The sequence below is a fragment of the Dendropsophus ebraccatus genome, chromosome 14 (assembly GCF_027789765.1).
Source record: "Dendropsophus ebraccatus isolate aDenEbr1 chromosome 14, aDenEbr1.pat, whole genome shotgun sequence".
In the NCBI taxonomy this organism is placed as follows: domain Eukaryota; kingdom Metazoa; phylum Chordata; class Amphibia; order Anura; family Hylidae; genus Dendropsophus; species Dendropsophus ebraccatus.
In genome coordinates, this window is record NC_091467.1 from 6,105,034 (window position 1) to 6,222,108 (window position 117,075).

General features: G+C 51.4%; 2 protein-coding genes, 1 long non-coding RNA gene and 5 other non-coding genes across 11 annotated transcripts; 7 read left to right on the forward strand and 1 right to left on the reverse strand.

Moving 5' to 3' along the window:
* Positions 1 to 17,801: 17,801 nt before the first annotated feature.
* On the forward strand, positions 17,802 to 34,552 carry STAU1 (staufen double-stranded RNA binding protein 1). 2 transcript variants are annotated; one of them, XM_069952046.1, is made up of 16 exons: positions 17,802 to 17,987; positions 26,008 to 26,254; positions 26,338 to 26,462; positions 27,162 to 27,230; positions 29,521 to 29,677; positions 30,563 to 30,707; positions 30,785 to 30,950; positions 31,408 to 31,503; positions 31,621 to 31,833; positions 31,918 to 32,061; positions 32,259 to 32,402; positions 32,488 to 32,563; positions 33,071 to 33,396; positions 33,760 to 33,882; positions 34,107 to 34,189; positions 34,361 to 34,552. In XM_069952046.1, exons 2-16 carry the CDS (start codon positions 26,056 to 26,058, stop codon positions 34,446 to 34,448), a joined length of 2,154 nt encoding a protein of 717 aa, XP_069808147.1. In that variant the 5' UTR covers positions 17,802 to 17,987; positions 26,008 to 26,055; the 3' UTR covers positions 34,449 to 34,552. The 2 variants fall into 2 exon arrangements, with proteins under 2 accessions (XP_069808147.1, XP_069808148.1); XM_069952047.1 differs by lacking the exons at positions 26,008 to 26,254; positions 26,338 to 26,462; positions 27,162 to 27,230 and having other exon boundaries at positions 17,803 to 17,987.
* A 6,460-nt stretch (positions 34,553 to 41,012) lies between these two features.
* Positions 41,013 to 45,773, forward strand: LOC138772159 (uncharacterized). Its single transcript, XR_011359718.1, has 3 exons — positions 41,013 to 41,191; positions 44,414 to 44,515; positions 45,725 to 45,773. It is a non-coding gene; the product is annotated as an uncharacterized lncRNA (long non-coding RNA).
* LOC138773206 (small nucleolar SNORD12/SNORD106) lies at positions 41,257 to 41,348 on the forward strand. Its single transcript, XR_011359916.1, has one exon. It is a non-coding gene; the product is annotated as a small nucleolar SNORD12/SNORD106 (small nucleolar RNA).
* Positions 44,625 to 44,716, forward strand: LOC138773205 (small nucleolar SNORD12/SNORD106). The gene has a single exon (XR_011359915.1). It is a non-coding gene; the product is annotated as a small nucleolar SNORD12/SNORD106 (small nucleolar RNA).
* Positions 45,317 to 45,408, forward strand: LOC138773201 (small nucleolar SNORD12/SNORD106). The gene has a single exon (XR_011359912.1). It is a non-coding gene; the product is annotated as a small nucleolar SNORD12/SNORD106 (small nucleolar RNA).
* Positions 45,774 to 45,923: 150 nt separating the features above from the next.
* On the forward strand, positions 45,924 to 46,015 carry LOC138773202 (small nucleolar SNORD12/SNORD106). Its single transcript, XR_011359913.1, has one exon. It is a non-coding gene; the product is annotated as a small nucleolar SNORD12/SNORD106 (small nucleolar RNA).
* Positions 46,016 to 46,564: 549 nt separating this feature from the next.
* On the forward strand, positions 46,565 to 46,656 carry LOC138773203 (small nucleolar SNORD12/SNORD106). The gene has a single exon (XR_011359914.1). It is a non-coding gene; the product is annotated as a small nucleolar SNORD12/SNORD106 (small nucleolar RNA).
* A 1,972-nt stretch (positions 46,657 to 48,628) lies between these two features.
* KCNB1 (potassium voltage-gated channel subfamily B member 1) lies at positions 48,629 to 115,512 on the reverse strand. 3 transcript variants are annotated; one of them, XM_069952348.1, is made up of 3 exons: positions 115,434 to 115,512; positions 97,364 to 97,988; positions 48,629 to 52,718 (listed from the first exon to the last, which is right to left on the reverse strand). In XM_069952348.1, exons 2-3 carry the CDS (start codon positions 97,919 to 97,921, stop codon positions 50,679 to 50,681), a joined length of 2,598 nt encoding a protein of 865 aa, XP_069808449.1. In that variant the 5' UTR covers positions 97,922 to 97,988; positions 115,434 to 115,512; the 3' UTR covers positions 48,629 to 50,678. The 3 variants fall into 3 exon arrangements, with proteins under 3 accessions (XP_069808449.1, XP_069808447.1, XP_069808448.1); XM_069952346.1 differs by lacking the exon at positions 115,434 to 115,512 and adding an exon at positions 102,861 to 102,983; XM_069952347.1 differs by lacking the exon at positions 115,434 to 115,512 and adding an exon at positions 100,088 to 100,168.
* Between the last annotated feature and the right edge of the window lie 1,563 nt (positions 115,513 to 117,075).

Genomic DNA, 117,075 nt, shown 5'->3' on the forward strand with positions numbered 1-117,075 from the left:
TGAGATGGGACTTCACTAAAACACAGCAAATTTGGACTTGGCCTATTTGGCAATTACACTGTTTACCGTGGGGGTAGTAGTTATGCACTGTTTAGCTGTTGGGTATGCTGGGGGCAGTAGTTATGTACTGTTTAGCTGTTGGGTATGCTGGGGGTAGTAGTTATGCACTGTTTAGCTGTTGGGGTATGCTGGGGGCAGTAGTTATGTACTGTTTAGCTGTTGGGTATGCTGGGGGTAGTAGTTATGCACTGTTTAGCTGTTGGGGTATGCTGGGGGCAGTAGTTATGCACTGTTTAGCTGTTGGGTATGCTGGGGGCAGTAGTTATGCACTGTTTAGCTGTTGGGTATGCTGGGGGCAGTAGTTATGCACTGTTTAGCTGTTGGGGTATGCTGGGGGCAGTAGTTATGTACTGTTTAGCTGTTGGGGTATGCTGGGGGTAGTAGTTATGCACTGTTTAGCTGTTGGGTATGCTGGGGGCAGTAGTTATGTACTGTTTAGCTGTTGGGTATGCTGGGGGCAGTAGTTATGCACTGTTTAGCTGTTGGGGTATGCTGGGGGCAGTAGTTATGCACTGTTTAGCTGTTGGGATAAGCTGGGGGCAGTAGTTATGTACTGTTTAGCTGTTGGGGTATGCTGGGGGCAGTAGTTATGCACTGTTTAGCTGTTGGGGTATGCTGGGGGTAGTAGTTATGCACTGTTTAGCTGTTGGGGTATGCTGGGGGCAGTAGTTATGTACTGTTTAGCTGTATGGTATGCTGGGGGCAGTAGTTATGCACTGTTTAGCTGTTGGTTATGCTGGGGTCAGTAGTTATGCACTGTTTAGCTGTTGGGGTATGCTGGGGGCAGTAGTTATGTACTGTTTAGCTGTTGGGTATGCTGGGGGCAGTAGTTATGCACTGTTTAGCTGTTGGGTATGCTGGGGGCAGTAGTTATGCACTGTTTAGCTGTTGGGTATGCTGGGGGCAGTAGTTATGTACTGTTTAGCTGTTGGGGTATGCTGGGGGCAGTAGTTGTGCACTGTTTAGCTGTTGGGTATGCTGGGGGCAGTAGTTGTGCACTGTTTAGCTGTTGGGTATGCTGGGGGCAGTAGTTGTGCACTGTTTAGCTGTTGGGTATGCTGGGGGCAGTAGTTGTGCACTGTTTAGCTGTTGGGTATGCTGGGGGCAGTAGTTATGCACTGTTTAGCTGTTGGGTATGCTGGGGGCAGTAGTTGTGCACTGTTTAGCTGTTGGGTATGCTGGGGGCAGTAGTTGTGCACTGTTTAGCTGTTGGGTATGCTGGGGCAGTAGTTATGCACTGTTTAGCTGTTGGGGTATGCTGGGGGTAGTAGTTATGCACTGTTTAGCTGTTGGGTATGCTGGGGGCAGTAGTTATGCACTGTTTAGCTGTTGGGTATGCTGGGGGCAGTAGTTATGCACTGTTTAGCTGTTGGGTATGCTGGGGGCAGTAGTTATGCACTGTTTCAGCTGATATATAGATAGATAGAGATAGAAAGATAGAAAGGAAAGAGGTAGAGAGACAGAGGAGAGAAAAGCATCAGACTTACAGCAGGGGCCCAGGATCCTGGAGGCTGCAGCATTGCTGAGGAGGAGGAGGGAGGACGCACATGGCCGGGCAGGGGTCACAGGTCACCACACTGATGGGACCTGAGCACCCTGCAGGCTGCAATGTGGCAAGAAAAAAGTCAGCATCCCACATGTGGTGTGTACCGGGGGCGGGGCTTGTCGGCGGGGGGCGGAGCTTACCGGGATCAACCCGGAACATTACCTTGCCAGGTTCCTAGCCTAGCCTAGCCTAGTCTGGAGCGCCCAAACCAACTACTAAGTAAGGAGGGCAGGCGGCCAGCTAGAGGGGCGCTCTGGCAGACAGACACAACGTCTGTCTGCCAGACCAGTTAGGTGTGCACCTGACTGTCTGCCAGAGCGCCCCCCAACTGGCCAGGAGTGATGCGCCCTGTGCAACCGCACAGCTCGCACACCCCAAAGGCCGGCCCTGCTTGCTAGCATATTTTAATTCAATGTAATGCTGAAACGCGTTAGATGTCTTTTTTCCCTACATCGGCCTCCGTATCCACCAAAGTGACGTCACTGATCTGTGGATTCCTTCGGTTTACTCCATCACGTCGAGGGTAAGGTAGTAGCGGAGCCACCGGCCGGGGCTCGCTCCCGACCCCGATTGAAAGAACATTTACATTCTCCTCCAAGCCTTCAAGATCCCTTCTCGGGCATTACTGCAAAGTATATACATGTGAACCATACAACGCCACGGCACTGAACAGGTACGATTTACAAACTCAATTCACTAGCCGTATATCACTATATTGCAGGCTGCGTTACAGCTGATCTCTATACTTAGAACTATCAGCTGTCTTTATAGAACCACCTAAAATTACCTGCATTCAATCCTTCTGTCCACACCATATTCATACTATACTATACATCCTCCGGGCACTATAGCGCTTTAGATCATATTGTTATCATTTAATTCAATGTATGTTGCAGGATGTCATCTATGGAATCAAGTAGGGGGTCCCTTGGACGCAAGAACACCTCTAAACACAGAAATGCTTTTTGTATCCGGTGTGGCAAGTCAAGGCTGGGTCCTCGTGTGTCTTACACTACGTTCCAGGGTGGATCCTTATGTGGAATTCTGTTCACAGATAAATCTCTCCCGGAGGCTCATGATTCTGCTGTCAGGAGTGTCGCAGCAGCCTACCAAATAGAGAGGAACCCTCTATCCAGGACGTGGTGTTCTGGGTGAAGGACTTTGTGCAGCAATCCATTGGAGAACTTAAGGATTCTTTAAAAGGCAGACCTAAGAAGAGGGCAAGGAGAAGCCAGTCTTCTCCGTTAGCTCCCCACTCTGAGCAGGAGCTCACTATTATTGACGAAATAGGACCTTTATCAGCATCATCATCTGCATCATCCTCGGACGAGGATGAGAAGGTCAGACCGGAAAAGTACTAGTTTCCTGTGGACAGAGTCCAGAAATTTGTTACGGCAGTCCTGGCGGAGATTCATCCGGTAGAGGCCCCGGACGCTGCACCTTCAACCTCCAGAGGTAGAGTTTTTTTACCTGGAGAATAAAGTGATGGACATGATCCGAGCAGAATGGAAAAAGCCTGAGAAGTCAGCAGTCTTAAGTAAGAGAGTTAAGCTTATGTACAACATAAGGGAGGATCAGATTAAGGATTGGGTGACTCCACCTAGAGTGGATGTCGCTATTGCTAAATTATCAAAACGTACACTACTGCCAGCAGAAGATGGCTCTAGTTTGAAGGACCCAATGGATAGAAGGGTGGAAGTAGCTCTTAAAGGGCATATTCCATAGGGGCTGCGCAGACTTCCGTATCGGTCTCTTCTTTTGAAGTAGCTAGATTCCTAAGGAGGTGGCTAGCGAAGACGCAGGAGGATCTAGAGCAGTGCTTCTCAATTCCAGTCCTCAGGCCTTACCAACAGGTCATGTTTTGAGGATATCCCATACAAAGAACACCTGTGATACCTGATGCACTGAGTATGATTATATCACCTGTGACATACTAAGGAAATCCTCAAAACATGACATGTTGGTGAGGACTGGAATTGAGAAGCACTGATCTAGAGAAAGGTGTCAAGAGGGATGAGATTCTCTCCCAGTTCAAAAAGATTAATCTTGCCATAGATTTTCTTTGTGACTCCTCTTCACAACAGATCATCTAGCATCTAGGACTATGGCTCTTTCTACCGCCGGTAGGCGCGCACTATGGTTAAAGCCTTGGACGGGTGACAACCCATCCAAATATCACCTCTGCAACCTAGAATATCACCCAGGGAGGTTGTTTTGTGCAGAGTTAGATACTCTAATGGAGGAGTTATCTGATAAGAAGGGAAAGTCTCTTCCTCAGATACAAGTGCCTCGCAAGCAGTTCAAGAAGGGGAGATCCCCCATTAGAGGCAGACAGTCCAGATACCCCAATAGGGGTAGAGGGACTTTCTCCCGAAGTAGAGGTACATCTAGACAGATATCCAAGGAGGGAGCCAAGAAGCCAGACTTTTGACTTAAAAGATTTGCCGGTCGGCGGACGCCTTTCCTTTTTTTGGGAGACCTGGGCCTCTGCAGTTCAAGATCCCTGGGTCATCAACACTATCCGGTTTGGATATTATCTTCCGTTAAATCCTCTTCCCTCAGAAAGGTTTTTAGTTTCAAGAGATCTAGAAGGCGAAAAAAGAAGCATTCTAAAGCAGCAAGTCCTTCGTTTAATTGTTATAGAAGCTGTGGAGGAAGTTCCTCTAGAAGAGAGAAAGGGGTGTACGCCCCTATTTTTTTGGTCCCTAAGCCGTCCGGCAAATGGAGGTTGATAATAGATTTAAGGTATCTGAACAAATTTATTGTCAACAGAAAATTCTGAATGGAAACAAAGTCTGTGAAGTCTGTAATTCTCCCGGGAGACTTTATGGCGTCCCTGGACCTCCAGGACGCGTACTTCAACGTACCGATCCTGCCTCGCCACAGGCAGTATCTAAGGATTGCCTTACCCCTTCAGGGGGAAATCAGGCATCTGCAGTTCAAAGTGCTGCCTTTTGGCATCAGCACAGCGCCTCTCGTCTTCACCAAAATATTCTCTGCGGTGGTAGCCGTGTTAAGACTTCAGGGGATAAGGATAGTACCTTATCTAGACGACTGGTTGATCATGGCACCGACTGCAGACCTCCTATGCACGCAGACCAAGGTCGTCCTGGATTTTCTTCACCAGCTAGGAAAAATCGGACCTGGAACCGTCAACAACAAAAGCCTTTCTGGGATTTGTCATAGATACCATCCAGATGACTCTTCTTGTCTTTACAGAGGAAGAACAGAATACACATGGGTTGCCAATTCTTGATGACTCCACAATAGGTTTCGCTGATGACCCTGATGAAGTTTCTAGGTCACCTTACCTCAACATCAGAGGCGGTCCCTTGGGCGCTGTGGCATCTCGGGCATCTTCAACAGGAGACTCTCAGGATTTGAAACAGAGATCTGGCAACTCTGGACAATATGCATACCCTGTCTGTAAACACCTCAAATGGTGGCAAGAAGTGAAAGACGGGATGGATCTCATGGAACCAACCTGGGAAATAATTACCACAGATGCCTCAGGGACAGGCTGGGGAGCCCATCTTCATCAGAGACAAGTTTCAGGCTCTTGGACGGAAGAAGAAAGAAGTTTTTCCTCCAACGTAAAAGAACTAAGAGCAATTTACAAAGCTCTTTGCCATTTCCAGCAGGCACTTTATCGCAAGGCGGTAAAGGTTCAGACGGACAACATAGCGTGTGTTTGTGTCACGGCCGCGGCGGCTTCCCGCGTCCCGGGTTGCCGCCGCGACCGCCTCCTGTCCCGTGCAGCCGCCGGGGTCCTTGTGTAGGGACCCGGCGCTGCTGCTGCTTCGGCCCCTGGGGCGCCTCACCTCTCCTCCGTGCATGTCGCGGTCTGTGCCGGCCGGCGCGCGCGTCCCCGCCTCCTAGGGCGCGCGCGTGCCGGCTGTCTCAGATTTAAAGGGGCAGTGCGCTCCCAATTGGTTAGTGGCACCAATCACTCCCCTATAAATCCCAGCATGCCCTGTCCTTAGTGTTGGAGCCTCTACATGCTTCCCATAGCGTTGGCCCAGCCCCCTGTTGTTCCTGTGTCCTATTCCGCTACCTGGTCCTAGTCCCTGTTCCTGAGTCCTATCCGTTACCTGGTCCCTAGTCCCTGTTCCTGTTCCCCTGTCACTCCATCTGTTCACGTGCGCTCTCACCTGCAGACCATTGCCTGTGCCATCTCCTGCCACGCCTCGCCTGCCGACACCAGCAACCAAGCCAGGGGTAGCGACCTGGGGGTCGCCTGCCGCAGCAAGTCCATCCCGCCTTGCGGCGGGCTCTGGTGAAAACCAGCGGCCCCTTAGACTCCGCCCCCTGGTGAGGTTAGTGCCATCGCTGGTGTCGGTCCAGTGGATCCACTACTCCAGGCGTTACAGTAGGCTCCAACCATGGATCCCGGCGAGGTGCCTGATCTCCGTGACGTCGCCAGAGTGGTCACTCAGCAGGCGCAACAAATCCAGAAACAGTCGCAGCAGATCCAGCAACTCACTACCGCCTTACAGCAGCAGACTACTGCCCAGCGCACACCACCTCCTGACGCTTCTTCTTCACTCCGACTGGCTCTCCCAAGCAAGTACTCTGGGGACTCTAAGTTGTGCAGAGGATTCTTGACTCAGTGCACCATGCACATTGAACTTTTGAGTAGTCAGTTTTCCACCGAGCGCTCTAAAGTGGCCTTCATCATCAGCCTATTGGAAGGTAGAGCCCTGGCCTGGGCCACGCCACTGTGGGACCGTGATGATCCTGTTGCTGCCAATCTCCGGGCCTTCCTATTCGAGTTTCGCTCCGTCTTCGAGGAACCTGCCCGTGCTTCTTCAGCCGAGACTGCTCTCCTCAATCTCTCTCAAGGCAGCTCCTCTGTTGGTGACTACGCCATCCAGTTCCGCACCCTGGCAGCTGAATTGGACTGGAACGAGGCCGCCCTATTGGCCACCTTCAAGAAGGGTCTGTCTAGTCGAGTGAGAGACGTGCTCGCTGCCCGAGACCTGCCTACCTCCCTGAACGAACTCATTCTACTGGCCACCCGAGTTGATACTCGTTTTTCGGAGAGGGAGGAGGAGGTTCGGCATGAACATTTACTAAGCCGTTCCCGTCGCCATCCCCAGCTGGCGCCGGTTTTCCAGAATCCTGACCTTTCGATGTCTCAGCCCTCTCCTGAGATTCCTATGCAGGTGGAACGGGCTCACCTGACGCCTGATGAAAGAATCCGGCGCCTGGAGCGGAATCTCTGTCTCTATTGCGGTGGTTCCGATCACTTCCGGCTGGGATGTCCCCTACGTCCCCAAACATCCGGAAAATGCTCGCACCTAGGTCCGGTGGGACAGGTGTCCCTAGGTGTGAATGCCACCTTTCCAAGTCTGTCTATGCCAGTTTCCATCCGGACTCCCTCAGGACAAAATCATCAGACTACTGCCTTCCTCGATTCTGGATCAGCAGGCAGTTTTATTGCGGCAACATTGGTCCAAAGATGGCGGCTACCCGTGACCCGACTAGCCAGGCCCCTGACTATCTCCTCGGTCACGGGCGAAATTCTTACCGACCGTGTGTACTACCAGACCGCACCTTTAGTCCTCCAGGTGGGTCCTTTACATCAAGAAGAGATATCCTTCTACGTCCTGCCCCATTCTTCCCCCGCGGTCCTCCTGGGCCTCCCGTGGCTGCAAGAACATGCCCCTCAGCTGGACTGGAGAACCGGGGAGATTCTCAGTTGGGGTCAGGACTGTTCCAACCAGTGTCTCAAGTCACCTCAGACCAAGTGTACTATGTCGTTTTCTGTCCCTGCCAAGCCTCTATCCGGCCTACCGGCAGAAGACCAAGACTCGGCGGATGCCTTCTCTGCCGAGGTGTACCCTCTCTCCGTACCCAAGACTGAGGTCATGTCCTCTCACCACCGGGAGAACTTACAGAAGGACCTCGTCCACAGACCCACATTCCCTTGCCACGTTTTACCGCCTGATCGCCTAGTACCAGTCGTCACCTCCACTCTTCGGAGAGTACCCCCCGGAAAGACTCATGTTCACCCTGCGCTTCGAAGAGGTATTTTGAAGTGGGGACATTCCTCGTTGGAGGCCGGGCACCCTGGAGTCCGTAAGACCGGCCAACGGATCTCTCGCCACTACTGGTGGCCCAGTCTATCCCAAGATGTCAAAGACTTTGTGGCTTCCTGTGCCATTTGCAGGCAAGAAAGAGGGGGAGGCGAAAGGGGGGGGGGTACTGTCACGGCCGCGGCGGCTTCCCGCGTCCCGGGTTGCCGCCGCGACCGCCTCCTGTCCCGTGCAGCCGCCGGGGTCCTTGTGTAGGGACCCGGCGCTGCTGCTTCGGCCCCTGGGGCGCCTCACCTCTCCTCCGTGCATGTCGCGGTCTGTGCCGGCCGGCGCGCGCGTGCGTCCCCGCCTCCTAGGGCGCGCGCGTGCCGGCTGTCTCAGATTTAAAGGGGCAGTGCGCTCCCAATTGGTTAGTGGCACCAATCACTCCCCTATAAATCCCAGCATGCCCTGTCCTTAGTGCTGGAGCCTCTACATGCTTCCCATAGCGTTGGCCCAGCCCCCTGTTGTTCCTGTGTCCTATTCCGCTACCTGGTCCTAGTCCCTGTTCCTGAGTCCTATCCGTTACCTGGTCCCTAGTCCCTGTTCCTGGTTCCTGTTCCCCTGTCACTCCATCTGTTCCCGTGTTCAGCCTGTCACGTGCGCTCTCACCTGCAGACCATTGCCTGTGCCATCTCCTGCCACGCCTCGCCTGCCGACACCAGCAACCAAGCCAGGGGTAGCGACCTGGGGGTCGCCTGCCGCAGCAAGTCCATCCCGCCTTGCGGCGGGCTCTGGTGAAAACCAGCGGCCCCTTAAACTCCGCCCCCTGGTGAGGTTAGTGCCATCGCTGGTGTCGGTCCAGTGGATCCACTACTCCAGGCGTTACAGTTTGTTATATCAACAAACAAGGAGGAACAAGATCCCAGACTCTTCTGAGAGAAGTGGAGAGGATATTTGTATGGGCAGAGGGAAGGATAACCAGGTTATTCGCTACCCACATCAAGGGCACACACAATGTCCTGGCGGACCGTTTGAGTCAAGAACTCACAGTCCCAGGGGAGTGGTCACTGAACAACAAAGTGTTCCGGAATATAGTGGATCGGTGGGGACTCCCTCAGGTGGATATGATGACTACGAGGGAAAATTGCAAACTGAGCAGATTCTGTTCCCTGTACAGGGAAGACAATCCCCTGGCAGTAGATGCCCTATCAATACCTTGGGCATTCCAGTTGATCTATGTCTTTCCACCGATCCCGCTAATACCGAGGGTGTTGCCCAAAATTCGCCAAGAACAAGTGAACGTGATAGTGATCATCCCCTTCTGGCCGAAGAGGTGTTGGTTCCCACAGCTCCTGAACATGTGCAAAGGAGACTTTTGGAGGTTACCGATAATGGACAGCCTGGTGTCTCAAGGCAGTCTATTCTGCCAAAACCTCAGAGCTTTCAACCTGACAGCCTGAAGGCTGACAGGCCCATACTGAGAGCAAAGGGTCTCTCTCAGAGAGTGTTAGAGACAGTCTCATTCTAGGAGCGAGGCAACCAATCGCTCTTATGATAGAATCGCTAAAGTCTTCCAGAATTGGGCTGCCTCAAGATTGGTGGATCCATTGCAGCCTACTACGGCACAAATTCTGAACTTCTTGCAGGATGGCTTTGATAAGGGGCTCAAACCAAGTTCATTAGGAGTCCAGATTGCCGCATTATCCTTTTTTTCTGAACAAAAGACTACTGCAAGAAAAAGAGGTAAAAGACTTCAGCAGAGCTATTGCACGTCTAAGGCCTACGGTTACCAAACCTGTGCCCCCCTGGGACTTTACTCTGGTTCTAAAGCATCTGTGTAAGCAGCCTTTTGAACCCCTAGAGTCTGTAGACATCAAGTTCCTTACATTCAAGACGGTGTTTCTTTTTGCTGTAACTACGGCAAAAAGAGTAGGAGAGCTGCAGGCTCTGGCAGCTAGTGAACCGTATACCACCTTCCTGGAAGATAAGGTCATCCTGCGGTACTTGCCTACTTTTCGTCCTAAAGTCTCTTCCTTTATGAATGTAAACCATTCAATCTTACTACCAGTTTTTGCTCCAGAGGCATCAGAAGGAGAAGAAGATTTTTCCACTTTGGACGTGGTACGAGCCTTAAGGATTTATCTACAGAGAACATCCTCCTTCAGGAAGGAAGAAAATCTGCTGATACTTTTTCATGGAAGGAATAGAGGCAAAAAGGCCTCAAAACCATCCATCTCACGCTGGATATGTGACTGTATCAACCTATCTTATGTGGAGGCTGGCAAGCAAGCCCTAGCCTTTACCAAGGCACATTCGACCAGGGCTGTTTCCACATCTTGGGCGGAAAGAAGCTCTGTTCCATTGGACCAGATATGTAATTCGGCTACATGGTCCTCTCCACTCACCTTCGTCAAACATTACAGGATTGAATCCTTACTCTCTAAGCAAACTATGTTTGCCAGATAGTTGCAAAAGTGATAAGGATCCAGCACTCCAAGTGATAAGTTTAAAATTCAAAAACTTTTATTAGAACATATCTAAAAAACAGCTGTTTTTTAGATATGTTCTAATAAAAGTTTTTGAATTTTAAACTTATCACTTGGAGTGCTGGATCCTTATCACTTTTGCAACTACCTATCTTATCGACGGACAGCCACCGCCAGGAACCGTGCACCCTCTCATATACGCTGGAGACCCCAACAAACACATGAGGAGGTGAGCTGATTTCCTTTGTTTATCTATGTTTGCCAGAGCTGTCCTAAATTCTGTTACAGCATAGAGCCCTCCCTATAGGGGGTTATCCTTGCTAGATCCCCATCTGTTGTGCTGCCAATATGGACGAGAGGGAAGTTAACATTTAGAATGTTAACGTGTTTTCCCTGAGTCTTATTGGCAGCACAAGAGTCCCTCTCTATGCAGATACTTTATAATAAACTCAGTGGGAGGAGGTTGGTGGGAGCTAGTTATACCGGAGGGGGTGGAGCCTTGTTTTTTGTGACTCATTAAAATATTCCCTTGTCCAAATGGTACACAGGAGCGGAGACACCCCATCTGTTGTGCTGCCAATAGGACTCAGGGAAAACACATTAACATTCTAAAATGTTAACTTGCATGATTATAATCCATTACAGTGTAGTGTGTTACTAACGGTAATCTATGAGACTGTGGCTGGAGGTGCAATGCTGCCTTTGGCAACAAGAGGAACTGGCAGGTAGTCATTGACTTCAGATCATCGTGGCATTTAACTGTGAGTGTTGATCACAGTTAAAGGGCCAGGGGCCTATGGGCCCTGTAGCAGTGGCATGGTCTGCCTTTATGTCTCTGTCTCTCGCGATGATGTTAGGGAAAGTTCAATTGCATTTCAACAAGGACATTGTACAAAGGGTGGAATCAGGTCCCAGGAGAAGCGGGTGTATTGGATTATATTACTAAAGGTCTGGCAGACTTCACAAAACATATAGTTATTAATACTGTGAATACTGACAGGAATGCAATGTTTTATAGGTTAACACATCCTCCCTCCCGGCCTCTAATCCTAAGAGACTAACAAATGGCTGTAGTGCTTCCTGCCCAAGTTGGACCGGTGTCATTCATTGTGACCTTGACTTAACCTTTTGAACTTGAAGGGCTGTGTAATCTGCAGTTCTTCTGCTGAATGTGTCTGTGTTGCTGATTAGATGTAGGGTGCAGTCAAGGGTGGCAATATTCACAGCCAAGAAACACTGTCCAGAGGAGGAGGGAGGGTACAGTCCAGGGTGCTAATATCCACTGCCAAGAAACATTGTGTAGAGAAGGTGGGTGGATTCAGGGCCAAGAGTTTTATAATCTCAATGCTCTTACAGTAAGGAACAGATCACTTCTAAGACGTCTCAAGCTTGATAACCTGTCCTAGTCCTGTAACCCACCCATTCCCTTAGATACAGGTGCCTGGTGCTTTATACAGTATATACCATGTGTGGTGACTAGTACTAGTGATCTGTATAGATGTGATGCCTCCCATGATGTTATTAGCCCTGGCAGCCCTTGCCTGGCACTGATCAGTATAGATGAGGTTACTGTCCATCAATACCCCCAGCTCCATTTCGGCAGTAGTATTACCCAGTGTGTTGTTTTTTTAGCCATATCTGTACTTAATACTACAGACCAAGTGCAGAGTTTATGCACATTATACATCACCTGCCATGTATATGCTCAAGCCTCCAGCTTCTCCAAATCTTATCCTTCTCCTCTGTAATATATTATCCTCCTCTGTGGTGATAACTTTACCCCCTGATGTACCCCACTAGTAAGTGTGACCCAATACTGCACCCTGTACACAGCCTCCCCCAGGTCCAGTCTATATATACAGCCTCCCCGGATCCAGTTTATATGCACATATACAGCCTCCCCCGGGTCCAGTCTATATGCTCATATACAGCCTCCCCTGGGTCCAGTCTATATGCACATTATCCATAGCTTCCCCCAGGTCCAGTTTATATGTACATAATCCACAGCTTCCCCTGGGTCCTGTCTATATACACATATACAGCCTCCCCCGGGTCCAGTTTATATAAATCATCCACAGCCTCCCCGGGTAGAGTCTATATGCACATTATCCACAGCCTCCCCCGGGTCCAGTCTATATACACATATACAGCCTCCCCCAGGTCCAGTCTATATGCACATTATCCATAGCTTCTCCCGGGTCCAGTTTATATGTACATAATCCACAGCTTCCCCCGGGTCCTGTCTATATACACATATACAGCCTCCCCAGGGTCCAGTTTATATACATCATCCACAGCCTCCCCCGGGTCCAGTTTATATACATCATCCACAGCCTCCCCCGGGTCCAGTTTATATACATCATCCACAGCCTCCCCCGGGTTCAGTTTATATACATCATCCACAGCCTCCCCCGGGTCCAGTTTATATACATCATCCACAGCCTCCCCCGGGTCCAGTTTATATACATCATCCACAGCCTCCCCGGGTAGAGTCTATATGCACATTATCCACAGCCTCCCCCAGGTCCAGTCTATATATATACATATACAGCCTCCCCTGGGTCCAGTCTATATACACATATACAGCCTCCCCCAGGTCCAGTCTATAACTGACCTCCTCATAAGAATTGATCAGATTAGTTTGGCACGACTAATCCCTCATACGCCCCATGCTGGTGTCCTGTTATAAGATTTTTATTAAGATATGTATGGCGTCTCTTATATAACATACTCCAGTATAGCATCTTTTACAAAACCCTCACATACTTTACCCACTATAGATGTTAGACTTACAAGCCTATAGTTTCCAGGATCATTCTTTGACCCCTTCTTGAATATTGGCACCACATTAGCTATGTGCCAGTCATGTGAAACAATCCCTGTCATTATAATTCAATAAATATTAGGAATAAGGGTCTGTCTAAACAGTACTTAATTTCTGCAGTACTCGGATGGGATGCCTTCTGGCCCGGTGATTTATGGATTTTAATGTTTTTAAGGCGCCGCCTCACTTCCTGTTGGGTAAGGCAGGTTTATGGGAAGATTTGCATAATTCCATGTCATGTCATGTGTTACAGGATTCTCTGTAGATTCTCCTCTGTGAAACTACTGTCTTCACGTTCTCTATTGTAGTTGCCCTCCCCCGGTCTTGTCCAACCTCTCAGCCATCTTCTCCCCCAGCACAGCTACACCCTCCCCATTAAGATTAAGTCCTTCCCTTAGGGCTGGGCGATATGGCCAAAAAATACAATCTCGATTTTTTTTTTTTTTTTTTTTTTAGAAATCTGGACGATTCTTGATTTAAATCTCGATTTTTTTTTTATTTTGCTAAATAAACAAAAATTTTCTCACAGCGTCAGATACTATTTTAATGATGTTTGAGACAACAACTGTATTGCTTCCCAGTGTACCAGTGCTCCCCTGTGACTGAGGGGGACTGACAGGGACTGGGGTAGCTGGGGATGACTGAAGGGGACTGGGGATGACTGACAGGGACTCGGGCAGCTGGGGATGACTGACAGGGACTGGGGCAGCTGGGGATGACTGACAGGCACTGGGGCAGCTGGGGATGACTGAAAGGGACTGACGGGGACTGGGGCAGCTGGGGATGACTGACGGGGACTGGGGCAGCTGGGGATGACTGACGGGGACTGGGGCAGCTGGGGATGACTGACGGGGACTGGGGCAGCTGGGGATGACTGACGGGGACTGGGGCAGCTGGGGATGACTGACGGGGACTGGGGATGACTGACAGGGACTGGGACAGCTGGGGGTGACTGACGGGGACTGGGGATGACTGACAGGGACTGGGGCAGCTGGGGGTGACTGACGGGGACTGGGGATGACTGATGGGGACTGGGGCAGCTGGGGATGACTGACGGGGACTGGGGCAGCTGGGGATGACTGACGGGGACTGGGGCAGCTGGGGACGATTGACGGGGACTGGGGCAGCTGGGGGGACTGGAGATGACTGGGGAAGCTGGGGATGACTGACGGGGACTGGGGCAGCTGGGGGTGACTGACGGGGACTGGGGCAGCTGGGGGGGACTGGGGAAGCTGGAGATGACTGGGGGGGGGACTGGAAGGGGACAGAGGGGGGCTGGGGGTGACTTGTGCAGCTGGGGGTGACTGGAGCAGGAGTGCACATAGCCCTCCTTCTCTCACCCCGGCACACAGTGTCCCGCTCCCCTGTCAGCCACAGTTAGAGCTCCCCGGTCTCTGGAGGAGACAGCAGGGACTGCAGCATAGTGTGATTCCTGGAGCTGTACAGTGGGATCTGACCCCGCTGTACAGCTCCAGGACCCGCAGCGACACTATCACCCCGCAGTCCCTGCTGTCTCCTCCAGACACTGGGGAGCTCTAACTGTGGCTGACAGGGGAGCGGGACGCTGTGCTGGAGGCCGCCCATGCCGCATAACTCTGGACTGCCCGTCCCCTCGCCTCACTCCAGCGCTCGCCGGCCCGATCCGCCCCTCTCCGGACTGCCAGCCCGCCCTGCACCTCACAGAAGTGCTCGCCAGCCCCATACTGCCCCTCTCCGGACTGTCAGTCCGCGTACCGCACTGCCCGGCATGCCCGCAATGATTTTTTGTGAAAATCGAATTTACGATTTTCACAAAAAATAAAATCGATTCAAATACTCTGGGCGAATTAATCAAATTAATTTGATTAATCGCCCAGCCCTACCTTCCCTACTGTAGAGCCGTTAACTGACAGAGAATTTGGCCCAGTTCTATCCTACACCAGCTCTTTGAGTTGTTTACCTCACTATTCTCCCGCTGTCTGTCTTGTTTGGCTCGTAGTATCGATAATATTTCAGAAAGTATCACCTTATGGTCCTAGTCATTTTTAAAGGACCTTCCACCTACCTCTCACTTTATAATTGGTGCCAATGTGCACCATGACCACTGGGTTTTCACCAGCCCATCCCAGTCAACCCAAACAGCAGTTGTGACAAATGCAAGCTCCAGGTAGACAACAGACACGGCCGCACATCCACATGGCTATGACTGATCCTTCTGCTTCTCAGTCCACAGATCATTCGCCCTTGCCCTGTGTCATACAATGTGCTGTGTACCCATAATGGAGAATAAATGTCCTGATTAATGAAATAATAAAAAACTAATACATTTTGAGGAATTATAAGAGAAGGTGCTCCCAAGAATTTTTCAAAAGGCAGAGCCAGGGGAGGACCATAATAATCTATCATAACTACCCTGTCCCCATGCCTGTTCACCACCAGATCGATGTCCCAGGACCCCTGCAATCTCTTCTGAGCCACGTCATGACCCAGCTGATGGACTGGCCCCTCAGCCAGTAACTAGGGCGGGACACCACTCCAGTCACTGATTGGCTGAGCAGGCTGTGACATCATCACGACTGGGCCGGTCACGGGGTGCAACGCAGGAATGGGGAAAGATAAGTAAGGACTGGTTGCTTTATACCCCCCTACTGGCTGCCCGTTTTTTTAAAATGGCTGGACTTTTCCTTTAAAAGCTGAAAGAAATTATGGAAGTCCGTGGCATGACGTGTCTAATGTACAGGCACCTGTACGGCGGTGGCTCACCCGTCTTCAATGAGAACTCGAATACTTACTTACTCGAGTCTGTGAAGAAGGAAGAGATGAGAAAGAGAAGTATATCACTAAAGCAGAATCACAAATATGGCGGAGTAAAAAGACAGCTTTAGGCTATGTTCACGCAACTTTTTTAATGACAAGAATGGCCGTTGTTCACACAATGTATTTAACAACGGCCGTGGAAATAATTGACATGTCAAATATTTCCAGCTGCTGCACATTGAACACAATGCAATTTTCAGTGCAATAATAACGGTTGTTTGTACAATGTGTGAACGCAGCCTTAATGTCTTCATACTCCATCATCTGACAGGAGAACAAGAAGAAACCAGGAGATCAAAACGTCATCATCACATCCAGCCGGGTTACAGGGGAACCATCACCCCTTGCAGCTCAGTACCTGTGTGTGTGTGTGTGTGTGTGTGTGTGTATATACACTCACCGGCCACTTTGTTAGGTACACCGGTCCAACTGCACGTTACCACTTAATTTCTAATCAGCCAATCACATGGCGGCAACTCAGTGCATTTAGGCATGTAGACATGGTCAAGACAATCTCCTGCAGTTCAAACCGAGCATCAGTATGGGGAAGAAAGGTGATTTGAGTGCCTTTGAACGTGGCATGGTTGTTGGTGCCAGAAGGGCTGGTCTGAGTATTTCAGAAACTGCTGATCTACTTGGATTTTCACGCACAACCATCTCTAGGGTTTACAGAGAATGGTCCGAAAAAGAAAAAACATCCAGTGAGCGGCAGTTCTGTGGGCGGAAATGCCTTGTTGATGCCAGAGGTCAGAGGAGAATGGGCAGACTGGTTCGAGCTGATAGAAAGGCAACAGTGACTCAAATAGCCAACCGTTACAATCAAGGTAGGCAGAAGAGCATCTCTGAACGCACAGTACGTCCAACTTTGAGGCAGATGGGCTACAGCAGCAGAAGACCACACCGGGTGCCACTCCGCTCAGCTAAGAACAGGAAACTGAGGCTACAATTTGCACAAGCTCATCGAAATTGGACAGTAGAAGATTGGAAAAACGTTGCCTGGTCTGATGAGTCTCGATTTCTGCTGCGAGATTCGGATGGTAGGGTCAGAATTTGGCGTCAACAACATGAAAGCATGGATCCATCCTGCCTTGTATCAACGGTTCAGGCTGGTGGTGGTGGGGTCATGGTGTGGGGAATATTTTCTTGGCACTCTTTGGGCCCCTTGGTACCAATTGAGCATCGTTGCAACGCCACAGCCTACCTGAGTATTGTTGCTGACCATGTCCATCCCTTTATGACCACAATGGACCCAACATCTGATGGCTACTTTCAGCAGGATAATGCGCCATGTCATAAAGCTAGAGTCATCTCAGACTGGTTTCTTGAACATGACAATGAGGTCACTGTACTCCAATGGCCTCCACAGTCACCAGATCTCCATCCAATAGAACATCTTTGGGATGTGGTGGAACGGGAGATTGGCATCATGGATGTGCAGCCGACAAATCTGCGGCAACTGTGTGATGTCATCATGTCAATATGGACCAAAATCTCTGAGGAAGCTTCCAGCACCTTGTTGTATCTATGCCACCAAGAATTGGGGCAGTTCTGAAGGCAAAAGGGGGTCCAACCCATTACTAGCATGGGGTACCTAATAAAGTGGCCGCTGAGTGTATATATATATATATATATATATATATATATACACACACACACACACACACACATATATATATATATATATATATATATATATATATATATATATAGTGTGAAGGAGATTTATCCAACATGGTGTAAAGTGAAACTGGCTCAGTCGCCCCTAGCAACCAATCAGATTCCACATTTCATTTTCTAAAGCGTGTGAGAAGAATGAAAGGAGGAATCTGATTGGTTGCTAGGGGCAACTGAGCCAGTTTCACTTTACACCATGTTTGGTAAATCTCCCCCTGTATGTACATACAGTCACCCACATATCTGCAACAGACACACATATATATCTATACACAGTCACATATATATATATATATATATATATATATATGCACATACAAACACGTATACACTACATACTGGAGCAGATGAGTGGGCGGGGTTTCTTCAGAGACTGACAGCGTGCAGACCACGCCCCTCCTCCGCTGCAGAGCCGGGTGACGTCACTTCCGGTCGCCCCGCCGGCTCCTCATTCTCTTTAGTGTTTGCCGTGTTCTCGTCTCCTCCGGTGTCCCGGTCCCATCCCCTCCCCCCGCCGTGTATGGACTGAGGAGCGGCCACCAGCGCAGGCCTGGACACACCGGAACGTTCAGCGAGAGAAGGTGAGCCCCTAGACCCGAATCCCCTCAACCCCGCCGGCTGCACCTCCCTGGAAACACCGCGGCTGCGCCCGACTTGCTAGGCCTGACACCCCGAGCTCTGTCATCTGAGTGCAGGAGACCCAGAGCGTGCTCCACGTGTACCCGGTACAGCTCCCCGACAGTGGTCACCCCCAATACTGACCCGCAAGAAGAGAGGACCCCCTAATACTGACCCTAAGAGGAGAGGACCCCCTAATACTGACCCCCAGGGGGAGAGCCCCCCCCCCACTACTAACCCGCAAGAGGAGAGGACCCCCTAATACTGACCCGCAAGAAGAGAGGACCCCCTAATACTGACCCTAAGAGGAGAGGACCCCCTAATACTGACCCCCAGGGGGAGAGGCCCCCCCCACTACTGACCCGCAAGAGGAGAGGACCCCCTAATACTGACCCTAAGAGGAGAGGACCCCCTAATACTGACCCCCAGGGGGAGAGCCCCCCCCCCACTATTGACCCGCAAGAGGAGAGGACCCCCTAATACTGACCCTAAGATGAGAGGACCCCCTAATACTGACCCCCAGGGGGAGAGCCCCCCCCCACTATTGACCCGCAAGAGGAGAGGACCCCCTAATACTGACCCTAAGAGGAGAGGACCCCCTAATACTGACCCCCAGGGGGAGAGGCCCCCCCCACTACTGACCCGCAAGAGGAGAGGACACCCTAATACTGACCCTAAGAGGAGAGGACCCCCTAATACTGACCCCCAGGGGGAGAGCCCCCCCCGACTACTGACCCGCAAGAGGAGAGGACCCCCTAATACTGACCCTAAGGGGAGAGGACCCCCTAATACTGACCCCCAGGGGGAGAGGCACCCCCCACTACTGACCCGCAAGAGGAGAGTCCCCCCCACTACTGACCCGCAAGAGGAGAGGACCCCCTAATACTGACCCTAAGAGGAGAGGACCCCCTAATACTGACCCCCAGGGGGAGAGGCCCCCCCCACTACTGACCCGCAAGAGGAGAGGACCCCCTAATACTGACCCTAAGAGGAGAGGACCCCCTAATACTGACCCTAAGAGGAGAGGACCCCCTAATACTGACCCCCAGGGGTCGAGGCACCCCCCACTACTGACCCGCAAGAGGAGAGTCCCCCCCACTACTGACCCGCAAGAGGAGAGTCCCCCCCACTACTGACCCGCAAGAGGGGAGGCCCCCCCACTACTGACCCGCAAGAGGAGAGGACCCTCGATACTGACCCGCAAGAGGAGTCCCCCCCCACTACTGACCTGCAAGAGGAGACGACCCCCCAATACTGACCCTAAGAGGAGAGCACCCCCTAATACTGACCCTAAGAGGAGAGGACCCCCTAATACTGACCCTAAGAGGAGAGGACCCTCTAATACTGACCCTAAGAGGAGAGGCCCCCCCCACTACTGACCCTAAGAGGAGAGGCCCCCCCCACTACTGACCCTAAGAGGAGAGGCCCCCCCCACTACTGACCCTAAGAGGAGAGGCCCCCCCCACTACTGACCCTAAGAGGAGAGGCCCCCCCCCACTACTGACCCTAAGAGGAGAGGCCCCCCCCACTACTGACCCTAAGAGGAGAGGCCCCCCCCACTACTGACCCTAAGAGGAGAGTCCTCCCCACTACTGACCCGCAAGAGGAGAGTCCTCCCCACTACTGACCCGCAAGAGGAGAGTCCTCCCCACTTCTGACCCGCAAGAGGAGAGTCCCCCCACTACTGACCCGCAAGAGGAGAGTCCTCCCCACTACTGACCCGCAAGAGGAGAGGACTCCCCAATACGGACCCTAAGAGGAGAGGACCCCCCCAATACTGACCCTAAGAGGAGAGGACCCCCCCAAATACTGACCCTAAGAGGAGAGGGACCCCCCCAAATACTGACCCTAAGAGGAGAGGACCCCCCCAAATACTGACCCTAAGAGGAGAGGGACCCCCCCAAATACTGACCCTAAGAGGACAGGACCCCCCCAAATACTGACCCTAAGAGGACAGGACCCCCCCAAATACTGACCCTAAGAGGACAGGACCCCCCCAAATACTGACCCTAAGAGGACAGGACCCCCCCAAATACTGACCCTAAGAGGACAGGACCCCCCCAAATACTGACCCTAAGAGGACAGGACCCCCCCAAATACTGACCCTAAGAGGACAGGACCCCCCCAAATACTGACCCTAAGAGGACAGGACCCCCCCAAATACTGACCCTAAGAGGACAGGAGCCCCCCAAATACTGACCCTAAGAGGACAGGAGCCCCCCAAATACTGACCCTAAGAGGACAGGACCCCCCCAAATACTGACCCTAAGAGGACAGGACCCCCCCAAATACTGACCCTAAGAGGACAGGACCCCCCCAAATACTGACCCTAAGAGGACAGGACCCCCCCAAATACTGACCCTAAGAGGACAGGACCCCCCCAAATACTGACCCTAAGAGGACAGGACCCCCCCAAATACTGACCCTAAGAGAAGAGGACTCCCCAATACTGACCCTAAGAGAAGACCTCCACTACTGAAGGGAGAACCCCCCCCAAATACTGACCCCCAGGGGGAGAGGACCCCCAATAATGACCCTGAGAAGGAGAATCCCCCCTAATACTGAAGCTGAGGGAAGAGGACCCCCCCACATGCTGACCCTAAGAAGGGAGAACCCCCCATAATACTGACCCCCACTACTGACCCTGACAAGGGAGAACCCCCCCTAACACTGACCCCCAGGGGTAGAGGACCCCCACTACTGACCCCTAAGGGGAGAGGACCCCCAGGTACTGACCTCTAAGAGGAGCGGACTCCTCCAATACTGACCCCTAAGAGGAGAGGACACCCTTATATTGACCCCTAAGAGAAGAACCCCCCCCCCAAACTGACGCCTAAGAGGAGACTGTCAGTGAATGTTAGGAGCGGTGTCATACCGTATCCCCTCCCCTCTGACTGTCAGTGAATGTTAGGAGCGGTGTCATACCCTGTCCCCTCCCCTCTGACTGTCAGTGAATGTTAGGAGCGGTGTCATACCCTGTCCCCTCCCCTCTGACTGTCAGTGAATGTTAGGAGCGGTGTCATACCCTGTCCCCTCCCCTCTGACTGTCGGTGAATGTTAGGAGCGGTGTCATACCCTGTCCCCTCCCCTCTGACTGTCAGTGAATGTTAGGAGCGGTGTCATACCCTGTCCCCTCCCCCTGACTGTCAGTGAATGTTAGGAGCGGTGTCATACCCTGTCCCCTCCCCTCTGACTGTCAGTGAATGTTAGGAGCGGTGTCATACCCTGTCCCCTCCCCTCTGACTGTCAGTGAATGTTAGGAGCGGTGTCATACCCTGTCCCCTCCCCTCTGACTGTCGGTGAATGTTAGGAGCGGTGTCATACCCTGTCCCCTCCCCTCTGACTGTCGGTGAATGTTAGGAGCGGTGTCATACCCTGTCCCCTCCCCTCTGACTGTCAGTGAATGTTAGGAGCGGTGTCATACCCTGTCCCCTCCCCTCTGACTGTCAGTGAATGTTAGGAGCGGTGTCGTACCCTGTCCCCTCCCCTCTGACCGTCAGTGAAAGGAGCAGTGTCATACCCTGTCCATTCCCACCGGCTGTTGGTTAATGTTAGGAGCGGTGTTGTACCCTGTCCCCTCCCCTCTGACCGGCATTGTATGTTAGGAGCGGTGTCATACCCTGTCCCCTCCCCTCTGACCGTCAGTGAATGTTAGGAGTGGTGTCGTACCCTGTCCCCTCCCCTCTGACCGTCAGTGAAAGGAGCAGTGTCATATCCTGTCCATTCCCACCGGCTGTTGGTTAACCTCTTAAGGACATAGGACGTACCGGTACGTCCTATGTCCTCACTTGCACTTCAAAGCGGGGCCGCGCGGCGGCCCCGCTTTGAAGTGCCGCGATCCCGGGTGCCGCGTGTAGCCCGGGACCGCCGCTATTAGCGGGCACGGTCTGATCGCCGTGCCCGCTAATTAGCTAATCGGAGGCAGCTGTCAAAGTTGACAGCTGCCTCCGATTACCGGAGGCAACGTTTCCCTGGTGTCTAGTGGGGGAGATCGCTCCTCCGGGACCTTGTCCCGGAGGAGCGATCTCCGTTACTGATGCCGGCCGGGGACGCGTCCAAGATGGCGCCGTCCTCGGCTCGGCACTCGTTTACTTCCGGCTGCAGCAGCCGAAAGCAAACGAGTGCCGATCTCATGGATCTCTGCAGCATATCTATGCTGCAGAGATCTCAATGAGAGATCACAGTGTATATACTAGAAGTCCCCCATGGGGGCTTCTAGTATATGTGTAAAAAAAAAAAAAAAAGTGTTGTTAATAGTAAAAAGCCCCCTCCCCTAATAAAAGTCTGAATCACCCCCCTTTTCCCAGGTTTTAAATAAAAGTAAACAAATAAATACATAAACAAACATGTTTGCTATCGCCGCGTGCGTAATCGCCCGAACTATTAATTAATCACATTCCTGATCTCGTACGGTAAACGGCGTCAGCGCAAAAAAATCCCAAAGTGCAAAATTGCGCATTTTTGGTCGCATCAAATCCAGAAAAAATGTAATAAAAAGCGATCAAAAAGACGTATATGGGCAATCAAGGTACCGATAGAAAGATCACATCATGGCGCAAAAACTGACACCTCACACAGCCCCATAGACCAAAGGATAAAAGCGCTATAAGCCTGGGAATGGAGCGATTTTAAGGAACGTATATTGGTTAACAACGGTTTGAATTTTTTACAGGCCATCAGATACAATATAAGTTATACATGTTATATATCGTTTTAATCGTAACGACTTGAGGAACATATATAACAAGTCAGTTTTACCCCAGGGTGAATGGCGTAAAAACACATTTCCCCCAAATAAAAGAAATGCGTTTTTTTTTTCAATTTCACCACACTTCGAATTTTTTTCTGGTTTCGCAGTGTACTTTATGCAAAAATTCAGCCTGTAATTGCAAAGTACAATTAGTGACGCAAAAAATAAGGGGTCATGTGGGTTTCTAGGTGGAAAAATGCAAGTGCTATGACCTTTTAAACACAAGGAGGAAAAACCGAAAACGTAAAAACGAAAATGGGCCATGTCCTTAAAGGGTTAATGTTAGGAGCGGTGTTGTACCCTGTCCCCTCCCCTCTGACCGGCATTGTATGTTAGGAGCGGTGTCGTACCTGGTCCACTTCCCTCTGGCTGACAGGGACTATTACGAGGGGTGGTACCGAATTTGCTCTTAAACGAAAGAGTTAAAAGTTTGCCTAAAGGAGCGCTATGTATTTTCTTCTGGAAATGCACATCTAGTTGACTTAACAGTTTTCATTTTCTACCCTACGTGTGCGAAGGTTCCCATATGCTTTATATGGCTGATACTGTTGTCCCCAGTTTAACGTTTATGGGCGGTTGTTCTAAACTGGATGATGTCGGTGGAGAGATGTCGGACACAATGGACTCCTGTATGAGGAGGGAGGACAGGACCCGTTGTTACTGAAGGTGGATGGGGAGAAGAACAGGGCCCGACATTACCGAAGGTGTATGAAAAGGAGGACAGGGCCCATCAATTACTGAAGGTGTGTGGGGAGGAGGAGAGGCCCCGCCATTAGTGAAGATGTTTTGGGAGAAGGACAGGGCCCGCCATTACTGAAGGCGTTTGGGGAAGGGAACAGGGCCCGCCATTAGTGAAGGTGTATAGGGAGGAGGACAGGGCCCGCCATTACTGAAGGCGTTTGGGGAAGGGAACAGGGCCCGCCATTAGTGAAGGTGTATGGGGAGGAAGAAAGAGCCCGTCATCAGTAAAGGTGTATGGGGAGGAAGACAGAGCCTGCCATTAGTGAAGGTGTATGGGGAGGAGGACAGGGCCCGCCATTAGTGAAGGGGGATGGGGAGGAGGACAGGGCCTGCCATTAGTGAAGGTGTATGGGGAGGAGACAGGGCCCATCCATTGCTAAAGGTGTTTGGGGAAGAGAACAGGGCCCACCAATACTGAAGGTGAGTTAGGAGGAGGAGAGGGCTCACCATTACTGAAGATGTTTTGGGAGAAGGACAGGGCCCATTGTTACTGAAGGGGTATGGAGAGGAGCACAGGGCCCGCCATTAGTGAAGGTGTATGGGGAGGAGGACAGGGCCCGCCATTAGTGAAGGTGTATGGAGAGGAGCACAGGGCCCGCCATTACTGAAGGCGTTTAGGGGAGAGAACAGGGCCCGCCATTAGTGAAGGTGTATGGGGAGGAGGATAGGGCCCGCCATTAGTGAAGGTGTATGGGGAGGAAGAAAGAGCCCGCCATTAGTGAAGGTGTATGAGGAGGAGGACAGGGCCCGCCATTAGTGAAGGTGTATTGGGAGGAGTACAGGGCCCGCCATTAGTAAAGGTGTATGGGGAGGAGGACAGGGCCCGCCATTAGTGAGGGTGTATGGGGAGGAGGACAGGGCCCGCCATTACTGAAGGTGTATGGGGAGGAGGACAGGGCCCGCCATTAGTGAGGGTGTATGGGGAGGAGGACAGGGCCCACCATTACTGAAGGTGTATGGGGAGGAGGACAGGGCCCGCCATTAGTGAAGGTGTATGGGGAGGAGGACAGGGCCCGCCATTAGTGAAGGTGTACTCCTGCAAATTCATTCAATGTCTGACCTACAGGTGCCGAGATTTATGGGTGGCTTCCAATGTCTGGTGTGGTGATGCCATTGAGCGGTCATGTGCCTGGTGTGGTGACGTCACTGGACGGTCACATGGTGTGAGAAGAGAAAAAAATCAGAACAGAGGCCAGCGCATTGTGTGAAACCTTCTAACGGGGCAAGAGTAGAATGTGGTGTAAACGCTCACCTTGGAGCCCCTTGGGCTTTTGTCTATCACCTCGAATGTGGGGTACTGTAGATCCGTTAGCTTGGCTGCTTGTTGTAGATCAGAGGTCCAAGTAAATAAAACAAAAAATCTAACCATAAAGAGTAGCTGCCTGACCAAAAGTTCTCCAAACCAAAAGTATTATAAAATGCTATTTATTATGCTAGGTGTGTAGAAGATAATGCATTTCTGGGTTGGCGTCACTGGGCGGTCGCGCGCCTGGTGGGTTGGCGTCACTGGGCGGTCGCGCGCCTGGTGTGTTGGCGTCACTGGGCGGTCGCGCGCCTGGTGTGTTGGCGTCACTGGGCGGTCGCGCGCCTGGTGTGTTGGCGTCACTGGGCGGTCGCGCGCCTGGTGGGTTGGCGTCACTGGGCGGTCGCGCGCCTGGTGGGTTGGCGTCACTGGGCGGTCGCGCGCCTGGTGGGTTGGCGTCACTGGGCGGTCGCGCGCGCCTGGTGGGTTGGCGTCACTGGGCGGTCGCGCGCCTGGTGGGTTGGCGTCACTGGGCGGTCGCGCGCCTGGTGGGTTGGCGTCACTGGGCGGTCGCGCGCCTGGTGGGTTGGCGTCACTGGGCGGTCGCGCGCCTGGTGGGTTGGCGTCACTGGGCGGTCGCGCGCCTGGTGGGTTGGCGTCACTGGGCGGTCGCGCGCCTGGTGGGTTGGCGTCACTGGGCGGTCGCGCGCCTGGTGGGTTGGCGTCACTGGGCGGTCGCGCGCCTGGTGGGTTGGCGTCACTGGGCGGTCGCGCGCCTGGTGGGTTGGCGTCACTGGGCGGTCGCGCGCCTGGTGGGTTGGCGTCACTGGGCGGTCGCGCGCCTGGTGGGTTGGCGTCACTGGGCGGTCGCGCGCCTGGTGGGTTGGCGTCACTGGGCGGTCGCGCGCCTGGTGGGTTGGCGTCACTGGGCGGTCGCGCGCCTGGTGGGTTGGCGTCACTGGGCGGTCGCGCGCCTGGTGGGTTGGCGTCACTGGGCGGTCGCGCGCCTGGTGGGTTGGCGTCACTGGGCGGTCGCGCGCCTGGTGGGTTGGCGTCACTGGGCGGTCGCGCGCCTGGTGGGTTGGCGTCACTGGGCGGTCGCGCGCCTGGTGGGTTGGCGTCACTGGGCGGTCGCGCGCCTCTGCCCTCCATCCTGTGTGATATATACTGCAACAGAGTTTATACTACAATGGCAGCTCATCTCCATCCCTCTCTGCATTGCTGACAGTTTCCTTTGTTTTCTTGGCAGCTTCCCCACGTCTCCAGCCTGCACTGCTCACGACCGCCGGAGCCTCCCATGGAAGCCAGTATGTCTCAGAATCCTCCTACCACCCTCTCAGGGAGTCCGCTCCTGAACAAGAACCAGCACTCACCCATCCACCAGAATCTGAGCATCCCCCCCACTGCCAGCCCACTGCCCTCCGAACACGCAGGGAGACCCCAACACAGCTCTGCTTTACCACCATCCTCTGTCACCGCCGGCAGTGCCACTGCAGGTAACTCCTCCAAGTTTCGGATCCTCTCTCACCACCCTCCTTCCTATCATTCTTCTCACCTTTTATCTTCTTGTGTTTTCCAGTGTCTTCTAACATGGCAAACCCCAAAGAGAAAACCCCTATGTGTCTGGTGAATGAGCTGGCCCGGTATAACAAGGTGCAGCCTCAGTACAAGCTGCTCAGTGAGCAGGGTCCCGCTCATTCTAAGGTAAGCGCCATGTCCCATGTTACTCCATGCAGCAACCCCTCCATGGTGACTCCTTGCTCTCACAGCAGCACAGAGTCTTTACAGCTGCATGACTCCCTCCAAAGCCCAAGGCCTTGGCCTGTTGTAGTGTCCAGACTACACTCCGCTGTCCAGTGTCCTAGTAGGGGAGGAGCGGGCATGGGGGAGCATGGAGCTCACAGCCTACAATAAAAGGGTTAATCCTTGCTGTGCAGGAACTGCAGCTCTAAAGGATATAGTGCTTAGTGGCTGGGAGTGTTTATTGTGCAGGGAATAACAGTGAAGGGGGGGGGGGGGTGTGACATCACATCCTGAGACCACCCTCTGCTTTTACTAAACCTGATGGACCCCCGGCTCTAGCTGATCCTCAGACGCAGTGTCATCTCTTACTGCTCCCTCTGCCTGTGATCGGCCAATCAAGTCGTTGCCTACTCCAGAAATTACTCAACAGTATGATAGAGGCTGTGACTGCTGAACAAGGTGGGGATAAGAGGTGGGTAATATCAGGAGGTGAGCACAGGGGCTGGGGGAAGACAAGGAGGTGGTCTGGAGGGACACAAAAAGATGGGGTACTGAAGGAGGTGGTCTTGGGGGACACATGGAGGGGTACATCAAGAGGTGGTCTGGCGGTGTTACAGCTAATCTCTATATTAAGGAGCCTCTTGTCTCCCCCCTTCTTAGGTCATCCCCCTAGGACGCTGGCAGGATTACAGTCTTCTTGAGAGAGTGGGAGAAGATCGCCCAAAACAAGTGGGTATCGGCCTTTCTGCTCGTCCTCTGCTGTCACTGCTCCGCTCTTTTGGGCTGTGACTCCCCTCCCCTCTTTCTAAGAATCTGGCACCATGATGAAGTTCTTCATGGGGTGGCCGCCCTTACCAACATATACATGGCCAAAAAGTATGTGCCCCCACTGACTCAGCCAGGGCTATAATGTTTCCCTCTGGCACTGGGCTCTGTATAAGGGGAGTCTGGGGTTAGTGCATGCTGAGGGCGTAATGGGGTCCCCATGGTTTGGGGCCTGACCTCCCCAGCATCGGATTCTCAAACTCATTCATCCAACCCCGACCTGTGAGCCTGACTTCATCTCCAGCATCAGATCTCCAATCTCATTCATCCGACCCAAACCTGTGAGCCTGATCCCATCCTCAGCATCACATGCCCAAACCCATTCATAGTTACATAGGTTGAAAAAAGACACATGTCTATCAAGTTCAACCAAGGAGGGGGTGATGGGTAGGTTTTATACATATGCATTAATGTTATTTTGTTCTAAGAACTTGTCTCTCCTTTTTTGAAGCCCTCACTGTTTTTGCTGTGACCAGATCCTGGGGTGACTGTCCCACAGATCACTGTTCTCATGGTAAAAAAGGCTTGTCGCCTCCGGAGATGGCACTGCCCCCTTGTCTCTCCGGGCGGGGGGGCACTGCCCCCTTGTCTCTCCGGGCGGGGGGGCACTGCCCCCTTGTCTCTCAGGGCGGGGGGGGGGGGCACTGCCCCCTTGTCTCTCAGGGCGGGGGGGGGGGGGGCACTGCCCCCTTGTCTCTCAGGGCGGGGGGGGGGGGGCACTGCCCCCTTGTCTCTCAGGGCGGGGGGGGGGGGGCACTGCCCCCTTGTCTCTCAGGGCGGGGGGGGGGGGCACTGCCCCCTTGTCTCTCAGGGCGGGGGGGGGGGGGCTACTGCCCCCTTGTCTCTCAGGGGGGGGGGGGGCTACTGCCCCCTTGTCTCTCCGGGGGGGGGGGGGCTACTGCCCCCTTGTCTCTCTGGGCGGGGGGGGGGGCACTGCCCCCTTGTCTCTTGGGCACTGCCCCCTTGTCTCTCCGGGCGGGGGGTTTTCCTGGAACATCTTCTCCCCATATTTCTTGTAGGGGCCTGTTATATATGTAAATAAATTAATCATATCTCCCCTTAAACGTCTCTTCTCTGCACATCTTCCATAGACTGTACTGTACTACTAAGCTTGGTGTCATCTGCAAAGATAGAAACGTTGCTGTTAATTCCATCCTCAATATCATTAATAAGTTAAACAGCAGGGGGCCCAGTACTGACCCTTGGGGTACACCACTTATTACCGGGGACCATTCGGAGTAGGAATCATTTACCCACCACTCTCTGGGTACGATTATTAATCCAGCTTTCAATCCAGTTGCAGACTAAACTTTCCAAACCCATAAACCTCAATTTACCCATCAGACACCCATGAGGGACTGTGTCAAATGCTTTTGGAAAATCCAGATACACTATATCCACAGCGACTCGTCTATCTATGCTTCTACTCGCTTCTCCAATAAAACAAAAAAAAAACATATTAGGCTGGCTTGACAACTTCTGTCTTTCGTATTAAATGTGATAACCAGCATAGTTTTACTAAAAGCCACTACATATAAGGGACTACTTACAAGAATAGGCCCTTTGAATAGTTTCCCCACAATGGACGTTAAGCCTAAAGTCCTAGAGCGCTTTTTGAAGATTTGCGCTACATTCGCCTTACACCAGTCCCTCGGTACCATCCAACCCCAAACTTTCAGCCTGAACTTATCCCCAGCATCAGAACCCCAACCTCTTCCATTTAGCCCCACCTCTGAGCCTGACCTCATCCGTTCAGCCCCGACCTGTGAGCCTAACCCCATCCCTAGCATCATATCCCCAACCACATCTATTCAACCCTGACCTGTGAGCCAGAACTCAGCATCAGGTCCCCAGACTCTACTCTATCCAAGCCTGACCCCATCCCCAGCATTAGATCCCAAACCCCATTCATCCAACCTGTGAGCCTGACCTTTGTGCCTCTAACACCCCTTTTCTCTTTTCTTAGAGAGGGCATCCGCTCCCCCTTCTCCTGTCTCTTTGCCCCCACCTCCCTTCTCCTGTCTCTTTGCCCCCACCTCCCTTCTCCTGTCTCTTTGCCCCCACCTCCCTTCTCCCGTCTCTTTGCCCCCACCTCCCTTCTCCCGTCTCTTTGTCCCCACCTCCCATCTCTTTGCCTCTCATTCTTCTTTCATCTCTTTGCCCCTTGACCTGCGATTTTTGTCTCTCTCTGCAGATGTTCACTGTACAGCTCACTCTTGGGGACCAGTACTGGGAGGCCGAAGGGACAAGTATTAAGAAAGCCCAGCACGCTGCTGCCGCCAAAGCCTTGGAGGGAACAAAGTATCCCAAGCCTACAGCGCGCCCTTCCCGCACTGAGGGGAAAAATCCAGGTACAACTCCATGTTGTGTCGGTCTGACCCTGCAGCCATCACTAATGCTGGTTGTAATGGTTACTGCAGCCGTCTCAGAGGATAGCACTCCCCTGCCCATCCTGTAATGGTGACTGCTGCCCTCTCAGAGGATATGACTCCCCTGCCCATCATGTAGTGGTGACTGCTGCCCTCTCAGAGGATAGGACTCCCCTGCCCATCCTGTAATGGTGACTGCTGCCCTCTCAAAGGATAGGACTCCCCTGCCCATCCTGTAATGGTGACTGCAGGCCTCTCAGAGGATAGGACTCCCCTGCCCATCCTGTAATGGTGACTGCAGCCCTCTCAGAGGATAGGACTCCCTTGCCCGTCCCGTAATGGTTACTGCTGCCCTCTGAGGATAGGACTTCCCTGCCTGTCCCGTAATGGTTACTGCTGCCCCCTGGGAGGAGGATAGGACTCCCCTGCCCGTCCTGTAATGGTGACTGCTGCCCCCTGGGAGGAGGATAGGACTCCCCTGCCCGGCCTGTATGGGCCTGTTCACACGGTGTAACTTTAACTGGAGCCCGAGCAATGGACGCTGCATGAAATGTTATGATGTCAATTCTTTGGGAGTGGAGGCGCGTAACAAATCCTATTGAATCAATGGGACAGGTGGAATTTCAAGCGGCATCTGTGGCTCAGGCTCCATTTGAAATCCCGCCCCTTTTGCTCAGTGTGAACAGGCCCTAATGGCAACCGCTGCCTCCTGAGAGCTTAGGACTCCCCTCTCCAGCCTGTGTAAGGATCACTGCCTACTGATGGAGACCAGTGTGGTGATGGTGTGGGGCTCAGCTCTTGGGGTCACTGGGGGGTGGGAAGGTTGGTTTCAATTATTTTTGGAGATAATAATTCTTTGTATGACAGGCAGTATAACTCCCACAGTGGAACTAAATGCACTATGTATGAAACTGGGCCGGAAACCAATCTACAAACCCCTGGACCCTTACACGGGTATCCGTTCTTCCTACAACTACAATATGCCCAGAGGAGGCGGCGGCTACCCCCCACGGTAGGTACATAGTAGTGCAGTCTGGGGCTGGCTGGGGGTCTGTCCTGTTATTGATCACATTGCCTTGGGTCCTCCAGGTACTTCTACCCATTCCCAGTAACGCCCATCCTCTACCAGGTGGAGTTGTCTATAGGTGGTCAGCAGTTTCATGGTAAAGGCCGAACACGTCAGGCGGCCAAACACGACGCTGCCGCAAAAGCCCTGAAGAGCCTTCAGCACGAGCCCCTCCCCAGCAAACCTGAGGTAATGTGAGGGGGTGACATGACAGGGCTGTTCAGGGTCCGTCACCTGGTCATGCCAGGCCAGTGCTCTTTGTATAGGGGAGGGGTGTGTGTTTAGGGACGGTGCTCCTCATATGGACGAGGAGTGTGTATTTATTGCAGTCATCCCTTGTATGGTAGCGCTTATGGCCTTCACCCCTAATATGGGGCAGGGGTGTGTTTTCAGGGATGGTGCCCCTCGTAAGGTGGAGGTTAGAGCTGCCCCCGCGCGGTGGGGGGGGGGGGTGTTTTAGGGATAGTCCCCCTAAGGTGGTGGTGGTGGTGATGGGTGTTTAGGGTCAGTGCCCCTAAGATGGTGTGTGTGTGTGTGTGTGTGTGGGTGTGGCGGGGGGGGGGGGGGGGGTTAGGGTCAGTGCCCCCTGGATGGTGGAGGTGTGGTGAAGTTTTTATGTTTAGTCATTTTGTTCTTTATTTCTTAGGTTAATGGAAAGTCTGATGAAGAAAATCTGAATAAATCTGAGATTAGCCAAGTATTCGAAATTGCCCTTAAGAGGAACCTTCCTGTAAATTTTGAGGTGAGGAGGATGATGGGACTGGAGGAGTGGGGTGCAGGGGAACCTCTTCAGTCTTACCCCACCACATTGTCCCCATGTTTCGGGCCCTGCCGCTGATGACGTGTTGCTTCTATGCAGGTTACCAAGGAGTCGGGTCCTCCACACATGAAAAGCTTCATCACTAAAGTGTCAGTCGGGGAGTTTCTAGGGGAAGGAGAAGGAAAAAGTAAGAAGGTGTCCAAGAAAAATGCTGCTATCGCTGTCTTGGAGGAGCTGAAGAAGCTGCCACCGCTGCCGGCCATAGAAAAGATGAAACCCCGCATCAAAAAGAAAACCAGATCCATAGTAAAGGTGAGCTGTGGCATGGGTATCAGGGTGACCTGTGGCAGATGTCCCCTCTATTACTGGGGTTCATCTGTTATGTTACCTTTACAGCTGCCCACTAGCCCAGAGTACGGCCAGGGCACGAACCCCATCAGCAGACTGGCCCAGATACAACAAGCCAAGAAGGACAAGGAGCCAGAATACAGCTTGGTGGCAGAGCGAGGCCTCCCAAGGCGCCGGGAGTTTGTCATGCAGGTGCGTCTGGAGTGGACATGCTCACCTCTGTATCCCCTTCTGATTCCTTTCTCCTCTCGTCTCACAATTATCCTCCTCATCCCTTGTCTCACAACCTCCTCCTTTCTCAACCTTATCTTCTCACCTCACATCCCCTCTCCTTCTCTTGCCTTCTAATCTCCTTCTCTTGCCTTCTAATCTCCTTCTGTTCCTTGCAGGTAAAGATTGGAAACCTGAGCGCTGAGGGACTGGGGGCCAATAAAAAAGTGGCCAAGCGAAATGCGGCTGAAAATATGTTGGAACTTCTTGGCTTTAAAATCCCTCCTGCTCCCCCCAAACCAGCTCTGAAGACTGAAGAGAAAGTAAGTGCACCCATCCTTACATGTGCAGGTTGCCGGCTCCTTAGCTGCCCTCTCGCACTCAGTGCTGCTTCTATTTAATTTCCAGACACCTGTAAAGAAACCTGGAGATGGGAGAAAGGTGACGTTCTATGAGCCGGGCTCGGGGGAGGACACCGCTGCTAGTAAGTTCTGCATCGTGACATCCAGTGACTCCCACAATCCTCAGGGAATCTGGGACTGACTGGAACTCATACTTGTTTCTGCATATGGACTTCTGACCACCTCTGACCCTTGAAAATCAGTGATTTGTATAAGATAGATTTGGCTAGGGGAGGTGATGTCTCTGCAGGAGCATCGGCCCATGCAGACAGGATCGCTTCTCTGTTGTTAAACATTTTTTGTGCTCTGAGCCTGGAAGCGTTGCAACACTAGGTCAATGTCTGGAGAGGATAGCGCAAGCTCTTGTCTTGTTCTAAAAATCCATGTAATATATGGTACACAGAGAGGAGACGTATCAGATATTAAACTGATAAGAATAGAAAAGGTCCTGACGTTTTACCTCATTCCAGAGATGTCTGTAGGAGTAAGATCTGGAGACTGTGACCAGAGACACAAGGATAACTCACTGTCATGTTCCTTGAGGCATCCATGCCCCCTATAGATGTGACAAGTTGCCTGTCTTATTGCAGGTAATAAAGACGACGAGTTTCGAATGCCGTATCACAGTCATCAGCAGCTGCCGGCCGGGATTCTGCCTATGGTACCTGAAGTAGCACAAGCTGTGGGAGCTAATCAGGGACTTCACACCAAAGAATTTAACAGGGTGACCCCTAACCCAGCTATCGCCACCGTGACGGCTATGATTGCACGAGAGTTGCTGTATGGCGGAACCTCCCCCACTGCGGACACTATCCTGAAGAATAACAACAACAACGCAGCTGCACATGTACTACACGGCCCACTGACCCGACCCTCTGAGCAGCTGCAGTACCTGTCCAGTGTACAAGGGATCCAGGTAACTGCCCCAGAGACCCCTCTTGTCCTGTCACATGTTGTAGATGCCACGTGCTGGCTGCCATGCTGGGATGTACTATGACTTATTAATTGGTGGAAATGTGACTGCTGGAACCCCTCTATTACTGTTGTGATGCGGCAGCTGGTGCGTATTGTTGTCCTGCAGAGCAGCACTCCTGTAGTTTCAGGTTCTGCTGTACTTCCTTGTTCTCAAAGAGTGTTCCTGTACAAGGAAGAAGCTGGGTGAGCTTGGACGCCACCTGTCATAATGTTGTTCTATGTCCTAGCCATGTCATGGCTCCACTGACCATCCTAATATATGATGGAGGTTGTAGGTTACTAACTGACCTTTCCTTATTTCCAGGTTGAATACAAAGATTTCCCCAAGAATAATAAAAATGAGTTTGTGTCTCTAATAAACTGCTCCTTCCAACCACCACTAATCAGCCACGGCGTGGGGAAAGACGTGGAGTCGTGTCACGATGTGGTAAGATAGATTCCAGTCACTGGATTCTGATCTTTCTATAACCTCCCACCCCCACCTTCTTCCACCTCCAACCTCTTCCCTTGCCCCATCGGGTAACTACCTTTCACCCCCTCCCTGCCTAGGTAACCACCTCCAACTCCCACCCTTGCCCCGCCTAGGTAACCCCCCCCCCCCCCCCCCTTCTCCCTCAGCCTGCCTGGGAAACCAACTCTTATGTCTTTTAGGCCGCTAGGAATATCTTGAAGTTGTTGTCTGAAATGGATCAGCAGAGTGCGGAGGCACGACCGGTGAACGGACCAATGTCAGTGTGAGTTGCTGGTCATATGGTAGGGATATCCAAAGGGGGGAGGTGGGTGTGTCATGTGACCACCTCCTGTTACATGGCAGCATCCTGGGGATGAGGAGGAGAGAAGATGTTGTCACCCGTGGCCCGGTATCTTTTGTGCACTGATCATTCATGAGCTCAATTCCTGTGCAGGTGCGGGAAGCCAGAGATGGAGAGTGACCCCCTCCTGAAAGCAGCTGCCTCCAGCCCTATGGGACAAGCAGTGAACAGCACGGCCTGAGACGATCACGTGACCGCTCTTTTATAAACGCTGCCGCCTTTCTGTTTTTTATTAATTGTTTGTCCCACTTGAATTTCAAAGTAAGAAATCAGATTTTTAAAGTTTTTTTTTTTTTTTTTTTTTCTTTTCCTGGAGCATTTCATAGATGGGTCATATCCTCCCGTGTGGCCAAGACGGTTTTGTTAGGATTATTTTTATTTTTTTTTGGCTCTTGTTTCATATATATATATATATTTTCTTTCTCTTGAACCTTAAAATGAAGATTAATTATAGAAGCACCGCCCTTGTAGTCACGTGACTTGTAGTTTAATTTACGTCCCCGGCAGTGTTTGTGTGGCCGCGGTTCAGGATGTGACCCTGTTACTGGATTCATTATACCCCCCCCCCATTTGGTTCTCGTGTGCTTTACACCACGACATCTCCATGTGGAGCTGAAGAAGCGCCTCTGTCTCTTTAAGCAATGTTGCTAGATGTGTGAATCGCGTGCCGCCATGGCCGCACGCTCAGTACTTTGTCTATTTAAAGCTCAACGCGTCCGGTATCGCTTCAGGTCATTGTTTACGCTAAAATTTTTTCTCCCCATGGAATGTAAGTTACTAGTGTTTGTCACAAGAAATTAAAAAAGTACTAAAAAATTCAGTCATGTCTGGAGTAGTGTCATTTACTGAGTAGTGGCCCAGGCTTCTGCTCCGGCCCTGTGCTCTTCTGTCAGGCGGAGCAGCCTTGGTGGGAGGAAGAGGTAACCCAGAATCCTTAGCCGATCACTCTGAACCACCTCCATCTCCCTAGAGATGAGGTTGAGAGAAAATGTCGCCATCTTATGCGCTGCTGCTGTGGTACATAGCATACAGCTTTTGGAGGATGAGAACACCCATGTAGAGGAGTCTGGGGCTACATATTCCATCCTGCAGGATCCTGGACATCTCCCTCTGGATATGCTGGTGAGGCCACTCACAGGAACAGCTGTTGCTTGCGATTGAAGACCACAGGAGAGGTTCAACTCCAAGCAGCTGACGACTGTAAACATCTCTAGGGGATGTGACATAGTGGGCCGGTGTGATAGAGGCAGGGCTCTGGTCTATTACTGCTTCACGGCAGACGTTATCGGGAATGTGTAGGGGATGTCACATAGTGGGCCGGTGTGATAGAGGCAGGGCTCTGGTCTATTACTGCTCCACGGCAGACGTTATCGGGAATGTGTAGGGGATGTGACATAGTGGGCCAGTGTGATGGAGGCAAGGCTCTGGTCTATTACTGCTCCACGGCAGACGTTATCGGGAATGTGTAGGGGATGTGACATAGTGGGCCGGTGTGATAGAGGCAGGGCTCTGGTCTATTACTGCTCCATGGCAGACGTTATCGGGAATGTGTAGGTGATGTGACATAGTGGGCCGGTGTGATAGAGGCAGGGCTCTGGTCTATTACTGCTCCATGGCAGACGTTATCAGGAATGTGTAGGGGAGGTGACATAGTGGGCCGGTGTGATAGAGGCAGGGCTCTGGTCTGTTACTGCTCCATGGCAGACGTTATCGGGAATGTGTAGGGGATGTGACATAGTGGGCCAGTGTGATGGAGGCAAGGCTCTGGTCTATTACTGCTTCACGGCAGACGTTATCGGGAATGTGTAGGTGATGTGACATAGTGGGCCGGTGTGATAGAGGCAGGGCTCTGGTCTACTACTGCTCCGCGGCAGACGTTATCGGGAATGTGTAGGGGATGTGACATAGTGGGCCGGTGTGATAGAGGCAGGGCTCTGGTCTGTTACTGCTCCATGGCAGACGTTATTGGGAGGGTGTAAGGCAGTGATGGCTAACCTTGACACTCCAGCTGTTGCAAAACTACAATTCCCATCATGCCTGAACAACCAAAGATATGGCTTTGGCTGCCCAGGTATGATGGGAATTGTAGTTTTGCAACAGCTGGAGTGTCAAGATTAGCCATCACTGGTGTAGGGGTTGTGACAGCGGGCAGGTATGATGGAGGCCATGGCAGACGTTATCGGGAGGGTGTAGGGGATGTGACATAGCGGGTCGGTGTCATGGATGCCATGTAGAAGGCAGGGCTTTGATCAGTCATGGCTCTGGGGCAGGAATTTGAGGGAGGACCTAGTTGATGTAAACTGGGATGGGGTTGGGAGCAGTGCCCCTGTCCTGGCTGAATCCACAAGAGCAGCGCCCCCTGTCCTGGCTGAATCCACAAGAGCAGGGCCCCCTGTCCTGGCTGAATCCACAAGAGCAGGGCCCCCTGTCCTGGCTGAATCCACAAGAGCAGGGCCCCCTGTCCTGGCTGAATCCACAAGAGCAGCGCCCCCTGTCCTGGCTGAATCCACAAGAGCAGGGCCCCCTGTCCTGGCTGAATCCACAAGAGCAGGGCCCCCTGTCCTGGCTGAATCCACAAGAGCAGGGCCCCCTGTCCTGGCTGAATCCACAAGAGCAGGGCCCCCTGTTGATTGTATATATTTTTTATCTCTTTTGACACAACCAGAATATTACAGAAAAAGCTCCTGATGTGTGAAGCCCGGGACAATACCAGTTTACTGTATCCATTAGTCTCTACACCCAGGCCCATCATCCAGCAGCCTCTTACCCCCGGTATTATCTCCTGTACTGTCCAGGGCACCATACATTAGTCTCTACATCCAGGCCCATCATCTTTCGGTCTCTTACCCCCGGTATTGTCTCCTTTACTGTCCCGGGCACCATACGTTAGTCTCTACATCCAGGCCCATCATCAAGCAGTCTCTTATCCCTGGTATCTTCTGTACTGTCCCGGACACCATACATTAGCCTGTACACCCAGGCCCATCATCTATCGTTCTTACCCCCGGTATCTTCTGTACTGTCCCGGGCACCACACATCCACCACCACACATGACACCACGGACACCCTGGTATCGTCTCCTGTACTGTCCCGGGCACTATACATTAGTCTGTACACCCAGGCCCGTCATCTTTTGGTCTCTTACCCCCCGTATCGTCTCCTATACTGTCCCGGGGCACCATACATTAGTCTGTACACCCAGGCCCATCATCTATCGGTCTCTTACCCCCGGTATCTTCTCCTGTACTGTCCCGGGCACCATACATTAGTCTGTACATCCAGGCCCATCATCTTTCGTTCTCTTACCCCCGGTATTGTCTCCTGTACTGTCCCGGGCACCATACATTAGTCTCTACATCCAGGCCTATCATCAAGCAGTCTCATCACCGGTATCTTCTGTACTGTCCCGGGGCACCATACATTAGTCTGTACACCCAGGCCCATCATCTATCAGTCTCTTACCCCCGGTATTGTCTCCTGTACTGTCCCGGGCACCATACATTAGTCTGTACACCCAGGCCCATCATCTTTCGGTCTCTTACCCCCGGTATCTTCTGTACTGTCCCGGGGCACCATACATTAGTCTGTACACCCAGGCCCATCATCCAGCAGTCTCTTACCCCCTGTATCGTCTCCTATACTGTCCCGGGCACCATACATTAGTCTGTACATCCAGGCCCATTATCTTTCGGTCTCTTACCCCCGGTATCTTCTCCTGTACTGTCCCGGGCACCATACATTAGTCTGCACACCCAGGCCCATCATCCAGCAGCCTCTTACCCCCGGAAATATCTCCTGTACTGTCCCGGGCACCATACATTAGTCTGTACACCCAGGCCTATCATCTTTCGGTCTCTTACCCCTGGTATCTTCTGTACTGTCCCGGGGCACCATACATTAGTCTGTACACCCAGGCCCATCATCTTTCGGTCTCTTACCCCCTGTATTGTCTCCTATACTGTCCCGGGGCACCATACATTAGTCTGTATATCCAGGCCCATCATCTTTCGGTCTCTTACCCCCCCGTATCGTCTCCTATACTGTCCCGGGGCACCATACATTAGTCTGTATATCCAGGCCCGTCATCTTTCGGTCTCTTACCCCCCGTATCGTCTCCTATACTGTCCCGGGGCACCATACATTAGTCTGTATATCCAGGCCCATCATCTATCGGTCTCTTACCCCCCGTATCGTCTCCTATACTGTCCCGGGCACCATACATTAGTCTGTACATCCAGGCCCGTCGTCCAGCAGTCTCTTATCCCCGGTATTGTCTCCTGTACTGTCCCGGGCACCATACGTTAGTCTGTATATCCAGGCCCATCATCTATCGGTCTCTTATCCCCGGTATTATCTCCTGTACTGTCCCGGGGCACCATACATTAGTCTGTATATCCAGGCCCGTCATCCAGCAGTCCCTTATCCCCGGTATCGTCTCCTATACTGTCCCGGGGCACCATACGTTAGTCTGTATATCCAGGCCCATCATCTATCGGTCTCTTACCCCCCGTATCGTCTCCTATACTGTCCCGGGGCACCATACATTAGTCTGTATATCCAGGCCCGTCATCCAGCAGTCTCTTATCCCCGGTATCGTCTCCTATACTGTCCCGGGGCACCATACGTTAGTCTGTATATCCAGGCCCATCATCTTTTGGTCTCTTACCCCCGGTATTATCTCCTATACTGTCCCGGGGCACCATACATTAGTCTGTATATCCAGGCCCGTCATCCAGCAGTCTCTTATCCCCGGTATCGTCTCCTATACTGTCCCGGGCACCATACGTAAGATGATGGGCCTGGATGTACAGACTAATGTATGGTGCCCCGGGACAGTACAGGAGACGATACGGGGGGTAAGAGACCGATAGATGATGGGCCTGGATATACAGACTATCGGTCTCTTACCCCCCGTATCGTCTCCTGTACTGTCCCGGGGCACCATACATTAGTCTGTACATCCAGGCCCATCATCTTTCGGTCTCTTACCCCCCGTATCGTCTCCTATACTGTCCCGGGCACCATACGTTAGTCTCTACATCCAGGCCCATCATCTATCGGTCTCTTACCCCCTGTATTGTCTCCTATACTGTCCCGGGGCACCATACATTAGTCTGTACACCCAGGCCCATCATCCAGCAGTCTCTTACCCCCCGTATCGTCTCCTATACTGTCCCGGGCACCATACATTAGTCTGTACATCCAGGCCCATTATCTTTCGGTCTCTTACCCCCGGTATCTTCTCCTGTACTGTCCCGGGCACCATACATTAGTCTGCACACCCAGGCCCATCATCCAGCAGCCTCTTACCCCCGGAAATATCTCCTGTACTGTCCCGGGCACCATACATTAGTCTGTACACCCAGGCCTATCATCTTTCGGTCTCTTACCCCTGGTATCTTCTGTACTGTCCCGGGGCACCATACATTAGTCTGTACACCCAGGCCCATCATCTTTCGGTCTCTTACCCCCTGTATTGTCTCCTATACTGTCCCGGGGCACCATACATTAGTCTGTATATCCAGGCCCATCATCTTTCGGTCTCTTACCCCCCCCCGTATCGTCTCCTATACTGTCCCGGGGCACCATACATTAGTCTGTATATCCAGGCCCGTCATCTTTCGGTCTCTTACCCCCCGTATCGTCTCCTATACTGTCCCGGGGCACCATACACCCAGGCCCGTCATCCAGCAGTCTCTTATCCCTGTATGGTGTCCTATACTGTCCCGGGGCACCATACATTAGTCTGTATATCCAGGCCCGTTGTCCAGCAGTCTCTTACCCCCGTATCGTCTCCTATACTGTCCCGGGCACCATACATTAGTCTGTATATCCAGGCCCGTCATCCAGCAGTCTCTTATCCCCGGTATCGTCTCCTATACTGTCCCGGGGCACCATACATTAGTCTGTATATCCAGGCCCATCATCTTTCGGTCTCTTACCCCCTGTATCGTCTCCTATACTGTCCCGGGCACCATACATTAGTCTGTATATCCAGGCCCATCATCTTTCGGTCTCTTACCCCCCGTATCGTCTCCTATACTGTCCCGGGCACCATACATTAGTCTGTATATCCAGGCCCATCATCTATCGGTCTCTTACCCCCGGTATCGTCTCCTATACTGTCCCGGGGCACCATACATTAGTCTGTATATCCAGGCCCATCATCTTTCGGTCTCTTACCCCCGGTATTATCTCCTATACTGTCCCGGGGCACCATACATTAGTCTGTACATCCAGGCCCGTCGTCCAGCAGTCTCTTATCCCCGGTATTATCTCCTGTACTGTCCCGGTGAGCTCCTCACAGTCACAGACCATGTATAACAGGTGCTGAGGTGCGATTGGCGGTATCTACAACCAATGATAGTATTACCTGTTAAATGGCGGTAGTAACTTTACACCTCTTGCACTGTTATAAATTCAGCAAATTTCTGTCAAGAATTGTAAGGTTCTATGACTATGATATTTGCAACAACAAAAACCTGAATAAAACTTCTCCAGGGATTAAAATCCGGCTGATAAGAGAGGACAATGGCCGCCGGGAGGGGGCGCTGCAGCACGTAGAACGCCCAGCCGATAAGCCCCGCCCTCTCCTCGGGGAAGCGCTGATACGGAGGCTAAAGGAGGTGGAGCTAAAAGTGTCTACTGCGCATGCTCCGCAGGAAGAATCCCTGTTCCGCGCATGCGCGTCATCAGTGGGTATAAGAGTCCCTGCGCGGCTTCCGTCTGTCTCTTTGTGGCACGAGGCTTGCAGCTATGAGGTCCGCGGTGCTCCCGGTAGCGTATACGGGCGATAACCCGGGGTCCTCCTGGCCTCAGACAGATGTCTCGCGGTGGGTGGGTGCTGAAGTTCGTTCTGCACAGGAACATTACCGGCGTCCTGATGAAGGGGATGGCGGGAACTACGAAGACCCTGCACGGGGGTAAGTAATGGCGGCCGTGTGACCCCCCCCCCCCGGGGGCTGCTGGGAGTTGTAGTCCCCCATAGGCTGATGTATGTGATGACAGATCTTTTTTCCCCATCAGATCGACTCTGGTGACTTCTTATGCTGATCAGTCAGTAATGTCTGATACATCGCCTCTGCCTGGTTCCCTCCCTCCTCCTCCCCCCCCAGTGTGCTGCCAGTCAGGGCCCCCCTCCTCCTCCTCCTCCTCCCCAGTGTGCTGCCAGTCAGGGCCCCCCCTCCCCCCTCCCTCCTCCCCAGTGTGCTGCCAGTCAGGGCCCCCCTCCTCCTCCTCCCCAGTGTGCTGCCAGTCAGGGCCCCCCTCCTCCTCCTCCCCAGTGTGCTGCCAGTCAGGGCCCCCCTCCTCCTCCTCCCCAGTGTGCTGCCAGTCAGGGCCCCCCCTCCTCCTCCCCAGTGTGCTGCCAGTCAGGGCCCCCCCTCCCTCCTCCCCAGTGTGCTGCCAGTCAGGGGGCTCCTCCTCCTCCCCAGTGTGCTGCCAGTCAGGGCCCCCCCCTCCCTCCTCCCCAGTGTGCTGCCAGTCAGGGGCCCCCCCCTCCCTCCTCCCCAGTGTGCTGCCAGTCAGGGGGCCCCCCCTCCCTCCTCCCCAGTGTGCTGCCAGTCAGGGCCCCCCTCCTCCTCCTCCCCAGTGTGCTGCCAGTCAGGGCCCCCCTCCTCCTCCTCCCCAGTGTGCTGCCAGTCAGGGCCCCCCCCCCTCCTCCCCAGTGTGCTGCCAGTCAGGGCCCCCCCCCTCCTCCCCAGTGTGCTGCCAGTCAGGGGGCCCCCCCTCCTCCCCAGTGTGCTGCCAGTCAGGGCCCCCCCCCCTCCTCCTCCTCCCCAGTGTGCTGCCAGTCAGGGGGCCCCCCCTCCCTCCTCCCCAGTGTGCTGCCAGTCAGGGCCCCCCCCCTCCTCCCCAGTGTGCTGCCAGTCAGGGGGCCCCCCCTCCCTCCTCCCCAGTGTGCTGCCAGTCAGGGGGCCCCCCCTCCCTCCTCCCCAGTGTGCTGCCAGTCAGGGGGCCCCCCCCTCCCTCCTCCCCAGTGTGCTGCCAGTCAGGGCCCCCCCCCCTCCTCCTCAGTGTGCTGCCAGTCAGGGGGCCCCCCCCTCCCTCCTCCCCAGTGTGCTGCCAGTCAGGGGGGCCGCCCCCCCCCCCCCTCCTCCTCCCCAGTGTGCTGCCAGTCAGGGGGCTCCCTCCTCCCCAGTGTGCTGCCAGTCAGGGCCCCCCCCCTCCCTCCTCCCCCCTCCCCAGTGTGCTGCCAGTCAGGGCCCCCCTCCTCCCCAGTGTGCTGCCAGTCAGGGCCCCCCTCCTCCCCAGTGTGCTGCCAGTCAGGGCCCCCCTCCTCCCCAGTGTGCTGCCAGTCAGGGCCCCCCTCCTCCCCAGTGTGCTGCCAGTCAGGGCCCCCCTCCTCCCCAGTGTGCTGCCAGTCAGGGCCCCCCTCCTCCCCAGTGTGCTGCCAGTCAGGGCCCCCCCCCCCCCTCCCTCCTCCCCAGTGTGCTGCCAGTCAGGGCCGCCCCCCCTCCCTCCTCCCCAGTGTGCTGCCAGTCAGGGGGCCTCCCCCCCCCTCCTCCTCCTCCCCAGTGTGCTGCCAGTCAGGGCCCCCCTCCTCCTCCTCCTCCCCAGTGTGCTGCCAGTCAGGGGGCTCCCCCCTCTCCCTCCTCCCCAGTGTGCTGCCAGTCAGGGGGCTCCCCCCTCTCCCTCCTCTCCAGTGTGCTGCCAGTCAGGGGGCTCCCTCCTCTCCAGTGTGCTGCCAGTCAGGGGGCTCCCCCCTCTCCCTCCTCCCCAGTGTGCTGCCAGTCAGGGGGCTCCCCCCTCTCCCTCCTCCCCAGTGTGCTGCCAGTCAGGGGGCTCCCCCCTCTCCCTCCTCCCCAGTGTGCTGCCAGTCCATGGCTGACTGCCCCCTCCATTGTAGCTGTGATGGTATAGATCAGTTATGTCAAACTCTGGCCCGTGGTGCCATTATTTTCGGCCCGCTGTGCTTTTCCATTGATGTGTTAAATCTGGCCCACCTGACGTTGCAACATATTATAATATGGGTGGGCCGGGTGGCCGCTAAGACCGCCCTTATTATAATCTAGTAGTCGCAGGCTACTATATAAGGGACTATTTTAGGGACTGGCTTCTATATAAGGACGCTGGTTGACCTTAGGGAGATCAACCAAAACACCGCAGAGACACCATCACGTGTCTCAACGTCAGTGTATTCTAGAACATTGCCCCCTGGGAAATCAAATATGCGAAAGAACACTCCAGAGACACCAATTAAGGAAACCACCTCAGCAAGGTATCCATCCACAGACAGCTGTTTCGGGGGTTTTGCCCCTCATCAGTGTGGAGTAGGTTTCTGGCTAGTGGGAGCAATGACTAGTACCCTGAAACAGCTGTTTGTGGTTGATACCTTGCTTGGGTGGTTTCCTTGATTGGTGTTTAACTGCAGTGTTTTTTTGCATATTTGGCTTGCTTCTATATAAGACACTATTTGGAGGGCTGGCTACTTTATAAGACTAATGGGGAGGGCTGGCTACTATAACATACTATGGAGGAGGGCTGGCTACTTTATAAGAGACTATTTTAGGGACTGGCTTCTACATAAGACTATTGGGAGGGCTGACTACTATAACATACCATGGAGGAGGGCTGGCTACTATATGGGTCACTATTGGGAGGGCTGGCTACTATGTGGGGCTCTAATAGTAGGCCTGGCTAGTATGTGGGACACTATCGGGAGGGGGCTACTACAAGGGGCACAATTATGGGATTACCTACTGCTTGAGGGATATAATGGGAAACTACCATGTGGGGACAATTACTTTAGGATAGGCAGTGCCAGAAATGCCACATGTACTTTTCATTAAATATCATGGTTGGCCCGCTACTGTCCAATTTTTTTTCATTTTGGCCACTGTGTATTTGAGTTTGACATCCCTGGTATAGATGATACTAGTCGGTTATCCCGTTGTTATAGCTGACAACTTCCTTGTAGATAGGATAGATGAGACTGGTCGGTGACCCCTGTGTTATGGCTGCCCCCCTTGTAGCTGGGATGGTATAGATGAGACTGGTCAGTGACCCCTGTGTTATGGCTGCCCCCTCCATTGTAAATTGGGTTATATAGAGGAGACTGGTCAGTGACCCCCGTTGTTATGCCCCCCCTCCTCCCGTTGATGGTATAGATGAGGCTGTGGTAACTGTTTCTCCTTTGTCCTCAGTGATGGCGTCTCCTCCGGATGGTGGGTATTGTGACCATATTTATATGGGAGAATGAAGCGGAGATCATGGAGTTCTGGAGAAACCAGACCTGAGGATAAGTGGTGAGTGGCACCCCTTGTGGCCAGTGCCAGTAGCGCTGGTTAATGTGACTGCTCTGTGTGGTTGTGTTCCCCACACACTGTGGCTGCTGGGAGTGGTAGTCCCCCATAGGCTGATGGATGTGATGACAGAACTTTTTTCCCCATCAGATCGACTCTGGTGACTACTTATGCTGATCAGCCAGTAATGTCTGATACATCGCCTCTGCCTGGTCCCCCCAGTGTCCTGTCTGTCAGGGTGCCGCCTCTCCCTGTCTGCTGCGCGTCCATGGCTGACTGCCCCCTCCCCTGTAGATAGGGTTATATAGATGAGGTTGGTCAGTAATACCAGTGTTATGGTCGCCCCCTTCCCTGTAGCTGGGTTGGTATAGATGAGACTGGTCGGTGACCCCAGTGTTATGGCTGCCCCCCCTTGTAGCTGGGTAGGTATAGATGAGACTGGTCGGTGACCCCAGTGTTATGGCTGCCCCCCTCCATTGTAGATAGGATAGATGACTGATCAGTGAACCCAGTGTTATGGCCGCCCCCCCCATCCCCCCCCTCCCGTTGATGGTATAGATGCGACTGTGTTAACTGTTTCTCCTTTTGTCCTCAGTTATGGCGTCCCCTCCGGATGGTGAGAGTTGCCTTGTCGTCTTTATTCTGGAGAATGAAACAGAGATCTGGAGAAACCAGACCTGAGGGTAAGTGGTGGGTGGTGAGTGGCACCCCTTGTGGCCAGTGCCAATAGCGCTGGTTAATGTGACTGCTCTGTGTGGTGATGATCCCCACACACTGGTTGCTGGGAGTTGTAGTCCCCCATAGGCTGATGTATGTGATGACAGAACTTTTTTCCCCATCAGATCGACTCTGGTGACTTCTTATGCTGATCAGCCAGTAATGTCTGATACATCGCCTCTGCCTGGTGCCCCCCAGTGTCCTGTCCGTTAGGGTGCCCCCTCTCCCTGTCTGCTGCCCGCCCATAACTTACTGCCCCCTCCATTGTAGATGGGGTAATATAGATGAGGTTGGTCAGTAATCCCAGTGTTATGGTCACCCCCTCCCCTGTAGCTGGGATGGTATAGATGAGACTGGTCGGTGACATCAGTATTATGGCTGCCCCCTCCATTGTAGATCGGTAGATGACTGATCAGTGACCCCCGTTGTTATGGCCGCCCCCTCCCGTTGATGGTATAGATGAGACTGTAGTAACTGTTTCTCCTTTGTCCTCAGTGATGGCGTCTCCTCCGGATGGTGAGAGTTGCGTCGTCATCTTTATACTTGAGTCAACCGGAGATCTGGAGAAACCAGACCTGAGGATAAGTGGTGAGTGGCACCCCTTGTGGCCAGTGCTGGTAGCACTGGTTATTGTGACTGTGCTGTGTGGTGATCCCCACACACTGGGGCTGCTGGGAGTGGTAGTCCCCCATAGGCTGATGTATGTGATGACAGAACTTTTTTCCCCATCAGATCGACTCTGGTGACTTCTTATGCTGATCAGCCAGTAATGTCTGATACATCGCCTCTGCCTGGTGTCCCCCAGTGTCCTGTCCGTTAGGGTGCCCCCTCTCCCTGTCTGCTGCCCGCCCGTAACTTACTGCCCCCTCCATTGTAGATAGGGTTATATAGATGAGGCTGGTCAGTGACCCAGTGTTATGGTCGCCACCTCCCCTGTAGATAGGATAGATAAGACTGGTCGTGACCCTGGTGTGGGCGTCCCCACCATTGTAGATAGGGTAATATAGATGAGGCTGGTCAATGATCCCAGTGTTATGGCCGCCCCCTTCATTGTAGATCGGGTTATATTGATGAGACTGGGCAGTGACCCCTGTTATGGCCACCTCCTCCCGTTGATGGTATAGATGAGGATGTGGTAACTGTTTCTCTTTTGTCCTCAGTGATGGCGTCCCCTCCGGATGGTGGGTGACCATATTTATACGGGAGAATGAAGCGAGGATCATGCGAGTTCTGGAGAAACCAGACCTGAGGGTAAGTGGTGAGTGGCTCCCCTTGTGGCCAGAGCCAGTAGCGCTGCTTAATGTGACTGCTCTGTGTAGATGTAGTCCCCCATAGGCTGATGTATGTGATGACAGAACTTTTTTCCCCATCAGATCGATTCTGGTGACTTTTTATGCTGATCAGCCAGTAATGTCTGATACATCGCCTCTGCCTGGTGCCCCCCAGGTGTTGTATTTGAGTCACTTGACCCTTACACGTCTTGTTCTGCAGGATCAATGGTAATGGGCGGAGCGACACAGTGGTGGTAGGACCTGCTCTGAGGATCAGACGTGATGACGGAAGCTCCCCCCCCCCCCCTTCTCCCCAGCAGATCAGTAAAGGTGACTGATAAGCAGAAGAGTCTGGTGGTAGCTTACCCCAGATATGTTCTTTTGGGCTTAGTGAATAAATTCTTAATGTTCAGTTCTGTCTCCTTCCTTTTGTGTCTTGTTGTGCTGTTCTCTCCTGAGAGCTCCCTCTAGTGGAGACATGTTGCTCTCCTGTAACCACCATGTATGTATTGAAGGGTGAAGTTCTTCCGGCTCCCTAGCTTATTTACTTAATGGTTCCTGTAATTGAGTTAACTGGGCTGAATAATTCATGTTTCTTTGCATTCTGTTTTTGTATTCTGCCTGTGAATTGGTGTAAGTGGTTGGAGTAGTCTCTTGTGAACGCACTGTGGTCACCAATGGTGAGTATCCTACTCGTTCTTGGGACTTTGTTTTGGTAAGTGGCCATCTGTGTACAATGTGCAGCAAGCACAAAGGTCCAGGGCCAATAACATTCAGTGAGTGGCTGTCTGACTGATCAGCATTTCATCCCTGGTACTGTACTGACTCTCCTGCTGATGACCAGGCTTGCCCACTATGATCTCTTGGTCTGTTGCCCTGTGCTTTGCAACTCTGGTTCTTGGAGGGCAGCTGCTGCACACACTGGGACCACACTTGTGGAGGGATCTGGTGCCCTCTAGCTGCAGAAGTCCAGCTTTCACATCCTGCATCTGGGTAATAAGTGAAGATCTAGAGCACATGTGGCTCTCAAGCTGTTACAAAACTATAAGTCCCATTGTGCCTGGACAGCCAAAGCTTTGGCTGTCCAGTCATGATAGTACTTGTAGTTTTGCATCAGCTGGGGCCCTGTGTTTGACACTCCTGACCTAGAGGGTACTTAAATTCCCCTCCCTGGTGTGGGCTAAAGCCAACTCATTGGAGTAGTCTAGCAGGTCTACACCCACTGTCTGTTGGTGTGGTACTCTCATAACACTCTCATATTAGGTGGTACTCTCATAATACAGCGTGCATTCCCTGGGTGCCACATCTACCACTTGAAGTGACAGTAACCTCAGAGTATTACTTGCTTTCACCACTGTTTCTGGGAGGTATGAGGTGGGCTATGTGGCCCTGAGACCCTACAATGAGCAGATATAACAGTTTGTGATTTAATATTCATTATTAAACATTACAAGGACATGGATTCCATTCTCCACAAAGAAAGAAGAAATAAAAACCCAGAGCAGCTGAAGACCCCGGACACATCTGACCAACGCCAACACATCTGACACATATTGCATATATTGATGATAACAGTCCGGGGGAAGGACCACACATGGGACAAAAAACAACCAGAAACTACTCCACTGGGTGACCCCAGAGCTGGTAGATCATTGCTGAGTGCATGGGGCCAGTGATCTCTCTCAAGGAGCTGTGCGCCTCATTGGGGACAGGATTGGTGTAGTGGCGTCTGGTACACTGCAGCCTACACAGGTCCCACTTGGAGAATTTTAGCATTTGGCGTCCCGATCCCTGCTGTCTCCACTGTGCACTGTAGCTGCAACCATGACTTCACTTCACGTGGATATAGAGGAAACCACAAACCTCAGCAGCCATGTTGGCTGCACAACAGTTTCACACATTTTTTAAAATATAAATTATGTAAAATAAAATCTGAATGACTATGTAAAAAAATAAATCTCTGTTACCTCAGTTGCAACCTAATGGTATGGAAAGGATTCAGCACCCCCCCCCCCCCCCCCCCCTCTGTGGTCCTGCCCTGTGTGTACAGGCTCAACCTCAATCTGGTGTGTGACCCCTCCCTCCCCATACTCTCTGATATCTAGGCCCCACCCATTTATCCTCTGTGTTACTGCTGGCCCCACCTCTCCATCCTGTTGCCCCACCCTTCTGTCCTGTGTGACTGCCGCTCTATCCTCCGTGTATTATCTCCAGGCGCATCCTCTCTGTGATCTCCTAGTGCTGTCTGTCCATCCTCTGTGTGTGATCTCCTGTCGCTGCCTCTCCCTCCTCCGTGTATTATCTCCTGGTGCTGCCTTTCCATCCTCCGTGTGTGATCTCCTGGCACGTTCTCTCCATCCTCCGTGTATAATCTCCTGGTGCGTTCTCTCCATCCTCTGTGTGTGATCTCCTGGCGCTGCCTGTCCATCCTCTGTGTGATAATCTGGCCCTGCCGCTCCATCCTGTGTGTGATCTTCTTGCCTTGCCTCTCCATCCTCTGTGATCTCCTGGCCCACCCTTCTCCATCCTCTGTGTGTGATCTGCTGGTCCTGCCTCTTCATCCTCTGTGTGTATGATCTCCTGGCCCTGCCTCTCTATCCTCTGTGTGTGATCTCCTGGCCCACCCTTCTCCATCCTCTGTGTGTGATCTTCTAGCCCTGTCTCTCCATCCTCTGTGTGTGATCTTCTAGCCCTGTCTCTCCATCCTCTGTGTGTGATCTCCTGGCCCTGTGTGATCTTCTAGCCCTGTCTCTCCATCCTCTGTGTGTGATCTCCTGGGAATTCTAGTGGGAAGGAGTGTGTTATCATGATGTAATAGCGGAATATTGAAGGCAGCTCTGGAGGTGACTGGAGAATAAGACATGATGTATCAGCAGGATGGAGAGTGCAGCTGTAGAGGATAAGACTTGGTGTAAGAGCAGAATAGTGAGTGCAGCTCTGGAGGTGATTGGGGGATAGGCCATCCCTTTAATTCAGTACGGTAACAGAACTTCACTACACAGAATGAATGTCACCCGATTTCCTGCTCCGGAGGCTGACGGCTTGCAATGGTCTTTCCTTTTTGCTGTTGCTTGGTGATTCCCACCACTGAATCTACCTCATAAAAGCAGAACTAGGGAGCAAATTTCTGCCAGTAAGTGAGGAGCCAGATGTGTAAGAGGAGGTGGGACATCTTGGACGACTCAATGGCCATTACCCACAGCGCCCTGTACCTGCTAGTGTACTATCAACTGCACAGTGGCCTGAGCATAATGGGTAACCCAGGGGCCACTCCTATAAGTAATTTCTTACCCTACGGTGAGGGAGCAGAACAGGGGCCCTAGCATAATCAATGACCTCAGGGGCCACTCTTATGAGTCGTTCCTTACCTTACTGTGAAGGAGAAGCACATAGGCCCTGGCACAGGGGCCCTGGCATAATCAGTGACCCCTGGGGCCACTCTTATTAGTCATTCCTTACCCCCAATGTCAAGAAGCACAGGGGCCCTAGCATAATCAGTGACCCCTGGGGCCACTTTTATTAGTCGTTCCTTACCCCCACTGCGATCGTCCAGCACAGGGACCCGGGCATAATCAGTGACCCCTGGGGCCACTCTTATTAGTCGTCCCTTACCCCCACTGTAGGGGTCAAGCACAGGTGCCCTGGCATAATCAGTGACCCCTGGGGCTACTCTTATTAGTCATTACTTAGAAAAGAACATAGAGGCACAAATAAAGGGGGCTCTAACTTAAAGTGCTGTGGCTCCAGCTACTCCAGCTGGTAATGTGCAAACAATGGGGAAAACAAAAGACTAGAAACCATGGACTCATGCAGCTGTAGAGAACGTGATGTGGACCCTTGACTCTAGAATGTTTACACACCAGAATTTTCCACTAGGAGTGATGACATCTTGAGCAAGAACAAAGCAGCGTACAACCTGGGTGCGAGACCAGAGGAGCACCGCAACCTACTCCCAGAAACAAGGGTCCACTGACCACACTGAGGTCCCTCCATCATGAATGCAGTGTATACAGTGACATAAGAAGGACAATGTCTCTGGGGATTTTTGGTCACAATGGCTTTGGAAAAAGTTCAGTGAAGAAGATCAGAGCTGTCAGTGCCGATGGCAGCCGTCAGTCCTTTAAAGAGAGGAGGCCATGCAGAAGCTCATGATGCACGTATGAAAATTCCTCCCTAGGTCACATCCTGGCCTCGTGTGTGTGTGATCGGCCTGCTCCACCAGGTAACACATGGACTTCTGGGGAGATATGATTGTCCATCTTGATAGGTGCCATAGTGCCCCGGCTACTTCCAGTAATGCCTTCTGAAGAATAAATACAGTTGTGTCCCAGGAAGCGTGAGGAGCTGGACAGAGCGATGCTCTCGAGATGGTTCTTCTCTGTTCTGTGCAGGGGGTCCCGCTGCTTCCGGTGACCACTGTTTGTTAGATTGTATTTGGGGCTCATGGTGCCCAGCAGCTGTTTGGAGGGGCAGGAATCTAAACCGTCGAGCAGTTGACCCTCATCGTCTGTGTCTGCGTCTATGTACTTATTTACATTAGCATCATGGAAAGTGAACGCTATTGCCATGTGTTTCTCAGGGGACCTAGAGGGCGTTCTGGCACTGGCCGTTGTGTACTGAGATGTTTCCGGACTACGGATGGACTGCTCAGAGAAGTAGGAGCTATCTAACTTTGCCTGCCCCAGCCTACTTTCTGAAGGGCTCATTATATTCGGAGCAGGAACTAATGTCCTTGTGTCGCTTTCTAAAAAGTTGACTTTTAGCGATCTCAACATGACAGGGTTCTTCACTTTCACCAGACTTTTGGGACTTTCCAATACATATGCTGAACGGTGGTTCCTCTCGGTCCGGGGGCTGATTTGAGTGAAGCTTTCACCACTGACATCCATGGACAATGGCCGGTCACTGGGCGTGTCCTGCCCTGAATTGATGTTGGTTTTATAGGGGAGAACTGCCATGGGACTGTGTGAGAACCTGCTGGATTCGGGGAAGTCAGTGGTACAGCTTATAAAGCTGTCTATGCTGGACATGCTCCTCATGTCAATGACACCCTCCCTGTGGGTGGTGAGCAGTGGCACTGCTGGGCAGGGAATACTTGCCATTACCAGCTCTTCTGTTGCTTTGCTGATCTGGTTTGAATCCTTGGAGTTGAGAACAGGCTGGGATTGCGTTTTTGCCATTTTATTGTATATGTCCTCCAGCTGCTGGACGTTGAGATGCTGCGGACTGGAACACGAGCGTGTCTTTTCTGGAGAACCTTGTTCCTTACCATCAAAGGACTTGTTGGAGCTTGTCTCGGACAGGGTTCTCTTTGTCCACTTCCACTTGCTGGGGGATAGGTGGTTATCCTGCAGCTTCTCTTTCTTTCCCACACCGTCGTCAGTCTTCTCAACTACTACATCCATGAGTTCTATGCTACGAGCAAAGGCGTCTTTCATATTCATAGAGACAATGCTGCCATTGCGCTTGGCCCTCTCCAGAGCTTCTCGACGTTTAATGGCTTTTTCCTGACGTTTTTGTTCTTTATAGAACTCTGAGAAATTATTTACAATAATGGGGATTGGAAGAGCGATCACCAGCACACCAGCAATGCAACACAAGCCGCCAACAATCTTACCCAGTAGAGTCTTGGGGTAGATGTCGCCGTAGCCCACTGTGGTCATGGTGATGGTCGCCCACCAGAAGGACGCTGGAATACTTTTGAATTTTGTATCATCTTCATCTTTCTCCGCAAAGAAAACTAAACTCGAGAAGATCATTATGCCCATTGCTAGAAACAGAATGAGGAGCCCAAGCTCATTGTAGCTCCTCCGTAATGTGAACCCTAAAGACTGAAGCCCGGTGGAATGTCTGGCCAGCTTCAGGATTCGTAGTATCCTCATGATTCTGAAAATCTGGACCACTCTCCTGACATTCTGAAATTGAAGCACACTCTTGTTTGACTCTGTGAGAAATATTGTGACGTAGTATGGAAGGATTGCTAACAGATCAATCACATTGAGTGGTCCCTTGAAAAACTTCCATTTGTTAGGCGAAGACAGGAATCGCAGTACATACTCCATAGTAAACCACGCTATACACACCGCTTCCACGTGTGCCAACTGGGGGTTGTCAGTTGATTGCCCAAACTCGTCTACACCTTGTAGTTCTGGAAGCGTGTTCAGTGACAAGGCAATTGTAGATAAGACGATAAACAGGATCGAGATGATTGCCAGAATCTGCAACAAAAAAAAAAAAAGAGACAATCTTGTTAGCTACAAACACATTCCCATAAACGTGTCTCATTCAATATATCGTTCACAATGGCACAAAGGGCCCAGAGCCCAGTAGAGCCTGGATTTTCCCAGCTGAAAAGTTATTATTAAAGCATAGCTTTTAATATAACTGATAATACGTGAGCTTTAAAAACCTCTATACCGCAGACCTTTGCACTAAATGTACATTTGATGTCCACCAGCCGGTGGTACACAATAGAAGAACCTAGGAGACTACCTAGATACTGACAGGACTATAGAATTTAAGACATAAACACCGCCACCACAACTAGTTTCACTCCTGAACAGAACGTCTTCAGGTGTAGGGCGAATGGCGGTGTCCCTGGCATTGTTTGGACTTTTATGATCTGGGTTGATGAGGTTTTATGGGGTGGGAATGACATAGTAACCAATCACAATACAGGCCATGATGTTAAAGTGTGTGATCGCCCTATTTGTATTAGTATACAGTTCACTTGGCCACAAGAAGGCTCAATAAGAATATTGATAAATCTGTGCTAATGATGCGGCCAGTGCTGCCCCTGGTTGCGCCACTCCCGACCACCCCTCCATGGTAATGAATATTAATGTTTCTCAAGCCATTCAGACTCAATCCCCATGTAGAGATGAAAGAGTTTGGGGAAATAAATATAGGTTCTGCAATTTGTTTGGGATGAAGGTGTATCTTATGGGTATCTTAGGGGTATCTTATGGGTCTCCTGAGTAGAGAAATAATAATTAGAAAAAGGAATTTCAGGGGACAGGAGGCCAAACTGGAGGAGGCAGTCCGAATCTTCAAACAAACAAATTATAGGAGCCAATGTGTATATATAAAAACAAGCAAAAGACTAACATGCAAAAATTCTTAGAAGTAAAGCCCAGCATAAAAAAAACCCCAATGGACTTCCATGATATCCATTTGCCCCACTAAAAGAAATGGATACAGTTGATTATTATATAGTATAATGACATAACACTTAATATCAATCAGTGCAATGAAATAAGACAATCATATGATGGCTGTGCAGATATAACACGGAAATAGGTGAAAGGTAAGTATACAAGGTAAGGCCATGTTCACACAACGTATAACAACGGCCATTCTGTGACCCAGCCCGGTCACAGAACAGCCGTTGTTACTGAAGATCATCCCAGCTGGTAGATGATCTTCACTTCTGCTGAATTCAGATGCGAATTCACCGTTGCACACAATAGAGCATGCGGCCAGAGCCACACGCTCCAATGTGTGAACTGACAGGTTCTCTGCGGCCGCTATTCAATGAATAGCAGGTGCAGAAGACTGACATGTCAGTTCTTTGCGGGGCAGCTAGCGATCCCACCTGGAACGTATACTATGTGTATGTATATATGTACTATGTGTATACACTCCGGCCGGGATTCCCTCAGCCTCATTCCTCTTGCAATCCCCTTGCTACTTAGACAATATCCCTAAAGTAGGAGGACACAAAATACTAAAATGAGTCCTCAAATCCAATAAATTATGGGATGCAAAACAAGAGAGGGGTAGTGGAAAAAAACAAGACAAGGATAAAACAACCTCTCCTAATATAAAAAGGCCTAGAGAACAAGAAATATACAGATGTCTGTTCCATCCTAAGTGCTGAATAGAATTATCCCACCAACTGACTGATGAGGATACAAATGCCATTGGATTTGATCACAATGAGAGACCAATGTCATTCCATTATAAAAAAAACTAAGCCAAGGAAAACCTTGATCACGTTATATAATATAAATATAGTAAATTAGATTTACTGACAATTAGAATGGCTTAAAGTGACTCTGTTCCCACAATCTGACCCCCCCCCCCCAAATCGCTTGTACTTTCGGATAGCTGCTTTTACTCCAAGATCTGTCCTGGGGTCTGTTCGGCAGGTGATGCAGTTATTGTCCTGAAAAACAACTTTTAAACTTGCAGCCCCGTGTCAAACTGGTGTGGCCTAGAGTGTCTGTGCATTAGGCTGGCACCACCTGTCCCTCCTCCGCCCTCCTCATCATTAGGAATGCTCTAGCCAGGTATTCTCCTATTCCTTACTTGTGTGAACACTGCACAGGTGCCTTAACGATGTGCCTTGCTCACACAGGTGGGGAATAGGAGACAATCTGCCTGGAGCATTCCTAATGATGAGGGTGAGGAGGAGGGACAGAGAGGTTGTGCCAGCCTAATGCATTTACAATCTAGGCCACAGCAGTTTGACACAGGGCAAGTTTAAAAGTTGTTTTTTAGGACAATAACTGCATCACCTACCGAACGGACCCCAGGACAGATCATGGATTAACAGCAGCTATCCGAAGGTACAAGTGGTTTGGGGGGGACAGATTGTGGGTACAGAGTCGCTTTAAAGAAATGCAGTATACGATAACCCCTCGTTCAAACCATCGGGGCTCAAGCTGGAGAGGCCAAAAATCCATCTATCCAAATTCTCGCTTGATTTAACATATTCCCAAATCTGTAGATGACCATGATGAAAAGCATGTATATGATGTGACAGGGACGTCTTGGGATCTGCGAATGTAACTTAGATGTTTTACAGGTCGCCTCCTCAGCTCCTTAGTAGTTTTTCCAATATAAAGTTTATTGCATTCACATTTGCTTGCATATATGACCCTTTTGGAGCTGCAATTAAAGCGAATGTACCATAAGGTACATTCACTTTATTGCCAATGGATGGAACTGCGCTGGTGCTGTGGTCCCATTCCTGGACCTGGCCCGGTTCCCCTGTACAGCGCCACTCTATTCACGGGCACCGGGCCGCAGGTGAAGCACTGGAGGTGGGCCTGACCACAACCAGTGGGAGGAAACACCCGCCCCTCTATGACGCTGCTCCATTTTACCGGGGAAAATCAAGGCTTTACTTAAGACCCCGCTAGTTACAGGCACTTTCTGGAGTTATAAAATCATTCAATATATCCTGATGTATGAACACAACCAAGTGTGAGCTGAGGAGCACACGGACTGAAAAGCATATGCACTGGTGACTGTACAAACTGATAGATATACAGTTGTGCTCAAAAGTTTACATACCCCGGTAGAATTTTTTTTTCTGTCCTTTTTTCAGAAAATATGAATTATAACATAAAAACTTTTTTCCCCACTCACGGTTAGTGGTCGGTGAAGCCATTTATTGTTTTTGCTTTTTATATCATAATGCCAACCAACAACATCCACGTGACCCCGATCAAAAGTTCACATACTTCGATGATTTTGGCCTCATAACATGCACAGAAGTCAGCAAATGGGTTTGAATGGCCACTAAAGGTGACCTCCTCATCCGTCACCTGTTTGCTAGTAAACCGTGTGTGCCTAAAAGTGGAGTGAGTTTCTGTATCTTTTATCCGGCCACTGACGTTTCTGGATTTTGAGCCATGGGGAAAGCAGAAGACCTGTCAACAGATCTATGGGAAAAGGTCATTGAACTGTATAAAACAGGAAAGGGGAACAAAAAGATATCCAAGGAATTGATACTGCCGGTCAGTAGTGTTCAAACTGTGATTAACAAATGGAGAATCTGGGACTCTGTACAAACCACAGTCAGGTAGACCGACAAAAATATCGTCCACAACTGCCAGGAAAATTGTTTGGGATGCAAAGAAAAACCCACAAATAACATCAATAAAACTAGCGATGTGGATGTTTCAAGATGCACAATAAGGCTATGTTCACACTACGTATATGTTCGTAAAACTATGGCCAATGTTGCCGATTGCAACAACGGCCGTAATTATGAATATATACATTACATGACCGTGTATGGAATCCCGGCCGGAGTGTATACACATAGTATCCACTCCGGCCAGAGTGCAATAGTTATCTCACCTACAATACGCCAAACAGCACAGAGACAAGCCGCAAAACTTCTGGAACAAGGTCATTTGGAGGGATGGGATTAAAATCCAACTTTTTGGCCACAACCATAAATGTTACATTTGTGAAGGTGTCAGCTAGGCCTATGATGGAAGGGACACCATTCCTACTGTAAAGCATGGAGGGGGATTGCTGAGGTTTTGGGGATGTGGGAGCTACAAAGGCTCAGAAAACTTGGTCAAAGATGAAGGAAAGATGAATGCAGCCGGTTATCAGCCAATACTGGAGGCAAATGTGCACTTATTAGCCTGAAAGCTTCACATGGGACGTACTTGGACGTTCAACAAGACAATCATCCAACACACAAGGCCAAATCGACCTGTCATTGGGAGAACAAAGTGAAGGTTTTGGAGTGGCCATCTCAGTCTTCTGACCTCTCTGGGGAGATCTCAACGCGCAGTTCATGTAAGACAGCCCAGGAACATACAGGAACCAAGAAAAATGGGCGGCTTTACCATCTGAGAACATAAAGAGCCTCAACCACAGCTACCACACACTACCGCATGAAGTAGTGACTGTCAGAAGTGATGACTATATACTGGTGACTGTATGAAGTGGTAATCTTGCTGATAACTGTATTAAGTGGTGACTGTGAGTTATAGCGTTATAGCGGGCTGGAATCTGATGAATCTGATATACTGATGAATTCCAACATTATATATATATATATAGCCCAGCCCCAGCATACCATTATATATACAGCCCAGTATACCAATATACTGTATATATACAGCCCAGCATACCATTATATATATATATATATATATATAGCCCAGTATACTATTATATATACAACCCATCACACCATTACATATATATACAGCCCAGCATACCATTATAAATGTATATATAGCCCAGCATACCTATGTGTATATATATATATATATATATATATATATATATACATACAGCCCAGTATACTATTATATATATATACAACCCAGCACACCATTATATATATATATATATACAGCCCAGCATACCATTATAAATTTATATATAGCCCAGCATACGTATGTTTATATATATATATATATATATATATATATATATATATATACAGCCCAGTGTACTATTATATATATACAACCCAGCACACCATTATATATGCAACCCAACATAGCATTAGCTTTCCCTACCACCTGGTTGCACTGGAGACTCATTGTGAGGTCAGAAATCACTGCCCCTAAGTCCTTTGCTTCTAAAGTCTTTACCAGCACAGAAATGCCAATATGATACTCAAATAGTGGATTCCATTGGTTGGACCGCTTATCTAGTAAAGCTAAATCATTTTACTGTACATCCATATTACTGGCACCTCTAGGAAGATCAGCCCTATTGTGTCATCAGCAACAGACAAACTGTACCCATCAAACCTTCTCCTATGTCACTATCCTTACCCACCAACCCTTCTCCTGTCACTATCCTTACCTACCAAACCTTCTCCTATATCACTATCCTTACCTACCAAACCTTCTCCTATGTCACTATCCTTACCTACCAACCCTTCTCCTATGTCACTATCCTTACCCACCAACCCTTCTCCTATGTCACTATCCTTGCCTACCAAACCTTCTTCTATATCACTATCCTTACCTACCAACCCTTCTCTGTCACTATCCTTACCTACTAAACCTTCTCCTATGTCACTATCCTTACCTACCAAACCTTCTCCTATGTCACTATCCTTACCTACCAAACCTTCTCTGTCACTATCCTTACCTACCAAACCTTCTCCTATGTCACTATCCTTACCCACCAACACTTCTCCTATGTCACTATTCTTACCTACCAAACCTTCTCTGTCACTATCCTTACCTACTAAACCTTCTCCTATGTCACTATCCTTACCTTCCAACCCTTCTCCTATGTCACTATCCTTACCTACCAAACCTGGTGTGTAGTCACTGGCCTCTTCTCTTCTACAGATGTCAGGGAACTGGTGTGTAGTCACCCGCCTCTTCTCTACTACAGATGTCAGGTAAGTGGCTTGTAATTACTGGGCTCTTCTCTGTTACCCTTCTTGTGAATGGATATAACATTGGTCGTTCTCCAATCATCAGGAACATCTCCTTTTAGGAGGGATTAGTTATACAGATCTGTCAGGGGGCAGCATGTTCAAGTTCTTTAAGAACCCTGGGGTGGACACCATCTGGACCCATCACCCTCCTTAGTTTTATACAGGTAAGTTCCTCTGAAACCTCTGGAGCCAATGCTATGTGCAGCCATACTGTGACTGTGAAAGCCTCCTGATAACACTAAGCAGAAGAAGCTGTTCTCATGGTCAGCGACCACCCTATCTCCATCAATAAATGTATTTTCCCCATTACGGTAATACCTCTGTTCTCGAGCTGTTCCAGAACCGAGCAGCTTGTGATGTGATGTTGGTTTTTACACTTAATGGGTGAGATGCAGAGCGCCTGCCATAATGACGGGAATCGCCGCTCTAAACGGGCGCGGGGAACACGCATTTAGAGCGGGGATTCCAGTCACAATTCCGGGAATCCCTGCTCCAGTACAAAGTGTTTCCTGCAGCAGAGGCAAGAAGAGAGGAGGAGTGGGCGGTTGTTTGAACTTACCGCGCCGCCCTTGCTTCTCCCCGCTGCAGGGAACAGCTCCTTCAGCCTGCCCCAGCTCCTTGGCTGTACTTCTATTTGGAGATCCATGCCGCGATCCTCCTCGACACTAGGACATGTCCTGTTTTTTTGCTGCGCGGAGTGAGGTGGGGGACGCGGCACGGATTGTGTGAATGAGTGAAGTGATTCGAATGGTTCCTAAAAGTTGCGCATCCACGACAATGGACATTTTCTTGTGATGTGTGAATGCATCCTAATGCAGCATCAATTCTTTTTCTGGTCACTTATATGTCTCTCCATTCTGTGTCTGGTTGTCAGCAGATCAGATACCTTTTTCTCTCTACTGAATGTATGTTTGTGTGTGTGTCCCTGCCCTTCCAGCCTCATTGTCACATCCATCTAAGTAGAGCGATCGCTGTGATCTGATTATCCTGTTCGTGACGCCAGCTCAGCTATATTCAGCTCCTGGCTCGGGATCTCTCCTCGCCCCTCTGTATTACAGTCTCTATGATCCGATTATCCCCCAAACACAAGACAACTGGAGTCTTACTTCATTATCTCTTCCGGAGCCACAGGCAAAAATAGCAGCTGCTGCTATCCGGCCTCCTAGGACTGTTCATCCCTCCGGAGTCAGATATGACCGCACCGTCTGCACACCATGCAGTCACTTTTGTACTGTTAACATGGGGTCAGATTGGCTGAAGCAAAAAATGGATGATGCCATGTAGCACACACATGTATGACTGTATGTGCTCCTCCTACTGCTGTACAGTAAAGCGTATAGTGTGCAGGCGGGACCTGCCTGGTGTCCTGGTGCAGACTGACCTCACCGACCTGTCTACAGGCGCACAATGATCCTTAATCTGCATTACCAGATGGCCCGAGTGCCTTTCCGACTGCCAACTACATGGACAGAAAATATGACCCTCCCACTGTCACAGTATACCCGGTGTATACATTGTGTCCCACAGCCACCCAGCTCACACCAGGCATTCTAGGAGTTGTGGTCACCAGTGTGGGCCACTCTTTGCATCCACTAACCTATTATTCCTTTTGCCTCACATCTAGGCAGGAGAGGTGGCCATCTACATGCACCCATTATATACCAAAGTGTATGCGAGAGGAGCCCCAAGCCTGGCCATAGGGGAGAGAGCCTGGTCCAGCTATAGCCTCGGCAGAAGCCTGGAAGTGATCCCTGTATATTGTGCCCTCCTGGGTTCACTCCCACATACAGGAACATTCATCCCACAATAAGCAAAGCACAAGGCCAGAGATTTGACACAGGTCATCACTGGAAGGTACTGGCCGACCACCCACCACTGTCCTGCCTGAACATTCCTGCACCGAACACAAGTCCTCCATCACAGGGGAGATATGGTCAGGCTGCACCCCTCCATCACAGGAACACGGCCAGGCCGGACCTCTCAATCACAGGTGCACACGGCCAGGCCGGACCTCTCTATCACAGGAACACACGGCCAGGCTGGACCTTTCCATCACAAAGCAACATGGGCAGACCAAAGCACACTATCACAGGGGAGACATGGCAAGACTGGACCCCTCCATCACAGGGACACACAACCAGGCCTGACCTCTCCATCACAGGGCAACATGGCCCGGCCAGAGCACTCTATCACAGGGGAGACATGGCCAGGCCGGAGCCCTCCATCACAGGGGAGACATGGCCAGGCCGGAGCCCTCCATCACAGGGACACACAGCCAGGCCTGACCTCTCCATCACAGGGCAACATGGCCCGGCCAGAGCACTCTATCACAGGGGAGACATGGCCAGGCCGGAGCCCTCCATCACAGGGGAGACATGGCTAGGCCGGAGCCCTCCATCACAGGGGAGACATGGCCAGGCCGGAGCCCTCCATCACAGGGGAGACATGGCCAGGCCGGAGCCCTCCATCACAGGGGAGACATGGCCAGGCTGGAGCCCTCCATCACCGGGGAGACATGGCCAGGCCGGAGCCCTCCATCACGGGGAGACATGGCCCGGCCAGAGCACTCTATCACAGGGGAGACATGGCCAGGCCGGAGCCCTCTATCACAGGGGAGACATGGCCAGGCCGGAGCCCTCCATCACAGGGGAAACATGACCAGGCCGGAGCCCTCCATCACAGGGGAAACATGGCCAGGCCGGAGCCCTCCATCACAGGGGAGACATGGCCCGGCCAGAGCCCTCCATCACCGGGGAGACATGGCCAGGCCGGACCTCTCCATCACAGGGCAACATGGTCAGGCCGGAGCCCTCCATCACAGGGGAGACATGACCAGGCTGGAGCCCTCCATCACAGGGAAGACATGGCCAGGCCGGAGGCCTCCATCACAGGGGAGAAATGGCCAGGCCGGAGGCCTCCATCACAGCGGAGACATGACCAGACCGGACCTCTCCATCACAGGACAACATGGCCCAGCCAGAGCACTCTATCACAGGGGAGACATGGCCAGGCCGGAGCCCTCCATCACAGGGGAAACATGGCCAGGCCGGAGCCCTCCATCACAGTGGAGACGTGACCAGGCTGGAGACCTCCATCACCGGGGAGACATGGCCAGGCCGGAGCCCTCCATTACAGGGGAGACATGGCCAGGCCGGAGCCCTCCATCACAGGGGAGACATGACCAGGCTGGAGCCCTCCATCACAGGGGAGACATGGCCAGGCCGGAGCCCTCCATCACAGGGGAGACATGGCCAGGCCGGAGGCCTCCATCACAGGAACACATGGCAAGGCCACACCTCTCCATCCCAGGAACACACGGCCAAGCCGGACTTCTCCATCACATGAACACGGTCAGGCCGGACCTCTTCATCACAGAGCAACATGGACAGACCAAAGCACTCCACCACAGGGGAGACATGGCCAGGCCGGAGCCCTCCATCACTGGGGAGACATGGCCAGGCCGGATCCCTCCATCACAGGGTAGGCATGACCAGGCCGGATCCCTCCATCACTAGGGAGACATGACCAGGCCGGATCCCTCCATCACAGGGGAAACATGACCAGGCTGGATCCCTCCATCACTGGGGAGACATGACCAGGCTGGATCCCTTCATCACTGGGGAGACATGACCAGGCTGGATCCCTCCCTGATACAGGCCTAAGGGTGCAGTCGCCACCCCTTATATCTGCCATCTAAACTAGTGAGGCTGCACCTCCAGAGTACAGAAGTGAATTTGAAGACCATGGCAGGAAAGACGGAATTCTATGGTCTCATCTACATACATTCTGTGCCGGTAGTAGCTCATCCCTGATGATGATATCCGATGATATGCTCAGGTGCCCATGTCCCTCATCATCTCCACTTTAAGTGACGAGATGCCCCTGGTGGACACCTGACCTAGATTCACAGTACCAGCGGCGGCTCACAAGGAGGTCAATGGTGTATACAGGAGCTGTGCAAGCGAGAGACGGAAGCGATACATTGTGGGGGAGTAAATTGTGAGCTCCTGAGGTATATCATGTCAGTGCTATATAATCTACAGCAATGAGGGGCAGGATGTCCGCTGTATGACGCGTCTAATGTAATGTGAATAGGTCTGTATTATGGGATATAAGTGGTCTGGGTTGCCGTCACGGTTGGCCCTTGCTGCAGCACTGTCACATCTGTCTCCTTGGCTATTTATAGACGTCAGCTATTTATAGGCATTACAGGCGGGATCATGTTATAAATAGCCGGGAACTGCCGCCAGTCATCGACGCGCTCATCCATAATCATCCCCTGCTGCCATCACTGCCGCTGCATGAGGCTCCCCACAGCCCCCCTCCCCCAACTACCAGATTATGAGGCCAGGGACACATCACAGGGCTATGGGGTCCGGGGGGACACATCACAGGGCTATGGGGTCCGGGGGACACATCACAGGGCTATGGGGTCCGGGGGGACACATCACAGGGCTATGGGGTCCGGGGGGAGGGGGACACACACACACATCACAGGGCTATGGGGTCCGGGTGGAGGGACACATCACAGGGCTATGGGGTCCGGGTGGAGGGACACATCACAGGGCTATGGGGTCCGGGTGGGGGGACACACGCGCCACACATTATAGGGCTATGGGGTCCGGGGGACACATCACAGGGCTATGGGGTCCGGGGGGACACATCACAGGGCTATGGGGTCCGGGGGACACATCACAGGGCTATGGGGTCCGGGGGGGACACATCACAGGGCTATGGGGTCCGGGGGGGACACATCACAGGGCTATGGGGTCCGGGGGACACATCACAGGGCTATGGGGCCTGGGGGACACATCACAGGGCTATGGGGCCTGGGGGACACATCACAGGGCTATGGGGTCTGGCGGACACATCACAGGGCTATGGGGTCCGGGGGACACATCACAGGGCTATGGGGTCCGGGGGACACATCACAGGGCTATGGACATCACAGGGCTATGGGGTCCGGGGGGGGACACATACACACATCACAGGGCTATGGGGTCCGGGGGACACATCACATGGCTATGAGGTCCGGGGGGACACATCACAGGGCTATGGGGTCCGGCGGACACATCACAGGGCTATGGGGTCCGGGGGGACACATTGCAGGGTTATGGGGTCCAGGGGGACACATCACAGGGCTATGGGGTCCGGGGGACACATCACAGGGCTATGGGGTCCGGGTGGGGGACACATCACAGGGCTATGGGGTCCGGGGGGAGGGGGACACATCACAGGGCGATGGGGACCAGGGGGGGACACATCGCAGGGATATGGGGTCCGGGACACACACACACACTTCACAGGGCTATGGGGTCCAGGGGGGGACATATCGCAGGGATCGGGGGTCCGGGGGAAACACACACACACTTCACAGGGCTATGGGGTCCGGGTGGAGGGACACATCACAGGGCTATGGGGTCCAGGGGGGGGGGGGTGGAGACATATCACAGGGCTATGGGGTCTGGCGGGACACATCACAGGGCTATGGGGTCCGGGGGGGACACACACACACACATCACAGGGCTATGGGGTCCGGGTGGAGGGACACATCACAGGGCTATGGGGTCCGGGGGGAGGGGGACACACACACACACATCACAGGGCTATGGGGTCCGGGGGACACATCACAGGGCTATGGGGTCCGGGGGGAGGGGGACACACACACACATCACAGGGCTATGGGGTCCGGGGGACACATCACAGGGCTATGGGGTCCAGGGGGACACATCACAGGGCTATGGGGTCCGGGGGGGGACACATCACAGGGCTATGGGGTCCGGGGGGGGGGACACATCGCAGGGATATGGGGTCCGGGGGGGGGGGGACACACACACACACATAACAGGGCTATGGGGTCCGGGTGGAGGGACACATCACAGGGCTATGGGGTCCGGGTGGAGGGACACATCACAGGGCTATGGGGTCCGGGGGGGACACAGCACAGGGCTATGGGGTCCGGGGGGACACATCACAGGGCCATGGGGTCTGGGGGGACACACCACAGGGCTATGGGGTCCGGGGGGAGAGGGACACATCACAGGGCTATGGGGTCTGGGGGGACACATCACAAGGCCATGGGGTCCGGGGGGACACATCACAGGGCTATGGGGTCCGGGGGGACACAGCACAGGGCTATGGGGTCCGGGGGGACACATCACAGGGCTATGGGGTCCGGGGGGACACATCACAGGGCCATGGGGTCCGGGGGGACACATCACAGGGCCATGGGGTCCGGGGGGACACATCACAGGGCCATGGGGTCCGGGGGGACACATCACAGGGCTATGGGGTCCGGGGGGGACACATGACAGGGCCATGGGGTCCTGGGGGGAATATCACGTGTCTCAGTCAGCATCTGCAGTACCATAGGCCTGAGCGAGAAAGGGGTTAACTCCTCCAGCTCTACAATATAGATGAGGGTGAAGACGTTACACATACGGTAAATAATTGATGTCCGTCTATAATTGATTGGGGTTGTTTAGTCTTACAACATGTGCGCCACTAATGTAATTAAGATGCGGGATCATATGCTGCAGCTCGCACTCAGGGGGCAGCCGGGTATCAGTGACCGCAAGTGCCGCCGCGCAACACTCCAAAGCCAGATACACCACCAAGGCTCCCGACTCCTCCCTGAGCATTACAGCTAAGGATCAGGCTGAGTGGATGTCACAGAGTCTGGAGGAGGAAGAGGGCAGAGGAGTCTGGAGGAGGAAGGGGGGCAGAGGAGTCTGGAGGAGGAAGAGGGCAGAGGAGTCTGGAGGAGGAAGGGGGGCAGAGGAGTCTGGAGGAGGAGGAAGGGGGGCAGAGGAGTCTGGAGGAGGAGGAAGGGGGGCAGAGGAGTCTGGAGGAGGAGGAAGGGGGGCAGAGGAGTCTGGAGAAGGAAGGGGGGCAGAGGAGTCTGGAGAAGGAAGGGGGCAGAGGAGTCTGGAGAAGGAAGGGGGCAGAGGAGTCTGGAGGAGGAAGGGGGCAGAGGAGTCTGGAGGAGGAGGAAGGGGGGCAGAGGAGTCTGGAGGAGGAGGAAGGGGGGCAGAGAAGTCTGGAGAAGGAAGGGGGGCAGAGGAGTCTGGAGAAGGAAGGGGGCAGAGGAGTCTGGAGGAGGAAGGGGGCAGAGGAGTCTGGAGGAGGAGGAAGGGGGGCAGAGGAGTCTGGAGGAGGAGGAAGGGGGGCAGAGGAGTCTGGAGGAGGAGGAAGGGGGCAGAGTGTGGAGGAGGAAGGGGGGCAGAGGAGTCTGGAGGAGGAGGAAGGGGGGCAGAGGAGTCTGGAGGGGAAAGGGGGCAGAGGAGTCTGGAGGAGGAAGGGGGCAGAGGAGTCTGGAGGAGGTAAGACGAAGCAGTCGGGAAAACAGGGACAAAGGTCTAGAGAAGAGACAGTCAAGGTAAGATACTAAGAGGAGCAGGATGGTCCCTCCATGAATTTCCGCCATCTAGGCCTCTCCGATCAGACTGTCAGGAGATGTTGGGATGTGGTTACACAGGGCAGCACAGAAGGATGAGGCTCCAGGCTGCCCTGTATTCTACATGGCCAATCATATTGCATCTTGTATCCAGGCGAGAAGTATCCAACCGTATCGCATCTTGCATCCATACGACCATCTATCATCTTGTATCCAGACTAGAAGGGTCCAACTGTATCCCAACACCTCCTTTCCTCTAATACCATATTCACTTCCAAATAACATAATTACATCACACATATATCAGCATGACATCACACACATATCAGCATGACATCACACATATATCAGCATGACATCACACATATATCAGCATGACATCACACATATATCAGCATGACATCACACATATATCAGCATGACATCACACATATATCAGCATGACATCACACATATATCAGCATGACATCACACACATATCAGCATGACATCACACATATATCAGCATGACATCACACATATATCAGCATGACATCACGCACATATCAGCATGACATCACACATATATCAGCATGACATCACACATATATCAGCATGACATCACACATATATCAGCATGACATCACACATATATCAGCATGACATCACACATATATCAGCATGACATCACACATATATCAGCATGACATCACACATATATCAGCATGACATCACACACATATCAGCATGACATCACACATATATCAGCATGACATCACACATATATCAGCATGACATCACGCACATATCAGCATGACATCACACATATATCAGCATGACATCACACATATATCAGCATGACATCACACACACATATCAGCATGACATCACACATATCAGCATGACATCACTCATATATCAGCATGACATCACACACATATCAGCATGACATCACACACATATCAGCATGACATCACACATATATCAGCATGACATCACACACATATCAGCATGACATCACACACATATCAGCATGACATCACACACATATAAGCATGACATCACACATAGAAAGCTTGATCCAACCCCTCCTTCCTGGTAGGGACGGTGTTTGGCAATGAGTGTCAGACTTGTCGACAGCTGGAGGAGGACCCAGGAGCACCCCGCATGGATATGATCCTGCTGCTTACAGTGATCGCTCCTGACCAGATGGTTCCGTGTTTTACTAATCCAGATTTATTAGATTTACCAGAGATCAGCAGCTCAGACAACATCTGTAAAGTGTGAAAATGGGAACATGGTTCAGAGGCCCAGGGAGTAACTACTAGGGCGGCGGGCACAGTGCATGGATGGCTGACACTAGGGGGCAGTAATCGCCATCTCTATCCCTCTTCACTTTGATGTTTTCCATCCTCCTTCTCTTTGATGTTCTCCATCTTTACCCCTTCAGTGTCCTTCATCCTCCTCCCCTTTGGTGTTTTCCATCCTCCTTCTCTTTGGTGTTCTCCATCCTCCCTGCTTTGGTGTCCTCCATCCTCCTCCTCTTTGGTGTACTCCATCTTTCCCCCTTCCATGCCCTCCATCCTCCTCCCTTTTGGTGTCCCCGATCCTTCTCCTCTTCGGCGCCCTCCATCCTTCTCTCCTTTGGTGTCCCCTATCCTTCTCCTCTTTGGTGTCCTCAATCCTTTTCCCCTTTGGTGCCCTCCATCCTCCTCCTCTTTGGTGTCCTCCATCTTTCCCCCTTCCCTGTCCTCCATTCTCCTCCCCTTTGGCGTCCCCTATCCTTCTCCTCTTTGATGTCCTCCATCCTTCTCCCCTTTGGTGTCCCCTATCCTTCTCCTCTTTAGTGCCCTCCATCCTCCTCCTCTTTGGTGTCCTCCATCCTCCTCCCCTTTGGTGTCCACCATCCTCCTCCCCTTTGGTGTCCTCCATCCTCCTCCTCTTTGATGTCCTCCATCCTTCTCCCCTTTGGTGTCCCCTATCCTTCTCCTCTTTAGTGCCCTCCATCCTCCTCCTCTTTGGTGTCCTCCATCCTCCTCCCCTTTAGTGTCCCCTATCCTCCTCCCCTTTGGTGTCCACCATCCTCCTCCCCTTTGGTGTCCTCCATCCTCCTCCCCTTTGGTGTCCTCCATCCTCCTCCCCTTTGATGTCCTCCATCCTTCTCCCCTTTGGTGTCCCCTATCCTTCTCCTCTTTAGTGCCCTCCATCCTCCTCCTCTTTGGTGTCCTCCATCCTCCTCCCCTTTGGTGTCCCCTATCCTCCTCCCCTTTGGTGTCCTCCATCCTCCTCCCCTTTGGTGTCCTCCATCCTCCTCCCCTTTGATGTCCTCCATCCTTTTCCCCTTTGGTGTCCTCCATCCTCCTCCCCTTTGGTGTCCTCCATCCTCCTTCTCTTTTCCTCCATCTTTTCCCCCTAACATGTAGTCTTTCTCCTTTATTTCTCAAGTCTTCTTGGATGCTCTCAGTCTCATCTCACTGTGGCGTCTTTTGAGGTATCACTTTTTGTCCACTGGTGCGTGATGTGGTCGCCATCGGAGTCTAGAAGGAGCTGGTGTGCAGAGTTTTTCTCTGTAGAGTCTAAAGAGAACTCTTGGCCACCACTGGAATCATCTGTCAGACAGAAGGCAGGTGAGAGCGCTCCCAGTGGTGAATACTCATACTACATGATCTTCATGTGACCAACCAATCCGCACCTACAGGGTGGTCGCCCAATCTGACGGTCACAGTGTTTCATGAAGCACTGTCTGTGGTCCTGATCCCACTATAATATACACGGTGTATATGTCATGCTCTATGTACTGTTGTCACATGGGGATGGCCTTGTCCTATGGATGATGGGGATTGTAGTCACTGTACAGAGGTGACGGGGTGATAACATTATATGCGTCCGTCTGTGAGCAGCCATGTTGTGTGAGCGGTGTGTTGTCTGCTTGCTTACAGTGTGGGGCTGGGAGGCTTCCAGCACGGCATACGGCATATGTGGCGGCAGCGGCTGTGTCATATTCCTCTGCTCATCCCGAGACTTTCCCTCCCCCACTCCTTGTCACACGCTGCCTTCTTAAAGGTACCTTCTCTTTTCCTGGCATCTCCTTGTGTTCTCTGCTGTATCACATATCAAACCACTGGCCAGAGCCGGGACCACCATACACAGCACATACACCATGCCAGAGCCGGGACCACCATACACAGCACATACACCATGCCAGAGCTGGGACCACCATACACAGCACATACACCATGCACTGCACATACACCATACACAGCACATACACCATACACAGCACATACACCATACACAGCACATACACCATACACAGCACATACACCATACACAGCACATACACCATACACTGCACATACACCATACACTGCACATACACCATACACAGCACATACACCATACACAGCACATACACCATGCCAGAGCCGGGACCACCATACACAGCACATACACCATACACAGCACATACACCATGCCAGAGCCGGGACCACCATACACAGCACATACACCATGCACAGCACATACACCATGCACAGCACATACACCATACACAGCACATACACCATACACAGCACATACACCATACACAGCACATACACCATGCCAGAGCCGGGACCACCATACACAGCACATACACCATGCCAGAGCCGGGACCACCATACACAGCACATACACCATACACAGCACATACACCATGCCAGAGCCGGGACCACCATACACAGCACATACACCATACACAGCACATACACCATGCCAGAGCCGGGACCACCATATACAGCACATACACCATGCCAGAGCCGGGACCACCATACACAGCACATACACCATACACAACACATACACCATGCCAGAGCCGGGACCACCATACACAGCACATACACCATACACAGCACATACACCATGCCAGAGCCGGGACCACCATACACAGCACATACACCATGCACAGCACATACACCATACACAGCACATACACCATACACAGCACATACACCATGCACAGCACATACACCATGCACAGCACATACACCATGCACAGCACATACACCATACACAGCACATACACCATGCCAGAGCCGGGACCACCATACACAGCACATACACCATGCACAGCACATACACCATACACAGCACATACACCATACACAGCACATACACCATGCACTGCACATACACCATACACAGCACATACACCATACACAGCACATACACCATGCCAGAGCCGGGACCACCATACACAGCACATACACCATGCCAGAGCCGGGACCACCATACACAGCACATACACCATACACAGCACATACACCATGCCAGAGCCGGGACCACCATACACAGCACATACACCATGCCAGAGCCGGGACCACCATACACAGCACATACACCATACACAACACATACACCATGCCAGAGCCGGGACCACCATACACAGCACATACACCATACACAGCACATACACCATGCCAGAGCCGGGACCACCATACACAGCACATACACCATACACAGCACATACACCATGCCAGAGCCGGGACCACCATACACAGCACATACACCATGCCAGAGCCGGGACCACCATACACAGCACATACACCATACACAACACATACAGCATGCCAGAGCCGGGACCACTATACACAGCACATACACCATACACAACACATACACCATGCCAGAGCCGGGACCACCATACACAGCACATACACCATACACAGCACATACACCATGCCAGAGCCGGGACCACCATACACAGCACATACACCATGCCAGAGCCGGGACCACCATACACAGCACATACACCATACACAGCACATACACCATGCCAGAGCTGGGACCACCATACACAGCACATACACCATACACAGCACATACACCATGCCAGAGCCGGGACCACCATACACAGCACATACACCATACACAGCACATACACCATACACTGCACATACACCATACACAGCACATACACCATACACAGCACATACACCATACACAGCACATACACCATGCCAGAGCCGGGACCACCATACACAGCACATACACCATACACAGCACATACACCATGCAAGAGCCAGGACCACCATGCACAGCACATACACCATACACAGCACATACACCATACACAGCACATACACCATACACAGCACATACACCATACACAGCACATACACCATACACAGCACATACACCATAACACAGCACATACACCATACACAGCACATACACCATGCCTGAGCAGGACCACTGGTCATACATCTGCTACCTGTGCACAACATTTCCGTCTCATGTTACGCAGTCAACACATAGTGACACGGGCGGTCCGGATGTGAGGCTGTAGGGTCCGACCAATCACAGGGGGCATCTCACTGAAAGAAAACCTGTACTACTGGCAGGCATGTGCTGATCAACTAGTGCCCCCTACAGTGTAGTGCTTACTACATGTCCTGCACTGCTGTGTGCATCTAGCAGTGATGGAGCTTGCTGCTATAACCTGGGGATCTCCTATGTGTGTGTGTGTGTGTGTGTGTGTGTGTGTGTGTGTGTATATATATATATATATATAGCTGGTATAACCTAGGTATCTCCTGTATATAATGATATATGTACAGCTGGTATAACCTGGGGATATACTGTACAGAATTATATATGTACAGCTGGTATAACCTAGGTATCTCCTGTATACAATGATACATGTACAGCTGGTATAACCTGGGGATCTCCTGTATAAAATATATATGTACAGCTGGTATAACCTAGGTATCTCCTGTATATAATTATATATGTACAGCTGGTATAACCTGGGGATCTTCTGTATATTATTATATATGTACAGCTGGTATAACCTGGGGATCTTCTGTATATTATTATATATGTACAGCTGGTATAACCTGGGGATCTTCTGTATATTATTATATATGTACAGCTGGTATAACCTGGAGATTTCCTGTATACAATTATATATGTACAGCCGGTATAGGTTATACATGTCCTGTATATAGTGTTATGGAGCATGCTGGTATAACCTGGGCTTTCTGTGTGCAGTGTAGTTGCAGGTCATGTCGTCACATGGCCTCGCTGTGGTGCTGGTGCAGTTGGCATAGCAGAGCAGTGTATTAGCTACGCTCAGGTTACTCTCTCAGCCACAATAAGAAGATTAATTCATACATTTGTAGTTTTATTGGTGTAAGAAGATTACAGAGTATTTCCAGAGGTCACTGCATATGAGACGAGGCCAATAACCACACACTGCCACTGTGTCTGACTGTAAGTGTGTGTAGGTACAGGTGTGTACAGTGTATGACTGGGTGATTGTGTGTGTGTGCGCGCAGTGTGTATGACTGTGGGTAATGGTGTGTGTGTGTGTTTGCAGTGTGTATGACTGTGGGTGATGGGGTGTGTGTGCAGTGTGTATGACTGTGGGTGATGGGGTGTGTGTGCAGTGTGTATGACTGTGGGTGATGGGGTGTGTGTGCAGTGTGTGCATTGTGTATGACTGTGGGTGATGGGGTGTGTGTGTATGTGTATGACTGTGGGTGATGGGGTGTGTGTGCAGTGTGTATGACTGTGGGTAATGGTGTGTGTGCAGTGTGTATGACTGTGGGTAATGGGGTGTCTGTGTGCAGTGTGTTTGACTGTGGGTGATGGTGTGTGTGTGTGTGTGTGTATGTGCAGTGTGTTCGACTGTGGGTGATGGTGTGTGTGCAGTGTGTATGACTGTGGGTGATGGGGTGTGTGTGCAGTGTGTATGACTGTGGGTAATGGTGTGTGTGCAGTGTGTATGACTGTGGGTAATGGGGTGTCTGTGTGCAGTGTGTTTGACTGTGGGTGATGGTGTGTGTGTGTGTATGTGCAGTGTGTTCGACTGTGGGTGATGGTGTGTGTGCAGTGTGTATGACTGTGGGTGATGGGGTGTGTGTGCAGTGTGTATGACTGTGGGTGATGGTGTGTGTGTGCAGTGTGTATGACTGTGGGTAATGGTGTGTGTGCAGTGTGTATGACTGTGGGTGATGGTGTGTGTGCAGTGTGTATGACTGTGGGTGATGGGGTGTGTGTGCAGTGTGTGTGACTGTGGGTGATGGTGTGTGTGTGCAGTGTGTATGACTGTGGGTGATGGTGTGTGTGTGTGCAGTGTGTATGACTGTGGGTGATGGGGTGTGTGTGCAGTGTGTATGACTGTGGGTGATGGTGTGTGTGTGCAGTGTGTATGACTGTGGGTAATGGTGTGTGTGCAGTGTGTATGACTGTGGGTGATGGTGTGTGTGCAGTGTGTATGACTGTGGGTGATGGGGTGTGTGTGCAGTGTGTGTGACTGTGGGTGATGGTGTGTGTGTGCAGTGTGTATGACTGTGGGTGATGGTGTGTGTGTGTGCAGTGTGTATGACTGTGGGTGATGGGGTGTGTGTGCAGTGTGTATGACTGTGGGTGATGGGGTGTGTGCAGTGTGTATGACTGTGGGTAATGGTGTGTGTGTGCAGTGTGTATGACTGTGGGTAATGGTGTGTGTGTGTGTGCAGTGTGTTTGACTGGGTGATGGTGTGTGTGTGTGTGTGTGTGTGCAGTGTGTATGACTGTGGGTGATGGTGTGTTTGTGCAGTGTGTATGACTGTGGGTGATGGTGTATGTGTGTGTGTGTGTGTAGTGTGTGTGCAGTGTGTATGACTGTGGGTGATGGTGTGTGTGTGTATGACTGTGGGTAATGGTGTGTGTGCAGTGTGTATGACTGTGGGTAATGGTGTGTGTGTGTGTGTGCAGTGTGTATGACTGTGGGTGATGGTGTGTGTGTGCAGTGTGTATGACTGTGGGTGATGGTGTGTGTGTGCAGTGTGTATGACTGTGGGTGATGGTGTGTGTGTGTGTGTGTGTGTGCAGTGTGTATGACTGTGGGTGATGGTGTGTGTGTGTGTGTGTGTGCAGTGTGTATGACTGTGGGTGATGGTGTGTGTGTGCAGTGTGTGTGACTGTGGGTGATGGTGTGTGTGTGTGCAGTGTGTATGACTGTGGGTAATAGGTTGTGGCAGTGTGTATGACTGTGGGTGATGGGGTGTGTGCAGTGTGTATGACTGGGTGATGGGGTGTGTGCAGTGTGTATGACTGTGGGTGACTGTGGGTAATGGGGTGTGTGCAGTGTGTATGACTGTGGGTGATGGTGTGTGTGCGCAGTGTGTATGACTGTGGGTAATGGGGTGTGTGCAGTGTGTATGACTGTGGGTGATGGGGTGTGTGTGTGCAGTGTGTATGACTGTGGGTAATAGGTTGTGTGCAGTGTGTATGACTGTGGGTGATGGGGTGTGTGTGCATTGTGTATGACTGTGGGTGATGGTGTGTGTGTGCAGTGTGTATGACTGTGGGTGATGGGGTGTGCGCGCAGTGTGTATGACTGTGGGTGATGGTGTGTGTGCAGTGTGTATGACTGTGGGGGTGTGTGCAGTGTATGAGAACAATGTGACGCCACTACGGGTTGTAGGTGCAGTGACAGGCAGTGCTGGCAGCAATCACTACTCAATAACAGATAATGTTGCTTCAGCTCTGGAGTGATCTCATGTCTGGAACGTTCCCGATGCCTAATGGGATTGTCAGCAAATCATAAATCTGCCCTTTATTTTACTACACCAGATTCTTAGTAGGGGACCGGGACAGATATGGGACCAGAGTCCTGTCAGGGGGACCGGGACGGATATGGGACCACAGCCCTGTCAGGGGGACCGGGACGGATATGGGACCACAGCCCTGTCAGGGGGACCGGGACGTATATGGGACCAAAGCCCTGTCAGGGGGACCGGGACGGATATGGGACCACAGCCCTGTCAGGGGGACCGGGAAGGATATGGGACCACAGCCCTGTCAGGGGGACCGGGACGGATATGGGACCACAGCCCTGTCAGGGGGACCGGGACGGATATGGGACCACAGCCCTGTCAGGGGGACCGGGACGGATATGGGACCACAGCCCTGTCAGGGGGACCGGGACGGATATGGGACCAAAGCCCTGTCAGGGGGACCGGGGCGGATATGGGACCACAGCCCTGTCAGGGGGACCGGGGCGGATAAGGGACCACAGCCCTGTCAGGGGGACCGGGGCGGATATGGGACCACAGCCCTGTCAGGGGGACCGGGGCGGATATGGGACCACAGCCCTGTCAGGGGGACCGGGACGGATATGGGACCAAAGCCCTGTCAGGGGGACCGGGGCGGATATGGGACCACAGCCCTGTCAGGGGGACCGGGGCGGATAAGGGACCACAGCCCTGTCAGGGGGACCGGGACGGATATGGGACCACAGACTGTCAGGGGGACCGGGAAGGAAATGGAGCCAGAACCCTGTTAGGGGGACCGGGATGGAAATGGGACCAGAACCCTGTCAGGGGGACCGGGACGGAAATAGGGCCAGAGCCCTGTCAGGGGGACCGGGACGGATATGGGACCACAGACCTGTCAGGGGGACTGGGGCGGATATGGGACCACAGCCCTGTCAGGGGGACTGGGGCGGATATGGGACCACAGCCCTGTCAGGGGGACCGGGGCGGATAAGGGACCACAGCCCTGTCAGGGGGACCGGGGCGGATATGGGACCACAGCCCTGTCAGGGGGACCGGGACGGAAATAGGGCCAGAGCCCTGTCAGGGGGACCGGGACGGATATGGGACCACAGCCCTGTCAGGGGGACCGGGACAGATATGGGACCACAGACTGTCAGGGGGACCGGGACAGCCCAGAAACTTTGGCAAGGTGGCAAGAATCAGAAAGCTCATCACTAAAGGAAATCTGTTCATGCACCATAGCATGATCATAGTGATGGAGCCGCAAGGAGTGGAAGAACTGCTTCAGAATAGAAGATGGAGGGAGCTGCTTTTCTATCTTCTTCCACCTCAAGACTGCTCTGTCCCCTCCTCCAGACTCCTCTGCCTTTTGCAGACTCCTTTGTCCCTTCTTTGAGACCCCTCAGTCCTCCTCCCTCCAGACTTTGGTCTCTTCCTCCTCCAAACTTGTCTATCCCTCAGGGCTCCCGCGCGCTTCCTCTCTTCCTCAGGGCTCCCGCGCGCTTCCTCTCTTCCTCAGGGCTCCCGCGCGCGTCCTCTCTTCCTCAGGGCTCCCGCGCGCTTCCTCTCTTCCTCAGGGCTCCCGCGCGCTTCCTCTCTTCCTCAGGGCTCCCGCGCGCTTCCTCTCTTCCTCAGGGCTCCCGCGCGCTTCCTCTCTTCCTCAGGGCTCCCGCGCGCTTCCTCTCTTCCTCAGGGCTCCCGCGCGCTTCCTCTCTTCCTCAGGGCTCCCGCGCGCTCCCTCTGTTCCTCAGGGCTCCCGCGCTCCCTCTGTTCCTCAGGTCTCCCGCGCGCTCCTCTGTTCCTCAGGTCTCCCGCACGCTACTCTGTTCCTCAGGTCTCCCGCACGCTACTCTGTTCCTCAGGTCTCCCGCACGCTACTCTGTTCCTCAGTTCTCCCGCACGCTACTCTGTTCCTCGGTCTCCTCGTCTGTAGCAGGTCCCACCTTATTCAGCAGGTTTGGCTGACACGTACCCTATTTGTATGGGGGTGTAAACAACCCTGTATACAGCAATCAAAGCTGATTAGGGGATGTCAGTACCCCCAGCATCCAGTAGCAAGTGTATATGGCAGGAACCTATAGCATAGCGCTCTCAATGTCTATTACTGATGAAACCAGGATAGTCTGCTGCTGCCACTTCCCTGCCATCACCGCCCGCCCCTCCGGCAGCCGTCACCGTCCGTACACACTGCTTACACTCGAGCAGAACCGCATGGCAGCCAAAGTAGGGACGGCTGTGAACGGCTCTCAGCACTGATGAGATAAAAGACGTGTAGCACGTGGATCAGCGCACAGGGTAACCATGGCAACACACGGACCCGGCCGCTGGAGGAGATCTCAATGAAAGAATGAGGCCAAGACAGCAACCTGATGTCTGTGGATGATGGGGGACGGTCACATCCGCTGCGCTCACTTATCTGGTGGGGGCGGTCACATCCGCTGCGCTCACTTATCTGGTGGGGACGGTCACATCCGCTGCGCTCACTTATCTGGTGGGGACGGTCACATCCGCTGCGCTCACTTATCTGGTGGGGACGGTCACATCCGCTGCGCTCACTTATCTGGTGGGGACGGTCACATCTGCTGCGCTCACTTATCTGGTGGGGACGGTCACATCCGCTGCGCTCACTTATCTGGTGGGGACGGTCACATCCGCTGCGCTCACTTATCTGGTGGGGACGGTCACATCTGCTGCGCTCACTTATCTGGTGGGGGCGGTCACATATCTGGTGGGGGCAGTCACATCCGCTGCGCTCACTTATCTGGTGGGGGCGGTCACATCTGCTGCGCTCACTTATCTGGTGGGGACGGTCACATCTGCTGCGCTCACTTATCTGGTGGGGGCGGTCACATCTGCTGCGCTCACTTATCTGGTGGGGGCGGTCACATCCGCTGCGCTCACTTATCTGGTGGGGACGGTCACATCCGCTGCGCTCACTTATCTGGTGGGGACGGTCACATCCGCTGCGCTCACTTATCTGGTGGGGACGGTCACATCCGCTGCGCTCACTTATCTGGTGGGGACGGTCACATCCGCTGTGCTCACTTATCTGGTGGGGACGGTCACATCCGCTGCGCTCACTTATCTGGTGGGGGCGGTCACATCTGCTGCGCTCACTTATCTGGTGGGGGCGGTCACATCTGCTGCACTCACTTATCTGGTGGGGACGGTCACATCTGCTGCGCTCACTTATCTGGTGGGGGCGGTCACATATCTGGTGGGGGCAGTCACATCCGCTGCGCTCACTTATCTGGTGGGGGCGGTCACATATCTGGTGGGGGCAGTCACATCCGCTGCGCTCACTTATCTGGTGGGGACGGTCACATCTGCTGCGCTCACTTATCTGGTGGGGACGGTCACATCTGCTGCGCTCACTTATCTGGTGGGGACGGTCACATCTGCTGCGCTCACTTATCTGGTGGGGACGGTCACATCCGCTGCGCTCACTTATCTGTTGGGGACGGTCACATCCGCTGCGCTCACTTATCTGGTGGGGACGGTCACATCTGCTGTGCTCACTTATCTGGTGGGGGCGGTCACTTATCTGGTGGGGACGGTCACATACGCTGCGCTCACTTATCTGGTGGGGGCGGTCACTTATCTGGTGGGGGCGGTCACATCCGCTGCGCTCACTTATCTGGTGGGGACGGTCACATCCGCTGCGCTCACTTATCTGGTGGGGACGGTCACATCCGCTGCGCTCACTTATCTGGTGGGGACGGTCACATCCGCTGCGCTCACTTATCTGGTGGGGACGGTCACATCCGCTGCGCTCACTTATCTGGTGGGGACGGTCACATCCGCTGCGCTCACTTATCTGGTGGGGGCGGTCACATCCGCTGCGCTCACTTATCTGGTGGGGGCGGTCACATCCGCTGCGCTCACTTATCTGGTGGGGACGGTCACATCCGCTGCGCTCACTTATCTGGTGGGGACGGTCACATCTGCTGCGCTCACTTATCTGGTGGGGGCGGTCACATCTGCTGCGCTCACTTATCTGGTGGGGGCGGTCACATATCTGGTAGGGGCAGTCACATACGCTGCGCTCACTTATCTGGTGGGGGCGGTCACATATCTGGTAGGGGCAGTCACATACGCTGCGCTCACTTATCTGGTGGGGGCGGTCACATATCTGGTGGGGGCAGTCACATCCGCTGCGCTCACTTATCTGGCACCACACAGTGCTATCTGATATCTGATAATACTCACACCATACAATAGAGTGCGGTATTATATAGACTGCTGTATACTATAGAGTGCCGTATGATATAGACTGCAAGTGTATATAATCCAAGCACATGAATATAATCCCAGCATACAGTATATAATACCAGCACATGTATATAATCCCAGCAAGTGTATACAATCCCAGTACACAGTATATAATCCCAGCACACAATATATAATCCCAGTACACAGTATATAAACCCAGCACGAGTATATCATCCCAGCACACAGTATATCATCCCAGCACACAGTATATAATCCCAGGACACAGTATATAATCCCAGCACACAGTATATAATCTTGGCACGCAGTATATAATCTCAGCACACAGTATATAATCTCAGCACACAGTATATAATCTCGGCGCACAGTATATATTCTCGGCGCACAGTATATAATCCCAGCACATCTATATAATCCCAGTACACAATATATAAACCCAGCACGTGTATATAATCTTGGCACACAGTATATAATCCTAGTATACAATATAAAAACCCAGCACTTTTATATAATCCCAGCACATGTATATAATTTTGGCACACAGTATATAATCCTAGCACACAGTATATAATCCCAACACATGTGTATAATCCCTGCACACAGTATATAATCCCAGCACACAGTATATAATCCCAGTACACAGTATATAATCCCAGTACACAGTATATAATCCCAGCATACAGTATATAATCCCAGCACACAGTATATAATCCCAACAAGTATATATATAATCCCAGCACACAGTATATAATCCCAGCACATGTATATAATCCCAGCAAGCGTATATAATCCCAGCATTTAGTATATAATCCCAGCACACAGTATATAATCCCAACAAGTATATATATATAATCCCAGCATACAGTATATAATCCCAGCAAGTGTATATAATCCCAGCACACAGTATATAATCCTAGTATACAGTATAAAAACCCAGCATTTGTATATAATCCCAGCACATGTATATAATTTTGGCACACAGTATATAATCCTAGCACACAGTATATAATCCTAGCACACAGTATATAATCCTAGCACACAGTATATAATCCCAACACATGTGTATAATCCCTGCACACAGTATATAATCCCAGCACACAGTATATAATCCCAGCATACAGTATATAATCCCAGTACACAGTATATAATCCCATCATACAGTATATAATCCCAGCACACAGTATATAATCCCAACAAGTATATATATAATCCCAGCATACAGTATATAATCCCAGCACATGTATATAATCCCAGCAAGTGTATATAATCCCAGCACACAGTATATAATCCCAGCACACAGTATATAATCCCAACAAGTATATATATAATCCCAGCATACAGAATATAATCCCAGCAAGTGTATATAATCCCAGTACACAGTATATAATCCCATCATACAGTATATAATCCCAGCACACAGTATATAATCCCAACAAGTATATATATAATCCCAGCATACAGTATATAATCCCAGCACATGTATATAATCCCAGCAAGTGTATATAATCCCAGCACACAGTATATAATCCCAGCACACAGTATATAATCCCAACAAGTATATATAATCCCAGCATACAGAATATAATCCCAGCAAGTGTATATAATCCCAGCACACAGTATATAATCCCAGCACACAGTATATAACCCCAGCACATGTATATAATCCCAGCACACAGTATATCATCCCAGCACATGTATATAATCCCAGCACACAGTATATAATCCCAGCACACAGTATATCATCCCAGCACATGTGTATAATCCCAGCATACAGTATATAATCCCAGCACACAGTATATAATCCCAGCACATGTGTATAATTCCAGCATACATTATATAATCCCAGCACACAGTATATAACCCCAGTACACAGTATATAATCCCAGCACACATTATATAATCATAGCACATGTATATAATCCCAGCACACAGTATATAATCCCAGCACATGTATATAATCCCATCATACAGTATATAATCCCAGCACACAGTATATAATCCCAGCACATGTATATAATCCCAGCACACAGTATATAATCCCAGTACACAGTATATAATCCCAGCACACAGTATATAATCCCAGCATACAGTATATAATCCCAGTACACAGTATATAATCCCAGCATACAGTATATAATCCTAGCACATAGTATATAATCCCATCATACAGTATATAATCCTAGCACACAGTATATAATCCCAGCACACAGTATATAATCCCAGCACACAGTATATAATCCCAGCATACTGTATATAATCCCAGCACAAAGTATATAATCATAGCACATGTATATAATCCCAGCACACAGTATATAATCCCAGCATACAGTATATAATCCTAGCACACAGTATATAATCCCAGCATACAGTATATAATCCCAGCACACAGTATATAAATCATAGCACATGTATATAATCCCAGCACACAGTATATAATCCCAACAAGTGTATATAATCACAGCACACAGTATATAATCCCAGCACATGTATATAATGTTGGTGCACAGTATATAATCCCAACAAGTGTATATAATCCCAGCACACAGTATATAATCCCAGCACATGTATATAATCCCAGCACACATTATATAATCATAGCACATGTATATAATCCCAGCACACAGTATATAATCCCATCATACAGTATATAATCCCAGCACACAGTATATAATCCCAGCACATGTATATAATCCCAGCACACAGTATATAATCCCAGCATACAGTATATAATCCCAGTACACAGTATATAATCCCAGCACACAGTATATAATCCCAGCATACAGTATATAATCCCAGCATACAGTATATAATCCCAGTACACAGTATATAATCCCAGCATACAGTATATAATCCTAGCACACAGTATATAATCCCATCATACAGTATATAATCCTAGCACACAGTATATAATCCCAGCACACAGTATATAATCCCAGCATACAGTATATAATCCCAGCACAAAGTATATAATCATAGCACATGTATATAATCCCAGCACACAGTATATAATCCCAACAAGTGTATATAATCCCATCATACAGTATATAATCCCAGCACACAGTATATAATCCCAGCACATGTATATAATCTTGGCGCACAGTACATAATCCCAGTGTGTGTATATAATTACAAGTATAATCCCAGTGTGATATATGTAAATACATCATACACATGAAGTGGAGTAGTTGGAGCGCGAAGTGTTTGGTCACTGACAGGACGGCTGGAGAGATCCTGTAGGGGCCACACCGTGCGGAGGAGCTGATACCCATTCTCTGTCACTGATGTGTTTCACTTTCTTCCTTTTGCTATTTACTGACAGCAAGCAGAGATCTTAATGTATGGGGGCAGGTAAAGTGGATTTACCTGTGCCAGATATATCCCTCTATCTGTGCCGGCTCAGAAAGTGACTGTCCAGATAAGGGTCGCTCTCCGGACCTGACCTTGCTCCTTCACCTCACCCTAGCTGTCTCCTGACCTTATCCTGACCTTGCCCTATCACCTCATCCTGTCTCCTGACCTCATCCTGGCCATCTCCTGATCTCATCCTGACCTTTCCCTATCACCTCATCCTGTCTCCTGACCTCATCCTGTCTCCTGACCTCACCTTATCACTTCATCCTGTCTCCTGACCTCGCCTTATCACTTCATCCTGTCTCCTGACCTCATCCTGGCCATCTCCTGATCTCATCCTGACCTTTCCCTGACCTCACCCTTTAACCTCAACCTGACCTGTTCCTGTCACCTCATCCTGTCTCCTGACCTCATCCTGACCTGTCCCTTTCACCTTATCCTGACCTTCCCCTGGCTGTCTCCTGACCTCACCCTGAACTCGCACTGGCCGTCTCCTGACCTCATCCTGACCTCGCCCTGGCTGTCTCTTGACCTCATCCTGACTTTGCCTTGCCCGTCTCCTGACCTCCACCTGACCTCGCCCTGGCAGTCTCCTGACCTTGTCTTGACAATCTCCACACCTGGCCGTCTCCTGACCACGCCCTGGCCGTCTCCTGACCACGCCCTGGCTGTCCCCTGACCTCGCTCTGGCCGTCTCCTTACCTTGTCCTGACCTCGACCTGGCTGTCCCTGGACCTCACCCTGGCCGTCTCCTGACCTTGTCCTGACCTCGCTCTGGCCGTCTCCTGACCTCGTCCTGACTTCGCCCTGGCCGTCTCCTGACCTCGTCCTGACCGCCTTCAAAACTGGTTATGATCTTCCACTAACCTAGTCCTGACTATGGGCTCTCTTACACGAAAAGATTAATGTATGAAAAATCATAAAGTTGTTCAAATTTAAGCGATAATATTTCGGTGTGTGTGCGGCAACGATCAAGAGACTGTTGGCATCTTTTGAGTCGACCATAAAATCATTCTTAACCATTTGCAAATCCTTCCTATATATACGCTGACACAGACTGCCGGGCACAAGAAAAGGACTGTAGAATCCTGACCCGCTGCTACAGGTCCCCGCACCCATGCTGCCCTGGAGGGACGGATCTCTGCTGGCGTGGTGGGACACATGTTGGCACAATGGTTCATGTTTGGTGGAGCTGCCCGATTCTGAAATCTTTCTACACCATTTTGTGACAGCTGCCCGCACCATTCAGCTGCCCCGCACTGTCATTCCTAGACACCTGAAGTCAGCTGATCCCCCATCCATAGCTGAGTGTGTAAGAGAGATGGACCCCATCCATAGCTGATTGTGTAAGAGAGATGGACCCCATCCATAGCTGAGTGTGTAAGAGAGATGGACCCCATCCATAGCTGAGTGTGTAAGAGAGATGGACCCCATCCATAGCTGAGTGGGTAAGAGAGATGGACCCCATCCATAGCTGAGTGTGTAAGAGAGATGGACCCCATCCATAGCTGAGTGTGTAAGAGAGATGGACCCCATCCATAGCTGAGTGGGTAAGAGAGATGGACCCCATCCATAGCTGAGTGTGTAAGAGAGATGGACCCCATCCATAGCTGAGTGGGTAAGAGAGATGGACCCCATCCATAGCTGAGTGGGTAAGAGAGATGGACCCCATCCATAGCTGAATGGGTAAGAGAGATGGACCCCATCCATAGCTGAGTGTGTAAGAGAGATGGACCCCATCCATAGCTGAGTGGGTAAGAGAGATGGACCCCATCCATAGCTGGGTGGGTAAAAGAGATGGACCCCATCCATAGCTGAATGGGTAAGAGAGATGGACCCCATCCATAGCTGAGTGGGTAAGAGAGATGGACCCCATCCATAGCTGAGTGGGTAAGAGAGATGGACCCCATCCATAGCTGAGTGGGTAAGAGAGATGGACCCCATCCATAGCTGAATGGGTAAGAGAGATGGACCCCATCCATAGCTGAGTGGGTAAGAGAGATGGACCCCATCCATAGCTGAGTGGGTAAGAGAGATGGACCCCATCCATAGCTGAGTGGGTAAGAGAGATGGCCTTCCTTTACCGCATGGAGTCCCTGACGGCGCAGGAACATCTGGAGCTGGAAATGGGTCGATAAGAGCGTGATATGCACGGACATCCTATAAAGCATGCCTCCTGTTCCTGGCCCTGGGCTTGGACACTGGGTCAGTCCCCTGCTTCCCTTGTCCTACCCACTTTCCTTTTATCCTTCTTTTCCTTATACCCCTATTCTTTTCCTCTAGTCTTGTTCTTCTTTCCCTCACTTTCCGATTGTCTGATTGAAGCTTTTCACTTTTTTCACCACTATGGGGGACATTTATGAAGTCTATTACACTGGGCTTACAAATGTCCCCGCAGCTCCGGAGCTTAGTGGATTTATGTAGAGGCGCATTGCCTTTACATAAATCTCGAGCGCACAATGCCCGCTCAGAGCTGGCGTAGGTTTCAGTATCATTTTTCAGCCGCAAAAATTATAAATGCGGCGCACGCAGAGGCCGTGCCCCCTCTGTGTGCTGCCGCACACTCTGTAACGCCCCCTCTCCGCCCCACTGGCGAAGGTGGCGCAGATGGGGCCAATGCGAAAAAAAAAGATTTGCAAAAATACCCTTTGCGAATATTTTTACGCCAATCTGCCCCAGGTGATACCTGTAATGATAGAGGCCTTGTCTATCTGTTATACTGCCATAGTGTGATACCTGTAATGATAGAGGCCTTGTCTATCTGTTATACTGCCATAGTGTGATACCTGTAATGATAGAGGCCTTGTCTATCTGTTATACTGCCATAGTGTGATACCTGTAATGATAGAGGCCTTGTCTATCTGTTATACTGCCATAGTGTGATACCTGTAATGATAGAGGCCTTGTCTATCTGTTATACTGCCATAGTGTGATACCTGTAATGATAGAGGCCTTGTCTATCTGTTATACTGCCATAGTGTGATACCTGTAATGATAGAGGCCTTGTCTGTTCCATTGCCCCTGTGGGATTGGTTATGTTGCTCAGACCAGACAGATCAAGATCCAAAAAAGAACAAGGGGTCAAGGAAGAAAATAAAAGGGAAAGAATTTGACGAACTCACAGTAAACAGAAACTTTTTAAAAATAAGGTCATGAAAAATCATCAACTGCTGACCGCAGATCACTGTGTGTAATAGTGATACATGGCTACGTGTAATAGTGATACAAGGCTACATACAATAGTGATACATGGCTACGTGTAATAGTGATACATGGCTACGTGTAATAGTGATACATGGCTACGTGTAATAGTGATACATGGCTACGTGTAATAGTGATACATGGCTACGTGTAATAGTGATACAAGGCTACATGTAATAGTGATACATGGCTACGTGTAATAGTGATACAAGGCTACGTGTAATAGTGATACATGGCTATGTGTAATAGTGATACATGGCTATGTGTAATAGTGATACATGGCTCCGTGTAATAGTGACACATGGCTACGTGTAATAGTGACACATGGCTACGTGTAATAGTGACACATGGCTACGTGTAATAGTGACACATGGCTACGTGTAATAGTGATACATGGCTACGTGTAATAGTGACACATGGCTACGTGTAATAGTGACACATGGCTACGTGTAATAGTGACACATGGCTACGTGTAATAGTGACACATGGCTACGTGTAATAATGACACATGGCTACGTGTAATAGTGATACATGGCTACGTGTAATAGTGATACAAGGCTACGTGTAATAGTGATACATGGCTATGTGTAATAGTGATACATGGCTATGTGTAATAGTGATACATGGCTCCGTGTAATAGTGATACAAAGCTACGTGTAATAGTGATACAAGGCTACGTTTAATAGTGATACATGGCTACGTGTAATAGTGACACATGGCTACGTGTAATAGTGACACATGGCTACGTGTAATAGTGACACATGGCTCCGTGTAATAGTGACACATGGCTATGTGTAATAGTGACACATGGCTACATACAATAGTGATACATGGCTACGTGTAATAGTGACACATGGCTACGTGTAATAGTGACACATGGCTACGTGTAATAGTGATACATGGCTACGTGTAATAGTGATACATGGCTACGTGTAATAGTGATACAAGGCTACGTTTAATAGTGATACATGGCTACGTGTAATAGTGACACATGGCTACGTGTAATAGTGACACATGGCTACGTGTAATAGTGACACATGGCTACGTGTAATAGTGACACATGGCTACGTGTAATAGTGACACATGGCTACGTGTAATAGTGATACAAGGCTACGTGTAATAGTGATACAAGGCTACGTGTAATAATGACACATGGCTACGTGTAATAGTGATACATGGCTACGTGTAATAGTGACACATGGCTACGTGTAATAGTGATACATGGCTACGTGTAATAGTGATACATGGCTACGTGTAATAGTGACACATGGCTACGTGTAATAGTGACACATGGCTCCGTGTAATAGTGATACAAGGCTACGTGCAATAGTGATACATGGCTCCGTGTAATAGTGATACAAGGCTACGTGTAATAGTGACACATGGCTCCGTGTAATAGTGATACAAGGCTACGTGTAATAATGACACATGGCTACGTGTAATAGTGACACATGGCTACGTGTAATAGTGATACATGGCTATGTGTAATAGTGATACAAGGCTAAGTGTAATAGTGACACATGGCTACGTGTAATAGTGATACATGGCTACGTGTAATAGTGACACATGGCTCCGTGTAATAGTGACACATGGCTCCGTGTAATAGTGACACATGGCTACGTGTAATAGTGACACATGGCTACGTGTAATAGTGATACATGGCTCCGTGTAATAGTGACACATGGCTACGTGTAATAGTGACACATGGCTACGTGTAATAGTGACACATGGGTACGTGTAATAGTGACACATGGCTCCATGTAATAGTGACACACGGCTACGTGTAATAGTGACACACGGCTACGTGTAATAGTGACACATGGCTACGTGTAATAGTGACACATGGGTACGTGTAATAGTGACACATGGGTACGTGTAATAGTGACACATGGCTACGTGTAATAGTGATACATGGCTACGTGTAATAGTGACACATGGGTACGTGTAATAGTGACACATGGCTACGTGTAATAGTGATACATGGCTACGTTTAATAGTGATACATGGCTACGTGTAATAGTGATACATGGCTACGTGTAATAGTGACACATGGCTACGTGTAATAGTGACACACGGCTACGTGTAATAGTGACACACGGCTGTGTGTAATAGTGACACACGGCTCCGTGTAATAGTGACACATGGCTCCGTGTAATAGTGACACATGGCTATACATCCCCCCCCATGTTCCTGGTGTTCTCCCTGCTTCCGCCCGCTCCCCGCAGCAGCCCCCGTCTCAGCCAGTGATTGGCTGTGCAGCCTGTAACTTTAGAGACCAGCTCAGTTCCAGCAGTGACTGCAGGGATCGGGCAGAAGCAGGGAAGACATCAGGGAGCGGCGAGGAGTAATTGTATAATGTTTATTATTTTACACTTAAGGGGAACCTATCTGCCCAATTGGGCTGATATGGTTCCCTGGAGCACTTTCCTTCTGTAACATATATAAAGGTTTCCATCATGTCCTCCTTTCCCTTCTTCCTCCTATAACATATATAAAGGTTTCCATCATGTCCTCCTTTCCCTTCTTCCTCCTATAACATATATAAAGGTTTCCATCATGTCCTCCTTTCCCTTCTTCCTCCTGTTACATATATAAAGGTTTCCATAATGTGCTCTTTTCCCTTCTTCCTCCTGTTACATATATAAAGGTTTCCATCATGTCCTCCTTTCCCTTCTTCCTCCTGTAACATATATAAAGGTTTCCATCATGTGCTCTTTTCCCTTCTTCCTCCTGTTACATATATAAAAGTTTCCATCATGTCCTCCTTTCCCTTCTTCCTCCTGTAACATATATAAAGGTTTCCATCATGTCCTCCTTTCCCTTCTTCCTCCTGTTACATATATAAAGGTTTCCATAATGTGCTCTTTTCCCTTCTTCCTCCTGTTACATATATAAAGGTTTCCATCATGTCCTCCTTTCCCTTCTTCCTCCTGTAACATATATAAAGGTTTCCATCATGTGCTCTTTTCCCTTCTTCCTCCTGTTACATATATAAAGGTTTCCATCATGTGCTCTTTTCCCTTCTTCCTCCTGTTACATATATAAAGGTGTCCATTGCGTTCTCCTTTAGTCCCTGTCGAAGACCTTGGGACCACCAGTGACCCTAACTAGTCAGTGTGAGAAAAGGCTGCGTCGCACTACAATGCCTAGCCATCCCGCAGGTTTGCCAAGCCTAGCCATCAACAGGCAGAATTATATAGAAAGGGTTATATGGGGTCTCTATATACCAGGTCTCACTAGTGGACGCACTGACGAGAGCTCCAGGCTGTAAAGGGTTAAGGCCCTGATACAGAACATTCCAGGTCAGGACTCCGGGCTGTGAAGTGCAGTTAGGGACGCCCTGGGTTGTAAAGAGTTAAGGCTTTAGTGCAGAACATTCACAGGGGATGCGGGGGGGGGGGGGGGCTCCCGGATATGAAGGGTTAAGACCCCTCGCGCAGTGAAGGGGGCTCTGGGGGCTGTCACATCCCTGGTGGCAGCCTGCTCCCCGACACTTGCCATCTTTGGTAGTCCTGGCCCGAAATATGCAAGAAACATAAATAATTCCTTTTTAGAACTTGGTCAGAGGGACGGAGCAAAGGCGGCTGCCAGGACTAAGCACACAGGGGGCGACACCTGTACACACTCCGAGGAGACCACCACCAGGACTGAGGACACAGGGGGCGACACCTGTACACACTCCGAGGAGACCACCACCAGGACTGAGGACACAGGGGGCGACACCTGTACACACACTGAGGAGACCACCACCAGGACTGAAGACACAGGGGGCGACACCTGTACACACAACGAGGAGACCACCACCAGGACTGAGGACACAGGGGGCGACACCTGTACACACACCGAGGAGACAACCACCATGACTGAGCACACCGAGGAGACCACCACCAGCACTGAGGACACAGGGGGCGACACCTGTACACACTCCGAGGAGACCACCACCAGGACTGAGGACACAGGGGGCGACACCTGTACACACACTGAGGAGACCACCACCAGGACTGAAGACACAGGGGGCGACACCTGTACACACAACGAGGAGACCACCACCAGGACTGAGGACACAGGGGGCGACACCTGTACACACACCGAGGAGACCACCACCATGACTGAGCACACCGAGGAGACCACCACCAGGACTGAGCACACCGAGGAGACCACCACCAGGACTGAGGACACAGGGGGCGACACCTGTACACACACTGAGGAGACCACCACCAGGACTGAGCACACCGAGGAGACCACCACCAGGACTGAGCACACCGAGGAGACCACCACCAGGACTGAGCACACCGAGGAGACCACCACCAGGACTGAGCACACAGGGGGCGACACCTGTACACACACCGAGGAGACCACCACCAGGACTGAGCACACAGGGGGCGACACCTGTACACACACCGAGGAGACCACCACCAGGACTGAGCACACAGGGGGCGACACCTGTACACACACCGAGGAGACCACCACCAGGACTGAGGACACAGGGGGCGACACCTGTACACACACTGAGGAGACCACCACCAGGACTGAGCACACCGAGGAGACCACCACCAGGACTGAGGACACAGGGGGCGACACCTGTACACACACCGAGGAGACCACCACCAGCACTGAGGACACAGGGGGCGACACCTGTACACACACCGAGGAGACCACCACCAGGACTGAGGACACAGGGGGCGACACCTGTACACACACTGAGGAGACCACCACCAGGACTGAGGACACAGGGGGCAACACCTATACACACACCGAGGAGACCATCACCAGGACTGAGCACACCGAGGAGACCACCACCAGGACTGAGCACACCGAGGAGACCACCACCAGGACTGAGCACACCGAGGAGACCACCACCAGGACTGAGCACACCGAGGAGACCACCACCAGGACTGAGCACACCGAGGAGACCACCACCAGGACTGAGCACACCGAGGAGACCACCACCAGGACTGAGCACACCGAGGAGACCACCACCAGGACTGAGCACACCGAGGAGACCACCACCAGGACTGAGCACACCGAGGAGACCACCACCAGGACTGAGCACACCGAGGAGACCACCACCAGGACTGAGCACACCGAGGAGACCATCACCAGGACTGAGCACACCGAGGAGACCACCACCAGGACTGAGCACACCGAGGAGACCACCACCAGGACTGAGCACACCGAGGAGACCACCACCAGGACTGAGCACACAGGGGGCAACACCTGTACACACACCGAGGAGACCACCACCAGGACTGAGCACACCGGGGGCGACACCTGTACACACACTGAGGACACAGGGGGCGACACCTGTACACACACCGAGGAGACCACCACCAGGACTGAGCACACCGGGGGCGACACCTGTACACACACTGAGGAGACCACCACCAGGACTGAGGACACAGGGGGCGACACCTGTACACACACCGAGGAGACCACCACCAGGACTGAGGACACAGGGGGCGACACCTGTACACACACCAAGGAGACCACCACCAGGACTGAGGACACAGGGGGCGACACCTATACACACACTGAGGAGACCACCACCAGGACTGAGGACACAGGGGGCGACACCTGTACACACACCAAGGAGACCACCACCAGGACTGAGGACACAGGGGGCGACACCTATACACACACTGAGGAGACCACCACCAGAACTGAGCACACCGAGGAGACCACCACCAGGGCTGAGCACACAGAGGGCGACACCTGTACACACACCGAGGAGACCACCACCAGGACTAAGCACACCGAGGAGACCACCACTAGGACTGAGCACACCGAGGAGACCACCACTAGGACTGAGCATATTGATATACAATTAGAGATGAGCAAACCGGGTTGGGGTTTGAGTCGATCCGAACCCAAACGTTCGGCATTTGATTAGCGGTGGCTGCTGAAGTTGGATAAAGCTCTAAGGTTGTCTGGAAAACATGGATGCAGCCAATGACTATATCCATGATTTCCACATAGCCTTAGGGCTTTATCCAACTTCTGCAGCCACCGCTAATCAAATGCCGAACGTTCGGGTTTGGATGGACTCCAGCTGCTCCAGGTTCGCTCATCTCTACATACAATATATCAATGCTGATATATTGTAACAATTTAAGGTCCCCATACACTTTACACTTTTGTCAGGGGGTAAGTTGTCATTGGATGTGTCCAGCTGTGGCGTACCCCTCCCCAGAGAGAACACAGTAAGGTTCAGTTATTGAAGGTGTATGGCCACCTACAGTCAGTCAGTTCAGAAGGTGGCGTGCCAGGATTGCTGCTAGTGTCGTAAGGGACTGACACACAACAACTAGTTATATGCATATGCTACTGAAGAAACGCACTATACAATGACCAATATTACCGCCATAGAGTGACCACTGCATAATGACTCTATACACAAACACTATATACTGACGGGCATTACCGCCACATAATGACTCTATATACACACTTTATCGTTCCTGAATAAAATACAGACTTGCCTCAGTAACATCATACGCCAATGACCGGCCTTAGTGACATCATATGCAATTCACCCCTCCACCATATATTGTCCAGGGGGTACAGTATCATACAGGATACACCCCCCCACACACACACACTGAATATTGTTCACTAGGCTCTGAACAATATATGGGGAGGAGGGTGACTGTATGATAAAGACCCCTGAGGCCCTGCCCACCCATGCAACCTCTATTGACCCCCCTTTGTTTAGCTGCCCTTGCCTGGCGCCCTCATCCTCCTCTTCTTCGGGGCACAGCTAATGGGCCTGCGGGGGCGTCCCGTCTTCTCTTCGTCCTGGGCGTTCAGCTCCTTGCTTCATTTGTGGAGTCGGGGAGCTGCTTGTGCCGCTCTGCTCCACTAATAAAGGAAGGAACAGTGGAAGGGGGCCCCCTGGAGGGTGGGGGTCCTGGGCAATTTCCCAGTTTGCCCCCCCCTCCAACGCCGGCCCTTTGTACACACACACACACACACCGCGGAGACCGACATCAGGACTGAGCACATGAGGGACGACTCCTGAACACCAAACCAAGGAGATTTGAGGGGCCGACTCCTGCTATTATCCATCACTGTGCCTTATATATATGATATTATCCATCACTGTGCCTTATATATATATGATATTATCCATCACTGTGCCGCATATATATGATATTATCCATCACTGTGCCGCATATATATGATATTGTCCATCACTGTGCCTTATATATATGATATTATCCATCACTGTGCCTTATATATATATGATATTATCCATCACTGTGCCGCATATATATGATATTATCCATCACTGTGCCGCATATATATGATATTATCCATCACTGTGCCTTATATATATATGATATTATCCATCACTGTGCCTTATATATATATGATATTATCCATCACTGTGCCGCATATATATGTGATATTATCCATCACTGTGTCGCATATATATGATATTATCCATCACTGTGCCGCATATATATGATATTGTCCATCACTGTGCCGCATATATATGTGATATATATGCGGCACAGTGATGGATAATATATATATGCGGCACAGTGATGGATAATATCATATATATACGGCACAGTGATGGATAATATCAAATATATAAGGCACAGTGATGGATAATATCATATATATATATATATATATGCGGCACAGTGATGGACAATATCATATATATGCGGCACAGTGATGGATAATATGATATTGTCCATCACTGTGCCGCATATATATGATATTATCCATCACTGTGCCTTATATATATATATATATATATATATATATATATATATGCGGCACAGTGATGGATAATATCACATATATATATATATTATCCATCACTGTGCCTTATATATATATATATATATATATATAATCCATCACTGTGCCGCATATATGTGATATTATCCATCACTGTGCCCCATATGCAGTATAATAACATATGACATATCTATGGATATTATCCATCACTGTGCCGCATATATAATACATGACATTATCTCAGGTGGCCAGGATAAAGCTTATTTTGACTCCAATGAAATCTGACCCAGTGGCTGACCAATGGGAACCTATTTCCATGTGTCCATACATTGTCCAACATTCAAACAGATCCACACTGAGGCTTCATACTATGGGCCATGCCGACCCATCACTGTGCACAGAGGTCAGGGGTTACATGAGCCGGGCCCGAGTTCTTCTCATACAAGATTGCGCACATAGGTGCAGGGTCATAGGAGCTGTGGGGCCGGGCCCTCATTCTTCTCATGCCGAAACGTGCCCAAGGGCGTTGGGTCACAGGAGCCTCATCCTTTTCATGTGGAATCAGGCACAGGGGTCTGGGGTCATAGGAGCCATGGGGCAGGGCCCCCTGTTCTTTTCAAGAGAGGAGATCACACACGGGGCCTGGGGTCCTAGGAGCTGGGGGGCTGAACCCTCATCCTTCTCCTGCAGCCTCGTGCACAGGGGTCACAAGAGCCATGGGCCCAGGCCCTCATTCGGGCTGGCACTGACGTGGGCATCTTCCATTCTCCAGTATCATGCGTGAGTGATGAGTGGCACAACAGTATTGTATGAATGGTCCTCAGCCGATTCCAGGTGGGTGTCTGTCAGGGTTGAGGTGTCATGTTCCCTGGACAGATTCTATGTCCCGGCCCGCTTTCCGGCTCATCTTTCACTTGCATTGGTTACTATTGTCTGACGGTTTAAATTACCAGTGTAACGTTACGTGTGCCGCGCGGAGGTGTCATGTGTTCTGCTCCATCATCACGTTTGGGCTTCAAGTAATATTCACCACAGGGTTAACGCTTTCCTGGAACTACAGTGCAGAGATCAGAAGTGATCTACGCAAACTGTAATAACCCCAATCGATCCTATTATCACTTGCTGTAACTCCACACATCATCCTGCAAAGTCTATAGAGGGACCCGACTAAACAGCAAGGCGAGGAGCAGAGCCTGGCCACTAGCTAAGACTAACCTGAAGGGCCAGGAGTACAGCTCATCCAACAGCAAAGAGTAACCCGAGACCAAGCGCTGAGCCTGACCAAAATTTAAGTCTACCCCGGGAGGCCAACAGCTATGACTAACCCGAGAGGCCAGGAGCTGAGCCTGGCCAACATCTAAGTCTAACCCGAGAGATCAGGAGCTGAGCCTGGCCAACATCTAAGTCTAACCCGAGAGATCAGGAGCTGAGCCTGGCCAACATCTAAGTCTAACCCGAGAGATCAGGAGCTGAGCCTGGCCAACATCTAAGTCTAACCCGAGAGATCAGGAGCTGAGCCTGGCCAACATCTAAGTCTAACCCGAGAGATCAGGAGCTGAGCCTGGCCAACATTTAAGTCTAACCCGAGAGATCAGGAGCTGAGCCTGGCCAACATCTAAGTCTAACCCGAGAGATCAGGAGCTGAGCCTGGCCAACATCTAAGTCTACCCAGAGAGACCAGGAGCTGAGCCTGGACAAAATTTAAGTCTACCCTGAGAGGCCAACAGCTATGACTAACCAGAGAGGCCAGGAGCTGAGCCTGGCCAACATCTAAGTCTAACCCGTGAGGCCAACAGCTATGACTAACCTAAGAGGTCAGGAGCAGAGTCTGGCCAACATCTAAGTCTACCCTGAGAGGCCAACAGCTATGACTAACCTGAGATGTCAGAAGCAGGGCCTGGCCAACATCTAAGTCTAACCCGAGAGATCAGGAGCAGAGCCTGGCCAACATCTAAGTCTACCCTGAGAGGCCAACAGCTATGACTAACCTGAGAGGTCAGAAGCAGGGCCTGGCCAACATCTAAGTCTAACCTGAGAGATCAGGAGCAGATCCTGGCCAACATCTAAGTCTACCCTGAGAGAGCAGGAGCAGAGCCTGGCCAACATCTAAGTCTAATCCGAGAGACCAGGAGCAGAGCCCAGCGAACAGCTATGACTAACCCGAGAGGTCAGGAGCAGAGCCTGGCCAACAACTAAGACTAACCTGAGAAGCCAGGAGCAGAGTCCGACCAATAGTTACGTTAGGAGAGGACAGGAGATGCACAGTCCAATGGAACCAAGCAGGCTTGAGCCCAGTGGTGATCACAGACAGTGGTCCCAGTCCTGCCCAGTGCTGATCACAGACAGTGGTCCCAGTCCTGCCCAGTGCTGATCACAGACAGTGGTCCCAGTGCAGCCCAGTGCTGATCACAGACAGTGGTCCCAGTGCAGCCCAGTGCTGATCACAGACAGTGGTCCCAGTGCAGCCCAGTGCTGATCACAGACAGTGGTCCCAGTCCTGCCCAGTGCTGATCACAGACAGTGGTCCCAGTGCAGCCCAGTGCTGATCACAGACAGTGGTCCCAGTGCAGCCCAGTGCTGATCACAGACAGTGGTCCCAGTCCTGCCCAGTGCTGATCACAGACAGTGGTCCCAGTGCAGCCCAGTGGTGATCACAGACAGTGGTCCCAGTGCAGCCCAGTGCTGATTACAGACAGTGGTCCCAGTGCAGCCCAGTGCTGATACAGACAGTGGTCCCAGTGCAGCCCAGTGCTGATACAGACAGTGGTCCCAGTGCAGCCCAGTGCTGATCACAGACAGTGGTCCCAGTGCAGCCCAGTGCTGATACAGACAGTGGTCCCAGTGCAGCCCAGTGCTGATCACAGACAGTGGTCCCAGTGCAGCCCAGTGCTGATCACAGACAGTGGTCCCAGTGCAGCCCAGTGCTGATCACAGACAGTGGTCCCAGTGCAGCCCAGTGCTGCTCACAGACAGTGGTCCCAGTGCAGCCCAGTGCTGATCACAGACAGTGGTCCCAGTGCAGCCCAGTGCTGATCACAGACAGTGGTCCCAGTGCAGCCCAGTGCTGATCACAGACAGTGGTCCCAGTGCAGCCCAGTGCTGATCAGACAGTGGTCCCAGTGCAGCCCAGTGCTGATCACAGACAGTGGTCCCAGTGCAGCCCAGTGCTGATCACAGACAGTGGTCCCAGTGCAGCCCAGTGCTGATCACAGACAGTGGTCCCAGTAAGGCCCAGTGCTGATCACAGACAGTGGTCCCAGTGCAGCCCAGTGCTGATCACAGACAGTGGTCCCAGTACGGCCCAGTGCTGATCACAGACAGTGGTCCCAGTACGGCCCAGTGCTGATCACAGACAGTGGTCCCAGTGCAGCCCAGTGCTGATCACAGACAGTGGTCCCAGTGCAGCCCAGTGCTGATCACAGACAGTGGTCCCAGTCCGGCCCAGTGCTGATCACAGACAGTGGTCCCACTTACTACTGGTAACCTACTCCACCCAACATCACTCATCCTCAATACAGATATTACTGCTTCTTCCTAAGAACAGGATGCATGTAAACTACTCCACCCATCATTCCCCACTGTGAGTATACAGCTTGTAGTACAGTTGGGGCACTACTCCACCTATCATGGAGCTCCTCACTGTTACTATGCATATACAGCTTCTTCTACAGTTCATTGTGCACCCACCTTGGCAGCCACAAAGGAGTTGGACTCCCCCCATCATCCCCTGGGACTATAAATATTCAGCACTCCCCCCCCCCCCCCCCTCAACCCAGTCAGGTACTACTCCTCCCATCATTCACCGACCTTGACAGCCACAGAGGAGTTGGACTCCCCCAATCATCCCCTGGGACTAAAGTTTTTCAGCACTACTCCCCCCATCACCATCATCGGCCCTGTGACTATGGCTATCCAGCACTCCCCCCTCCCAGTCAGGCACTACTCCCTCCATCATTCACCCACCTTAGCAGCCACAGAGGAGTTGGATTCCACCCATTATCCCCTGGGACTATAGTTATTCAGCACTGCTTCCCCCATCATCCGCCCTGTGACTATGGCTATCCAGCACTCCCCCCTCCCAGTCAGGCACTACTCCCTCCATCATTCACCCACCTTAGCAGCCACAGAGGAGTTGGATTCCACCCATTATCCCCTGGGACTATAGTTATTCAGCACTGCTTCCCCCATCATCCGCCCTGTGACTATGGCTATCCAGCACTCCCCCCCCCCCCCCCCAGTCAGGCACTACTCCCCCCATCATTCACCCACCTTGGCAGCCACGGAGGAGTTGGGCTTCTCCAGCAAGTCCCAGAGCCGCCTCCTTTTGTCGGCGCAGCAGGTGTTGTCGAAGTCCTCGGCCTCCCGCTCCCGCAGGGTCTCGGCCTCGCGCTTCAGCTCCTCGTTCATCTGCTCCTTCTTCTGGTGGTACCTGGCCTGGCAGCAGGACTCCAGGTAGATCTCGTCGATGCCCCAGTAGTCGAGCTCCTGGCTGAAGGACAGGGCGCACATCTCCTCCATCATGTGCAGTTTGCCGGTGCGGTAGAAGTTCAGGATGGAGGTGAAGGCTCCCGGGTGGCGGTCGAAGAAGAACTCGTTGTGGTCGGGGCTGTAGTCGTCGCAGATCTCCATCAGGCCCTCATGGCTGTTACAGTCCCGGAGTTTCCCCAGCCGGGTCCGCGGGAGCCGCTCCAGGGTCCTCCACAGCACCTCATGGGCGAGCCCCCCCACATTCAGCTTCACCCGCCGGGAACATTTACCCCGCACAATGTCCATGGGCTCCGGGGGCAGTGAGGAGCGGGAGCCCGGGGTATTCATCCAGCCCGGCATGGTGCGGCCTCACCGGGGGCCCCGGAGCTCCATCACTGCAGCAGCAGCCAGGACATCTCCGGGTCACCTAGAAGATAAGCGGAGGCTTTACCAATAATCACCGCTAATCAGCTCAGAGGACTGCGCTCACCGGGAGGAGGGGGACGCAACACCGGGGGCAGCAACGGGGAGGAGAGGGACACAACACTGGGGACAGCAACCAGGAGGGGGGGGAGCACAATACCGGGGGCAGGAACCGGGAGGAGGGGGACGCAACACCGGGGGCAGCAACCGGGGGGAGGGGGACGCAACACCGGGGGCAGGAAACGGGAGGAGGGGGAGCACAATACCGGGGGAAGCAACCGGGAGGAGGGGGAGCACAATACCGGGGGCAGCAACCGGGAGGAGGGGGACACAACACCGGGGGCAGCAACCGGGAGGAGGGGGACACAACACCGGGGGCAGCAACCGGGAGGAGGGGGAGCACAACACCGGGGGCAGCAACCGGGAGGAGGGGGACACAACACTGGGGGCAGCAACGAGGAGGAGGGGGAGCACAATACCAGCAGCAACCGGGAGGAGGGGGAGCACAATACCGGGGGCAGCAACCAGGAGGAGGGGGAGCACAACACCGGGGGAAGCAACCGGGAAGAGGGGGAGCACAACATCAGGGGGAGCAACCAGGAGGAGGGGGAGCACAATACCGGGGGAAGCAACCAGGAGGAGGGGGGAGCACAATACCGGGGGCAGCAACCAGGAGGAGGGGGAGCACAACACCGGGGGCAGCAACCGGGAAGAGGGGGAGCACAACATCAGGGGGAGCAACCAGGAGGAGGGGGAGCACAATACCGGGGGCAGCAACCAGGAGGAGGGGGAGCACAATACCGGGGGCAGCAACCAGGAGGAGGGGGAGCACAATACCGGGGGCAGCAACCAGGAGGAGGGGGAGCACAACACCTGGGGCAGCAACCGGGAGGAGGGGGGAGGGGACACAACATCGGGGGCAGCAACCGGGAGGAGGGGGAGCACAACACCGGGGGAAGCAACCGGGAGGAGGGGGAGCACAACATCAGGGGCAGCAACCGGGAGGAGGGAGACACAACACCAGGGGCAGCAACCAGGAGGAGGGGGGAGGGGGAGCACAACATTGGGGGCACTGGGGAGGGGCAAGAAAAAAACTGGGGGCAGGAAGAACAACACTGGGGGCACAAACTGAGGGTAGGGGGCAAGAACAAGACCAAGGACAGCAACCGGGGTAATAACTGGGGGGTGGAAGGGGAGGGAATGAGACTCCTACTGGGAGTAGTAGTAGTGTCTATGTACAGTCCTGATGGGAGTAGTAGTAGTAGTAGTGTCTATGTACAGTCCTGATGGGAGTAGTAGTAGTGTCTATGTACAGTCCTGATGGGAGTAGTAATAGTGTCTATGTACAGTCCTGATGGGAGTAGTAGTAGTGTCTATGTAGAGTCCAGTGATGGGAGTAGTAGTAGTGTCTATGTACAGTCCTGATGGGAGTAGTAGTAGTGTCTATGTACAATCCTGATGGGAGTAGTAGTAGTGTCTATGTACAGTCCTGATGGGAGTAGTAGTAGTGTCTATGTACAGTCCTGATGGGAGTAGTAGTAGTGTCTATGTACAGTCCTGATGTGAGTAGTAGTAGTGTCTATGTACAGTCCTGATGGGAGTAGTAGTAGTGTCTATGTACAGTCCTGATGGGAGTAGTAGTAGTGTCTATGTACAGTCCTGATGGGAGTAGTAGTGTCTATGTACAGTCCTGATGGGAGTAGTAGTGTCTATGTACAGTCCTGATGGGAGTAGTAGTAGTGTCTATGTACAGTCCTGATGGGAGTAGTAGTAGTGTCTATGTACAGTCCTGATGGGAGTAGTAGTGTCTATGTACAGTCCTGATGGGAGTAGTAGTAGTGTCTATGTACAGTCCTGATGGGAGTAGTAGTAGTGTCTATGTACAGTCCTGTGATGGGAGTAGGGATGCACGATGCACCGAAAAATCGATACTACTATCGATTTTCGTGGCAAAAAAACGGTTCGGTACCAGGATTTCCTGGTATCGATACTTTGTTAAACTACAAAATAGCGTAGTTTAACAGAGTATAGTGCAGAGAACATGACAGGCGGCTACCTGAGCGCCTGTCATGTTCTCTATGTGCCACCCCTGCAAACACAGACCTGGGACCCCGATCTTCCGCGCACCATGCTGCTGCCGCCGGCCGTTCCTGCCTCTCGCATCGCCGCGGGGTCCCGGGTCAGTATAGCATTACAGAGCAGCGTCGGCGGCAGGAGAGGGAAGAGAGAGGCTGAGAGCTGCACCGTCCGGGGGAGAAGGCTGGAGGTGGGGGAGGCGAGGAGGAGATCTGACAGGAGGTGGGTGGCTGTGAGGTGGGGGCCGTCAGGACACTCCCGGGCCGGCATCAGCAATGTGGGGGGTGAGCAAAAGGTCGGCCTGGCTGCAACTGGGAAGGGGGAGGGGGGCGGTAGCCTGCACATTACTCTGCCGACCGAATCCAGCTGGAATAGTGCAACTACAACCCCCATCATCCCTGATAGCTGAAGTGTATTACATGCCTACAACCCCCATCATCCCCCTGATAGCTGAAGTGTATTACATGCCTACAACCCCCATCATCCCTGATAGCTGAAGTGTATTACATGCCTACAACCCCCATCATCCCTGATAGCTGAAGTGTATTACATGCCTACAACCCCCATCATCCCTGATAGCTGAAGTGTATTACATGCCTACAACCCCCATCATCCCTGATAGCTGAAGTGTATTACATGACTACAGCCCCCATCATCCCTGATAGCTGAAGTGTGTTACATGACTACAACCCCCATCATCCCTGATAGCTGAAGTGTGTGTTACATGTATACAACCCCCATCATCCCTGATAGCTGAAGTGTATTACATGACTACAGTTCCCATCATCCCCCTGATAGCTGAAGTGTATTACATGACTACAGTTCCCATCATCCCCCCTGACAGCTGAAGTGTATTACATGACTACAGTTCCCATCATCCCCCCTGATAGCTGAAGTGTATTACATGACTACAGTTCCCATCATCCCCCCTGATAGCTGAAGTGTATTACATGACTACAGTTCCCATCATCCCCCTGATAGCTGAAGTGTATTACATGACTACAGTTCCCATCATCCCCCTGACAGCTGAAGTGTATTACATGCCTACAGTTCCCATCATCCCCCTGATAGCTGAAGTGTATTACATGCCTACAACCCCCATCATCCCTGATAGCTAAAGGGTGTATCACATGACTACAGTTCCCATCATCCCCCCTGATAGCTGAAGTGTATTACATGACTACAGTTCCCATCATCCCCCTGACAGCTGAAGTGTATTACATGACTACAGTTCCCATCATCCCCCTGATAGCTGAAGTGTATTACATGACTACAGTTCCCATCATCCCCCCTGAAAGCTGAAGTGTGTGTTACATGACAACAGTTCCCATCATCCCCCCTGATAGCTGGAGTGTTATTGTGCATATTATAAGATTATCACCTTCCTGATGACGCACGGTAAATGGTGCAAGCGGAGAAAGCACCAAATTCAGTACAACATAAAAACTTGCTACTAAATAACACTACAGATTCCCCCACAGCCATACAGGCTAAAAGATAAAAAAGTGTTAGGAGTGAGAATAGGGCAATTTTTTAAAGAACATTTATTTTAAATAAGGCAAACTTTAGTTTTAAAATAATATGGTCCGTACGGGCGCATCTCTATTCTTGTGGGGTTTTTTAAATAAAATTTATTAAGTATCAAATTGGTATCGAGCATTGAAAAAAAAAAGTTGGTATTGGTATCGAACTCAAAATTCTGGTATCGTGACAACACTAGATGGGAGGAGTAGTAGTGTCTATGTACAGTCCTGATGGGAGTAGTAGTAGTGTCTATGTACAGTCCTGATGGGAGTAGTAGTAGTGTCTATGTACAGTCCTGATGGGAGTAGTAGTAGTGTCTATGTACAGTCCTGATGGGAGTAGTAGTGTCTATGTACAGTCCTGATGGGAGTAGTAGTAGTGTCTATGTACAGTCCTGATGGGAGTAGTAGTGTCTATGTACAGTCCTGATGGGAGTAGTAGTGTCTATGTACAGTCCTGATGGGAGTAGTAGTAGTGTCTATGTACAGTCCTGATGGGAGTAGTAGTAGTGTCTATGTACAGTCCTGATGGGAGTAGTAGTAGTGTCTATGTACAGTCCTGATGGGAGTAGTAGTGTCTATGTACAGTCCTGATGGGAGTAGTAGTGTCTATGTACAGTCCTGATGGGAGTAGTAGTAGTGTCTATGTACAGTCCTGATGGGAGTAGTAGTAGTGTCTATGTACAGTCCTGATGGGAGTAGTAGTAGTGTCTATGTACAGTCCTGATGGGAGTAGTAGTAGTGTCTATGTACAGTCCTGATGGGAGTAGTAGTGTCTATGTACAGTCCTGATGGGAGTAGTAGTAGTGTCTATGTACAGTCCTGATGGGAGTAGTAGTGTCTATGTACAGTCCTGATGGGAGTAGTAGTAGTGTCTATGTACAGTCCTGATGGGAGTAGTAGTAGTGTCTATGTACAGTCCTGTGATGGGAGTAGTAGTAGTGTCTATGTACAGTCCTGATGGGAGTAGTAGTAGTGTCTATGTACAGTCCTGATGGGAGTAGTAGTAGTGTCTATGTACAGTCCTGATGGGAGTAGTAGTAGTGTCTATGTACAGTCCTGATGGGAGTAGTAGTGTCTATGTACAGTCCTGATGGGAGTAGTAGTGAGGTCTCCTCCACCTGTGGGGCTCCTGTATGAGGCATGATGGGGGTTGTAGTGTTGGGGGGGTCTGTCAGTCTAGGACACGGCGCCCCCCCCCCCCCCTTTCCCGGCCGCACAATAGACGCCGGAGGCTGCGCCGCTCCCATGCCCCCCGTACACACCCGCTGCGGTACCTGATGCGGCTGCTGATGTCGTCCTCAGGCCCGGCTGCCCGCCCGCGGCTCCCGGCGTCTCCTCATCCTTCTGCGGGTCCTGATGGAAATCAACAAGTCCGAGAATCGGGCTCCTCCGCATCATCTGCAACCGCGAGCGGAGAGGACGGGCGCCCCCTGGTGGTGAGAGGCGGGACTGCGCCCCCCTGTCTGCCAGGTACATAGTGTCTGCTCCCCCTGGTGGTGAGAGGCGGGACTGCGCCCCCCTGTCTGCCAGGTACATAGTGTCTGCTCCCTCTGGTGGTGAGAGGCGGGAGTGCGCAGCCCTGTCTGCCAGGTACATAGTGTCTGCTCCCTCTGGTGGTGAGAGGCGGGAGTGCGCCCCCCTGTCTGCCAGGTACATAGTGTCTGCTCCCTCTGGTGGTGAGAGGCGGGAGTGCGCAGCCCTGTCTGCCAGGTACATAGTGTCTGCTCCCTCTGGTGGTGAGAGGCGGGAGTGCGCCCCCCTGTCTGCCAGGTACACGGTGACTGCTCCCCCTGGTGGTGAGAGGCGGAAGCGCGCCCCCCTGTTTGCCAGGTACATAGTGACTGCTCCCCCTGGTGGTGAGAGGCGGGAGTGCGCCCCCCTGTCTGCCAGGTACATAGTGACTGCTGCCCCTGGTGGTGAGAGGCGGGAGTGCGCCCCCCTGTCTGCCAGGTACACTGTGACTGCTGCCCTGGGGAGGTGAGGTGCTGTATGCAGGTGAGGCATACCTCCCAAGTGTCCCTACTTTTGCCCCACGTCCCTCTGGCCCTCTTTGCCCCTTACATGTCGGTGGGTGAGGTAAGGTGCTGTATGGGGTGCTCTATGAGATGACGTGCTGTATGGAGGTCAGGTGCTGTATGGAGGTCAGGTGCTGTATGGAGGTCAGGGGCTGTATGGAGGTGCTGTATGGAGGTCAGGGGCTGTATGGAGGTGCTGTATGGAGGTCGGGTGCTGTATGGAGGTGCTGTATGGAGGTCAGGGGCTGTATGGAGGTGCTGTATGGAGGTCAGGTGCTGTATGGAGGTCAGGTGCTGTATGGAGGTGCTGTATGGAGGTCAGGGGCTGTATGAGGTGCTGTATAGAGGTCAGGTGCTGTATGAGGTGCTGTATGAGGTGCTGTATGGAGGTCAGGTGCTGTATGAGGGGCTGTATGGAGGTCAGGTGCTGTATGGAGGTCAGGTGCTGTATGAGGTGCTGTATGGAGGTAAGGTGCTGTATGGAGGTCAGGGGCTGTATGGAGGTGCTGTATGGAGGTCAGGTGCTGTATGGAGGTCAGGTGCTGTATGGAGGTCAGGGGCTGTATGGAGGTCAGGGGCTGTATGGAGGTGCTGTATGGAGGTGAGGTGCTGTATGGAGGTGAGGTGCTGTATGGAGGTGAGGTGCTATATGAGGTGCTGTATGGAGGTCAGGTGCTGTATGAGGTGCTGTATGGAGGTGAGGTGCTGTATGGAGGTGAGGTGCTGTATGAGGTGCTATATGGAGGTGAGGTGCTGTATGGAGGTGAGGTGCTGTATGAGGTGCTGTATGGAGGTCAGGTGCTGTATGGAGGTCAGGTGCTGTATGAGGTGCTGTATGGAGGTCAGGTGCTGTATGAGGTGCTGTATGGAGGTCAGGTGCTGTATGAGGTGCTGTATGGAGGTCAGGTGCTGTATGGAGGTGCTGTATGGAGGTCAGGTGCTGTATGAGGTGCTGTATGGAGGTCAGGTGCTGTATGAGGGGCTGTATGGAGGTCAGGTGCTGTATGGAGGTCAGGTGCTGTATGAGGTGCTGTATGGAGGTCAGGTGCTGTATGAGGTGCTGTATGGAGGTCAGGTGCTGTATGAGGTGCTATATGGAGATAAGGTGCTGTATGAGGTGCTGTATGGAGGTCAGATGCTGTATGAGGTGCTGTATGGAGGTCAGGTGCTGTATGGAGGTCAGGTGCTGTATGAGGGGCTGTATGGAGGTCAGGTGCTGTATGGAGGTCAGGTGCTGTATGAGGTGCTGTATGGAGGTCAGATGCTGTATGAGGTGCTGTATGGAGGTCAGATGCTGTATGAGGTGCTGTATGGAGGTCAGATGCTGTATGAGGTGCTGTATGGAGGTCAGGTGCTGTATGAGGTGCTGTATGGAGGTGAGGTGCTGTATGAGGTGCTATATGGAGGTGAGGTGCTGTATGAGGTGCTGTATGGAGGTCAGGTGCTGTATGAGGTGCTGTATGGAGGTGAGGTGCTGTATGAGATGCTATATGGAGGTGAGGTGCTGTATGAGGTACTGTATGGAGGTCAGGTGCTGTATGAGGTGCTGTATGGAGGTGAGGTGCTGTATGAGGTGCTGTATGGAGATGAGGTGCTGTATGGAGGTCAGGTGCTGTATGAGGTGCTGTATGGAGGTCAGGTGCTGTATGAGGTGCTATATGGAGGTAAGGTGCTGTATGAGGTGCTGTATGGAGGTAAGGTGCTGTATGAGGTGCTGTATGGAGGTGAGGTGCTGTATGAGGTGCTGTATGGAGATGAGGTGCTGTATGGAGGTAAGGTGCTGTATGGAGGTGAGGTGCTGTATGAAGTTGAGGTGCTGTATGGAGGTGAGGTGATGTATGAGGTGCTGTATGGAGATGAGGTGCTGTATGAGGTGCTGTATGGAGGTCAGGTGCTGTATGAGATGCTATATGGAGGTCAGGTGCTGTATGATGTGCTGTATGAAGGTAAGGTGCTGTATGAGGTGCTGTATGGAGGTGAGGTGCTTTATGAAGGTGAGGTGCTGTATGGAGGTGAGGTGCTGTATGAGGTGCTGTATGGAGATGAGGTGCTGTATGAAGGTGAGGTGCTGTATGGAGGTGAGGTGATGTATGAAGGTGAGGTGCTGTATGGAGGTGAGGTGCTGTATGAGGTGCTGTATGAAGGTGAGGTGCTGTATGAGGTGAGGTAAGGTGCTGTATGAGGTGCTGTATGGAGGTGAGGTGCTGTATGGAGGTGAGGTGCTGTATGAGGTGCTGTATGGAGATGAGGTGCTGTATGGAGGTAAGGTGCTGTATGAGGTGCTGTATGGAGGTGAGGTGCTGTATGAGGTGCTATATGGAGGTGAGGTGCTGTATGAGGTGCTGTATGGAGGTCAGGTGCTGTATGAGGTGCTGTATGGAGGTGAGGTGCTGTATGAGGTGCTATATGGAGGTGAGGTGCTGTATGAGGTGCTGTATGGAGGTCAGGTGCTGTATGAGGTGCTGTATGGAGGTGAGGTGGTATGAGGTGCTGTATGGAGGTCAGGTGCTGTATGAGGTGCTGTATGGAGGTGAGGTGCTGTATGGAGGTGAGGTGCTGTATGAGGTGCTGTATGGAGATGAGGTGCTGTATGGAGGTAAGGTGCTGTATGAGGTGCTGTATGGAGGTGAGGTGCTGTATGAGGTGCTATATGGAGGTCAGATGCTGTATGAGGTGCTGTATGGAGGTGAGGTGCTGTATGAGGTGCTGTATGGAGGTCAGGTGCTGTATGAGGTGCTGTATGGAGGTGAGGTGCTGTATGAGGTGCTATATGGAGGTCAGGTGCTGTATGAGGTGCTGTATGGAGGTCAGGTGCTGTATGAGGTGCTGTATGGAGGTGAGGTGGTATGAGGTGCTGTATGGAGATGAGGTGCTGTATGGAGGTCAGGTGCTGTATGAGGTGCTGTATGGAGGTCAGGTGCTGTATGAGGTGCTATATGGAGGTAAGGTGCTGTATGAGGTGCTGTATGGAGGTAAGGTGCTGTATGAGGTACTGTATGGAGGTGAGGTGCTGTATGGAGGTGAGGTGCTGTATGAGGTGCTGTATGGAGATGAGGTGCTGTATGGAGGTAAGGTGCTGTATGAGGTGCTGTATGGAGGTGAGGTGCTGTATGAAGTTGAGGTGCTGTATGGAGGTGAGGTGATGTATGAGGTGCTGTATGGAGATGAGGTGCTGTATGAGGTGCTGTATGGAGGTCAGGTGCTGTATGAGATGCTATATGGAGGTCAGGTGCTGTATGATATGCTGTATGAAGGTAAGGTGCTGTATGAGGTGCTGTATGGAGGTGAGGTGCTGTATGAAGGTGAGGTGCTGTATGGAGGTGAGGTGCTGTATGAGGTGCTGTATGGAGGTAAGGTGCTGTATGAGGTGCTGTATGGAGGTAAGGTGCTGTATGAGGTGCTGTATGGAGGTGAGGTGCTGTATGGAGATGAGGTGCTGTATGAAGGTGAGGTGCTGTATGGAGGTGAGGTGATGTATGAAGGTGAGGTGCTGTATGAGGTGCTGTATGGAGGTGAGGTGCTGTATGAGGTGCTGTATGGAGGTAAGGTGCTGTATGAGGTGCTGTATGGAGGTGAGGTGCTGTATGAGGTGCTGTATGGAGGTGATGTGCTGTATGAGGTGCTGTATGAAGGTGAGGTGCTGTATGAGGTGCTGTATGGAGGTGAGGTGCTGTATGAGGTGCTGTATGGAGGTAAGGTGCTGTATGAGGTGCTGTATGGAGGTGAGGTGCTGTATGAAGGTGAGGTGCTGTATGGAGGTGAGGTGATGTATGAAGGTGAGGTGCTGTATGAGGTGCTGTATGGAGGTCAGGTGCTGTATGAGGTGCTGTATGGAGGTGAGGTGCTGTATGAGGTGCTGTATGGAGGTAAGGTGCTGTATGAGGTGCTGTATGGAGGTGAGGTGCTGTATGGAGGTGAGGTGCTGTATGGAGGTGAGGTGATGTATGAAGGTGAGGTGCTGTATGAGGTGCTGTATGGAGGTGAGGTGCTGTATGAGGTGCTGTATGGAGGTGAGGTGCTGTATGAGGTGCTGTATGAAGGTGAGGTGCTGTATGAGGTGCTGTATGGAGGTGAGGTGCTGTATGAGGTGCTGTATGGAGGTAAGGTGCTGTATGAGGTGCTGTATGGAGGTGAGGTGCTGTATGGAGGTAAGGTGCTGTATGAGGTGCTGTATGGAGGTGAGGTGCTGTATGGAGGTGAGGTGCTGTATGAGGTGCTGTATGGAGATGAGGTGCTGTATGGAGGTTGGTGATTATGTCCCTCTGTATATAGTTGGGGGCAGGGTGGTGGTCTGACACGTGTGGTGCCGGTGTTGCACTCTTAGTGCAGGGAATACATTATCATACATAATTTAAGGAGAGGGAAGGGGGCTCTGCTCACTGAGAAGTTGTTAATTTTCTGTAATGGATCCTAATGGATTTCTCCACACTTATCTCTAATGACCGGCTGGCGGCTAAATGCCAGGAGGAGGCCGGTGTTCCGGGATCCACTACCTCTGCTCCAACCACTTCTCATAAATGCATTGACCTAAGACCCCTGAGACTGGAGACCACCATAGTCTTATATTCTGCTACTGGAGCCCCCCACCCCACAATACCTTTTAATGGTACACCTGTAGTGTATATGGAGGTGTTGGCGATGTGTGTGATGTGGTACACCTGTAGTGTATATGGAGGTATTGGCGATGTGTGTGATGTGGTACACCTGTAGCGTATATGGAGGTATTGGTGATGTTGCATACCTGTGGTGTATATGTATACTGTACCCTCTGACTGTAACAGGACCGTGTATACTGTACCCCCGAAAATAACAGGACCGTGTATACTGTACCCCCTGACTGTAACAGGACCTTGTACACTGTACCCCCTGACTGTAACAGGACCGTGTATACTGTACCCCCTGACTGTAACAGGACCATGGAAACTGTACCCCCTGACTGTAACAGGACCATGGAAACTGTACCCCCTGACTGTAACAGGACCTTGTACACTGTACCCCCTGACTGTAACAGGACCGTGTATACTGTACCCCCTGACTGTAACAGGACCGTGTATACTGTACCCCCTGACTGTAACAGGACCATGTATACTGTACCCCCTGAATGTAACAGGACATGTATACTGTACCCCCTGACTGTAACAGGACCGTGTATACTGTACCCCCTGACTGTAACAGGACCTTGTACACTGTACCCCCTGACTGTAACAGGACCGTGTATACTGTACCCCCTGACTGTAACAGGACCATGTATACTGTACCCCCTGAATGTAACAGGACATGTATACTGTACCCCCTGACTGTAACAGGACCGTGTATACTGTACCCCCTGACTGTAACAGGACCGTGTATACTGTACCCCCTGACTGTAACAGGGTCATGTATACTGTACCCCCTGACTGTAACAGCACCATGTATACTGTACCCCCTGACTGTAACAGCACCATGTATACTGTACCCCCTGACTGTAACAGGACCGTGTATACTGTACCCCCTGACTGTAACAGGACCGTGTATACTGTACCCCCTGACTGTAACAAGACCGTGTATACTGTACCCCCTGACTGTAACAGGACCGTGTATACTGTACCCCCTGACTGTAACAGGACATGTATACTGTACCCCCTGAATGTAACAGGACATGTATACTGTACCCCCTGACTGTAACAGGACCGTGTATACTGTACCCCCTGACTGTAACAGGACCGTGTATACTGTACCCCCTGACTGTAACAGGGTCATGTATACTGTACCCCCTGACTGTAACAGCACCATGTATACTGTACCCCCTGACTGTAACAGCACCATGTATACTGTACCCCCTGACTGTAACAGGACCGTGTATACTGTACCCCCTGACTGTAACAGGACCGTGTATACTGTACCCCCTGACTGTAACAAGACCGTGTATACTGTACCCCCTGACTGTAACAGGACATGTATACTGTACCCCCTGACTGTAACAGGACATGTATACTGTACCCCCTGACTGTAACAGGACATGTATACTGTACCCCCTGACTGTAACAGGACCATGTATACTGTACCCCCTGACTGTAACAAGACCGTGTATACTGTACCCCCTGACTGTAAATCACTGGTGTCAGGGGGATTAGCCTGTACACAATAAACAGAATATAAGTGTTCACCAACCTGTGGCTCCCGAGCTGTGGCAGGACTACAACTCCCATCATGCTGTGACTGTTGTAGTTTTGGAGCAGCTGGTGACCCACAGGTTGGGGAACAATATGGGAAGTGCTGTGTATAGAGGAGCAGTGCAGGGATATGGGGCAGCCCTGTGACCTAGGTGACCTCCCTCTCCCAGCATTCCCAGCTCTCCCAGCATTCCCAGCATTCCTACACCTAAAGAATGATGAGTCAGTCAACCAGACAGCAGCCCAGCAGTCGGTACAGCCTCCAGCAGTCAGACAGAGAAGAGGTCACATGGTGAGGAGGGGGCGGAGCCTCTGTAGGTCCTGGCAGGTCAATGATTTTTTTTATTTTATTTTTTTAAAGAAATTGAAAATGCGCCCCTGTAACTTACCACTAGATGGCGCCCTAGGCCATCGCCTACCCTGGCGATGTGTGTGATGTAGTACACCTGTAGTGTATATGGAGGTGTTGGCGATGTGTGTGATGTAGTACACCTGTAGTGTATATGGAGGTATTGGTGATATGGCACACCTGTAGTGTATATGGAGGTGTTGGCGATGTGTGTGATGTAGTACACATGTAGTGTATATGGAGGTGTTGGTGATGTGTGTGATGTGGTACACCTGTAGTGTATATGGAGGTGTTGGTGATGTGTGTGATGTGGTACACCTGTAGTGTATATGGAGGTGTTGGTGATGTGTGTGATGTGGTACACCTGTAGTGTATATGGAGGTGTTGGTGATGTGTGTGATGTGGTACACCTGTAGTGTATATGGTGGTGTTGGTGATGTGTGTGATGTAGTAAACCTGTAGTGTATATGGAGGTATTGGTGATGTGTGTGATGTAGTACACCTGTAGTGTATATGGAGGTATTGGTGATGTGTGTGATGTGGTACACCTGTAGTGTATATGGTGGTGTTGGTGATGTGTGTGATGTAGTAAACCTGTAGTGTATATGGAGGTGTTGGTGATATGGCACACCTGTAGTGTATATGGAGGTATTGCTGATGTGGTACACCTGTAGTGTATATGGAGGTATTGGTGATATGGCACACCTGTAGTGTATATGGAGGTGTTAGCGATGTGTGTGATGTAGTATACCTGTAGTGTATATGGAGGTGTTGGCGATGTGTGTGATGTGGTGCACCTGTAGTGTATATGGAGATATTGGTGATGTGTGTGATGTGGTACACCTGTAGTGTATATGGTGGTGTTGGCGATGTGTGTGATGTAGTAAACCTGTAGTGTATATGGAGGTATTGGTGATGTGTGTGATGTGGTACACCTTTAGTGTATGTACGGGTGTTGGTGATGTGTGTGATGTGGTACACATGTAGTGTATATGGAGGTGTTGGTGATGTGTGTGATGTAGTACACCTGTAGTGTATATGGTGGTGTTGGTGATGTGTGTGATGTAGTAAACCTGTAGTGTATATGGAGGTGTTGGTGATGTGTGTGATGTGGTACACCTGTAGTGTATATGGTGGTGTTGGCGATGTGTGTGATGTAGTATACCTGTAGTGTATATGGAGGTGTTGGTGATGTGTGTGATGTTGTACACCTGTAGTGTATATGGAGATATTGGTGATGTGTGTGATGTAGTACACCTGTAGTGTATATGGAGATATTGGTGATGTGTGTAATGTGGTACACCTGTAGTGTATATGGTGGTGTTGGCGATGTGTGTGATGTAGTACACCTGTAGTGTATATGGAGGTGTTGGTGATGTGTGTGATGTGGTACACCTGTAGTGTATATGGAGATATTGGTGATGTGTGTGATGTAGTACACCTGTAGTGTATATGGAGATATTGGTGATGTGTGTAATGTGGTACACCTGTAGTGTATATGGTGGTGTTGGCGATGTGTGTGATGTAGTACACCTGTAGTGTATATGGAGGTATTGGTGATGTGTGTGATGTAGTACACCTGTAGTGTATATGGAGGTGTTGGCGATGTGTGTGATGTGGTACACCTGTAGTGTATATGGTGGTGTTGGTGATGTGTGTGATGTGGTACACCTGTAGTGTATATGGAGGTATTGGTGATGTGTGTGATGTGGTACACCTTTAGTGTATGTACGGGTGTTGGTGATGTGTGTGATGTGGTACACATGTAGTGTATATGGAGGTATTGCTGATGTGGTACACCTGTAGTGTATATGGAGGTATTGGTGATATGGCACACCTGTAGTGTATATGGAGGTGTTAGCGATGTGTGTGATGTAGTACACCTGTAGTGTATATGGAGGTGTTGGCGATGTGTGTGATGTGGTGCACCTGTAGTGTATATGGAGATATTGGTGATGTGTGTGATGTGGTACACCTGTAGTGTATATGGTGGTGTTGGCGATGTGTGTGATGTAGTAAACCTGTAGTGTATATGGAGGTGTTGGTGATGTGTGTGATGTGGTACACATGTAGTGTATATGGAGGTGTTGGTGATGTGTGTGATGTAGTACACCTGTAGTGTATATGGAGGTGTTGGTGATGTGTGTGATGTAGTACAACTGTAGTGTATATGGAGGTGTTGGTGATGTGTGTGATGAAGTACACCTGAAGTGTATATGGAGGTGTTGGTGATGTGTGTGATGTAGTACACCCAGGGGCTGGCTGGCAAATTTTAGCCCGGGGGGCAAGCACACAGCACTGGCCCATAAGTAGCAGGCTGGCGGCCCATCCTTTAAGGACCACTCTGGCCCTTACCTATAACATCTTCGTCATTTGTGACCAAATATCCTACTGTGCCCTGTGAAGGGATCAGAAGTCACTTTCCTGTATAAGTCTATGGGGCGGCTCAGCGATGACACGGAACGTACCCATAGACATATGCTAGGAATGCTGGGTGACCTCTATCGTACTGAGTATATGATGCTGGAAAGCTGGTTGACCTTCATCAAACTGAGTATAAGATTCTGGAAAGCTGGGTGACCTCCATCCTACTGACTATAAGATGCTGGGAAAGCTGGGTGACCTCCATCATACTGAGTATAGGATGGTGAGAAAGCTAGGTGACCTCCATCCTACTGACTATAAGATGCTGGGAAAGCTGGGTGACCTCCATCATACTGAGTATAAGATGGTGGAAAAGCTGGGTGACCTCCATTATACTGACTACAAATACAAGATGCTGGGAAAGCTGGGGTTTCTGTATTTTTTTTTTACAATAGTTTATATCACTTCTGTGGTCCTGTGGGTATAGGCATTCCTCTTTTTAGAACACCCCCCTCGTGTGTGCACCCCCCATTAGTAAAAATAATAATAAACAAAACAACAAACACACATACTTATATGTATCCTCTATGTACTCCTGTATATGTCTCCTCCTGTATATATGTCCCCTCTATGTACTGCTGTGTATGTCTACTCCTGTATATATGTATCCTCTATGTACTGCTGTGTATGTCTACTCCTGTATATATGTATCCTCTATGTACTGCTGTGTATGTCTCCTCCTGTATATATGTATCCTCTGTATGTACTGCTGTATATATTTATCCTCTATGTACTGCTGTGTAGGTCTCCTCCTGTGTGTGCGTGTATATATAAATATTCACGAGGGAATATGCAATGCAGGAAAATTTGGATCAGTGTAAATAAACATACATATATATATATATATATATATATATATACACACAGGAGGAGACCTACACAGCAGTACATAGAGGATGCATATATACAGGAGTAAATAGAGGAGACATATATACAGCAGTACATAGAGGAGACATATATACAGCAGTACAGAGGAGACATATATACAGCAGTACATAGAGGATGCATATATACAGGAGTACATAGAGGATATATGATGTATCCTCTATGTACTCCTGTATATATGTATCATCTATATACTTCTGTATATATGTCTTCTCTATGTACTCCTGTATATATGCATACCCCCCAACTTTTACTGGGGGGAAAGAGGGACATAGCCACGCCCATAACTGCGCTGTATGACCCCATAGCCACATCATCTATTACCATTATATAAGTAACAAATGTTATCACCACATAGTTACTTATACCACCATACCACTGGTGCCTCCATCTAGGTAGGGTGTAGTAGTGGAGGTATAGTGAATAAGGGGTGTAGTAGTACAGGTAAAGATTAGGGGTGAGGTAGTACAGGTATAGATATGGAGGGTATTAGTAATACAGATGAGGGGCATTAGTAGTAGTAGTACAGGTAAAGATGAGGGGTGAGGTAGTACAGGTATAAATGAGGGGTATATTAGTAGTGCAGATGAGGGGGATTAGTAGTACAGGTACAGATGTGGGCTGTAGTAGTACAGGTAAAGATGAGGGGTGTAGTAGTAATACGGGTATAGCTGAGGGGTCACTGGGGGAAACTGGGGCAGCTGGGGGTGACTGGGAGAGCTGGGGGTGTACGGGGCAAACTGGGGGAGCTGGGGGTGTATGGGGCAAACTGGGGGAGCTGGGGGTGACTGGGAGAGCTGGGGGTGTATGGGTCAAACTGGGGTTGACTGAAGGGGGACTGGGGACGGTTGGAGTTGACTGAAGGGGGACTGGAGCACACTGGGGATGACGGAGGGGAAATGGGAAAGACTGGGGGTGACTGAGGGGGACTGGGGCAGACTGGGGGTGATTGAGGGGCACTGAGGCAGACTGGGGGTGACTCTAGGGGGACTGGGGCAGCTGGGGGTGATTGGGGCAGGAGTGCACATAGCCCTCCTCCTCTTCCTCTCACCCTGGCACACAAGTTCCCCTCCCCGCCACACATGCAGGTCCCCAGTCTTTGAAGGAGGCCGCAGGGACTGTAGTGGTGATATCACCACTACAGTCCCTGCGGCCTGCTCCAGAGACCGGGGACCTGCACGTGTGGCCAGGAGGGGAGCAGGACGTGATATTTATAGCTCGGGCAGGTCAGTCGCAGCTCTGTTAGGCGGACTGCCCGACCGCCCTGCACCTCATCTCCGGCCCAACACTCCACGCACCGCCATAAGCCCGTCATGCACCTCACCTCCGCGCCGCCCGCTTGACCTGCACCTCTTGCCCGGCCGCCAACCCAACAATCCATGCTGCTCCGCCTGCAATGATTTTTTGTGAAAATTTAATTTAAGATTTTCACAAAAAATCTAATCGATTCTAACCTTCTGGGCGAATTAATTAGTTTACTCACCCAGCCCTAATTCCTCTGTATGTCTCCTCTTGTATATATGTATCCTCCATGTACCCCTGTATATACAGTATGTCTCCTCCTGTATATATGTATCCTCTATACACTCCTCTGTATGTCTCCTCCTGTATATATGTATCCTCCTGTGTAGGTCTCCTGTATATATGTATCCTCCTGTATATATGTATCCTCCTGTGTAGGTCTCCTGTATATATGTATCCTCCTGTGTAGGTCTCCTGTATATATGTATCCTCCTGTGTAGGTCTCCTGTATATATGTATCCTCCTGTGTAGGTCTCCTGTATATATGTATCCTCCTGTGTAGGTCTCCTGTATATATGTATCCTCCTGTGTAGGTCTCCTGTGTATATGTATCCTCTATGTCAGGGATAGGGAACCTTGGCTCTTCAGCTGTTGCAAAACTAAAACTCCCATCATGCATGGACAGCCTATGGCTGCCCATGTATGATGGGAGTAGTAGTTTTGCAACAGCTGGAGAGCCTTGGTCCCCTCCCCCTGCCCTATGTCCTGCTGTGTAGGTACCTGGCTTCCTGCAGACACCATCTTCTCTGTCTTCAGGCTCTTCTAGCCCAGACACAGGAGAACCAGCTGGGAGGAGAGAGCGGCCTCTGGTGGCCGGAGGAAGATACTGCGTACAGCAGTTTGCTTTTTACCATAAGCCTCATAGGCTTATAGAAAGCATAATGGCCATAAAGGGGCGGGGCTTACCGTCATGGGGGCGGGGCTTCAGCAGCCGCTTCCAGCACAGTCCGGATCCACAGCACAGCCACAGGTAAATATGACTGAAGAGGGGCGGGGCTGTAAGCAGGGGAGGCACTGAGGACTCCAGCCAGCTGTCAGCAGCCATGCGGCCCTGACAGCTGGGGGAAGACCGGCCCGGGGGGCATGTTCCCCCCTGCCCCCCGGCCCAGCCCGCCCCTGAGTACACCTGTAGTGTATATGGAGGTATTGGTGATGTGTGTGATGTAGTACACCTGTAGTGTATATGGAGGTGTTGGTGATGTGTGTGATGTAGTACACCTGTAGTGTATATGGAGGTATTGGTGATGTGTGTAATGTGGTACACCTGTAGTGTATGTACAGGTGTTGGCGATGTGTGTGATGTGGTACATCTGTAGTGTATATGGAGGTATTGGTGATGTGTGTGATGTGGTACATCTGTAGTGCATATGGAGGTATTGGTGATGTGTGTGATGTGGTACACCTGTAGTGTATGTACAGGTGTTGGCGATGTGTGTGATGTAGTACACCTGTAGTGTATATGGAGGTGTTGGCGATGTGTGTGATGTAGTACACCTGTAGTGTATATGGAGGTATTGGTGATATGGCACACCTGTAGTGTATATGGAGGTGTTAGCGATGTGTGTGATGTGGCACACCTGTTGTGTATATGGAGGTATTGCTGATGTGGTACACCTGTAGTGTATATGGAGGTATTGGTGATATGGCACACCTGTAGTGTATATGGAGGTGTTGGTGATGTGTGTGATGTAGTACACCTGTAGTGTATATGGATGTATTGGTGATGTGTGTGATGTGGTACACCTGTAGTGTATATGGAGGTATTGGTGATGTGTGTGATGTAGTACACCTGTTGTGTATATGGAGGTATTGCTGATGTGGTACACCTGTAGTGTATATGGAGGTATTGGTGATATGGCACACCTGTAGTGTATATGGAGGTGTTAGCGATGTGTGTGATGTAGTACACCTGTAGTGTATATGGAGGTGTTGGTGATGTGTGTGATGTGGTACACCTGTAGTGTATATGGAGGTATTGGTGATGTGGTACACCTGTAGTGTATATGGAGGTGTTAGCGATGTGTGTGATGTAGTATACCTGTAGTGTATATGGAGGTGTTAGCGATGTGTGTGATGTAGTATACCTGTAGTGTATATGGAGGTGTTGGCGATGTGTGTGATGTAGTACACCTGTAGTGTATATGGAGGTGTTGGTGATGTGTGTGATGTGGTACACCTGTAGTGTATATGGAGGTATTGGTGATGTGGTACACCTGTAGTGTATATGGAGGTGTTAGCGATGTGTGTGATGTAGTACACCTGTAGTGTATATGGAGGTGTTGGTGATGTGTGTGATGTGGTACACCTGTAGTGTATATGGAGGTATTGCTGATGTGGTACACCTGTAGTGTATATGGAGGTA

Bases quoted from the DNA above. Each gene is read 5' to 3' on its own strand.
- STAU1 (XM_069952046.1), top strand. From the start codon at position 26,056: ATGGAAGCCAGTATGTCTCAGAATCCTCCTACCACCCTCTCAGGGAGT. The intron at 32,403-32,487 runs GTAAGTGCACCC...TTTAATTTCCAG, and splicing joins CTCTGAAGACTGAAGAGAAA to ACACCTGTAAAGAAACCTGG. The intron at 33,883-34,106 runs GTAAGATAGATT...TATGTCTTTTAG, and splicing joins TGGAGTCGTGTCACGATGTG to GCCGCTAGGAATATCTTGAA.
- KCNB1 (XM_069952348.1), bottom strand. From the start codon at position 97,921: ATGCCGGGCTGGATGAATACCCCGGGCTCCCGCTCCTCACTGCCCCCG. The intron at 52,719-97,363 runs GTGGGTGAATGA...TTTTTGTTGCAG, and splicing joins ACTCCTCCGTGGCTGCCAAG to ATTCTGGCAATCATCTCGAT.